Source organism: Erinaceus europaeus, chromosome 16 (assembly GCF_950295315.1).
Source record: "Erinaceus europaeus chromosome 16, mEriEur2.1, whole genome shotgun sequence".
NCBI classification, from domain to species: Eukaryota; Metazoa; Chordata; class Mammalia; order Eulipotyphla; family Erinaceidae; genus Erinaceus; species Erinaceus europaeus.
The window spans coordinates 69067211-69192875 of record NC_080177.1 but is presented as its reverse complement, the minus strand read 5'-3'; the positions used below and the strand labels follow the sequence as shown (position 1 = coordinate 69192875).

The following is a 125665-nucleotide window of genomic DNA, read 5'->3' as shown; positions in this document are numbered from 1 at the left end:
AATGCCCTTTCATAGTGCCCTTCTTGTAGTCTACCGAGCAAAGCTTGACTACAGGGTCTTTGAACAAGTTAGTTTTTATGCCTGGAAGACTTATTCACTGCCTTATCAAGTTCTTCTCACCTCTCAGCTGTCAATTCAAGTATGTGTGCCTTAGAAAGCCCTCTGGGGGAGTTGGGCAGTAGTGCAGTAGGTTAAGTGCATGTGGCACAAAGCGCAAGGACGAGAGTAAGGATCTTGGTTTGAGTGTCCAGCTCCCCACTTGAGGTGGTGAAGGAGGTCCGCAGGTGTCTTTCTCTCCCCCTCTCTGTCTTTCCCTCCTCTCTCCATTTCTCTCTGTCCTATCCAACAATGACATCAATAACAACAACTACAACAAGGGCAACAAAAGGGAATAAATAAATATTAAAAAAAAAGAGAGAGAATGAGTAGCACACTTAGTTAAGCGCATGTCACCAGGCTCCAGGACCTGTGTTTGAGTCCCCACTCCCCATCTGTGGGGAGGAAGCTTCACCAGTGGTGAAACAAGGGCTGCAGGTGTCTCTGTCTCTTTCCTCTATCTCCCCCTTCCCTCTCAATTTCTTTCTGTCCTATCAGATAAAGGGAAAAAACTGGCCACTGGGGGCAGTGGATTCATCAGGTAGGCACTTAACAATATTGGTAGCGGGAGTCGGGCTGTAGCGCAGCGGGTTAAGCGCAGGTGGCGCAAAGCACAAGGACCGGCATAAGGATCCCGGTTCGAACCCCGGCTCCCCACCTGCAGGGGAGTCGCTTCACAGGCGGTGAAGCAGGTCTGCAGGTGTCTTTCTCTCCCCCTCTCTGTCTTCCCCTCCTCTCTCCGTTTCTCTCTGTCCTATCCAACAACGACGACAATAATAGCTACAACAATAAAACAACAAAAGGGAATAAATAAAATAAAATATTAAAAAAAAACAATATTGGTAGCAATAAAAATTAAACTAAATTCTAAAAGGGGAGCGGACGGCGGATGACCAGTGGAAGGAGTGGAGTCATGTAGACACTAGGCTCTAGCAATAACCTTGGTGGCAAAATAAATAAAGTGATTCACTGAAGGGAAGAGAGAATGGCCCTTCTCCTTCCAATTTTCCCTTACCTGCAACTAGAGAATAAAGTACTACAAAGTGTGGTCCGGGATGTGGCACAGTGGATAATGCATTGGATTCTCAAGCATGAGGTCCTGAGTTCAGTCCCTGGCAGCACATGTACCAGTGATGTCTGGTTCTTTCTCTCTCTTTTCTCCTATCTTTCTCACTAATAAATACATAAAATCTTTTTTTTTTTTTTTAAAAGGACTACAAGGTACCAAATCTCTTAGAGAAGTGTCTCTCTAATGTACACATGCCTGCGGTCTAGTTTCACCTGTGATTCTGTCTTTTGCTTTGTTTCTTTTCTTCTTTAAGATTTTACTTATGAGAAAGTTAGGTGGAGAGAAAGAACCAGACATTAATCTGGTAAATGTGTTGCTGGGTACTGAACTTGAAACCTCATGCTTGAGAATCCAGTGCTTTATCCACTGTGCCAACTCCTAGACCTTTTTTTTTTGCCAGAGCATTGCTCAGCTTTGGCTTATGGTGGTTCTGGGGATTGAACCTGGGACTTTGGAGCCTCAGGCATGAGAGCTTTTCGCATAATTATTATGCTACCTACTCCCACCCTCAGGCCACTTAAATTTTTTTTTAATATTTATTTTCTCTTTTGCTGTCCTTGTTTTTTTAAATTGTTGTAGTTATTATTGTTGGTGTCATTGATGTCATTGTTAGACAGGACAGTGAGAAAATGAGAGATCTGGGGAAGAGAGAGGGGTAGAGAAAGATAGTCACCTGTAAATCTGCTTCACCACCTGTGAAATGACTACCCTGTAGGTGGGGAACCTGGGGCTTGAACCGGGATCCTTATGCTGGTCCTTGCGCTTTGTACCACATGCACTTAACTTGCTGTGCTACCCCAAGACTCCCTCTCAGACCACTTCTTTGGTTTTTTTTAGATTTTTAAATATTTTTTATTTCCTTTTTGTTGCCCTTGTTTTTTAAAAATATTTATTCCCTTTTGTTGCCCTTGTTGTTTTAGTATTGTAGTTATTGTTGCTGTTATTGAAGTCTTCGTTGTTGGATAGGACAGAGAGAAATGGAGAGAGGAGGGGAAGACAGAGAGGGGGAGAGATAGACACCTGCAGACCTGCTTCACCGCCTGTGAAGCAACTCCCCTGCAGGTGAGGAGCCGGGGGCTTATTATTATTGTTATTGATGTCATTGTTGTTGGATAGGACAGAGAGAAATGGAGTCCTCGTGCCGTTCTTTGAGCTTTGCGCCACGTGCGCTTAACCCGATGCGTTACCGCCTGACTCCCTTCAGACCACTTTAGAAAAAAAAAATGTCTATGAGAGCATGCAATGCTGGGGATTGAACTTAGGACCTCATCTTTAGGAACTTAATGATGCTACATGATTGTTTACACATGATATTCTAGATAGCAATTCTAGGAGTTAGAGATCTTTTTTTTTTCCCATCAGGGTTATTTTAGTTTTTGATATTTATTTACTCCCTTTTGTTGTCCTTGTTTTATTGTTGTAGCTATTGTTATTGATGTCACTGTTGTGGGATAGGACAGAGAGAAATGGAGAGAGGAGGGGAAGACAGAGCGGGAGAAAGATAGACACCTGCAGACCTGCTTCACTGCCTGTGAAGCGACTCCCCTGAAGGTGGGGAGCGGGGGCCTCGAACTGGGATCCTTACGCTGGTCCTTGCACTTTGTGCCATGTTCGCTTAACCCACTGCGCCACCGCCTGACCCCCAAGCCATTTCTTTTTTTATTTGATAGGACAGAGAATTTTTTTCTTCTTTTTAAAAATATTTATTCCCTTTTTGTTGCCCTTGTAGTTATTATTGTTGTTGTTACTGATGTCGTTGTTGTTAGGACAGAAAGAAGTAGAGAGAGAAGACAGAGAGGGGGAAAGATAGACACACCTGCGAAGCGACTCCCCTGCAGGTGGGGAGCCAGGGGTTCAAACTGGAAACCTTATGCTGGTCCTTGCGTTTTGCACCACATGTGTGCTTAACCTGCTGCGCTACCACCCGACTCCCAGGACAGAGAATTTTTGAGAGGGGACAGAGGTATAGAGAAGGAGAGACAAAGACTAAGCGGTGGTGTACCTGGTTGAGAAAACATGTTACAATGCTCAAGGACCCAGGTTCAAGCCCTCAGTTATGACCTGCAGGGGAAGCTTTGCAAGTGGTGAAGAAGGGCTGCAGGCGTCTCTCTCCTTCTCGCTCTTTTTATTCTTTTTATTTATTGGATAGAGACAGCCAGAAACCAAGAGGGTAGGGGGAGATAGAGAGGGTGAGAGAAAGAGAGACACCTGCAGACTCAGGTTCAAGTCCCTGGTCCCCACCTTCAGGAGGAAAGCTTCATGAGTTGTGAAGCAGTGCTATAGGTTTCTCTTTCTCCCCATCCCCTCTCAATTTCTCTCTGTCTCTATCCAATAATAAACAAATAAAAAGATACAGAGATAGAGAGGGAGAGAGGGGAAAAGAAGCCTAAGTACTACTCTGTTGCATGCAATGTAGGGGAATTAAACTCGGGGATCTCAGACCTGCAAGTCCAGTGCTCTACCAGCTGAGCCCCAGTCACATACTGTCTTTTTTGAACTGACTCCATTGTCAGTTCCGCCGCCATCAGAGCTGTGGATTCACACAGTCCCTTCAAAACCACGCCTGTCCTGAACCAAGCGGGAGAAGGAACAACAGAACTTTCCCTGGTTGCAGGTAAGCTGTCCGTGCTGTGGGCCCCCTCGGTTTGCCTGCGTGTGTCATGCCCATCTCGAGGCTCCCAAGAAGTGGACTCGGAACCAGAACCAGACAGCAGGGTTTATTGAGAGGAATACCTCGTGCCTGAGCCAGTTCTCTCGTTTCCCCAGGAGGGAGGAGCCCTCTGACCCCTCCTCAGCCTCCACATTTGGGGGTTAGGTGCCCTGACCTCACTCTTAGTGGCAGCGAGGTACTGATGTCCTGGAGAGACAGATGTCACCACCGATTCTTTGTGCAGTCGGGCTTTAGGCTGGGTACTCTTGTGGCCAAGGACCTCCAGTCTAGATGGGGGTGGCTACAGCCCCACCCCAAGGGTCTGTCACCCTCCCCCCCCTACACAAAGCAGGGAATGATATTAAATATAAATAATTTATACAAAATGGCTCATACAAAAAAGCTGGAGGGCAAAGGGGGTTGTCCTTACAAGAGGCTGAGATGACAGGAAGGAATGGGAAAGAGGATAGCACCACCTCTCCTTGTCCCTAAGGCGAGAGCACACAGCTACCCGAGTCCTGGAGGAGGTTGTGGCCTGGTGGGTGGGTGGGTGGGTGGGGGGTACAGCTCCTTCAGGGGGCCAGACTGCTGAGGAGGGTGGTGAACTGCAGGGCCCGCCCCACCAGCTCTGCCACACACTGTGCCATCTCTTGGGCCGCAGAGCCAGATGGATAGCCCAGGGCAGCGCCCTTAACAGCCAGCACAGTGGCCCGCAGTGCCTGGCCCAGGGCTGCACCCACAGCCCCAACCTGTGCCCGCAGAGGAGCTGAAGCTGCCAGGCGGCCCAGGGTGTCCCCGATGAACACCAGGCGGTGAGCAGCCACCACCACCTGTTTGCCATGGGGCACGAAGAGGCGCGGAGGCTGGTTGGCACGGGTGCTGGACAGCAGGGCTGCCACAGCTGTCTGCAGGGCTGAGTAGTGGCTCTGGCACTGCCCCGCATAGAAGTGCAGGAGCTGGAGGTCTCCGGAGGGCAGAACCAGCGGCTCCCCGGGGGGCGGGGCCTCCTGAGGGTCAAGAGGGTAGAAAGACTCATCAGTGCCACTTCCTCCCACACTTGCTCTCTCCCTCCCTCCTTCTAGTCCTCACCTCTTCCTTTCTCTCTGAGTGCTCTCTCTCTTTAATCTTTTTTTTTTTTGCCTCCAGGGTTATCGCTGGGGCTGGGTGCCAGCACTATGAATCCACTGCTCCTGAAGGCTATTTTTCCCATTTTGTTGCCCTTGTTGTGGTTGTTAGTGTTCTTATAACTGTTGTTGTCGGGTAGGACAGAGAGAAATCGAAAGAGGAGGGGAAGACAGAGGAGAAGAGAAAGACATGTTGACACCTGCAGACCTGCTTCAGCGCTTGCAAAGCACCCCCCCTGCAGGTGGGGAGCTAGGGGTTCAAACCAGGATCCTCATGCCGGTCCATATGCTTTGCACCATGTGCGCTTAACCTACCGCGCTACCACCCAGCCCCCTCTCTCTTTAATCTTCAGGTTATTGCTGGGGCTCACTGCTGGCACTATGAATTCACTGCTCCTGATGGCCATTTTTTCCCATTTTATTGGATAAGACATAGAGAAATTGAGAGAGGAGGGGGAGATAGGGAGAGAGGCACCTGCAAACCTGCCTCACTGCTCGTGAAGCGTCCCCCTGAAGGTGGAGATCTGAGTGCTCTCTTTTTAGCTCTCCTTACCTCAGCCCATCAGATACCTTAAGACTTTTGGGGCCAGGCCATGGTGGGTGTACCCAGTCAAGTGTGCATATGACTATGTGCAAGGATCCAGGTTCAGGGCCCCAGGTCCCTACCTGCATGGGGAAGCTTAACAAGAGGTGGAGTAGTGCTGCAGGTGTTTTTCCTCCCCCATCTCCCCTCTCTACTCAATTTTTAAAAATTATTTATTTCCCCTTTTGTTGCCCTTGTTGTCTTATCGTTGTTGATGTCGTTGTTGTTGTATAGGACAGAGAGAAATGGAGAGAGGAGGGGAAGACAGAGAGGGGAGAGAGAAAGACAGACACTGCAGACCTGCTTCACCAGCTGTGAAATGACTCCCCTGTAGGTGGGGAGTGGGGGGCTCAAACCGGGATCCTTACGCTGGTCCTTGTGCTTTGAGCCACATGCGCTTAACCCGCTGTGCTACCGCCCAACTCCCAATTTCTGTGTTTTTTTTTTTTTTTTGGACAGGACAGAGAAATTGAGAGGAGAGGGGGGATCTGCTTCACCACTTGTGAATTCCGCCCCCTCCCCCCCCGCCCACAGGTGGTGAGCCAGGGGCTTGAACCAGGATCCTTGCATGAGTCCTTGCATACTTCATACTGTGTGAACTTAACCTAGTGTGCCACTGCCCGACCCCCCTCAATTTCTCTGTCTATAAAAACAACAGCAACATTAGATTCTCTTTTTTCTTTTCTATTCCTTTAAAACTAGAGCACTGCTCAGCTCTGGCTTCTGGTGGTGGGGGTTGAACTCTAGGACCTCAGAGCCTCAGGCTTGAGAGTCTTTTGCAGAACCCTTATGCTGTCTCCCCGGTCCCTAGCAATATTAGATTCTTACATAGTGCAGGAAAGTACCCAGGCTTGGTGTCAGGATTCAAACACTTTCAAAAGTCTCTGAATGGCTTTGCTTCCATATCTCTAAGATGGGCACTGTAGTGCTGTATTCTCCAACACAGTCATAATGTGGACCTTGTAGATCATTTACAGTCTTCTAGTAGCCACATTAAAAAAGATCTAAATGGGGCAGGGTAGATAGCATAATGGTTATGCAAAGAGACTCTCATGCCTGAGGCTCCAAAGTCCCAGGTTCAATCTCTTGCACCACTATAAGCCAGAGCTGAGCAGTGCTCAGAGAAAAAAAAAAAAAAAAAATCTAAAGGGAACAGGGACATAGCATGGTGGTCATGTAGAAGACTTTCATGCCTGAGGCTCTGAGGTCATAGGTTCAATCTCTGGCATCACAGAGCTGAGCAGTGTTCTGGCTAATAAATAAATGGTCAGAAAATGGCACAGTGGATAAAGCCTTGGATGCTTCAGCATAAGGCCCCAAGTTCAATTCCTGGCAACACATGTGCCAGAATGATACTCTGTTTCTCTTTTTTTCTCAAGTAATTAAAAAAGAAAAAAAATTAAAAAAGCATACAGGGGCTGGGAAACAGCTCACCCAGCAGAGTGCATGCATCACTGTGTGTGAAGCTCTGGGTTTGAACCCTGGAACTTCATGGGAACACTCCATGGATGCAGCGACTCCATGGATAATGGAGCAATGCTGCAGTATTTCTCTTCTCCTCCATCCTTAGGAAATAAAGAATGAAAAAAAAAAATGGGGGTGAGGAGTCCACTTAGTAATATTGTACATTCATGTGGCCCTGAATACAAATACCGCATGAAAAAAAAGGAGGGAGTCGGGCAGTAGGTAGCACAGCAGGTTAAGCGCAGGTGGTGCAAAGCATAAGTATCCCGGTTCAAGCCCCCAACTCCCCACCTGCAGGGGAGTCGCTTCACAGGGCTTCACAGGTGGTGGTGAAGCAGGTCTACAGGTGTCTGTCTTTCTCTCCCCCCCCACCCCCCGTGTCTTCTCCTCCTCTCTCCATTTCTCTGTCCTAACAACAAGGACATCAATAGCAACAATAATAACTACAACAATAAAACAAGGGCAACAAAAAGGAATAAGTATTAAAAAAATTTTTTAAAGAAAAAAAGGAATAAAAGAAAAAGAAATTGATGTATTTTTCCAAACTCTATTGTATTTTCAAAATATTGTCAATATAGAAATCATTGAGACATTTTTTTCATACTAAAATATGGTGTGCATTTTAAAGGTAAACACACTTGTTTCTTTCTTTCTTTCTTTTCCTCTCCTTTCTTCCTTTCTAACTAGAGGACTGTACAGCACTAGTTTATAGTGGTACAGGGGATTGAACCTGAGACTTTAGAGCCTCAGGAATGAAAGTCTGCATAACCATTATACTATCTCTCTTGCCTAGTACAGCACATTTCAATCCAGGCTAGTCACATGAGAGTGCTCTGACAGCCACAGGTGGCTAGCCTCTGTCCAGGTAGGCTGTGGTGAAGGCTGACTGAAGGGCTGAAGACCAGACGCTATGTCAAACATTGGCTGGGGACTAACTGTGGCTGTGATTCTCCCTGGTACGCAGCTCACAAGGTCTGCCGTGGGTGAGTACCCCATAAGTGATAGTCATGGTAAGAACCATTCTTTCTAGGCTCAGTTGAGAAGAATACCTCATTATCCTGAGGCCCGAAGAAACCAATGCCCTCAGAGTCCCTGGATTCTGAGTGGTGGGGCTGGGATGGGATTAGGCATGAGGTCTCTTAGGAACCCAGGAATGCACAGTCGGACTGGGCCTCAGCTCTGCACTAGTTCAGACCATCTTTCTGCTCTCCTGCCTGCTGAGTTTCTTGATTCCTTTCCAGCACATTCTTTCCCCTCTTTCTGGATTCCTGATCCCCTTTGCTAAGTCCCAGCTCCTTCTGGGTGAATCCTAACTGCAACAGTCCCTTCATGGAACTCTTGCTGTGTCTGGTCCCTTGTATGGTCCTGTTAAGAATACCCACCCGGGGTCGGGCAGTAGCAAAGTGGGTTAAGCCACATGGCTCTAAGTGCAAAAACCAGCACAAGGATCCTGATTCAAGGCCCCTGCAGGGGGAAGGGGGGTCACTTCACGAGTGGTGAAGCAGGTCTGCAGGTGTCTATCTTTCTCTCCTCCTCTCTGTCTCTTCTCTCTCCATTTCTCTCTGTCCTATCCAACAACAACATCATCATCAATAACAACAATAATAAGCACAACAACGACAAAACAAGGGCAACAAAAGGGAAAAGAAAATAGCCTCCAGGAGCAGTGATTTGTGGTACAGGCACCAAGCCCCAGCAATAACCATGGAGATGAAGAGAAAAAAAAAAAAAACCACCCAAGTTCCCAATCCTCTTTCCCTCAGCATGACCCACTAGGTTACCTGCTGCTCTGGCAGCCCCCTCTGTGGTTCAGGATCTTCTGGGACGTTCTTGTCCAGGGGCCTCGATCCCTGAGCTTTATCCAGGCCCTGCAAGAGGGTTGGGGGTCTCAATGTAGGGCTGGGGGAGAGTGGTGGCTCCTCGCCTTCCTGTCCCTCCTTAATTTTCCTCCTCCTCCTCTTTATTTGTTTTTTGGTAGAGACAGATGTAGATAATGAAAAAGACCACAGCACCAAAGCTTCCTTCAGTGCAGTGGGGTCTGGGCTCGAACCTGGGTCTCCTGCACAGCACAGCAGTACACTATCCAAGTGAGCTATTTTGCTGGCTTTCTTTCTTTCCTTTTCTTTGCCTCCAGGTTTATCACTGGTGCTTAGAGCCAGCACTACAAATCCACTGCTCCCTGAGGCTATTTTTCCCATTTTGTTGCCCTTGTTGTGGTTGTTATTGCTGTTATTGTTGTTGGACAGGACAGAGAGAAATAGAGAGGGCAAGACGGAGAGAAGGATAGACACCTGCAGACCCGCCTCACCACTTGCAAAGCGACCCGCCTGTAGGTGGGAAGCTGGGGGCTGGGACCCTGATCCTTACACCAGTCCTTGTGCTTTGCCCACAAGCGCTTAACCCGCTGCACTACCGCCCAGCCCCCTGGCTCCTCCTGCCACCAGAGTTTGCAGTCTCTGGCCTGGGAGAGCTCTGGCAGCAGTAAGAGGACCTAAGGACCCCAGGTGGCTTTGGGGAGGGGTGAGGCAGTGGCACCGGTGGTGTGGTCAGTAGCCAGCGCCCCAGCGCAGGGTGAAGGGGAGCAGGAACCCCCTGCCACTTCTCCAGGCCAGCATGGAGCTCACCTTCAGGTGGACATAGTCATAGTCCTCCGCCATGGGGATGCCCTCATACTCATTATGCTGTCCGGCTGAGTCGGGTTCTACTTCCTGGACCGCTGGGTCCCCCTCGACCTTGGAGCCCCCGTAGCCAGGCAGGCGGGGCGGGGGCGGGGGCAGAGGCCGGTCCTGGATGCTGCCCTTGCGGCCTGGAGCGGGAGACGGAGCCGGGGAGGCGCTGGGGGTCTCCGAGATGGGCAGGGCGGGCAAAGGGCGGCGAGACAGACTCTCGGCCGAAGGCAGCCGTGGCCGGTGTGGTGGCGGGGGGCTTCTGGCCAGGAGCTGGGCCAGGGTGTCCAGGTTAGCGGGAGCTGAGGCTCCTGAGGTTTCTGGAGGAGGCGCCTCGGGCCCCAGCAGAGGCACATCGTAGATGGCCTCTGGGTCGCTGCCCCCCGCTTCCCCGGAGGCAAGCAGTTCCTCCGGCGCTTCATACAGGTTGAGAAGGGCCGAGGCCCGCTTCAGGTTGGAGGGGGAAGCGTAGAGGGGGGGCCCTGGTTCCCGGTCCCCCTCACACTCCACATCTGGCTCCAGCTCGGAAGGTGGCTTTGGGTTCAGAGGCACGTCATAAGGAGCTTCATCCTCGCCTGGGTATTGCGGGGCCGCTGGGCCCAGAGGATGGGAGAAGGAGGCTGGGGAGTCATAGGGGTCACTGGAGGGCACTCGGAGGGCGGTAGGGGGCACATCGTAGACCTGGAAGGGGAGACGCTGGTTACCTTTGGGGCTGGAAAAGGGACCCACCCTGAGGACTGTCTTGCTCCTTGAGCACCTCACCTCCAAGGATTCTCCACGACCAGCCAGTTGGCTGCTTCTGCCTCTGGGGATTTTGTAGATGGGGTCCGGGGAGAGAGAGCAAGTGCCAGCCAGAGGACCTGAAGTAGGACAGGGCCGAGCTGGGGGTGGCACCACATATACCTAGGGGTCAAGACAGGTGGGGAAGTCAGGAGTGGGGATCCAGGAACCCAGATGACAGGTGTCCTGCAGGGGCTCACATCGACCCTCCTGAACCAGTGGGAAAAGGACTGGTGGACAGGCAATGGGGTGCTGTGGGGGTGGGTGGCTGCAGCTCTCACCTCCTGGTCCTCCTTGCTGTGCTCAGGGACCGGGTATGGGGAGACCGGCTGGGCGAGAGGTGCCTGGGAGAGACTAGGCGTGGGGCCGGCAGGAAGGAGCTTCACTCTGTTGGCTGGCACGATGCCCTGCTGGCCACGCAGGGAGCAGAGGCACCAGCCGTCCAGCCCACTGGCGCCCTCCCTCTGCAGCACTTGGAGAACGTCCCCCCGGCGAAAGGACAGTTCCTGGGGGGACTCGGCTGTGTTATCATAGAGTGCCCGGGCCAGCTGTGCCTGGTGGGGAGAGGGGTCTTTACATACACAGCAATTCCTGTGACTCAGAGCTCCTGAGTGCACTACTTCTCCAAGCTAAAGACTGACCCCCCCACCCCCGCACCAGCCTTTCCTTACTGGGCCTCCAGTGTCACCTCTGCAGAACATGTCTAGAACTGGACAAGCTCATTCCCACCTTAAGGGCTTTGCACTTGCTGTTTCCTTTACCCAGACTACCCTCCCCCGACTCTTCATCAGACTGACCCCACTTTTCTATTTTTCCCCTTTTATTGCCCTCATTCTTAGTGTTTATTGTTAATTATTGTTGTTATTGCTGTCGTTTGATAAGACAGAAAGAAATCGCAAGAGGAGGGGAAGACAGAAGGGAGAGAGAAAGACACTTGCAGACCTGCTTTACCACTTGTGAAGCGATAGCCCTGTGGGTGGGGAGCTGGGGGCTTGAACCGGGACCCTACACCGGTCCTTGCGTTTTGCTCCATGTGCGCTTAACTCGCTGTGCTACTGCCCGGTCTCTCTCTCTCTCTCTCTCTCTCTCTTTTGGCCAGAGCACTGCTCAGCTCTGGCTTATGTGTGTGGAGGATTGAACCTGGGACTTTGCAGCCTCAGCCATGAGAGTCTCCTGGCATCACCATTATGCTATCTACCCCCACCTTTCATTTCTGTTGAAAAGTTTCTTCTCCTGGATTCAAGCCTCAGGTATCCATCTGTGGAGGAAGGAGGCTTCATGAGTGATGGAGCAGTGCTGCAGGCGTCTCTCCCCTCTTGATCAAAACAGAGAAAGGAGAGGCTGCTGCTGGGAAGGGTGGAGTGGTGCATGCACTGAAGCCCAGTGGCAAAAATAAACAAAAGACTTTCATGCCTGAGGCTCTGAGCTCCCAGGTTCAGTCCCCAGCCCTACCATCAGCCAGAGCTGAGCAGTGCTCTTATAAAAACAAAGTAAAAATAGGAAATAAATTTCTTCTCAAAGAAGTCCTCACTCCTCTCCCTACCCTGTTCTGTGACTGTCTCCACCCATTCTTTCTTTCACCATACCTTATACTGTTGGCATCCTTTTTTTTCCCCCCACCAGGATTATCACGGGGCTCAATGCTTGTATAGTCTATAAGTCTGCTGCTTCCAGTGGCCACTAAAAAAAAGCAGAGTGCTGACCTAGTGTAGTGGCTCTGCACATGGGCTCTGGGGCAGAAGGGCTTCAGGTTCAAACCCCATTCTCATCAGAAGCCAGAGGTCCACCCCTCTGGTTAAAAAAAGACGGCAGGAGTTGTAGCCCTCTTATCCTATGGTTTTGGTCAGTGTTTCCTTTTTTTTTAGGTTTAATTTTTTAAATCTTTATTTATTTATTGGATAGAGACAGCCAGAAAATGAGAGGCAAGGGGGTGATAGGAAGGAAGAGACAGAAGGAGACACCTGCAGCCCTGCTTCACCACTTGCAAAGCTTTCCTCTTGCAGATGGGGACCAGGGGCTCGAACCCGGGTGCTTGCACATTGTAACATGTGTGCTCATTCAACCAGGTGTGCCACCAGCCAGCCCCCAGTGTCTCCTTTCTATAAATAAAAAAATTTTTAAAGGGGGGGGGGGTTGGGCAGTAGCACAGCAGGTTAAGTGCACATGGTGCAAAGGGCAAGGACGGGTGTAAGGATCCCGGTTCCAGCCCCCGGTTCCCCACCTGCAGGGGCGTTGCTTCATAGGCGATGAAGCAGGTCTGCAGGTGTCTGTCTTTCCCCCTCTCTCCATTTCTCTGTCCTATCCAACAATGATGACATCAATAACAACAATAAAACAAGGGCAACCAAAGAGAATAAATAGATATTTTAAAAAAGAAAAGACAGTGAGAAATAGGCTGAGAGACACCTACACCTTGCTCTGCCACTCATGAAATTCCTCCCTTCAGATGGGGGCCGGGCCTCGAGCTCACGTTCTCACACGTGATGTGTGCGCTTTACTGGTTGTGCCACCATGTGGCCCCTCTATTTACTAGTGTTTATATTTATTTTGGATAGAGACAAGAAGGGGCTGAGAGGGAAGGAGGAGACACTTGCAGCACTATTTCACCACTTGTGAAGCGTCTTCCTGCAGGTGGGGACTATTGGGCTTGAATCTGGATCCTTATTTACTGTAATATGTGTGTTCAACCCAGTGTGCCATGGCCTGCTCCCCCCCCCCCCCGACATCTACTTTATATGGGAAGTCTTGTGAGAACAGGCACTACTGTACTCCTGGCCCCTGCAACAGGGACTGAGCTTGAGACAGACTCTCTTCTCAGACAACATGCTGAAGGGATTTCCTCCAAAGTCTCTTGCATGGGGGAAGTCCTACTAAGGTCTCCTGGGAGGAGGCACAGTGGCCAGAGCACTGGGCTGCAAAGCACGGGCTCCCAAGTTCAATCCCCAGCATCCCATGTGTCAGAATGATGCTCTGTTTCTCTCTCTCTCATTAATAAACAAATAAGTCCTAAGAAGCAGCAGCAGCTCTGTCAGCATCACTCATATGCCAAAGTGGACAGTCAGCAGTGTTAGACACCCCCTTATTCAGAGAGACAGGGGGAGTCCAGACCAGGTAGGACCTGGATTTGATAAGGAAGAGAAACCAAAGCAAAGGTTTTGTTCTCGGTCAGGGTAAATAAGGTTCTACCAGGAGTCGGGCAGTAGCACAGCAGGTTAAGCGCAGGTGGCACAAAGCGCAAGGACCGGCATAAGGATCCCGGTTCGAGCCCCCGGCTCCCCACCTGCAGGGGAGTCGCTTCACAGGTGGTGAAGCAGGTCTGCAGGTGTCTGTCTTTCTCTCCCCTCTGTCTTCCCCTCCTCTCTCCATTTCTCTGTCCTATCCAACAACGACGACATCAATAACAACTACAACAATAAACCAACAAGGGCAACAAAAGGGAATAAATTAAAAAGAAATAATAAGGTTCTACCAGAAGAGGTTGAAGTTGCCATGGAGAAGGAAAAATCACGTGCTTGATGTGTGCGTGGACAGAGATAAACACCGACCACCCAAGAACAAACACCATCAGCCCGTTTCCAGCTCTGCCTGGTGGGGATCCCTAAAGTCATGTCCTTTCAGACTCATGTGCTTAGGTGACAAACCACAGCTAAAAGTGCAGATCACACACTTAAGACATGTACATGTCTCTGCCTCAACCAATTCCTTTCATTTTTTTAAAAAATTTTTATTTGTTTATTATTGGGTAGAGACAGAGACTGAGAAAGGTGGAGGAGATAGGGAGAGACACCCACAGCCCTGCTTCACCACTAGTGCAGCTTTTCCCCTGGAGATGGGGACCAGGGTCTTGAACCTGGGTCCTTGCGCACTGTAATGTGAACACTTAATCAGATGCACCACCAACTGGCCCCTCTCCTTTCACTTTTACCGCCTCAGAAGGGAGGGGCCGGGAGTTGGGTAATAGCACAGCGGGTTAAGCGCAGGTGACGCAAAGCGCAAGGACTGGCATAAGGATCCCGGTTCGAGCCCCTGGCTCCCCACCTGCAGGGGAGTCGCTTCACAGGTGGTGAAGCAGGTCTGCAGGTGTCTGTCTTTCTCTCCCCCTCTCTGTCTTCCCCTCCTCCATTTCTGTCTTACTCAACAACAACGACATCAATAACAACAACAATAACTACAACAATAAAACAAGGGCAACAAAAGGGAAGAAAGAAAGAAAGGAGGGGCCATCATTATCCTACTGGGAGAAGGAATAGACCAGAGGGGGTAGCATTATTACCCAGCCCCGCAGCTAGTCTGTTGCTTGGTGGGACGTGACCTCAACTCGCCTGCTTTATTCTGCAGCCTGTGAGCGCCACTGCCTCTCCACAGTCACAAGCCTCAATCCCCCTCACGTTAGTAATCGTGGTTAAGTCAAGTGGGCTTGTGACTCAAATATGACTCAGACACACAGGAGGGCTCTCTACTCTATCCAACTTTCCTCTGCTGGTGACTTCTCAGAGGATCTGGCTCCAGTATGTCCTGCAGCTGAGTCAAGCACAAGCCACTTACAGCAGCAAAGTATTTTTTGCTTAGGTTATGTTTGTTAAGGGAGCGCACCTCCCGGTGGGTCCCAGGCAGCTGCGGCTTCTTACAGAAGTGGAGTCGAGCAGCAGGCTTGCTTTCCCAATCACTAAGCAAATGACTAATTCAGTCAGGAAACCTGGAGGCACAGCCCTCTGGCAGGCTGCACCGGCCACCAGGCCCGGGGAGGATGCCTCGCTCAGCCAGGATGGTTCCCTTAGGTGGTGAGTGTGTCCAGCCCTTTGTGGCAGCTGAGTGCCACAACAAACTGTTTTCTCACTGGCCTCCAAATGCACCCAAACCCTTTTCTGCTTCCAGCCTGGCTTTTAAAGCAGGTTGCACTGCAGAAAGGAAACACGCTGGGCAGCTGACACCAGTTTCTGATGACTCCATCAGCTTCTTTTGAACTGTATATATACCCAGGGGGCTAAGATAACAGTCCTGAGTGGCCCATATGATGGCACAATGGACTGAACATTGGTCTCTCAAGCATGAGGTCTTGAATTCAAACCAACCCCAGCAATGCATGTGCCAAAAAGATGTTCTGACTCTCTCTTTCCTTCCTAAATAAATTAAACAAAACAAACAAACAAAAAACAACAAGAAAATAACCCGCCCCCCGCCCCTGCATAGCTCTGATGCAGACAGGTCAGGGCTTCAGTCCTGGTTTTGCACTCTTTTCAGCTGGATGACTCTGGGCAGACTGTTGAGCCTTTCTGAACCTTAGCTTCCTCTGTAGAACCCCATATCTGAATATTCACCTTCAGATGATAACATTACCCTTGAAGTGTGTTTGTAAGGACTGAATCAGGCACTGCAACAAACAAAACAGGCCAAGGCTTGGCATGTGATCAGTTGTCAATACATGCTATTACTAGGATCCTATGCATCAAACTACACCTTCGAGTAACAAGAAAAGTCTCTCTCCGGGACTACCAAGTTAACTAGCTCCCGAGTCTGTGAGTCTGTACAATTCTGTCTGAGCACCACTTTTACTCAGGCTTCCCGTCTCCAGCCCCCAGCCAGGGTCTCTTCTCACCACCATCCATATGGAGAAACTCAAAGGAGGCTGGACTGAGGAGAGAGAACTGGAGGTCAATGAACCATGTGTCTTCCTAATCCCTAACCTCCCTCCCCAGGGAGAGCAGGTGGCAGGGAACAGGATGCTTAGATCCAGACACCAGGAGGGAAGGACTGCAAGCAGAGGTGTGGCCACACAGGGCTCCTCCCAGCCCTTGGTTTGAATTCTACCCAATGGGGCCAAGCCCTCGGGCCTTGCAATTTAGGGAACCAGGGCCAGAACTGTCCATAGACGGAGGGTTGATGGGTGTGGTGGCCAGGCTCTCCCTCAGGGGGACCCAGCTTACTGGTGAAGGAGTGGCTGTCTGAATGGGGGGTTTGGCAGTGGGCCACCAGCGTTCTTAGAGGCCTCCTCCCTCTGTCCCATCATGCCAGCTGTCTCCTCCCTTTGTCCCCAGTCCCCGGAAAGTGGCCAGAGGCGGGCTGACATCACTCCCCTCCTCTCTGCTCCCCCTCCCTCTTTTGCTCTATGTCTCCCCTTCTCCCATCCCTTCTGGTGGCTTACTTCTTCCCACCCGCTGCTTCCAGTCCCCTCTCAGCCTTTTTTGGCTGCTCAGTCGCTAGCCCCCAGTGGCCCTGTGTTCCCGCCCACAATCAAGTAGCTTTGACTCAGGTAGACTTGCCCCCAGCCCTCCATCCAGGGCCAACCTCCAGAGAGAAAAAGGGAGAGAATGGAAAGGGGAGGAGAGGGGCATCTCAGACTCTGAAGGGGGAGAGAGGGAAACAAACAAACAAACAAAAAAAAAAAAAAAAGAGAGAGGAGAGGGTCACTGGAGCCAGAAGGGACCGAGGAGGAAAACAAAGCGAGACAGAGGGAACTGGCAGGAGTGCAGGGCTGGCCGGCGGTGGAGGTGTCCGGCTCACGGCCTCCTCTCCCTGATGGACTCACCGACGTGGCTATGGCCATGGCCTTGGCCTCCCGGGCGCCCTGCTCCAGCCCCGGCTCGGTGTCGCGGACTCAGCTGCGGCTGCCCCGCACCATGGAGGCGGCTCCCCGGCCGCGGCGCCTGAGTCGTGGCCTCCGAGGAGGTTGGAGGAGGAGAAAGAAAACACCACAAAAGTCCCCAAATGGGAGGCAGCCTGGCCGGGCAGGAGGAGGAGCGGGGCGTGCCGGGGCGTCGCTGCGGGACCTCATCCAAGGGCGCGCGCCCCGCGCTGTCCCCGCGGCCTCCCCCAGCTGGCGTGGCCCGAGCTCCCTTCCCCGGCGACCGGGCGAGCAGGCGGGGGCCCGGGCTGCGCTCGACGCCGCCAACCGCTCCGCGCGGCCCCGAGGGCAGGGAGCAGCCGCCCGGGCGGTCGGGCCAGACAAGCAAGTTTTGGGGCCAAGCCTCTCCACCCCGGGGCCGCGCCGGGGAGCGGGACTCCCAGGATGGTCGGCGTGGCCCCGGGCACTGCACGGGGCCCGGCTCGAGGGACCTTCGCTCCTCTCCAACTCGCCCAGGTTGGGGCAAGGAGGCCGGGCAGGCGCCAAAGGCAGCCGACAACGTGTCTGCCCGGCCAGGTCCCGCCGTGGCAGCTTCCGGCCCGGACCCCCGCACCCCTGCTCTACACGGCCCGCGACGGCGCTCCCCACCTGCGCGCCGCACAGCCCGAAGGGGCGGGACGGCTCCCCAAGCGCTGGGAGGGGCGGTGCGGGTGTGGGGGGGAACCCTGCCTGCGCCCCTTCTGCCCCTGCGCGCAGGCCGGCTCCCTCCTCGGGTCCCGCCCCCTCTGCTCACAAGCACCCCGGGGCTGGGCCCCAGTGCTCCCAGCTGCACCCTGGAATCTCTGGGAAGGAAGGAAGAGCCCACAAAGCAGAAAGGAGCCGGTCGGGGTCCAGTGGCCCGGCTCGGAGCGGGGGACCCGGAGAAGGCGGGGGACGCTCCGGGCCGCGCGTGGTCCCCAGGCTCCCCGCTCCCAGCTCGCGGCCCCCCTCCCCGGGCTCCCGGCCCTCACGATGCGCTCCCCCTCCGCTCCGGCGCGGGGATCTGTCCCGGGATTAAGAGAAAAGAGGGAGGGGAAAAGGGAGGATAAGGGAGGGAAGGGGCGGAGGAGAAAGGAGGATGAACCCTTCTAAAGCGGGTGTAGAGTTTCAGCAAAGGACCCTCGGCCCGAAGTGCACGCCCCCTCCCGGCTGGGGTCCCGGTGGCGGCGGGGCTGGGGGCTCGGCTGAGTTCCCTCGTGGACTTTCCATCTCCTGCCGGTTCTGCCACGCTCCACTGTCTGCCTCCAGGGCATTAAACACCCCCCCCTCCCGTCTTTCCCTTCTGGGGAGGGCGCTCCCTAGTTTCTGCGCTTCTAGGAGCCTCTCTTCTTCTTTGGGGCTGCTTCTGCAGTGGCGGCCTGGTTAGCCTGGGGCGGGCGGGCAGGCTGGGCTGGGCACGCATTGCTCAGAGGCAGGTGAAGCCAGGGAGTCTGGCTCCCCAGCGGCCCGCACACTCCTCTGCTAGTCCCGGCCTGTCCCCTGCTGCCCTCCCCCACCTTCACTCTTGGCTCCAGCTGCCTGGAGCAGTCCTCGGAGGAGCCCAGAGAGGACTGCACCCACTGAAGGGGGCGGCATCCTTTCAGAGCAGCTGGGACCCCGCCCTCAGGGAGTTAACAGAAAGGACAGAGCTCTAGGGGGCTTGCACTTTTCCAGTGTGTGACAAGCCCTCAATGTCTCTGCCTTTGTCCACCTCCCCGCGCTGGGGGTACTGGGGTGGGGGGTGGGTGTGAGGGACACCCATCATCTGTGACTTATCTCAGAGATGGGAAGGAAGCCTTCTGCCTTTTTTTTTTTTTTTTTTTTTTTACCAGAGCACTGCTCAGCTCTGGCTTATGGTGGTGCAGAGGGTTGAACCTGGGATTTTGGAGCCTCAGGCATGAAAGTCTGTTTGCATAACCATTATGCTATCTACCCCTGCCCTGCTTTTTTTTTTTAATATTTATTTATTCCCTTTTGTTGTCCTTGTTTTATTGTTGTTATTATTGATGTCGTTGTTGCTGGATAGGACAGAGAGAAATGAAGAGAGGAGGGAAAGATAGGGGAGAGAAAGACACCTGCAGACCTGCTTTACCACTTGTGAAGCCACTCCCCTGCAGGTGGGGAGCCGGGGGTTTGAACCGGGATCCTTACTCCAGTCCTTGTGCTTTGCACCACGTGCACTTAACCCACTGAGCTACCCCCCGACTCCCTTTTTTTTTTTTAAGTGACAGCCCAAAGGGGTGAAAAGTTGTAGTGTATTTTCAATGTTTACATCTAACAGACCAACACTTCAAACACATAAAACCCATCAGTGACTATCATTGTTGGTTGGGAGAGAACATGAAATGTCTAATTTAAGACCACTGTGAACCTGAGATCTTGGGCAAGTGCTCCTCCTCCCCTCCCCACATTCCACAGGCCAACTGCCAGGCCCGGTGTGTGTGTGTGTGTGTGTGTGTGTGTGTGTGTGTGTGTGTCCTGCGGGGAACATTTGGTGTTTCAGGCTGAGCAGTAGGATGTGTGAGCAGTAGGATGTCTGGGTTTGGCTCAGAGAGGTAGAGCAGACTTGGATGTGGGCTTGGGAATCTTCAACAAACTCCCTCAGGATGGTAGAGCTTTAACATTCCCAGATGGAATGCAGGGAGAGCTCCGGCCTGGCTGAAAGTGGTCAGAGGGAAGACTCTCTGCCTGCCTCCACACCCAGCCCTGGGGCCCTGAGGGTCTGGGGACCTGGGGCACAGACTGTCTGCTTCTTGGAGGATTTCTGCCCAGGCACACTGGGGCTCAGGATGGAGGCAGGCAGGACACACTCTGCAAAGGAAAATGGGCTGACCCAGGAGAGAGAAACAGACATAAGTAAGAAAAGACAGGGTGGGAGGGTTGGGAGATGAGGTGGGGGAGGCGTGTCAGGGTCAGAATAGGTATTTGAGAGGTCAAAGAGTAGGTGAGACAAAGTATTGACAAGCCTACAGGGAATCCCGACTGAGCCTCTGGAGTCCAGGCACAGAAGAGAGACTTTCAAGAGTCTTCAGTTCTTCTTCTTCTAGCGTTTGCCCTTCTTCCGTAGCCAGTCAACAGAGTCAGGTTGAGCCCGATGTAAAGTTTCGAGACCTCCTTTGAATCTGGAGAGGTGGCAGTCGTTGACTATGTGGGTCATAGTCTGTCTGTAGCCGCAGGGGCAGTTCGGGTCGTCTCTGGCTCCCCAGCGATGGAACATAGCGGCGCACCGGCCATGGCCTGTTCGATAGTGATTGAGGAGGGCCCAGTCTTCAGTGAAGCCTGGTTATTCACATGACTTTGGTCAAGTTGTAGCACGTCTCTGAGTCTCCTGTTTGTCACCTGGCACAGTGACGTGGAGACTTCTGGGAGGAGTGGATGTATGTAAGGTACCTAGTATATTGTTTTTCCCCCAAGGCTTCTCTGTCTCCATGTCCCACCTCCCCTCCACTTGTGCTTTTCCCAAAGCCAAAATGTTTCTTTGTTGTAGGCAGGGAAGGCTGTTTCCTGCCCTGGTGCCTCTTCTCTGCCTTCTCCTTTGCACTCAAGGCTCAGTGTACTTCTCATTTGCTGGGGGAGCTCTGGGCTCCAGACAAGCTTGGAGAAAACTCAGCATGAGAATTGGGGCAGGGTGGGGAGTGGCAACTAGGACTCTGGGGTGCATGATAGCTAAGCCTCACCCAACCTCAGACATGGCCATTTTTTTTTTAATTTTCAGTTTTTTTAGTGTCTTTTTAAATACTTATTTATTTATTTACTTATTTAAAAAAGACATTAACAAAACCGTAGGATAGCAGGGGTACAACTCCACACAGTTTCCACCACCCAATCTCCATATCCCATCCCCTCCCCTGATAGCTTTCCTATTCTCTATCCCTCTGGGAGTATGGACCCAGGGTCATTGTGGGTTGCAGAAGGTGGAAGGTCTGGTTTCTGTAATTACTTCCCCGCTGATCCATACTCCCAGCCTGCCTCTCTCTTTCCCTAGTAGGGTGGGTCTCTGGGGAAGCGGAGCTCCAGGACATATTGGTGGGGTCGTCTGTCCAGGGAAGTCTGGTCGGCATCATTCTGGCATCTGGAACCTGGTGGCTGAAAAGAGAGTTAACATACAAAGCCAAACAAATTGTTGAACAATTATAGACCGAAAGGCTGGACTAGTGCAGATGAAGTGTTGGGGGGTACTCCCTGCAGACTATTTTGTACTTTTGCTTTCAGGTAGATATTTTGCCCTAGTTTATGGATACGTGTGAAAATATGCTCTCTCTCATGGGACCTGGTCTTTATCTAGGTTTTGGTTAATTTTTTTTTTTTTGATATTTATTTATTTCCTTTTTTTGCACTTGCTTTGTTGTTGTAGTTATTAGTATTGTTGTTGATGTTGTTGTTGGATAGGACAGAGAGAAATAGAGAGAGGAGGGGAAGACAGAGAGGGGGAGTGAAAGATAGACACGTGCAGATCGGCTTCACCAACTGTGAAGGGAACCCTCTGCAGGTGGGGAGCCGGGGGCTCGAACTGGGATCCTCACCATGTGAGCTTAACCCACTGTGCTACTACCCGACCCCCCATTTACTTATTTATTTTTAATATTTATTTATTGAGAGGGATAAGAGGAGAGAGAGAAAGAACCAAACATCACTCTGGTACATGTGCTGCTGGGGATTGAACTGAGGAACTCATGCTTGAGGGTCCAACACTCTATCCACTGCACCACCTACTGGACCACTTTATTTTATTTATTTATTTATTTATTTATTTTCCTCCAGGATTTTTGCTGGGGCTCGGTGCCTGTACTACAAATCCACTGCTCCTGGAAGCCATATATATATATATATATATATTTTTTTGCCCTTGTTATTGTTAATACTGTTGTTGTTGGATAGGACAGAGAGAAATCAGGAGAGGAGGGGAAGACAGGGACAGGGAGAGTTAAAGACAGACACCTGCAGACCAGCTTCACAGCTTGTGAAGCAACCCCCTGGCAGGTGGGAGCTGGGGGCTCGAACCAGGATCCTTACTCGGGTCCTTGAGCTTCATACTATGTGTGCTTAACCCTTCCCTGCCTGGTAGTGCACTACCGCCTGGTAGTGCAGGGAGAGACACAGAGAGAAAGAGACATCAGAACACTGTTCAGCCCTGCCTTATGATAGTGCTGGGGATTGAAATTGTGACCTCAAAGTCTCTGGCGTAGGAGTCCTTTTTTTTTTTACCAGAGTACTGATCAGCTCCGGTTTATGGTGGTGCAGGGGATTGAACCTGGGACTTGGAAGCCTCGGGCATTACAGTCTGTTTGCATAACCATTATGCTATCTAACCCTGCCCGTAGGGGTCCTTTTGCATAACCATTATGCTGTCTCCCTAGCCCTTGACCTGCTCTTGTTTTTCCTGCCACAGGGAACATCATTGGAGCTTCACATGTGTTCATCAATTCTTGCAGTTCTCCTCTGTTCAGACCCTACAGCACCCAAGTGGCCTAGGTTCTGATCCCAGTTCTGACACAGGGTAGGTGAGGTGGTGACTTTGACAGGCTACATGACCTCCTGGAACCTCTTGGCTCCTTGTTTGCATAGTGGGATGATAATGGAATCAATGGCTTATGAGGGTTAAGAGAATTCTGAGGCCAGGGTCTGGTCTATCATCAAAGCAACTTGGATTAATATTGTTTGAGGGCAGCCCTGTGGGGGCAGCAGAGTGCTAATGACTGGGTGTCTTCCCTGGAGGTACATTGCAGTCACTAACTTTGCAAGAAAATGCATATTCTGGGGGGCCCGCTAGTGGTGCAGCTGGTAGGACATGTATGCTACCATGCATAAGGACCTAGGTTCAACCCCCTGGTCCTCACATGCAGGGAAGGAAGCTTCATGAGCTATGAAGCAGAGCTGCAGGTATCTCCTTACCTCTCCTTCTCTCTCAATTTCTCTCTGTTCTGTTAAGTTGAAAAAGAATTAAAAAAATTATTTGTGATTAATAGCTGGTTTCAAGTTTGTAAGATTACAGTATGTAGTTCCACATACACCCAGCACCAAAGTTCTGTGTTCCTATCCCACCACCTCCCAAAAATAATCACCATAGTTCTTACAAGTCTTAGAAGCAATTTGCTTGCTTTTTCCCCTTCAAATTTACCTGTATCTGATCTCTAGATCCCACATATGAGTGAAACCACCTGGTAGTTGTCTTTCAGCTCCTTACGTATTTTTCTTTTTTTTATTAATTTTTTTATTTTTTATTTTTTGAGAGAGATGCAGAGAGAGAGACACACAGAGAAACACCAGAGCACTGCTCAGCTCTGGCTTATGGTGGTGTGGGGGATTGAACCTGGGACTTAGGAGCCTCAGGCATGAGAGTCTGTTTGCATAACCATTATGCTGTCACCCCACCCTCCTTACGTATTTTTCTAAGCATAATCATTTCCATTTCCATCCATTTTGTCCCAAAGACACAATATCATCTTTTTTGATTGCAGAGTAGTGTCCATGGACTATGTATCCATACTTTCTTTATCCTGTCACCTGTTGATAGACCTTTAGGCTGCCGCCTCCACTCTTTGGCTATTGCAAATAATGCAGCTATGAACAGAGGGGTGTATATGCCCCTTCTAATTAGTGTTTCAGTGTCCTTTGGATAAATGCCCAAAAGTAGTATCGCTGGATCACAAAGTAACTCCATCTTTGTTTAAGGACTGTCCAGACAGCCTTCCAAAGGGGCTGCACCCATTTGCATTCCCACCAGCAGTGGAACAGAGTTCCCTTTTCTCCACCAATACCTGTCATTTCCTGAGTTTTAAAAAGATTTTTACTTATAAAATGGAAATATTGACAAGACCATAGGATAAGAGGGGTACAACTCCACACAACTCCCACCACCAGAACTCCGTATCCCCTCCCTTCCCCTCCCCCTCTGAGAGCTTTCCTCTGGGAGCATGGACCCAGGGTCATTATGGGATGCAGAAGGTGGGAGCTCTGGCTTCTGTAATTGCTTCCCCGCTGAACATGGGCATCCTGATTTGTTGATGTAAGAGATTCTCTCAAGTGTGAGATGGGATCTCAGTGTAGTTTTAATTTTCACTTCTCTAATGATAACTGAAGTGGAGCATTTCTTCATGTGTCTGTGGGCCATGTGTAGCTCCTTTTTAGAAAACAGTTTAGTTCTCTGGTCCACTTCTTTTTATTTATTCATTTATTTTATTGCCTCCAGGGTTAATGCTGGGTTTCAGTGCTGGCACTACAAATCCATTGCTCCTGGTGGCAGTTTTTTCTTTTCTTTTTTCTTCCTTTCCCCCCCCCCCCGCCCCACTTTATTCTTGTTTGCCAGGATAGAGAGAATTTGAGAGGGGAGGGAGGGACAGAGAGACACCTGCAGCCCTGCTTCACCATTTGTAAAGAATCCCCACTGTACGTGGGGAGCAAAGGCTCGAACCTGGGTCCTTGTGCTTGGTAATGTGTGTGCTTAACTGGATATTCCACTGCCCTGGCCTGGCCCACTTCTTTATTGGATTATTTTAACTTATTTTGTAGATCTGTACCAATTCTGTATTTATGTTCGATATCAGTTGCTTATTGGTTGTGCATTGTACAAATATCTTCTCCAAGAATAAGTATTCTTTACAAATATGTTTGCTTAACCAGGTGCATCACCACATTGACCCTAAGTATTTTTTTTTTCTTTTATCAGAGCACTGATTAGCTCTGGCTTATGGTGGTGCAGGAGACTGAGCCTGGGACCTGGGAGCCTCAGGGGTGAGAGTCTGTTTGCATGACAATTATGCTGTCTCCCCCACTGCCCCTTAAGTTTTTTTTTTTTTTAAATGAAACTCACATGCTGGGACTTGGTGGTAGATCACCCAGTTGAGTTCATACATTACCATGTGTAATGATCCAGGTTCAAGTCCCAATCGTCATCTACGGGGGGTGGGGTGGGGGGGGAGAGGGAGGCCAGGGGGAGCTTCATGAGCAGTGAAGCAGGTCTCTCTCTCTCTCATATACATATATATATATACATATATATATATATATATATATATCCTTTTGTCTCTCAATTTCTCTCTATCCCATCCAATAAAAAAAATCTTTTTAAGGAAAAAATATAGCTATCAGGAGTGGTGGGTGATGGATTCATTATGCAGGACCCGAGCTCCAGCGACAACCCTGGTGGCAGTTAAAACGACAATAAATGTTCATGTTCCAGCACGTCCTGTAAGCCCCAGGCTGCTTCTTCCAGTTCCTCTCATCCCATCCACTCATTCTACCATCACCACCCTCTCAAACACGCCAAAGTCACCATGACCACGTTGCGCTCCTACTGCCCTTCCCCTGCCCCTTCCATCACCAAGTCAGATTCTGCCACCTCTGACTTTTCACGTTAAAGTTGTCCCCCCATCCACCATTTCTTCACAACACTTATCATTATCAGAAATTATTTTGTTTCCTTCTTTATCTTTGGTCGTCTCCTAAAATATAAGCTATATGAGATAGTGAGCTTGTCGAAAGTATCCTCCTCTGCGTCTGGAGCATTTGGAAGAGCGCCTGGGTAGAGCAGGTGCTCAGGAAAGGTTGGGTGAGTAGATCAGTAGATAAGGTTTTCTTCTTTTTCTCTTTTCTTTTTCTTTTTTTGCCTCCAGGGTTATTTCTGGGGCTTGGTGACTGCACTATGAATTTGTCTCTTGGAGGCCATTTTTTCCATTTTGTTGCCCTTGTTGTGGTTGTTATTGTTATAGATGTTGGATAGGACAGAGAGAAATCGAGAGAGGCGGGGAAGGCAGAGAGGAGGAGAAGAAGAGACACCTGCTTTACTGCTTTCAAAGCAGTACCCCTGCAGGTGGGGATGTGAGGGCTCGAATTGGGATCCTTATACCAGTCCTTGCACTTTGCGCCATGTGCACTTAACCTTCCACACTACTGCCCAGCTGTCTTTCCTTTTCTTTTCTTTCCTTTCCTTTTCTTTTCTTTAAATCTTTACTTATTTACTGGATAGAGACAGCCAGAAATCGAGATGAAAGGGAGGTAATAGAGAGGGAGTGAGACCGAGAGACACCCGCAGTCCTACTTCACTGCTTGTGAAACTTTCCCCCTGCAGGTGGGGACCAGTGGCTTGAACCTGGGTCCTTGTACACTATAATGTGTGCACTTAACCAGGTGCACCACCATCTGGACCCCTCTTTTCTTTTTTATTTTCTTTTCTGTCCTATTTTAATTTTGTATAGAGACAGATAAGTTGAGAGGGAAGGAACAGATAGGGAGAAAGAAAGAGACCTATAGCACTGTTTCACTGCTCATGAAGCTTCCCGCCTACTGGTGCTGCTGCTGAGGACTGGGGGCTTGAACCCAGGTCCTTGTGCCCTGTAATGTGTGCACTCAATTACATGCATCACCATCAGAACCCTGGAGAACAAAGTTGAGTGGACCCTTCCTGAGGGAGAGGTCCTGGGCTTTGCGTTCTGTTCACTGGGATTCTCACTGGTCTCCTAGGTCTGACTGGCTTCTCTTTGAAAAAGGTCTGAGTATCTTTGTAATTCAAAGTGGGACCAGCCAGTCCCTCTAATCAGGATGTGAGAGCAGTGCCCTGAAGAACTTCACCTAGGCCAGGAAGGCTCCGGGACTGAGGGCAGCCTCTGGTCAGCCGGCACCTGTTGCAGGTGAATGCAGGTGAATTTCAATAGGCTGCCAAGATGAGCTCCAGAGCAAGTAAGGCCGGGCTTCTGTGGCCATTCAGGTTATCTTTCCCCTCCCCATCACACGCATATACTTTTTTTTTTTTTTTTTGCCTCCAGAGTCATTGCTGGGGCTCAAGCCTGCACTATGAATCTACTGCTTCTGGAGGCTATTTTTCCTGGAGGCCTTTTGTTATCCTTATTGTTTATCGTTCTTGTTATTATTGTTGTCATTACTGTTGTTGTTGTTGGATGGGACAGAGAAAATTGGAGAGAGGAGGGGAAGATAGAGGGGAAGAGAAAGACATCTGCAGATCTGCTTTACCACCTGTGAAGCGAATCCTCTGCAGGTGGGGAGCCAGGGGTTTGAACCGGGATCCTTACGCTGGTCCTTGTGCTTAGTGCCAGGTGTGCTTAACCTGTTGCACTAGTGCCTGGCCCCCACTTCTTTTTTAAATTTTTACAATTTTTTATCACCTTTGCTTATTTATTGGATAAAGATAGCCAGAAATCGAGAGAGAAGGGAGAGAGAGAGAGGAAGATAGATGTCTGCAGATCTGCTTCACTACTTGTGAAGTTTTTCCCCGTAGGTGGGGAGTGGGGGCTTGAACCAGGGTCCTTGTGCACTGTAACATATGTGCTCAACCAGGTGTGCCAGTACTCAGACCCTTCATTTTTCTTTTTAAATAAGTTAATGTTGGGGGCTGGGTGGTAGCGCTGCGAGTTAAGTGCATGTGATGCAAAGCGCAAGGACCAGTGTAAAGATTCCAGTTCGAGCCCCCGGCTCCTCACCTGCAGGGGAGTCGCTTCATAGGCGGTGAAGCAGGTCTGCAGGTGTCTGTCTTTCTTTCTCGCTCTCTGTCTTCCTGTCCTCTCTCGATTTCTCTCTGTCCTATTAAACAACAACAATAGCAATGACAACAATAATAATGATAACAACAAGGGCAACAAGATGGGAAAAATGGCCTCCAGGAGCAGTGGATTCGTAATGCAGGCCTGAGCCCCAGCAATAACCCTGGAGGCAAAAATAAATAAATGTATGTTGACTATTTTATTTATTTACTTACTTACTTATAGGATAGAGGCAGAGAGAAATCGAGAAGGAGGGGAAATATAGAGAAGGAGAGAGAGAAAGAAAGACACGTACAGCACCACCTCACTGCTTTCAAAGCTTCCCCCTTGTAGGTGGAACTGGAGGCTTGAACCTGAGTCCTTGCACATTGTAACACATGTGTTCAACTGGGTGTGCCACCGCTTGGGCTCCCCCTACACCCCCACCTCACGCCACACACCACACATACTTCTACAAGTGAGAGAAAGAACCAGACAGGACTCAAGGTCAAGAGTTGATCAGAGATGAGGCTGGAACTCCGAGGCAGCTGGTGAAGACATGATCTTTCTGAGAAATAGGACAGATGCCAGTCCCTAGAGGGTGGAGTGAGTGCCACCTCATTCTCCATCCTCGCAGCTCTTTCCTGGCAGGTGCTGCTATCTCCTCCCAGTACTCAGAGGTGGGACTCTCAGCAGGTTCCTGGTGGCTTCTGGGTCAGGCCCAGGCAGGTGAGGACGTGATGGGAGGCTCCCCTGATGTCAGATGCTGGGCAAACTTTCCTTAGCTCCCGCCTCCAGCATTCTCCCCATTGCCACCGGCCTCCCCACACAGCCCGAGGATTCCCTGGAAGTTGAAGTGACTCAGGGATTCCAAAACTAGTCACCCCAGGAGGAAACCCCTCTGGAAAATGTTTCTCATGGCAGGGAGTCACCTAGGGAGTCCCACAGAACTGCTGCAGAGATAAGGGCTGAGTCTGAGCAAACAGTGGGGGTGGAGTAAGGCTTGGGCAGCCCAAGGTGTGGGAGATCAGCCCTGGGGAGGACAGTGTGCCTGGAGGCCCCCACCTGCCTTTAGGAGTTTCCTCCTTTGAGAAGGTTCTGAGCCTCCTGAGCTTCAGAGGCAAGGGGACACCCCAAAAGTCTACTCAATGGCACTTAAAAAAATATTTATTTATTCCCTTTTGTTGTCCTTTCTGTTTTGTTGTTATAGTTATTATTGTTGTTATTGTTGTCGTCGTTGTTGGATAGGACAGAGAGAAATGGAGAGAGGAGGGGAAGACAGAGAGGGGGAGAGAAAGACAGACACCTGCAGACCTGCTTCACTGCCTGTGAAGGAACTCCCCTGCAGGTGCGGAGCTGGAACTGGTGTCCTTATGCTGGTCCTTGCATTTTGTGCCACGTGCACTTAAGCCACTGCGCCCGACTCTCTCAAAGGCACTTTTTCAGACATTCCAACCTGCATCTTTTGCAGCAACAGCAAGCAAGCAAAAGAGAACCCAAGAAATTTCCATTTCTTTTTCATAGTCCTTCCTCTGGGGGACAAAGTCAGAGAGAAACTCAGGCTCAGTCTGCTCCCCGGCCCCTGAGGGTCCTAGTCCTTCTGAAAGAGCACAGCATCCAAAACACCTGTTCTGGGTCCAGGAGCTGTTCTGTAACACCAAAGGCCATCTCAGAGGCCATGTGCCAGACCTGAAGGTGGGGAGCAAGGTAGGGGGGTGGCAGCGGACCTGGTCAGCAGGGTTGAGTGTCTCGGTGGACGGCATGCCCCGTGACCTTGGGCAGGCTCACGAGAGACTGCTCTCAGTACAGGTTCAGTTGTACAGGAAACCACCGACTGTAGGGGTCCCTCTTCCACACAGAGCCAACCAGGGGTGGGTGCACTGGGGCGCCTCCATGCCGGGAGCAGAGGTGTGAACTCTCACCAGTTCCCAGCTTTCTTTGGGTCTGAATTTCCTGTCTGTAATTTGGGAGGTGATAGCTTTCCATCTACTGGATTTGTTTTTTTTAAAGATCCGATTGAACTTGCATATATGTTTAAGATTTATTTTATTTTATTTTTTATTTTTTTTTTACCTCCAGGGTTATTGCTGGGGCTCAGTGCCTGCACCATGAATCCACTGCTCCTGGAGGCCATTTTTTCCCCCTTTTGTTGCCCTTGTTGTTGTAGCCTTGTTATGGTTATTATTGTTGGATAGGACAGAGAGAAATCTAGAGAGGAGGGGAAGACAGAGAGGGGGAGAGAAAGATAGACACCTGCAGACCTGCTTCACTGCCTGTGAAGCGACTCCCCTGCAGGTGGGGAGCGGGGGGCTCAAACCAGGATCCTTATGCTAGTCTTTGCGCTTTGTGCCACATGCGCTTAACCTGCTGTGCTACCGCCCGACCCCCAGTTTATTTATTTTTTTTATTAAAGATTTTACTTATTTATTCATGAAGACTGAAGGAGGAGAGAGAGAGAGAGAGAGAGAGAGAGAAAGAACTAGACATCACTCTGGTACATGTGCTGCTGGGAATTGAACTCAGGACTTCATGCTTGAGAGTCCAGTGCTTTATCCACTGCACCATCTCCTGGACCATGATTTATTTATTTATTTTACCAGAGCATTGATCAGCTCTGGCTTATGGTGGTGTAGGGGATTGAACCTGGGACTTCAGAACCTCAGGCATGTCTGTCTGTTTGCATAACCATTAGGCTATCTACCACTGCCTTGATTTATTTATTAATAAGTGAGATAGGAGGAGAGAGACAGACAACCAGACATTACTCAGGCACTTGTGATACTGGGGATTGATCTCATGACCTCATGTTTAAGAGTCCAATGCTTTCTCCACTGTATTACCTCCAGGGCAAGCCATCTACTGGTTTGTCAGGTTGAGAAGAACTGACTCCCATGTGGGGCTTGGTGTCATCCTGGTGCATGATGCATGGGAGCCATAAAGGTGTCTGGGATGGACAAGGAAGAGAGTGGGGCCAGGTGGCTGGAGTGGGGGTATCCTGGCCCCCATATTCTCCATGTCCCCCCATCCTGTCTCCCAGACACCTTCTGCTGTCCCTAAGCATCTCACTTCTTACCCTAGATACCCCTAAACTCACCTGCACAGCAACTCCTAATTCCCTAGAATGTTACCTGTCTGCTTTGGGAACTCTTAGCCTTCAAACATTTTTTTTGGGGGGTTACCCCTCCTCGTTTTACTACTCTGTTAACCCTGGTTCCCTTGGTTTTCACCCCCTTAGTCTATGTTTATTCCCCGGGTTTATTTCCTAGTTACCAGAGGTGTATTTTCTAAGGGAAAGCGCATGCAAATCAGGAAACATCCTTCTAGAAACAGCGTCTGTGTTTGATCGTGTTATGGGGGGGTGTCTGTGGGTGTGGGGGGTGAGGAGCGTGGGTGGGATGAAGACGGAATACCTGGAGGCAGCCCCTGTCACTGTGCCTCCCCAGTGGGGTGACCTCAGCTGACCTGTGTCTTTGGGGTCTGACTCAACTGGAAGCAGCTCACAGACCCCTGCAGGCTGACGATGGCCCTTGATGCTGGGTCTACTGAAGCTGAGTAGGCTTCCCTGTGACATCATGGCAGCTGTCAGAGCCCTTGGACCCAAGGCCCTGGGAGTGTGCATTGGGGGTGGGGTGGGCGGAGGTCCGGTTTGGTCTTAGGGGAGTGTGTTATTGCTCACCATGTCTTCACTTTCCCATCTGTGTCATGGGAACAGCCCTCCCCACACACTTCCCCACATTCTTCCATCAGTCCATGCACCTCCAGTTGGGAAGTTGTGGGGGCAAAGGGTTTGTCCAGGGGAGTGTGCAGGGGAGTGGCTGCTGGAAAGCTGAATTAGGGAGTAACCGATTGATAAGGGGGTGAAGGTGATGGGTCATCAGAGATGAAGAAGGCATCAGAGAACAGAAGGGTGTGGGGCAAAGGCTCTGTGGGGAGAGGGAGGACGTTCAAGAGCAGGAGGTGAGCTCGCAGGAGACCTCACGTCAGTCATGTGCCCTCATGCTGGGTGTACCTCAAGGACTGGGGGAATCCCCAGCCTCCAAGGCTCAGAAGAGCAGAGTGCTACTAGTTCTGACCCAGGCCCGCCCGGAAAGGTGCAAAGGCCGCATTTTACCTAAGTGCCCATCAGGTTTGCCATGACCTTAATCACAGCTTCTATAAGCGTGGCCATGAAGCAACTCTGGGAAACACTTTCCAGCTGTCAATCATCATCATCATCATCTTCTTCTTCATCTTCACCATCATCATCTTCTTTTTTTTTTGCCTCCAGGGTTATTGATGGGGCTTGATGCCTGCACCTTGAATCCACTGTTCCTGGTTGGCTATTTTTTCCTGTTTTTGTTGCCCTTGTTGTTTTATCGTTGTTGTGGTTATTATTATTTTCTCTCTTTGAATTTAATTAATTAATTTAATTAATTTAATTAATTTTTTAGTGTTTTTATTTATTTATTTATTCCTTTTGTTGCCCTTGTTTTTCATTGTTTTTTTTTTTAATTTCCTTATTGGGGAATTAATGTTTTACATTCAACAGTAAATACAATAGTTTGTACATGCATAACGTTTTCCAGTTTTCCATATAACAATACAACCCCCACTAGGTCCTCTGTCATCCTTCTTGGACCTGTATTCTCCCCACCCACCCACCCCAGAGTCTTTTACTTTGGTGCAATATGCCAATTCCAGTTCAGGTTCTACTTGTGTTTTCTCTTCTGATCCTGTTTTTCAACTTCTGCCTGAGAGTGAGATCATCCCATACTCATCTTTTTGTTTCTGACTTATTTCACTTAACATGAATTTTTCAAGGTCCATCTAAGATCAGCTGAAAACGGTGAAGTCATCTTTTTTTTTTTTTTTTTTATAGCTGAGTAGTATTCCATTGTGTATATAGACCACAACTTGCTCAGCCACTCATCTGTTGTTGGATACCTGGGTTGCTTCCAGGTTTTGGCTATTACAAATTGTGCTGCTAAGAACATATGTGTACACAGATCATTTTGGATGGATGTGTTGGGTTCCTTAGGATATATCCCCAGGAGAAGAATTGCAGGGTCATAGGGTAGGTCCATTTCTAGCCTTCTGAGAGTTCTCCAGACTGTTCTTGTTGTAGTTATTATCATTGTTGTTATTGATGTCATTGTTGTTGGATAGGACAGAGAGAAATGGAGAGAGGAGGGGAAGACAGAGAGGGGGAGAGAAAGACAGACACCTGCAGGGGAGTCACTTCACAGGCAGGTGGGGAGCTGGGGGTTTGAACTGGGATCCTTATACCAGTCCTTGCACTTAACCCGCTGCACTACCGCCCGATCCCCTCTTCTTCTTTTTTTAATCTCAGGTCACTCCCTCCAAAAGAGTAGTGGAAATAAATTTGAATAAGCAAAACAGGCTTGCTGGAAATAAAACCAGGACTCCCAGACTGCTCGAGTCAGCCTGCTCCCACAGTGGCCAGTGCAGAAGTCAGCTGGGCAGTGGTGGTGGCAGTGGCAGTGGCAGTGGCATCGGCATGCTCCTGGTGAGTGCGTGGGGCCTGGGGAAGGCATGACACTGAGGGTGGAGGGTGGCTGGACTACAGGGACCCAGGTGGATTCCAGGTGAGATGGAAGCATTCTCTCACTGGCCTTCCCTTACAGGTGGTCGCATTCTTAGTCATGGTCATGGGGACCCAGGCCTTCAACTTGCGATTCCAGAGGGACTCGACCCATCAGTTTAGCTGCTACCTCAGAGGACGACACGGCTTCATAAAGGAGTGGAAGAAGTGGGATTCTGTGCTCATGCCACCCCCAAAGACAGCTGGCCTCACCCCCCCTCCAGAATCCTGCAGGGCCAGTGAAGACGGACCCCTCAACAGCAGGTCCATTTCCCCCTGGACATACGTGTGAGTCTGCTGTGCCCTCCTCACTATCAGTGAGCCAGGAAGGGTGTGTACCAGAGCCCGGGGCCTTCTCCCCCATGCCAGCCTACCTTTTTCTATCCAGTGATACCACAGAATGTAGAGGTCAGTCTGAGTCCTGGCTCTGACTCTTACTAGGTGAGACCATGGGCCAATTCAAAGGTTGAAACCTCAACTACTTTAACAATATGAGATAATGTCCTTTGAGCTAAGACGCAGAGCCTATGAAATAGTATGTGTGAAAATCTTCACCAAGAACAGAAAGTGCTGGTTATCTTCTTTTAATCTTCTCTCTCCTCTTCTTCATTTTTTTAAAAGTGTATTTGTAGGAAATGAAGGTTTTTAAACAAATTTTTTTATTGTCTTTATTTATTTATTGGATAGAGACAGCCAGGAATCGAGAGGGAAGGGGATGACAGAGAGGGAGCGAGACAGAGAGACATCTGCAGCACTGCTTTACCACTTGCAAAGCTTTCCTCCTGTAGGTGGGGACTGGGGGCTTGAACCCAGGTCCTTGCACATTGTAATATGTGCGCTCAACCAGGTGCGCCACCACCTGCCCCCTCTCTCCTCATCTTCCTCTACCTCCTCCTTTCCTAGACCCTTTTAATGGCCATGGCTATCAAACTAAACTATCAGGAAAGAATGGTAAAAATATAGACAGCAAACATCCTATGCCAACTGCTGTGGCCCTGGCCATATTATGGATCATAAATACTGCAATGCAAGAAAATCCTCAACTCTTGCTAGAAGCTGGGTGCCCTGTTTTCGTCAGGGAGAGATTTTTTCCCCCTTTCATTCTGTTTGGTGTGCAAATGTTACAAGTCTCAGCTGGTGCGACGGCATGTAAAATACTAGGAAATTCTGAAATTAGGACCATGAAGCAGCATATTTAAAGTTAGGGTGTTAGGGATCCCAGATAAATATCTCCTGTCTGATGTTCTCATGAGTGTCGGTCCACTCCTCAGTCAATCTAGTCTGGCTTAGCCTTCGATTTGGGGACAGATGGAAAAGTTGGGTGGGTAGGGAGGGGGTTAGTTTTGCTTGAGAGCAGATCCAGGGGGAAGAATCTGGGCCATGATGGTTTTTTTTTTTTTTTTTTTAGGAAGTCTTTCTTTTTTATTTTTTAATTTTTTTCCCCTTTTGTTGTCCTTGTTTTTTTATTGTCGTTGTTGTTATTATGGTTGTTGTTATTGTTGTTGTTGGACAGGACAGAGAGAAATGGAGAGAGGAGGGGAAGACAGAGAGGGGGAGAGAAAGATAGACACCTGCAGACCTGTTTCACTGCCTGTGAAACGACTCCCCTGCAGGTGGGGAGCCCGGGTCTCAAACTGGAATCCTTATGCCAGTCCTTGCACTTTGCATCACGTGCGCTTAACCCACTGCATCATCCTGCCATGATACTTTAAAAAATATTTTATTTATCTATTAATGAGAGGCATAGGCGAGAGAGAAAGAACCAGACATCACTCTGGTACATGTGCTGCCGGGGACTGAACTCAGGACCTGATGCCTGTGAGAGCAACGCTTTATCCACTGCGCCACCTCTTGGACCATGATACTTAAAAAAAATTTTTTTCTTAGGTTATTTATTTAGTCCCTTTTGTTGCCCATGTTGTTTTATAGTTGTAGTTATTATTGTTGTTGTTATTGATGTCATTGTTTTTGGATAGGACAGAGAGAAATGGAGAGAGGAGGGGAAGACAGAGAGGGGGAGAGAAAGACAGACACCTGCAGACCTGCTTCACTGCTTGTGAAGCGACTTCCCTGCAGGTGGGGAGTCAGGGGCTCGAACCAGGATCCTTATGCTGGTCCTTGCACTTTGTGCCACCTGCGCTTAACCTGCTGCGCCACCATCCGGCTCCCGCCATGATACTTTTAAGCGGTTTCAAAGTGGGTCCTGGCATAAAAACAGATTGGAGGGAGGCTGGGTGTCAGGTACTGATGCCACTGGGATCCAAACTCCTCATCTGGAGACTAGGGACCCCTCATCACTACTTGCCCAGCGTTTCCTGAAGTGTGACCTTTGTCATACTTGGCCCATAGCAACTCTCCAGGAAAAAAGTGATGGCATCAGGTAAATGAGGCAAAAACTCTTCCAGTCTTCACCCTGTGGACATTCATAATGTGCTTCTTTCTGGAGAAAAGCAACCATGGGTTCAAGCTCACTAGTCCGCAGACTCCTTTTTTGTGCGGGACATATTTTAGAGAATCCACTTTGGGAACTGCTATACTAGCTAAGACCCAGTTCTGGAGGGCCTAACTGTGAGAAGAATGATTTTACTACTCTTGGCTCTCTCCCATCAGGATTCTGAAGTACCTGACTTTTGCAACATCTACTTTGTACTGGTTTCCTTCCTTCCTTCCTTCCTTCCTTCCTTCCTTCCTTCCTTCTTTCCTTCCTTCCTTCCTTCCTCCCTCCCTCCCTCCCTTTCTTCTCCTCCTCGTCCACCTCCTCCTTTTTTCAAGTTATGAAATCTTTTGAAATAAGTGGATAAATCTGATCATGCACTCATTAACTTTCTTTTCTTTTTTTCTCTTTCTTTCTTTTTTTCTTTCTTCTTCTTTTTTTTTTGTTTTTTGTTCCTCCAGGGTTATTTCTGGGGCTCAGTACCTGCACTATGAATCCATTGTTCCTGGAGGCCATTTTTCCCATTTTGATGCCCTTGCTATCGTTATTATTACTGTTGTCATTGCTGCTCTTGTTGTTGGATAGGACAGAGAGAAATGGAGAGGAGAGGAGACAGAGATGGGGAGAGAAAGATAGACACCTGCAGACCTGCTTCACTGCTTGTGAAGTGACCCTGTTGCAGGTGGGGAGCCGGGGGCTGGAACCAGGATCCTTGTGCTGGTCCTTGTGCTTAGCGCCATGTGCACTTAGTGCTGTGCTGCCGCCTGACTCTCCCACTCATTAATTTTCTTTATCACTTACTTTCTTTCTTTTTTATTTATTTTCCCTTTTTTGTTGTTTTTTATTGTTGTAGTTATTATGTTTGTTGTTTTTATTGTAGTTATTATTATTGTTGTTATTGATGTCATCGTTAGATAGGACAGAGAGAAATGGAGAGAGGAGGGGAAGACAGAGAAGGGGAGAGAAAGATAGACACCTGCAGACCTGCTTCACCGCCTGTGAAGCGACTCCCCTGCAGGTGGGGAGCCGGGGGCTCGAACCAGGATCCTTCACTGGTCTTTGCACTTTGCGCCGTTTGCACTTAACTCACTGTACTACCGCACGACTCCTCCGCCCTTGTTGTTTTATTGTTGTTGTATAGGACAGAGAGGAAAGGAAGACAGAGGGGGAGAAAAAGATTGTGAAGCGACTCCCCTACAGGTGAGGAGCGGGGGGCTGGAACTGGGATCCCAACACCGGTCCTTACGCTAGTGTTAGGATATAATCTTTTTCCAATTTCAAATGTAATATTTTTAAAAATATTTATTCCCTTTTGTTGCCCTTGTTTTTTATTGTTGTAGTTGTTACTGTTGTTGTTATTGATGTCATCGTTGTTGGATAGGACAGAGAGCAATGGAGAGAGGAGGGGAAGACAGAGGGGGAGAGAAAGAGACACCTACAGACCTGCTTCACTGCCTGTGAAGCGACTCCCCTGCAGGTGGGGAGCTGGGGGCTCGAACCGGGATCCTAACCGGTCCTTGCACTTTCTGCCATGTACGCTTAACCCACTGTGCTACCGCCCGACTTCTTTAAATTTTATTTGGTAAGATGGAGCGAAATTGAGAGGGGAAGAAGAACTAGAGAGGGAGACTTAAAAATTTAAAAAAAAAAAAAAAAAAAAAGAACTAGAGAGGGAGTGAGTAAGACACCTGCAGATAGACCTGCTTCAGCACTCATGAAGTGTCTGTCCTCCCGGCACGTGGGAAGCAGAGTTTTGAGCCCAGGTCCTTGCATGTGGTAGTGTGTGCCATCACCCAGCCTCCTAAATTTCTTAATTTATTATTTAATTTAATTTATTTATAAGAGAGAAAACAAAAACATCATTCTGGTATAAGCCATGCCAGGGATTGAACTCATGACCGCTTGCCTGAGAGTCCCATGCCTTATCCACTGCCCCACTCCCAGTACTGATGAGCAAGCATTTGTCCATGTGCTTAGGATATGTGTACAGACTGAAGGATGTGAAGTAAATGGTTACCAGTGGCTCCCCCAGGGTAGTGGGATGGGTAGGAGGATAGTCACCGTCCACTTTCTATGCTCTGAGCAGATTTTTTCGGATAGATAGAAAGGTGGATAGATAGATAGATAGATAGATAGATAGATAGATACAGCATCAAATTTCTCCCCAGTGAGGTGGGGCCCAGCTTGAACCTGGGATGTGCTCACGTCAAAACAGGTGCACAATCCAAGTGAGCTATTTTTCTGGTCTTTCACCACCACATTGTGTGTAAGAACAGTTTTTATATGTGATTTAAAAATTCCTAAAAATGTAATAGTAATTATAGAACAGAATCTCACATTTGAGCCAGCCTGCATACCAAATAGAAGTAGAACTGGTCTGATGGGGTGAGGCTCACACAAGAATCTGTTCCTCTCCCCCTGCCTCTCTAGGGGTCTCAAGACCACTAGTTTTTGCCACCAGGGTTATTGCTGGGGCTCAGTGCCAGTACTATGAATTCACTGTTTCCGGTGGCCATTCTTTCCTTTCTATTATATTTGATAGGACAGAGAGAAGTTGAGAGGGGAGGGAGATGTAAAGAGGCAGAGAGAAGGAGAGACACCGACAGATTTGCTTCAGTGTCCATGAAACGTCCCCCCTGCAGGTGGGGAATGGGGGCTTGAACTCCATTCCTTGGGCATAGTGATGGATGCACCACTTCCCCGCACTCCCCCTGCCTTTCTAAAGATTTAATTAAAATTTTAAAGGAGAGGCGGACCTCCTTTCATTTTTTTAAAAAAATTATTTATTGTTGGATAGAGACAGAGAGAAATTGAGACAGGAGGAGGAAGTAGAGAGGGAGAGAGACAGAGAGACACCTGCAGCTCTGCTTCACCACTTATGAAGTTTTCCCCTGCAGGACTGGGAAATCAAACCTGGGTCTATGCACACTGTAATGTGTGTGCTTAACCTGGTGCACCACCGTCTGGCTCCCAAGATTTAATTAATTTATATCCTATGTGATAGAGAATGTTCCACATGACAGAGACAGAGAGACAGAGAAGAGAGAATCGAGAAGCCGGAGCAGCACTCCTGTACTTACGATGCTGGGCATCCAATAGGGGCGTCAGGCCTGCAAACCCTGCACTCTACAAGCTGAGCTACTCCCCCCCCAGGCCCTGACAGTGGGGGAAAACAAATCCCAGAGTGAATGGCTTGTTTAGAGTCATACAACCAGGAAGCTAGAGATAGCTCACTTTAGCATGTTCCAGAGGTCTCGGCTTCATATCTCCCATCACCACGTGGGAACAGCTTCACAAGCAGAGGCGGAATAGTGTTTTGGTGTCTCTCCTCTCCTCCCCTTCCTCCCTTCCTCCCTTCCTCCTCCTCCCTCTGTCCCTCTCATTCTTTATCTAAAACAAACTAATTAATAAAAATGAAAAATCAGAGAGAGCTGAGGAACTGTGCAAGTGTGGAGCCCCAGGAGAACCCTGGTGGCAGTAATTAAATCAAATCCTCCAGTCAGTAGGTGCCAGAGCTGGGACTAGAAGCCAGGGTCCCGCCCCCATCTGCTCCCCTCCACCCTGTTCTCTTCTACCCACCCACCTCCCCCACTTTCTTCCTTCCACCGATATTTCCACCCAGGGCACGGCCCTCCCTGTGTGCCCGGCCGCCCTGTCCACTTCCTCATGCGAACCTCCCCTGCAGGTTGGACCGGGACGTGAACCGGCTCCCCCAGGACCTGTACCACGCCCACTGCCTGTGCCCGCACTGCGTCAGCCTGCAGACCGGCTCCCACATGGACCCGCTGGGCAACTCGGAGCTGCTCTACTACAACCAGACGGTTTTCTACCGGCGGCCGTGCCGGGGGGCGGAGGGCGCACAGGGCAGCTACTGCCTGGAGCGCAGGCTCTACCGTGTGTCCATGGCCTGTGTGTGCGTGCGGCCTCGTGTGGCGGCATAGACCCAGCGCAGGGCCCTGGTGCGGGACAGCTGGAGCCACCCCCAGTCGCTATGCACCTGCCAGCAAGCCCCACCTCCAGAGAATCACCAGGAATAACTTTGAGACAGCGAGGGGCCTGGGTGCCAGAAGACTGCAACGTTGCACTTTGGGGAGCGGGTGGGATACGCTGGAGGGGTCTTAGGGAGCATCAGGAGGCTTCCCTTGGACGAGATTTTTAGGGGCTCTGCAGGCCGCTGTCTCCCTGGCCTCTCAGCGCAGCACAGCACAGCACAACACCGCACTTTCGGGTTGTTTGCGGAGCCCCTTATCCCATTTGTTCCATTAGCCCTCCACCCACTCACACATTCATTCATCAAATAGTTGCCTGAGCTGCCTGTGTAGCGACTAGTCTCTGGCTGGCAGTGACTCTAAAGGAAAAGGCTGCTGTATTGCATGGAGAGACTTATTCAAATAAACAGTCCGAATCTAAAAGTAGCCTGACTTATCTTTTGGCATCTCCTATCCCGTCAGGTCCTTCTTCCTCGGCAGCCCCCTCTTCCTTTGCGCCTCCCTTCCCTGCCCACCCTGCACACCCGGGTGAGGATTCGGCTACCCTCCTGGCACGCTGGAGAGACAGAGGCCCATTGAGGCACTGAGACAGGCACACAGCGCCCCCTTGTCCCCCCAACAATCTCCCTTTGTCCACAATCTTGGCGGCTACAGTTTCGTCCTAGGGGAGGGGGTGTCTGGGCCGCGCTCCAGCTCTCACCCTCCCTCAAAGTTGAAGGGGGAAGAGATGACCAAGGAAGAGGGTTCAGTTAGGGGAGGGGGCACAAGCTTCTTTGGGTTTAGGTCCTCAGAGAAGGGGGGAGGGTCCTTTAGGCCTGGGATTCTTGGAGCACTTCCTTGCACCTCCCCATTCCTCAACCCTCCTCCTCCTGGAGCTCTCAGGGCTGGGCCGGTCTCCCAGTGAGGGGAGGGGCCGACCACGCCTCCCAGTGCTGACCTTCCTCCCCAAGTGCCTCCTGGGGGGCCAGTGCCACCATTGGGGTGCTGGGGCAGCTGGGGGAAGGCCTCCCTCTTCCTCGGGCCTCCTGGGGCCCTCCGGAAGGGCCACTGCTTCCCTTCCAGGTTTTTCCCTGTGCCCTCCTCCTCCTGTCGGCCTCCTGTCCTGCCAGTTTTCTGCCTTCCTGCTGTGGCTGGTGGCCCCTGGAAGATGCTGGGTGCTTGGGACCGTGGGGTTAGGCCCCCCGAAGAAGGGGCAGATGCAGGGCCCCAGGGCTTCTCCGTGGACAAGACCTTCTTCTCCTCCCTTAAAGGCATCCTGTTGGAAGCAGAGCTGGTAACAGCACCCCAGGCCCAGTGAGGCCCTGCTCCCTGACTGCCCCCCCCCCCCATATACCCCTAACTGCCCTTCCTGAGTCCTCTACCTTGCCTGCTTGCTGCCTCTCCCTCTGAATGGAGGAGGCTAAACAGCTCTCTGGGACATGGTGGGAGCAGGAGTGGGAGGCCCCGGGGTAAGCAGGTCTGTCTCTCCCTGCCTCTGACATGGCCTCTTCTAGGGAGATCTAAAAAGCCCTGCTATCAGAAAGAGTAGGCTTTCCACAGCCCCACTTTATCAACCAAGTGCTCCCCAGAAACTTCTTTGCACAGGAAAGAAGCTTCCCCCTAGTCACTCAAGGGGAAACTTTATAGCAATTTATCTTTTTTTTTAAAAAATATTTATTTATTTTCCCTTTTGTTGCCCTTGTTATTTTATTGTTGTAGTTATTATTGTTGTTATTGATGTCATCATTGTTGGGACAGAGAGCAATGGAGAGAGGAGGGGAAGACAGAGAGGGGGAGAGAAAGATAGACACCTGCAGACCTGCTTCACTACCTGTGAAGCGACTCCCCTGCAGGTGGGGAGCCAGGGGCTCGAACCAGGATCCTTATGCCGGTCCTTGCGCTTTGTGCCATGTGCACTTAACCCACTGTGCTATTGCCCGACCCCCTAGCAATTTTTCTTGTGCATATGTGGCATCTGATATAGCCAGGGCCAAAGGAAGCCCCAGAATCCACTGGGGAGAACCTGCCTTCTCCTCCTTTTTAAGATTGAGGTGTTTTTTTTTTTTTTTTTCTTCTTCTTCTTCTTTTTTTAACTGGGGAATTAATGTTTTACATTCAACAGTAAGTACAATAGTTTGTACAATGCATAACATTCCCAAGACTGAGTTTTTATTTATGAGCAAGAGAGGGAGCTTCATTCTGACACCTGGGATGTCAGGCATTGAACTTGGGACTTCATGCTTGAGAGTCCTACAAATTATCCACTGTGCCATCCTTAAGCCTACTTTTTAAATTTTATTTTTTCCCAGAGCACTGCTCAGCTCTGGCTTATGGTAATACCAGAAGTTGAACCTGGGATCTCAGAGCCTCAGGCATGAAAATCTGCTTCAGAAACTATTGTGCTGTCTCTGACCCAGAGTGCCAGCCTTCTAAACCTGCCTCTCAGTGAGGAACCAAAAGCTCTGGTCCTTGTTAGGGTGGTGGTAGGCATCTGGGGTTATGAAGCATTCTGGAGTGGGCAGTGCCTCTGGGATGCAGGAGCTTGGGGGGCAGCCTTCACTTGTGCTCTGAGCTCCAGGAGGACACCACTTTTGTGGATTATATGGTGGTGTTTCTTGGAGACATGTGACTTGGTCAAGCCGTGGGGGTTTCCGGGAGGCTGGGGTAGGGGTAGCTGACTGATCTTAAGCTGAGAGATTTGACTCCTCCTGAGCTGGCAGAGGTGGGAGGTTAGAGACCTCCGTTGGGAGGTCTTGGGGGTGCGGGAGCAGAGACTTGGTCATGGCCGCACCCTTGGGGGTGAGATAGCAGAGACCCGGCCATGGCCGCACCCCTTTCCTGGAGTGCTCACAGGCTCGGTCCCACAGGCCCTGACCTTCATCATCTTCATCTGCTTCACGGCCTCCATCTCTGCCTACATGGCTGCAGCGTTGCTCGAGCTCTTCATCTCGCTTGCCTTCCTCTTCCTCTACGCCACTCAGTACTACCGGAGCTTCGAAAGGCTCAACTGGCCTTGCCTGGTGAGGGTCCCTGCCTCCCCATCACCTGGCCCTTTCCAGTCCTTTCCTGGTCTGGCCTCTCCTTCTCCAGGGTCAGTGTGGTGTCCGCTCCCCCCAGCCCAGCTGGGCTGTGTCCTGTGCTGTTTTGACCCACACTCCCTTCACAGCATCACATTCCTTCTGTCTGCCCTCCTGCCTATCCAGGGTCCAGCTGCACCCCCAGCCCTGGCCCTGCACCCCTCAGCTGCTGAAGCAGGCTGAACCCTGCCCCAGCCGGGGTCCCTGCCTTCCATTCCTGGTTACTCTGCATCTCTTCTTGGGGGAGTGGGAGATCTCTGTCTCTCTACATGGTTTCTCTGTGTCCAGTGGAGTCTCATGAAGGGAGCCACAGTGCCTCAGGGCAATGCTGTCTGCCCTCTGACTGTATACACCCCCTCCCAGGACTTTCTCCGCTGTGTCAGTGCCATTGTCATATTCTTGGTGGTCTCCTTTGCTGCTGTGACCTCCCGGGATGGAGCTGCCATCGCTGCTTTTGTGAGTGGAGTGGCACAGAGTCCTCCAGCCCCCCAAGTCCTGTGGCTGCTGGTTATGTACTTTCTTTGCTCCCCCAACCCCCAGTCCATGCAGTACCCCAGACACCCGAGCACACCTTGCCCCAGGCTAACCTCTTCCCTAACCTGAGTACCAAAGGCCCTTGTCATGCTTTTGCCATCATCATGTCAGGTTTTTGGCATCATCTTGGTCTCTGTCTTTACCTATGACGCCTTCAAGATCTACCAGACTGAGCTGGTACCCAGGGCCACTCAGGGTGAGTTCTGAGCTTTGGGTGAGGAGATTGATCCTCCAGTCCTGCCCAGCTTCCCCAGCCTGACATGCTCTTCTCTGCTTGCTCCATCTCCACAGGGGACCAGCAGCAGTGACCATGCAGCTACCTGGCTTCCAGACTCAGCCAGACAGAGGGACGGCACTACCCAGACACTCAGCCCCCAGCCCAGGGAGCTGAACTCCAGGCCTTCAGAGATGGGCTGGCTCCAGGCATACCCAGGACCATCTGAGACCTGGCTCCCGAGAAAGAGCCAGCCAGAGAGAGGGTGTTGGGGGTGGATAGGAAGAAGCTGGTGATTCCAAATTAAAAGATTCTGATCATGCTGGTGATTCCTTTGCTCCTTCCCAATGTCAGGTAGATCAGGAGTTCATGGAAGTGCTCCCTGTTTGCTCTCTGGGGCTGGGGCTGGACTGCCAGTCCCTGTTCAGGGTGCCATTTACCGGTCTAGCTTCACAGGCAGGAGACAGATGACCAGGGACTCATGGCTGAGCTGGGAAGCAGTATCTCATTTATTAATCAGATACATCACTTAAAAAATTTTTTTAAAAATATTTTATTTAATTTATTTATTCCCTTTTGTTGCCCTTGTTGTTTTATTGCTGTAGTTATTATTGTTGTTGTTGTCATTGTTGGATAGGACAGAGAGAAACAGAGAGAGGAGGGGAAGACAGAGAGGGGGAGAGAAAGATAGACACCTGCAGACCTGCTTCACCGCCTGTGAAGCGACTCCCCTGCAGGTGGGGAGCCGGGGTTCAAACCGGGATCCTTATGCTGGTCCTTGTGCTTTGTGCCACCTGTGCTTAACCCGCTGCGCTACAGCCCGACTCCCCGATACATCGCTTTTTATGCATCTCTTCACTGGAAGTGGCAAGGGAAAGGAAAATGACTAGGAGAGAGGGCGGAGAAAAAAAAAAAGAGTGCGTGTGAACAGAACATAGAAAGCTTCCATCTAACTAGTGGGGATTAAACCAATACCCTGTAGGCAGGGCAGGACCCAGGTAAAACAGTGATTATGTAAATAGACCACATTGTAAGTAATATAAGCGAACTTAATGTGATGATCAAAACAGAAGGTCTTATAAGCAGAATTTAGAAGCATACCAACATTTCCCCCTTTCTTTTTAACTAATGGCCATAGTATCAGGAGTGTGGGGTGAACAGAAACCTATATCGTACAGGCATTTTCAAAAGAACTGGCAGAAGACATGGAGGAACAAGTAAGAGAGCAGCAAGAACCAGTGTGATGCCAAGGGGAGGCCTGAGGGGGGCGTTTCCTGCCTCAAAGGGCAAGGCAAAAGGGCGTTTCCTGTCTCTGTGGGCATCTCTTGCCTCTAGGGGCATTTCATGCCTCAAAGGGCATTTCCTGCCTCTGTGGGCAGGACCTAGTAAAGAGGGGGGGGTTCCTTCCTCTGTGGAAAGAGCCTGCAGGTGAGGGGGCGTGGCCTATAGAGTCCCCAAGGCTGCTGGCTGCAAAGTCCATGGACTGCTGCGGTCAGTCTTTGAGAAACCCAGCAGCGTAAAGGGAAACTGCTATAAAGTTGTGTAAAGTGTCCAAGAGGTGTACCAGTAAGTTCGATAGAAGTGTCAGTCCAAAGCAGATGACCACAGAAGAAATGCCAGGGGATGAAATGCTACAAGTCTGTCTCGATGGGGAAGGTCAGCCACTGGAATTATGCTTTTCTGTAGAGAGTGAGCTTTGGAGTCTGAATCTGTTTCTTCAGGTCGTGCCAGGTCACATCATTGGTTTCCGGGGGTGTGTGTGTGCTGTAGTAGTGCCATCTTGTGGGCAATGTCAGAGAACAGGGATCCAAATGGATTTCCGGGGGTTCCATTTGAGCAGATGCTTTTTCTTGTGAAGACTTGACAGCTGTAATTCACTTACTTGTGAAACAAAACTTGTAGCAGATTAGAAGTTTACTATAATTGATAACTCCATTATAATTGGAAGTCCTTTCTAGTATGATTTTAAGGTTGTTTAAACAGTTTAAACTCAATAAAAAGAACCATGGTTAGAAGCCTCAGGCATGAGAATCATTAACATAACCATTGCTTTATCTACCCCACCCATATTCATATAGTTTTCAGGATTAAACATTTCACATTTATGCCAAGAGGTAAAAAAAAAAATCAAAAGAAAAAAAAAAACAATTTTTGTATTGTTTCTGGATGTCTCTAGAAATCATGGCTGCATCCAGCATTTTTTTTTAAGTCAATGTCATACAAAAATTCAGTCATTCAAATCACTCTCTTACGAAACGCAACTGAAAGCAGACAGCAAACTTAAGATATTCAGAGAGAACACTGAGGGGGGAATTGAGAGAAAAGCGGTAGGCAGTTTTTGCTTCTTTCACCTTGAACCAGATTATCCAGATCTCACCATGTATCATCATGAGTCCCCTGAGGGCATCCTAGTCCAAAAAGCTCCTTGAAATTCCATTTAGGGTGCTTCTGACGGTTCCTGCTGGATTGCTGCAGGCACCCATTTTTTTTTAAATAAAAAAGAATGTTTATTATTAATAATGAGATACATTTCAAATATAATATCTTAATTTTTTTTTCTCTTTTGGGGTCATGTGTTCTCTTTTTTTAAAAATTTTTTATTTATGAAAGGATTAATGAACAAAAACATAAGGTAGGAGGGGTACAACTCCACACAATTCCCACCACCCAATCCCCATAACCCACCCCCTCCCATGATAGCTTTCCCATTCTCTAGCCCTCTGGGAGCATGGACCCAGGGTCGTTGAGGGTTGCAGAAGGTAGAAGGTCTGGCTTCTGTAATTGCTTCCCCGCTGAACATGGGCGTTGACTGGTCGGTCCATACTCCCAGTCTGCCTTTCTCTTTCCCTAGTAAGGTGTGTCTCTGGGAAAGCTGAGCTCCAGGACACATTGGTGGGGTCTTCAATCCAGGGAAGCCTGGCCAGCATCTTGGTGGCATCTGGAACCTGGTGATTGAAAAGAGAGTCAACATATGAAGCCAAACAATTTGTTGAGCAATCATGGATCCCAAGCTTGGAATAGTGGAGAGGAAGTGTTGGGGAGGTACTCACTGCAAACTCTAGTGTACTTCTGCTTTCAGGTATATATTTTGCAGTAGTTTATGGATATGTGTGCACATAAGCTCTCTCTCACAGAAACTGGTGTATATCTAGGTTATGGGACTTTGTTAGAAAGTGAACTACCTGAGATGAAATTAGAGTGTACTATAAAAGGAAAGGTCTCACCAGAGTAATGAAGCTGAAGGGTTGTCATTCCACACGTGAAGTCTCTGGATACAGTCTGAGGTGAAGCATGTTGAGGTGGCAATCGTTGCGTTGGTTAGGTTGTGATCGGCGGATGCAATATTATTTGGTTTGGATTGGGAGATGCATACGGGAAAGTGGGCCCTATCCAAGGGTTCCAGGACGGGGAAGTAGGGGCTCTATAGTGGAGGTGTGAGGTTCCTGCTGTCTTAGGGTTCAAAAAGACAATCGATAGTTAATATTATCATCACATTATTTGTTAATTGGGTTAACTTTGAAAAGTCCCTTTGTTATGGTTTGCTGTACAGTATCCAGTATCTTGTATATAGCTGTGCTATCGGATGTGCAGGCACCCATTTTTAAAAACGTCTTCCCATCGAAGAAAGAATCGAATCAGGAGGGTAGAACTAACCACGTGTCTCCATTCTTGGGGACTGCTAGGGTACTGGAGAATGCTCTTCAAGTTAGAGTAGTTCTTTTCTGTGGGAAACATGTGAGAGGAAGTCCAGAAAGTCCAAGGAGAAATCTCCGTGCATCTCCCAAGCTCTACAATCACGGTCATAAGAAACCAAAGTGTGGCCCGGAACAAAATGTAGTCCTTCTCCTCGGGAAACATGGGAGAGGGAGTCCAGAAAGTCCCAGGGGCTGTCTCTGAGTATCTCCCAAGCTCTATGATTATGGTCATAAGGAACCAAAGTTCCCGGTCAGGGAACCAAAGTGTAGCCCAGAGCAAAATGTTTCAGAGACAGAGAAGCTGTCTCATGACGAAAGAGTAGAGGCTTTGGGAAACCTCTTCATAAATAGAAAGGCAACCCATAGTGGATAAGTAGCCAAATGGCTTTACTCATCTGGGGGATGGGCGGGTTAGGTCCCACGTTGGTTGGGCACCATATGCCAGTGCCTGTTCAGGCACCATTATGCCGGGCTAGCTTCACGTGCAGGAGAGAGAGACAACCAGGGACTCATGGCTGAGTGGTGCTTTAGTTCAGTCTTTATTCATGTGGAACGCAGCGCAATCTAAGCTATCTCTAATCACAATCCTGTGTTTGGTAGAACTTAGGGAAGCTCCCCCCATCTTCACGGATGGAGGTCTGAAAAGACACCTCTCTTGTTAGCCTCTCTCCATAGAGATGAGCAAAGAGACAAAAGTCTGTCAGACTCAGCTTCTCCTCTGTAAGACTCCCGCTTCACAAAGAGCCTACTTCCCCCGCTGTCAGCCAAATGGTTGCACTCAAAGTTCACACATTCCATTTCACCTTTTGATCACAAAGGAAGAGCACATCCTGTCACACACTCCCAGCAACTGACAAGTGAAAAGCCCCCCAAGACCTTATTTCCTGTAGCCCCTTTGATGTCTTTAAAGCCTTGTTCTTCCTTCTCTATCTCACCTTACTGGTTCAACCCCTATTCTTCTCTCAAATGCCTTTGGATAATTAAATGCCTGCATCAGGAGACTAATTGTATTGATCTTTATGTATCAACTCTTGTCATACCAGCCCCTACCATAGGGGGCATGCTGACCTTTAAGAAACCTGTGAATTCTGACGTATGTGAAAACTGTTCTTTGTCTAGCCTTCTATATCAACCCAAACCCACTCCCCAATAAACGAGTGTGTTCGTACCAGAATCCTCCCTGAGTTTCTTTCTTTTCACATGGTCTCTTGAACCGGTGATGGGAACTCGGTAAGTTTACCTTTCTAGCTGAGAGACCACCCATGTGAGCTCCGACTGGTGACCTCCTCTTTTACACCAGAGCTGGGGCCCAGCTCCCCTAACACATAGACAGGTGTTTTGGGTACTATATGGATCCCCTTGGAGCTTAGTGAGAAAGGACCCTGCCTCAGCCCCAGTTCCCTCTTCCAGGAGGGTCACCTGGCCTGTTTACTGTAGCCTCAGCAAACATGGCCCGAGCCTCTATTGTAGGTAGCCCCATCCACAGGCTGGGCCTGGGATCAGGCCTTGAGTGCCCACAGGCCATCTCTATCTGGCCCCTGATGGCTGGTCCAGGCTGCTGCTAGCCTTGCTCATGCTGCTTTGTTGCTGCATTGAAACACCTTCTTCCCCAGGAGCTCCCTCCAGATGTTGTTCTCAGCCCACACCCTGCCTGAGCCCTGCCACTGTGCGCTGATGCTCTGCTCCGGCTGGTGCTACCTTTACTTCTCTCTTGCTCTATCCTTTCCTGCCCTCCCACCCCTCAGCCTGGCTCCTCACTGGGACTGGCAGCCTCACCAAAGCAAGAAGCAACAGTTTTGCTCGTCTGGCTTTTGCTTATTGTTTGCAAGGCCTTGTGCTCAGTTTACCTTTTGGACTGGTGATCGACTGAGTGAAGACAGAGGCAAGGCCTCAGAGGAACTGCGGAAGGGGCTTACCTGGGGGAAGTCCAGGACGTGGGTGACAGGTGAAGGGATGAGAAGGTGATCAGGCCATCAGGCTCAGGAGATGCCATTTACTTGGGGTCAAATGGAATCAGCATCAGCCTGTTCCCTGAATAACTATGTGACCTACGCCAGGCTCTCCCTGGTGGGGGCTCAGAGAAAGCCCGACAGGTCAAATGAGACACATGGCATCTAGGTGTGGTCCCTCCTGCATGTCAGTGCTAGTTCTCAGCCTCAGGTGTCCCTCACATGGAGATGCTTACCCCCAGAAGCTGGTGACAGGAGTGGGTTACTGCTAAGGGGCATTTAGAATTGCTCACCATGTGCCTTTGGCTTCTCTCTCAGTATTTCTTCCCTTGCTCCTGCTGAGACTGACCGAGCAGAACGAGGGCCTTGGCTGTGCCCTCCATGGAAGTCACCCCCCATCCCTGGACTATGGCATCCTTCTCAGGAGCCCTGGGTGGCTGAGTTCCCCCAGATCTGCTGCAGCAGAGGGGCCCCCTGCTCTCAGGTGGGAAGGCTGGAAGGACCAGGGCACAGGCAGAGTATGACACTCATTTATTTTACATAGGTCATGGGTCATATAGGTCAACTGGAGTGAGGTTCTCAGGCTTCACTCTTCATCGTGCATTTTTTGCTGAAAAAGGAATACAGAGTGTAAGAGGGCTGGGCTGAGGAGGAGGGGAGGTAGTGGGGACTCCTTAGGGTTTCAGGGCTCCAGGGAGACACTTTAGGAGGGAGAGATTCAGACCTCAGGGACCTAGGGTCCCATTTAAGGATTTTTTATTTTCTGCCTCCAGGGTTATTGCTGGGGCTTGGTGCCTGCACTATGAATCTACTGCTCCCGGAGGGTATTTTTTTCCCTTTTTGTTGCCCTTGTTGTTTATCGTTGTTGTTATTATTATTGTTGTTATTGCTGTCATTATTGTTGGATAGGACAGAGAGAAATGGAGAGAGGAGGGGAAGACAGAGAGGGGGAGAGAAAGAGAGACAGCTGCAGACCTGCTTTACCATTTGTGAAGCGACCCACCCCTGTAGGGGGGAGCCAGGGGCTGGAACTGGGATCCTTACACTGGTCCTTGCGCTTTGTGCCATGTGCACTTAACCTGTTGTGCTACCACCCAGCCCCCCCATTTAGGGATTCCGATGACATAAAGTGGTGGTAGGGACTACAGACCTTTCTGCAAGGTTCTGGTCTTTAGTGGGCTGCTTTAGACAATGGGGGTTTCTCAGCTCTGGGGGCTGTCCAAATACAAGATGATTAGGGTCTACTTAAGGGGACATCAAGGCTGGTTGGGAGGGTGTTTTTTTTTCCCCAGAAACAGAGACAGAAAGAGAGACACCACAGTGCCATGGTGGGGGTGGGGGTGATGACTGTGTTTGAATCTGGGTCAGGTGCACAGCAAAGCAGGTCCCATCCTAGGAGAGCTGTCTCACCAGCCCCAGGCAGGTGGGGTTTCATGAGGGTGACCTGCATGGCTAGCGGGGGCGGGGGGACCCACCTTGGCGCCGATGTCGCGGCTCTTGGCCCGCAGCTTGTTGACCTGGGACTCCGCGATGTCCGCGCGCTCCTCCGCCTCGTCCAGTTCATGCTGCACCTTGCGGAACTTGGACAGGTTGGTGTTGGCCTGCTCCTCCTGCAGGGTCGGGGGGGGGAAGCAGGGGGCTGTGTGAGCACGTCTTCCTCCCTCACCCAGGGGACTGGCCCAGTGCTCTGGCTGCTCCTGGGCAGACTTCCTTAGGTTGTCCTGCTCCTGGGCAAACCCCCCCCCCCCCCCCCCCGCCTGGGCCTAAACTTCCAGCTTGGGAGGCCCTTGACTAAAAGCAGCTCCCTACTGCCTGGCCCACCCCCTCCAGATCTCAGCTTCCCTTGAGTGGCCAGCGGGGACACACAGAAATCCTTGGCCCTTGGTCCTTGCACTGACCTGCTCATTCACACCTCTGAGTCCACCCAAGGGTCTATCCTACTGCCCTGCACTGGGCCAGCGTCTCTCCCAGGCTCAGTTCCACAGCTTCCCTCCCGCTGGCAGCACTGCCCGGCCCCTGCTTCTGCTCCCTCACTGGTGCTCAGTGAACTGGGCCCTGATAGTGAATATCTCAGAACGCAGGAGAAGAGCCAACACTTTGTCCAGGTGCCATGCTGGGGTGGACACTCCTTGCTTTTCACACCTAGGAGGTGTGTTCATGGGAAAGTGGGGCAAACCGTGAGCTTACCGCCTCCTCGGCCTGGCGCTTGTAGGCCTTGACCTTCAGCTGCAGCTTGTCCACCAGGTCCTGGAGCCGCACCAGGTTCTTCCGGTCCTCCTCCGTCTGTGGGTGGGAGGTGGGGTGGGCAGAAGTCATTGGGAAGGAGCCTGTGCAATCTTCTCTTCCTCTCTTACTGTTCCTTCTCCTCCCCTCAAATCTTGGGGAAAATGCGGGCGTTCTGGGGGCAGGGCTGGCAACAGAGCTCGCTTGGATAGTTTGCTTTGTTATGAGCACGACCTGGGTTTGAGCCTGGCTCCCACTGCACTGAAGGAAGTTTTCATGCTGTGGTGTCTTTCTCTCAGTCTCTCTCTTTCTCTTCCTCTCTTTCTGCCTCTGTCTTTCCTTCTGAAAAAGTGGAGGAGCTGAGTGGTGGCTTACCTGCTGGAGTACACATATTACAGTGCACAGGGACCCAGGTTTAAGCCCTGCTCTCCACCTGCAGGGGGGAAGCTTCTCTAACGGTGAAACAGTGCCGTACCTCTCTCTCTCTCTCTCTCTCTGTCTTGATAGCTCCTTCCTCTTCACTTTCTCTCTGTCTCTCTCCCAAATAAATAAATAAATAAATAAATAAAGTTGACCTGGAGTGGAGAAGCCCTGGTGACAACGAAGTAAGAAAAATAAATGAATAATAAAAAAAAGATGTTCAGGAAGTAGAAACAGATTCTCCATTTGCAAAACAAACATACAAAAAAACAAAAAACCCAAAAACTTTTGGACAAAATGGATGGAACTAGAGGTGATTTATGTTTAGTAAAATATGATTCATTCAATGTGGAATTTAGAGACCTGATACACATAAACTTGCAAAAAAAAAATGAAAGAGAGGAAAAAAGCAAACAATCTCTAAGACTTTGTGAGACCCATGGTGGTTATCACTGGGAGGGTGGGGGGCACATAACTCTGGTGGTGGGTGTGGTGTGCAACTGTACCCTGTAATCTTACAATCTTGTAAACCACTATTAATCACAAATAAAAATGTGTTGAGGGAGAAAAAAAAAAAAGCATGAACTGTAGCCAACTTGACTCCAAGAATGTGAAAAACAATCAATCCAAAGACAGTTTCTCCAGAAGTCAATGCCAGGTGGGCTGGCTGGCCTTCCTGGAAGGTGGCTCTCTGCCTGAGGTCATGGGAACCCAGAGGAAGGGTTAGAAGAGTCCTTTCCTGGCCGCCCCCGTCACCTTTTCCCAGTGCGTCGGCCCGCACCCACCTGGTAGGTCAGCTCCTTGATCCTCCGCTCACTCTTCCTCATGCCCTTGACCGACTCCACGTTGCGCTTCTGCTCGGCCTCCAGCTCGTTCTCCAGCTCCCGCACCCGCGCCTCCAGCTTCTGCAGCTGCTTCTTGCCGCCCTTGAGGGCGATCTGCTCAGCCTCGTCCAGCCGGTGCTGCAGGTCCTTGATGGTCTGCTCCATGTTCTTCTTCATGCGCTCCAGGTGGGCGCTGGTGTCCTGCTCCTTCTTCAGCTCCTCTGCCATCATGGCGGCCTGCGCATGGTGGGGGTGGAGGGGTAAAGAGCGTGGCCCAGGCCTCAGCTCCCTGAGGCCCTCCCTCCTGCACTCTGCAGAGCCAGCTGGGTGTGAGGGCTCAGGTGTCTGGCTGGTCCCCAGAGCCCAGGCTGGTGTCCTCGGGGGAGACGCCGTGACGGGCCCCCACTCACATCTGTGATGGCCTTCTTGGCCTTCTCCTCGGCGTTCCTGCACTCCTGCACCGCCTCCTCCACTTCAGACTGCAGCTGCGTCAGGTCCAGCTCCATCTTCTTCTTCTGGTTGATGAGGCTGGTGTTCTGGATATGAGCAGAGAAGACCACTGAATGTTTATTTTGCTGCCTGATTCTGCACCTTTTATCTGTAGAAGATTAACATGACCATGTAAAACAAAAATTGTTGAATAGGCCTAGGAGATAGTTCAGTGGTGGTGCAAGGGACTTGCCTACATGAAGCCCTAGGTTCAGTTCCTGACACTCAATCTGCCAGAGATGAGCAGAGCTCTGTTCTCCCTCACTCTCTTTTTTCTTTCTTTCTTTCTTTCTTTCTTTCTTTCTTTCTTTCTTTCTTTCCTTCTTTCTTCCTTCCTTCCTTCCTTTCTTTTTTTAAAATAATTTATTTATTCACAAGAAAGATAGGAGGAGAGAAAGAAAGAACCAGACATCACTCTGGTATGTGTACTGCCGGGGATTGAACCCGGGACTTCATGGTTGAGAATCCAGTGCTTTATTCATTGTGCCACCTCCCAGACCACCCTCATTCTCTTTCTCATAAAAATAAACAGATCTTGAAAAAAATGCCATATAGCCATATATATATATCCCATGTTTTGCATCTGCTTCCCCATTTCCGGTAGAAGTAAACATGCTATAGATAGTATGTAAAATTACATAAAAATTCATACATTACATGTACATACATATGTATTTGTAGGTGAACATAATAAAAGGCTCCAAGGGACTGTGATTCTACTTTTGAGCTCATTTGAGAGGGACAAAAATACTCATAGGAAAATGAGGAGGGTCTTTTGAATAGAACAACATTCTGGAAGTGATTATACTGATAGTTCTTGAAAGAGTGATAGTGAGGGGCCAGGCAGTGATGCACCTGGTTAAGTACACATAGCAACAAGTGCAAGAACCAGAGTTTGAGCCTCGCTCCCCACCTGCAGCAGGGCTGTTTCACAAGTGGTGAAGCAGGTCTATAGGTGTCTATATTTCTCTTTCTACCCCGCCCTATCTCCCCATCCTCTTGCAATTTCTCTCTGCTCTATCTAGTAAAAAAAAAAAAAAAAAAAAGGAATAAAGAAAGAAAGGAGAAGAAAAAAATGCTGCTGGGAATGGTGAATTTCTAGTGCAGGCACGAAGCCACAGCAAGAACCCTGGTGGCAAAAAAAAGGGGGGGTCGGAGTCAGGCGGTAGCACATTGGGTTAAGCACAGGCGGTGCACAGGCTCCCCACCTGCAGGGGAGTCGCTTCACAGGCAGTGAAGCAGGCCTGCAAGTGTCTGTCTTTCTCTCCCCCTCTCTGTCTTCCCCTCCTCTCTCCATTTCTCTCTGTCCTATTCAACAATGACAAAATCAATAACAACAGCAATAATAACTACAACAATAAAACAACCAGGGCAATAAAAGGAAATAAATAAATATTTTTTAAAAATTTAAAAAAAGTCATAGTGAGTGAGTGGGGTAAGGGGGAGAGGACCTGTCAGTGGATGATGCCATTCCCACATCGGATAGATACAGAACAGTTTGCCTGGGCACCTAAGTGCATTGCAGAGTGTGGCTGGGGTGCCGGATAACTGGATGCTGTCAAGAGTTTGCTCTGCAGGTAGCCAGCCACACCTGTGTCCCACACATACAGAGCCAGAAGGAGGCAGGCTTCTTTTTTTTGCCTCCAGGGTTATTGCTAGGGTTCGGTGCCTGCACTACAAATCCACTGTTCCTTAAGGTTATTTTTCCCCTTTTGTTGCCCTTGCTTATTGTTGTTGTTCTGATTATTATTGTTATTGCTTTCATTGTTGTTCGATAGGCCAGAGAGAAATCAACAGAGAAGAGGAAGACAGAGAGGGGGAGAGAAAGACACCTGCACACCTGCTTCACCACCTGTGATGCGACCCCCCGCCCCCGCAGGTGGGAAGCCTGGGGGCTTGAACCGGGATCCTTGAGCTAGTCCTTGCGCTTCGGGCCATGTGCGCTTAACCCACTGCACTCCTGCTCGACCCCCCCCCCCCAGAAGGTCTTATTCTACAGCAAGGTCACTCAAGAACTGCATTCCTTCCACCAGTCCCAGCTTTGTGACTTTGGCAGACATCACTGAACAATCATGATATTTTTGGCATTTAAGTCAAGACTGTCCTGTTGAAACAGCGGTCCTGGGGTGGGGGTTGAGGAGAGTGAGAGATGACTCACTCAGTACAGAGCACACCATCATTTTTGAGGACCCAGATTTGAGGCTCCGGACCACCACCTGGGAGCATCTCCTTCACGAGTAGTGGAGTGCTGTTGTGATATCTCTCCTCTCTGTGTCACTCTCTCCCTCTGTCTCTCACTATCTATCTATGGGGAAAAAAATCAACAGCCTATAGGGAGTGGCGAAATTATATAGGCACAGTGTCCAGAAATACCCTGGTGTCAAAATGTAAATGGATTAATAAACTAGTAAGTTAATAAGGCAGTGGCTCTGGCACCCAACACTAACTGGTGAGACTGGCCGGGAGGTGAATGAACCTGGGGCCCCTCACCTGGGAGTGCAGCAGCTGCACCCGCTCACTGGTCTCGATCAGCTCCTGCTCGGCCAGCTTGCGGGACCTCTCCGTCTGCTCCACCACGGCCCGCAGCTCCTCCAGCTCTGCCTGCAGCAGGGTGTTGCGGCGCTCCACGATGGCGATGTTCTCCTTCAGGTCGTCGTTGGCGTGGGCCGCATCGTCCAGCTGGATCTGGGTGTCCTGGGGGGCAACAGTGAAGCGGGGAGACCTGGACCCCAGCCTCTCAGCACCTGCCCTTTGGAGCCTGGGGCGTCCTACCCCACATCCTCACACCTCACACACAGGGGCGGTGGAACACCATCTGTCTCTCCACTAGAGGCTGGGCTGGCCCAGGACACGCTCAGGTTAGGGTGGCTCTCCCTTGTAGACTCAGAGACCAGAAGCAACATGGTTCCCAGTTGCTCACATTCACTTGCCCAAGAATCCTTTCTTCAGGGCCTCATGCCATTTCTTGGGCGCCCCCAATCACCCCCATTCTGAGAGCCCCATCTCCTGTACCTTCAGGTGAGCCTGGGTGTTTTTGAGCTGCTTCTGGGCCTCGGAGGCCATGCGGTTGGCCTGGCTGAGCTGGATCTCCATCTCATTGAGGTCTCCCTCCATCTTCTTCTTCACCCGCAGGGCCTCGTTGCGGCTACGCGTCTCCGAGTCCAGCGACGTCTGCAGAGACTCCAGCACCCGCAGGTGGTTGCGCTTGGCCTGCTCCATCTCCTCGTCCTTCTCGGCCAGCTTGCGCTCGATCTCGGCCTTGACCTGGTTGAACTCCAGCTGTGCCCGCAGGATCTTGCCCTCCTCGTGCTCTAGGGAGGCCTGTGAGTGGGGGGGTGGGGTGGGGTGGGCATTGAGAGTCTGAGCACCTGCGGGGGAAAGCTTCACAAGTGGTGAAGCAGGGCTACAGGTATCTCTCTGTCTCTCTCCCTGTCTCCCCCACCCCTCTCAGTTTCTCTCTTGTCTCTACCCAACAATAAATAAATAAAATTGAAAAATTGAAAAAAAAAATGACTACTGGGGAATGGTGGTATTGTGCATGTACCAAGTCCCAGCAATAACCCTGGTGGCAATAAATGAAATGAAAAAAATTAATAAAAGGAAGTACAAAACTTTATTTTGGTTTCCCAGCTTCTTCATCCTTTAGAGAGAAAAAAAATCTGAAGACCCCAACTTTGGGATGGCCTCAAGCTCTCTAGAGTGAAGGGTCCTAATAGCTGAGACGTTGCAAGCATTTTGATGTATTGCCTCCTTTGACCTGCAGAATCACCCAGCCCCAGAGTTTATGAGGCATGGCCAATTCATTTCCTTTCACACATATGCAAAAAACAGAGTTATGGAGATGATAAGAAACATGTCCAGTGACACCGCAGAGGTCCTGAAGCCAAGGGCTAAAGTCAGATCTGTGGAGCCCTGGAGCCTACGCTCCTACCTGGCGCCACACAGGTGACTGTGCTGGCCGGGTTCCAGCTTCTGAACTTGGGGAATGAGCAGCTTGCAAATGTGTGCCTCTGCTCTGAAGGCAGCTGTGGGGATCAGGGTGTGTGTGTGTGTGTGTGTGTGTGTGTGTGTGTGTGGTATATGTTTGGACTAAGGACAAAGAGCTAACCAAAGCTGTCTTGGGGACAAAGGAGGCAGTGGGAAGAGGCGGGGAGAGGACCAGGGCAGAGGTGCAGGCAGAGGGCCAGGGCAGAGGTGCAGGCAGAGGGCCAGGGTAGAGGTGCAGGCAGAGGGCCAGGGTAGAGGTGCAGGCAGAGAGTCAGGGCAGAGGTGCAGGCAGAGGGCCAGGGCAGAGGTGCAGGCAGAGGGTCAGGGCAGAGGTACAGGCAGAGGACCAGGGCAGAGGTGCAGGCAGAGGGCCAGGGCAGAGGTGCAGGCAGAGGGCCAGGGTAGAGGTGCAGGCAGAGAGTCAGGGCAGAGGTGCAGGCAGAGAGTCAGGGCAGAGGTGCAGGCAGAGAGTCAGGGCAGAGGTGCAGGCAGAGAGTCAGGGCAGAGGTGCAGGCAGAGGACCAGGGCAGAGGTGCAGGCAGAGGGCCAGGGTAGAGGTGCAGGCAGAGAGTCAGGGTAGAGGTGCAGGCAGAGAGTCAGGGTAGAGGTGCAGGCAGAGAGTCAGGGCAGAGGTGCAGGCAGAGAGTCAGGGCAGAGGTGCAGGCAGAGAGTCAGGGCAGAGGTGCAGGCAGAGGACCAGGGCAGAGGTGCAGGCAGAGGGCCAGGGTAGAGGTGCAGGCAGAGAGTCAGGGTAGAGGTGCAGGCAGAGAGTCAGGGCAGAGGTGCAGGCAGAGAGTCAGGGCAGAGGTGCAGGCAGAGGGTCAGGGCAGAGGTGCAGGCAGAGGGCCAGGGCAGAGGTGCAGGCAGAGGGCCAGGGCAGAGGTGCAGGCAGAGGGCCAGGGCAGAGGTGCAGGCAGAGGGCCAGGGCAGAGGTGCAGGCAGAGTCAGGCCCTCACCTCAGCCTCCTCCAGCGCCGACTGCAGCTCCAGCTTCTCCGCCTCCAGCTGCTTGCGCGTCTTCTCCAGCTCGTGCGCGTTCTTCCCTCCTTCCCCCAGCTGCTCCGTCAGGTCCGAGATCTCCTCTGTGGGGCAGGCACCAGGCACTCAGCACTCAAGTCCTCCTGCCCTTATTCCCCCCCCAATACCTCCTGCCCAGGGGCCCCAGCACACCCTGCAGGTTCTTGTTCTCCCGCTTGAAGGTCTCCAGGTGCTCCAGGGACTCCTCGTAGGCGTTCTTGAGCTTGAAGAGCTCGGTGCTGAGCGAACGCGCCTCCTTCTGGGAGGACTCCAGCTCCGACTGGGCCTCCTCGTACTTCTGCTTCCACTCGGCCAGGATCTGTGAGGACCGGGCTCAGCGTGCAGCCCCAGCCCGACCCCTCTCCAGGACCCCCAAGGAGGGCATCCCCGGTCTGCTGTGGCCCTGTCCCAGCTGCCCGGCGCCCAGCCCACCTTGTCAAAGTTCCTCTGCTTCTTGTCCAGGGCGGCAGCGGCTGCGTTGGAGCGCTCCACATCCACCATGAGGTCCTCGATCTCGTTCTGCAGCCGGTGCTTGGTCTTCTCCAGGGAGGAGCACTTGGCATTGACGGCCTCCACGGCCTCCTCAGCATCCTGCAGCCGCTGGGCCAGCTTCTTCCTGACCGAGGCAGGTGTGTGTGTGTGTGTGTGTGTGTGTGTGTAGGAATACTGGGGCCTTGGGACGACCCTGTTCCCTGGACCCCTCCCTTCCCTGCAGCGCCTGCAGGCCCTGGGACCCTGCTCTCTGGGGAGCATAGGCTGCAGGTGCCCAGAGCAGAAACTCCTCCCTTCACATAGTGCCTCTTGGGGGTTGCCTCCTCCCCTCACCATTCTGCCCCATCCCCAGGCTGATCGACGGCAGCTCCTCTGACCAACAAGCTTTTTGCTCGTCTTATACGTGAGTATCAGGTATAACCCGGGCCAAAAGCTCACCCGTCACAGGAAGGGAGTCAGGGCCAGCCCAGGTGGAATACCCAGAGAGGGAGCGTGGGGTCCAGGCTTCCAGCATGTCTGCTGCCCTCCCACTTCCTGTCTCTCATCTCTCCCTGCTCCATTCAGGTTGATTTCCTTTCTACACCTACCCCCCAGCTCCTCTTGTGACTTTCTCCCTCAGGGTGGGGCTCTGTGGGACTCACTTGGCCTCCTCCAGCTCCTCAGTCCTCTGGATGGCGTCCGTCTCATACTTGGTCCTCCACTGGGCCACCTCAGAGTTGGCCTTGGACAGGACGCGCTGCAGCTCCGCCTTGGCCTCCGTCTCCTCCTCATACTGCTCCCGCAGCAGGTCGCAGTCGTGGCGGGCTGACTGCAGCGCGTGGGCCAGCGCGTTCTTTGCCTGTGGACAGAGGGCCGTGGGGAGACAGAGGTAGCTCTGGGAAGGTGGCAGGGAATACTCCTCTTCTCTAATTCCTTTTCCTGTCTGTGAACTCCAGGTAGCCCTGGCCTCACTCAAGGTGAGGAGGGTGTGGAATCCCCATGGCTTGGAGTAGCTCCTGGTTAGCCCACCCCACCGCTGACAGATGAGAGAAGAAGTGGTGACCAGGAGGTGGCCAGGGCATCAGATTTAAAGCATGAAGTCCAGAGGTTGATCCCTGGTGTCACGTGTGCCAGAGTGATACTCTGGTTCCCTCTCTTTCTTTCTCATGTTAATAAATGAATACAACTTACTTTTAAAAACAGAAGAGGGGGCAGATGGTGGCACACTCAATAGAGTGCATGCATTACCATGTACAGGACCTGGGCTCAAGCCCTTGGTCCCCACCTACAGGGGGGAAGCTTCACAAGTGATAAAGCAGTGCTGCAGGTTCTGTCTTTCTCCCTTTCTGTCTCCCCATTTCCTTCTCAATTTTTCTCTGTCTCTTTTTTAAAAATTAGGACCTGGTGGTACACCTGGTTGAGTGCATGTTATAATGTACAAGGACCCAGGATGGAGCCCTCGTCCCCACCTGCAGGGGGAGAGCTTTGTGAGTGGTGAAGCAGGGCAGCAGGTATCTCTCTCCCTTTCTGTCTCCTCCTTCTCTCACTTAAATTTTTTTTAAGTTTTATTTATTTATTGGATAGACACAGCCAGAAATTGAGAGGGAAGGTGGTTATAGAGAGGGAAAGAGGCAGAGAGACATCTGCAGCCCTGCTTCACCACTTGTGAAGCTTTCCCCCTGCGGGTGGGGACTGGGGACTTGAACCTGGCTCCTTGTGCACTGTAACATGTATGCTCAACCAGGTGTGCCACTACCTGGTCTCTCTCCCCCTTCCCTCTCAAAAATCTGGCTGTCTCTATCCAATAAATAAACAAGGATAATTTAAAAAATTCAAAATAAAAAGGACTGCCAGGAGTGGTGGATTCATTGTGCAGGAATTGAGCCCCATCTGATAACTTTGGTAGTAATAAAAGGGGGAAAAAAAAGAAGGAAGGAAGGAAGAAAGGAAGGAAAGAAAGCAAAAGAGAAAGAGAAAGGAGAGGAGTTCCATGAGCTTCTGGTGTCACTGAGTTAAAGTCTAGCACCCAGACTGAGATTTTTCTTTCCTTTTTTAAAGATTCATTTAAAAATCACATCTGAGGGTTTGGCTGAGCCAACAGCCAGCACACCACTCCAACACACTTGGAGCTGGAGACTAAGCCAGGCTCCTCCTGCATGCATGCCTGATCGATGCTTTACTAGATGAGCATTTCTCCAGCCAAATGGCTAAGGTTTTCCATTGACTTATTTATTCATTTAATTGTGTTTCCCTTTTTAAAGTCATGGTAGGGACCATGAGGAAACAGAGGGGAAGGCTGAGGAGGAGGAAGTGGGATAGAGAAAGAGAGGCACCAGCAGCACTGCCCTACACTCAAGAAGCGTCTCCCCCTGCAGGTAAACGAGCTTTTTCTCACTGTAGAGACCTCTCTCCACCCCCTGGGATGCCTGCCTTTCTTTCTTTCCTCCTTTCTTTCTTTCTTTCCTTCTTTCTTTCTTTCTTCCTTTCATTGATTTATTATTGAATAGAGACAGCCAGAAATTGAGAGGGGAAGAGAAAATAGAGGAGGAGAGAGACAGAGAGACACCTGCAGCCTTGCTTCACCACTTGTGAAGCCTCCCCCCTGCAGGGGGGACCAGGGGCTTGAACCCGGCTCCTCGCACACTGTAACGTGTGCGCTTAACCAGGTGCACCACAGCCTGGCCCCCTGGGCTGTGTTTCTGATGCCAAGGTCAACTGCCCTAGAGCTGCCTTCAGGCCCATCCTGCTGCCCCTGCTGGGCCCACCTTGCCCTCCTCCTCCAGCTGCCGCTTAAGGTCTTCCATTTGCTGGGTGTAGGACAGTTTCCCTCGAGTCAGCTGCGAGATCAGCGCCTCCTTTTCCTCCAGCTGCCGGGACAGTTCACCTGCAAGTGGGAAGGAGGGTCTCTGGGTCACAGAAGAGGGGGATCCATGCTCTCAGGGTGGCAGGAAGGAGGTGAGGGGAGGCCCACACACCATTCTCTGTCTGCAGTTTGGCTCGCTGGGTGGTGAAATCATTGAGGGAGCGCTGGGCCTCCTCCAGCTTCACCCGGTACTCATTGGCCTGATCCTCCAGGGTCCGGGACACCTTCTCCAGGTTTGCCTGCAGGTAGTAAGAAGTGCAGGAAAGATGAGTGTGGAGGGAGAGCATAGGTATGGACATGTGAAACAGGGAATAATGGGGATGGGAGGGCAGACATCTTTAGAGGAATTAGTTTTTTTTTGGCACTAGGATTACCATGGAAATCAGTGTTGGCACTATGAATCCACTGTAGCCAGCCTCCATCTTTGTTTCCTTTTCTTTTTGTCCCCTTTCTATTTTATTTGATAGGACAGAGAGAAGTTGAGAGGGGGAGGAGGTGGAGATAGAGAGGAAGAAAGAAAGAGAGACACTTGCAGACCTGCTTCATTGCTCATGAAGCAACTGCCCTACAGGTAGGAAGAAGACTTGAAACCTGGTCCTTGTGATTGGTAATGTGTGTGCTCAACTGGGTGTGCTACCAGCTGGCCCCTAGGGAATAACTTGTTTATTTAGTTATTTTTGCCTCCAAGGTTATCACTGGGGCTCGGTGCCTGCACTATGAATCTGCTGCTCCTGGAGGCCATTTTTTTCTCATTTTATGGTCTTGTTGTTACTGTTGTTAGATAAGACAGAGAAAAATCGAGAGAGGAGGGGAAGACAGAGAAGGGGAGAAAAAGACACCTGCAGACCTGCTTCACCGCTTAGTGAAGTGACCCACCTGAAGGTGGGGAGCTGGGGGGGGGGGCTTGAACTGGGATTCTTAACGCAGGTCCTTGCGCTTTGTGCCATGCGCTCTGTGTCGTGCTACTGCCCAGCCCCCAATTTGTTTATTTTAATGAGAGATTCAGAGGGAATACACACACATGCACACACAAACACAAACACACACACACACACACACACACACACACACACACACACACACACACACTGTCCGAGACCAGAGCATTGCTCAGTTCTGGTGGTGCTGGGAATTGAACCTGGGACCTCAGTGCCTCAGACATTAGAGTCTTTTGCAGAACCATTATGCTCTCTCCCCAATCCAGGTACACAAATTTAAGAAGAAGGGGATGGTAAGGAACCTAAATCATGGGAGGGGGTGGGGGGGGCAGGACTAAAGGCCATGTGGTGGAGAGGGGGTGAGAAGAGGAGACAGCCGGAGAAGGTGGGCAGGGAAGGCGGCAGGCAGGCGCACCGGGAAGCCCGGGGAGCCCAGGGAGCTGCAGGCGCCCACCTTGGCCTTGATGAGCTGCTCCATGTTGGAGGTGACATCGTCCAGCTCCAGCTTGAACTCGCTCTTCTCCTTCTCCAGCTTCTGCTTGACGCGCTGCAGGTTGTCGATCTGCTCGCCCAGCTCGGCCACGCTGTCGGCGTGCTTCTTGCGCAGCGCGGCGGCCGTGGCCTCATGCTGCAGCGTGGCCTCCTCCAGGTCGCGCCGCATCTTCTGGAACTCGGCCTCGCGCTTCTTATTCATCTCGATCTGCACGGACGTGGCGCCGCCGGCCTCCTCCAGCCGCTCGCTGATCTCCTCCAGCTCCCGGGACAGGTCTGAGCGCAGCTTCTCCACCTTGGCCCTGGCGGTGCGCTCGGCCTCCAGCTCCTCCTCCAGCTCCTCGATGCGAGCCTGGGGGCACACGGAGGCGGGACCAGACCTGGGCTCAACAGACCTCCCTGGGAGCCCCACCCCACCCCAGGCTCTAGAAGACTCCTGGGCCCAGCACTGGTTCCCAACCAAGGGAAGTTCTGCAGGTGGGGGCTCTGGGTTGCCCTTACTCCTAAGGAGGGTTTTTGCACCCTACGGAATTTCGGCAGCTTCTAAGCCATGGAGCCTTGGCTGCATGAGGAAGAACTTCACCTGATTTTCCTTCAGCTTCTTCTGCAGCTGAAGGGCCAGTGCCTGCTCATCCTCAATCTTGCTGTTCTGCTGATTGATGTCAAACTCTTTCCTGGAGGAGAAAGGGGGGGGGCAAATCATTGTTCTTCTTTCTTGCAGGCCCTCTCTCTTTCCTCACCTTGGCATGCTAGGGCTGGCCCACACCCGTTGGCCTGAAGGTGAAGGAACGAGGGCTGTGATTGACTTCTTTTGTCTTTAATTAAAATTAATTTTATTTATATTAGTGCACACAGACAGAGAGAAATTGAGGGGGAGATAGAGAAGGAGAGAGATAGACACTTGCAGCCCTGCTTTACTACTCGTGAATCTTTCCTCCTGTAGGTGGGGACCAGGGGCTTGAATCCAGGTCCTTGAGCACTGTAGTATATACACTTAACCAGGCATACCACTGCCTGGCCCCCCTGTTGTTGACTTCTGAGACCCACCATGCTCAGGACAACCAAGGCTAGCTTCAGGGTAGGGGCAGGAGCAGATGCAGTACCCTGGGCTCAAATCCTCAGACCTACTCTGGTGTGGGCACCAGATCACGGTGGTACCTACTTCTTGAGCTTTTCTTCCAGCTGCTGCTTGTCATTCTCCAGGTCCATGATGCTCTCCTGGGTCAGCTTCAGGTCACCCTCCAGCTTCCGCTTGGCTCGCTCCAGGTCCATGCGCACCTTCTTCTCCTGCTCCAGGGACCCCTCCAGCTGGGGGAGCAGGAACAAGAGGCAGGGTGTTGGAAATATGAGATCCACACAGTGTGCACCCCTGCCCTCTTCTGCACTCAAAGCACAGAGAGGTGGAGGCCCGGCCTGCAGGATTCTACACAGAGCAGAAGCAGAGGATTCTGAAACCTAACCCAGTGAGCACCTGCAGTCAGAGGCCCCGAGATGGATAGATGTGAGTTCTAGGAATCAGGAGCCCTTTGGTCATAGATACTGCCTGCAAACTCCCAAGAGACATTCTCTCTTTCTCCCTGTCCCTGTCCCTGTCCCTGTCCCTCTCCCTCTCCCTCTCCCTCTCCCTCTCCCTCTCCCTCTCCCTCTCCCTCTGTGTGTTACCCAGAGCACTGCTGAGCTCTGGCTTATGGTGGTGCTGGAGACTGAATGTGGAACTTTGGAGAATCAGGCATGGAAGACTTTTGCATAACCCCCTTACGCACATGGTTCTCTCTACTCACATCGTCCACCTGCTGCTCCAGCTTGACCTTGGACTTGGTCAGCGTGTTGACCTTGTCCTCCTCAGCCTGAAGGTCATCCAGGGCCTGCTGGTGGGCCTCCTGCAGAGCTTTCTTCTCCTTGGTCAGCTTGGCGATGATCTCATCCAGCCCAGCCATCTCCTCTGTCAGGTTCTTCACCTACCGACCCAGAGCCCCTCCCCTTAGGGTCAGAGGCCCCCAGCCTGGGGGCGGTGGCAGTGGCAGGCCCCTTCCCGTGCCAAGGGCCACACTGCCTGGGGACCCCGCCGGGGCCTGAGTCCTGGGAGGGAGGGCCCGGTGCAGCGAGAGGAGAGGGGCTGGGCCGCCTCACCTTGTTCTCTGTGGCGTGCTTCTCCTTCTCCACCTTGGCCAGGGTCAGCTCCAGGTCGTCGATGTCCTTCTTGAGCTCGGAGCTCTCATCCTCCAGCTTGCGCTTCTTGGCCGTGAGCTCGGCGTTCATCTCCTCCTCGTCCTCCAGCCTCTCGGTCATCTCCTTCGCCTTGGCCTCCAGCTGGATCTTGTTCTTGATCAGCTGGTCACAGCGCTCCTCTGCATCTGCCAGGTTGTCTTGTTCCTGGGGGAAGGGATCCAAGAGAAGAGCTGGTGATGAAGAGAGGTGAGACCCAGGTCCTGAAGTTCTCCAGGATGGGCAGTGGTGCACCCAGTTATGTGCACATAGTACGAAGCACAAGGACTCATGGAAGGATTCTGATCTGAGCCTCCCCAGCCCCTACCAGGAGGGGGAAGAGGGGTCACTTTGCAAGTGGTGAAACAGGTCTGCAGGTGTCTTTCTCTTTCCCTCTCTATCTCTTCCTCCTCTCTCAATTCCTTTCTGTCCTATCCAATAAAATGGAAAAAGTGGCTGCCAGGAGCAGTGGATTCATAGTGCCAGCACTGAACCCCAGCGATAACCCTGATGGCAAAAACCAACCAAACAACCAACCAACCAACAAAAAAACCCACTCGTCCCTTGTGACGAGCTAGTCCCCAGTGGTGGGGAAAGTTGGAATGAAGAGATGATCCTGGGGCCTCACCGCCTGCACTTGGAGCTGAAGGTCATTCTTCTCCTGCAGCAAGGACACCATCTTCTCCTCCAGCTCTTTGCGCCGAGACTCGGATTTCTCCAGCGCCTCCTTGACTCGCCCGAACTCCTCCTTCATGTTGGCCATCTCCTTCTCCGTCTCCGCGCTCTTCAGCAGAGGCTTGATCTTGAAGTAGAGCTTCATCCAGGGCCAGTTCTTGACCCCCATGAAGGCCCGGATGTTCCACTGGATGACCAGCAGAGCGTCCCTGGCAAGGAAACACGAGGTCAGGGGATGAAGTGCTGGGACCAGCTCTGCGCAGCTCTGTCCATACACACATCTCCAGGTGCCATTGTAAAGGCAGCATCTGCGCACAAGGTTAGCTCAGCGCCAGACGCGGAGGTGTTCAGTCAGTGTTTCTCTGTCGTATCTGCCCCTCTGGACCATGAGCAGTCGTGGAGGCTACCATGTAGAGAGTGTCTATTGTGCTGAGTGGTTGTAAACTCATAAGGCCCTCTAATATGGTAAAATGGTGATATTTTAGAGTTGCTATAGTATATATCTATGGTATGAAGACTGAATGACTATTCATGAAGCTACCACCCAAACATGAGTGAGAGCACTGCTTTGTTTACTGTAGCTGTGAGCCTCTTCCAAACCCCCTTTCTGGTCCTCTCATAAGAGGTAGGCCCTCCCCCAGCCTCCTGTTTTTCATTTCCTAATTTTTAAAAAATATAGATACTTTGTAAAATTTATTTTTATTTAAAAAAAATTTTCCCCTTGGGAGTCGGGCTGTAGCGCAGTGGGTTAAGCGCAGGTGGTGCAAAGCACAAGGATCGGCATAAGGATCCGGGTTCGAACCCTGGCTCCCCACCTGCAGGGGAGTCGCTTCACAGGAGGTGAAGCAGGTCTGCAGGTGTCTATCTTTCTCTCCTCCTCACTGTCTTCCCCTCCTCTCTCCATTTCTCTCTGTCCTATCCAACAACAACAACAATAATAACTACAACAATAAAACAAGGGCAACAAAAGGGAATAAATAAATAAAATAAATATTTTTTTAAAATTTCCCCTTTTGTTGCCCTTGTTATCATTGTTATTACTATTGTTGGATAGGACAGAGAGAAATGGAGAGAGGAAGGGAAGACAGGGATGGGGAGAGAAAGATAGACACCTGCAGGTGGGGAGCTGGGGGCTTGAGCCGGTATCCTGATGCCTGTGCGCTTTGGGCCACGTGCGCTTAACCCACTGAGCTACTGCCTAGCTCCTGCCTCCGAGTGTATTTCTCAGATTGGCTACCCATCTTAAGCAGTACATGACTGCATATATGTGTGAATTCAGACAGTCTGCTGGTGGCTAGGAGGTGGCATGTAGATAAAGTGTTGGACTTTCAAGCCTGGAGTCCTGATTTCAACCCTGAAACTTCATGTGCGGGGGAGATGCTTTAGTTCTTTTTCTCCCCCCCCTTCTCTCTCTCTCTCTCCTTCACTAAGAAGTGAACAAACAGTATGCTATTGCTATTTGTGATTCATCAAAACTGGCCACATGAAATATCCATTTACAATTTGCTTTTGTCCACTCAACAGTAAGATTTTAAGGCTCAGACATAGTTGCAGTTGTAGTTCCGTCTCTTTTATTGCCTTATTCTGCTATAGTCCTTCCCCAGTGGGTAGAAATCTGGATGGTTTTCATGTCTTTTTAGTTGGAGCAGTGCCTCTGTGAAGATTCCTATCTCATATTGTCCGGGTTCTCATTGGATGTGCACCCAGGAGTGAAATTGAAAAGGCTGTGACTGCCTGTCTTTAAGAGACTCGTCACACATTGTTCTCCTGAGAGGGTTGCACTAGTCTACATGCTTGCAAGCGGTAGGTCGAATTTCTTGGTATTTTTGCCAGTCTAGTTGATTAAAATACTGACTCATTAGTGTTTTCATTTATATTTCTCATGTAGAATTATGCTTTAAGATAATTCGAAATAGGGGGTCGGGCGGTAGTGCAGCGAGTTAAGCACACATCAGGCTCAACTTGATGCTGTTAACTGGCTACGGAAGAAGGGCAAACGCTAGAAGAAGAAGAAGGCATGAAGCACAAAGGACCGGCATAAGGATCCTGGTTCGAGCCCCAGCTCCCCATCTGCAGGGGAGTCGCTTCACAAGTGGTGAAGCAGGTTTGCAAGTGTCTGTCTTTCTCTCCCCTTCTCTGTCTTCTCCTCTCTCCATTTCTTTCTGTCCTATCCAACAACAACAAGGACAACAAAATGGGAAAAAACAGCCTCTAGAAGCAGTGGATTCGTAGTGCAGGCACCGAGCCCTAGTGATAACACTGGAGGCAAAATAAAATAAAATAAAATAAAATAATTCAAAATAGACCTAGTGCTTGCTCAGGGTACCTAACTGGTAAATGGTGGAGTCAGGATTGGAGCTTGGGTTTTTTGGCCCACGCTCCTTGGCATTGTTTGTCTCCTCTCAGATCTCTGGGAGGACGTCTTGCTTCCCTTCCTCACCTGCGCTCCAAGATCTTCTTGAACTCGATGCGCATGAGCTGCCCGCGGGACTGCGCCTGGATGCGCGTGATGATGCGGCTCAGCCTCTCGTCCCGCATCTCCTCCAGCAGCCCCAGTAGCCCCGCCTTGAAGAACACCTGTGGGCAAGGTGCATGCAGGCAGGTGTGGGGGGCAGTACTGGGATGGGGGGAGCAGGGGGAGGTCTTAGGAAGAGCCACAGCCTCACAGAGAGCCCAGGCTTAGCACGAGGCCCAGAGACTGGCACCGGGGAGCCAGAGGCCGACTGGGGCCTCCCTCTCCCCCCTCCTCACCTTGGTGTGGCCGAACTTGTACTGGTTGTGGTCGATGTCCAGGGAGCTCAGCAGCTTCTCTGCCCCCTTCCTGCTGTCGATGAACTGGCCCTCCGGGATGGCCGCCGGGTTCAGGATGCGGTACCTGGGAGGGAGGGGTGGAGGGAGGGAGGGAGGCAGGAGGGAGGTGAGGTGCCCGGAGTTGCCACCTGCTCATGCTGTGAGCCTGCCTCCCAGCCACCCCGCCACCCCCAGTGGGGGCGTCCCGTCCCCTGCCCACCTCTGCCGGAAGTCGCCATAGAGGATGCGGTTGGGGAAGCCCTTCCTGCAGATGCGGATGCCCTCCAGCACGCCGTTGCAGCGCAGCTGGTGCATGACCAGGGGGTTGTCCATCACCCCTGCGGTGGAGACATGGAGGGAGACAAGTGAGGGGTCAGGTCCGGGACATGGAGAGGCTAGGGACCCGCCCCAGACCAGCCCCCCTACACTGCTCACCCGGAGCTTTCCTCTCATTGGGGATAAGGCAGCGTACAAAGTGGGGGTGCGTGGTCTTCAGGTTGGTCATCAGCTTGTTGAGATTCTCCTGTGGGCCATGTGATTGTGGGCCAAGGGGAGGTCAAGTGTTACAGGGCTACTCCCCAAGCCCTGGGCCTGGGATAATGTGTTGCCAGTACAGGACAGGGACTTGGCATGATCTGTGTCATGAGTTCAGGACTGGGCACACGTGAGCTGCTTCCATACACAGATGCAGAGCTGTGGGCTGCGGCTATGCAGCCAGGGCATTGGGCTGGGCTGGGCCTTCCCACCCCACCCCCAGTTCCCCACCTTCACCCCCAAGGCTGCAACTTGGGCCCTTCCTTCTTACCCGGTGGAGGGCTGATACCGTCTGAAAGGACGAGCCCTTTTTCTTGGCTCCTTTGCCTTTGCCACTATCTGCTAAAAGAGTCCAGAGAAAGAAGGATGGTGAGTCCTTGAAAAAGATGGCTGGGAAAATAGCTTGACTAGTAGAGCACTGGACTTGCATGCCTGAGGTTCAATCCCCAGAACCGTATATACCAGAGTGCTATTCAGGTTTCTGTCTCTGTCTCTCTCTTTCTTTCTCTCTCCCTTGTATGGAATAAACTCAATAAATAGGTTTGTCCTAAAAACAGAATTTGACAAGGAAGGACATGGGGAGTACTCTGCTACTCATTGGCTCTCACTCACTGCCATCCACTGGCTCTGTAGCTTTGGGAAAGTTCTTCTCCAAAGCCCACTTTTCCCCCTGAGCAGGACAGGAGCTGCCTCTAAAGGTGTAAAGAACTATGGTCAGGGACATGTGAACTAGCTTAGTCTGTCACAGCCCCAGTTGCCTGCCTGAGGCCCTAGAGGCTGTAGGCTTAGCCCCCGGTACCATCTTATGCTAGAAATGAGCAGCTTTTTCGTAGTCTCTCTCATGATCTTTTTCTTTCACAATAAATAAATACATATTGTAAAAAAGGATATGGGGATAGACAGTGGTGTACCATGTTGCACGTACACGTTACCAGGTATAAGGACCCGGGTTGAAACCCCTGGTTCCCACCTGTAGGGGGAAACCTTCACGAGCAATGAAGCAGGGCTGCAGGTCTCTCTCTCTCTCTCTCTCTCTCTCTCTCTCTCTCTCTCTCTCTCCCCCTTCTCTCTCCATTTATTTCTGTCTCTATTTTAAAAAAGGAAAGGAAAAAGAATGGCTGCTGGGAGCAATGCATTCATCATGCAGGCACTGAACTTCAACAGTGATCTTGCTGGCAAAATAAATTAAAACACAAATAAAAATAAGAAGGCCATCTATAAAAAGGATGAGGTAGGGCTGGGACAGATAGTATAATGGTTATGCAAAGAGATTCTCATGCCTGGGGCTCTGAAGCCCCAGGTTCAATCTCCTGTATCAACATAAATCAGAGCTTATTAGTGCTCTGGAAAAAATGAGGTGAAGTCCAAGCACCTGAACCGAGTTACAGGCGTGCTCAGAGCAGGCACTGTGTCAGTATTCTACTCTGTGTGCTTCCAGCCCGGCACGCCCTTCCACCTTCCCACTTCCTGCTGTCCTTATGCTCAGCTGCATTTCAGGACACTCTTCCTCTTCCATCTGTGATTGGGGCTTCTTTGCTCTCCCCCAGGTTCAGTGACCCTGGCTGTGGGCTCTGTGCCGGCCGACACAGATTTACGTGTTGCCCATAGGGCCCTCCCGTTGGTCAGGGTTGTGAAGGGACACATGGCAAAGTGAGGTGCACACCTCCCTCCCTGGGCTCCCAGGCTCCCTCCAGCCTCCAGAATTACTCTGGCCTCTGAGCAAATGCTCCAGCATCGCGGTGTCAGCCTCCTTACCTGCGTCAGTGGAGGCATAGGAGGAGAAGAGCGTGGCCATGAGTTTGAGTGAGGACTTCTGGTACAGGCCCACCACCGTCTCATTGAGTGGGTCCTTGTTCTTCTGCAACCAGCCCAGGATGTTGTAGTCCACAGTGCCAGCATAGTGCATCAGGGAGAAGTGGGCCTCCTGCTTGCCCTTGATGTTGCGTGGCTTCTGGAAGTTGTGGGACTTGCCCAAGTGGTTGTCGTACAACTTGGCCTTGAAGGTCATGTCTGTGGCCTTGGGGAACATGCACTCCTCTTCCAGGATGGACATGATGCCCATGGGCTGTGGGTGGAGGGGGCAGTGCCAGTCAGCAGGTGGAGCGTTCCTGCAGGGCTAGATACTCGCTTGGGGGTCCTTAGAGTAGTGGGGGTGCCAGACTCTGGCTCAGTGTATAGTTCTCCACCAAATGGGGCTCAAGATTGTCTGATTTACCAGGACCAAGACCCTAGTACCCACCTGCAGGAAGGAAGCTTCACTAATGGTGAAGCAGTGCTGCAGGTGTTTCTTTATCGCTTTCAATTTCTTGGTCTTTCTGATTGGTTGGGGGGTGGGTTTAGGAGTCTGAGAAGGTAGAGGCTACAGGAGCTTCACACCTCACCATCCAGACCCTGAGGTGCTGGGGATGAATGAGGATGGTGCCTTCTTACAAGCTCTGCTCCCTGCCCCCAACTTACTTCCTGCTCCTGGGCTGTCTAAGGCAGAGCCTCTGGAGACCCTAGTTGGGGTCTTCCAGGAGGTGCCCAGCTTCCCTGTATCTGCTCTTAGGCTCCTGGGACAGGCCTCTCTCAGGAGCCACCCCACACACCCCCGCCTGGTGCCAGGATTGCACAGTGCTCTGGACACTGGGGCGTGGGTGCCTCTGCTACTCAGCCCCACTCCCTGGAGGAAGCAGAGCTGCACGCGGCCGGAGGAGGCGGGCACCTTCTCGATGAGGTCGATGCAGGCCTGCAGGTCCATGCCGAAGTCGATGAACTCCCACTCGATGCCCTCCTTCTTGTACTCCTCCTGCTCCAGCACGAACATGTGGTGGTTGAAGAACTGCTGCAGCTTCTCGTTGGTGAAGTTGATGCACAGCTGCTCGAAGCTGTTGAACTAGAGGGTGGGAGGAGCGGCCCCATCAGGGGGGCTGGGTGCGTGGGGGAGCCCCAGAGGCCAGGGGTCAGCCTGGATGTGACTGGCCTTCCCGGTGGCTCTGAACTCGCAGAGCCCTGGGCTGGGCGTCTAGCTGGCCCCCCAGGAAGGACTGTGCATCTGCACAGCTGTGAGCTCTTGCTCTCCCCTGACCCCAGGGCCCTCCCCCAACTCACATCGAAGATCTCAAAGCCGGCGATGTCCAGCACCCCTATGAAGTACTGGCGAGGCTGCCGGGTCTCCAGGCTGGCGTTGATGCGCGTCACCATCCAGATGAACATCTTCTCGTACACAGACTTGGCCAGCGCCCCGGTGGAGTAGTACACCTGCTGCACACTCTGCCCCTTGGTGACGTATTCGTTGCCCACTTTCACCCGGGGGTGGCACAGCCCCTTGAGCAGGTCGGCTGAGTTCAGCCCCATGAGGTAGGCGGACTTGTCGGCATCTGATGGAAAGGCAGCAAGTGCATTACTTCCTGCCCGGGGCTGGCCTTTCTGAAGCCAACCCCTCTCCCAGCATTCGGACATCCTCACTGGTCACCACGTAAGCGTGTGCCAGTCACACTGGAGACTGGGACTCTCCCCCACAGTACCCCGTCTTCACATCTACTGGGGCTCTGGACTAGACCTTTGCCAGCACTGCAGTGAGCTTCTCACCACTGGAATGGCCACTCCTTTTCAGGGTGGGGGCTGTGGTCGCTGGGCCCCAGTGTTCTTCACCCCTCCCTCCTTTGCCTCCCACCCCAGGACTGACCAGGGAATCTAGGTCTTACCAGCATGGTAAACATGGGGTGGGGGGCGGCCATGCACGCTCACACACACACACACACACACACACACACACACTGAAGCTCTCCAAATATGTCACCCACTATCCCATCTCTCTTTAGAACATGGAAATTTGGCTTAATGTCAAGAGTTTTGTGGTAGCTGGTTTGTGCTGTCGTGTTGGTGTTTTGATCTGGAAGAGGTCCCTCAACACTGACCGAATGGAAGCTTCTAGGCGTTTGTCTAGCACCATCCACAGCTACCCTCCCAGACTTCTCAGAGGACTCATGCAGTAGCCCTGGAAAGGCTCTCAGTCCATTTCAAAGAAACGCAGACCCAGTGAGGTAGGTGATGTGTGGATGCCCCAAGTGGTATCCAGGCCCCTGTCTGCTGCCTCCCCAGGAGAATATGGTGTACAGCCTATGCAGGGCTCACCCAGGGACTGGGCACCACTGCCGTGTTAGTGATGGCACTGCTCTGGGCATGAGCACAGGAGGCAAGGGCCCTTGCTCACTGGACAGGAGATGGGGTTGAGGAGTGGGTGGGATAGTGGGTGGCCTCCCTGTCTCTGCCCATTGCTTCTACATGCTGTCTCCACCATAGCCCTCATCCTGAGCCTCTGCCCCATAAGCCTGAGGCCCTCCAGAGCTAACCTGTCTGGGAGGCCTGGCTTGTCTCTAAGGAGGAGAGAGCTGGAGGCAGGCAGACAGGTAGGTAGGGTGGGTACCCAGCTTGCTCCTGGGAAATGACCCCATCCTGGACCACCTGCTTCTCACACCTCAAGCATCCTCCCACTTCCTCTATCAAGAGGTGAGCAGTCTGCTGTCAAATGAGCTGGTCAAAAGCTGCAGGAAGCACCATTCTCAGGGATGAGGAGATGGCTCCCCGAGCAGAGTTTGTGCTTTAGCATTCATTAGGACCCGGGTTCAAGCTTCTGGTCACTATAGGGGAGCACTTGCACACAGGAAGTTTCATGAGTGGTGGAGCAGTGCTGCAGTGTCTCTCCTTCTCTCTTTGCCTCTCTCTTCCTCTCTGTTTTCTCTCACTCTTCCTCTCTCTCACCCTCAAAAAAAAAAAAAAGTCTCCCAGGAGTGGTGATATCATACTGGCTCAAGAAAAACTTTGTTGACATAAAGAAAAAAAAAAAAAAGGAAGAAAAGCAGGCAGTGCATTTTTGGTCGAATGCACAAGTTAATATGTACAAGGACCTGCTTCAAGCCCCAGCTTCCAACCAGCAGAGGGGGAAGCTTCTGGAGCCCTGAAGCAGCACTGCAGATCTCTCTCTCTCTCTTTCTCTCCTTCCTCTTAATTTCTTTCCAACTCCATGAAGAAGGAGGAGGGGAAGAGGAAAAAAAAAAAAAGAACAAATGAACAAAAGGCACCCTTTTGGATTTATTGTGGAGAGCCTCCCCCCAGCAAATGTCCCCAGCAGGGGGAGACCCTGCACCCAGTTCCTGCCCTCCCACCTTCGGTGCCGTCAGGCTCTGCCTGCTCCTCCCTCTGCTTCTGCTTGAACTTCATGTTCCCGTAGTGCATGATGGCCCCCGTCAGCTTGTACACACCGGCCTTCTCCTCAGCAGTGAAGCCCAGCACGTCAAAGGCACTCTGTGACAGAAGGAGGCATGTGGGTGGGGGTGGGCGACTGGAGCAGGTGGCCCAGAAGCCCCGGGACCCTCACTCACTGCCCTTCACTCACATCCGTGGCCATGAGCTCCTCGGAGTCGTTGATGGAGGCCACAGTCACCTCTCCCTGGGACACGAAGGCATAGTCGTAGGGGTTGTTGGTGATGAGCAGCATGTCTGTGTGGGCAGGAGGCAGAGAGGAGGGAGAAGGCATGGAGGGGAAGGGGCCCAGGAGGACAGAGGGGAGGACAGGAGCAGGGAGAGAGGATGAGAGTCAGCAAGGACCAAGCAGAGAATCCAAGAGTCATGGAAGTTGGAGGGAAGGGTCCCTGCAGGAAGAGCCAAGGTCTTGGGAGGTGTGGCAAGAAGAATGGGGTGGCCCATCCAGAGGAGAAGGGGGAACAGCCAGGAACAGGAAGGATCAAGTGAGCAAGGTGCCAAGGCCCGCGGGTGAGGGAAGGAGCCACTGAGCAGACTCAGAGAGGAGGGAGATCTTGGGGGTGGGAAGCAGGGGCTGGGCTCACCCAGCAGCTCTGGCTTCTTGTTGGACAGGATCTGGTAGAAGATGTGGTAGTTCCTCTCAGCTTTCAGCTGGAAGATGACCCGAGACTTCTCCAGGAGGTCTGTGGGGAGAACAGGGAGGGAAGCTGTTAAGACAGGAGAGAGAAACTCTGGAGAAGGGATCCTGCAGCAAGTTGGAGGGAGCCAGGGAAAAGATAAGGGGTGGAGGGGTCTGAGGAGATAGCGCAGTGACAGACTCTTATGCCTGGGGCTCCGATATCCTAGGGTCAACCTCTGGCACCACTGGAAGAGCTCTGAGAAAAATAAATGATGGGGTGGGGATGGGGGTGTGAGACTGAAGGGAGTCGGGCAGTGGCACAGCGAGTTAAGCGTACATGGCGCAAAGCATAAGGATCCCGGTTTGAGCCCCCGGCTCCCTACCTGCAGGGGAATTGTTTCACAGGCAGTGAAGCGGGTCTGAAGGTGCCTTTCTCTCCCCCTCTCTGTCTTCCCCTCCTCTCTCCATTTCTCTCTGTCCTATCCAACAACGACAACATCAATAACAATAATAAAGCCAGGACAACAAAAGGAAAAATAAATAAATAAATAAATAAATATTTAAAAAAGAAAGAAAAAGATACTGAAGCCAAGAGGTAAGTGTAGACGGGGCCAGAAGGTGGAGAGATGATGTGGAAAGAAGATAGATAGGGAGGCCCAGTGGGCATCCCCCTCTCCCAAGACCCTCCTTTCCCCAGTACTCACAGGTCTCTATGTCTGCAGATGCCAACTTCCCAGTGGCTCCAAAGTGGATCCTGATAAATTTCCCCTAGGACAAAGGGACAAAGGGACAAAGTGAGGGAACAAGTCAGAAGGGGCAGGATGGAGAGCTCAGTCTCCACACAGTCCAGATGCTTCGGCTAATTCTGGAACATTTGGTGTGTTATAGTAGGACCAGTAAAACAGGGGAAAGGATGCACATCGTCATGTAGAGCCCAGGAACTCCCGATGATAACAAGGGCACTGGACCAGACGCGTAGGAGGCCTCCTGTTTGCCCCTACCCTTCCCCTGTACTCAGTAATCCTCCCACTAGCCTCTGTTCCACAGAGCAAATAGGAAACCAGGAAGTTAGTCTCTGTGTTCTGTTCCCACTCCCAGAACAGGGGTGTTGCAAAGAATTCTAAGGAGAAACCTATCGATTGACTCTGAGTCAATCACCAGCATCACTTGGAACAGCCGCGGTGATCCTGGGGCTCCTTTTCCTTCTATCTCCTCCTTCCTTCCTTCCTTCCTTCCTTCCTTCCTTCCTTCCTTCCTTCCTCTCCCTCCTTCACTCCCTCTCTCCTTCCTTTCTTTCTTCCCCCCACACCCCTAGAATTTTCTCTAGGGCTTCCTGCTTGTAGAATTCTATTTCTCCTAGTGGCCATTTATTTATCTATTTATTTGAGCTTTTACTCGATCACTACTTAACTCTGATTTATGGTGGTGCTGGGGATTGAACCTGGGATCCCAGAACCTCAGACATAAAAGTCATTTGCATAAACATCATGCTGTCTCCCTCAGCTCCAGTGGACTCTTTTTTTTTTTTTTTTTTTTATCTTAGATAGTAACAGTGAGGCGAGAAGTGATACCATGGTACTGCCTCTTGCTCCCTTGTAGTGGCTGGGGCTTTGAACCTGAATCCACATGCATAGTAACATGTGCACTCTGCTGGTTGAGCTGTCCCCCCCACCTCTGAATTTCTTTTCTTGAATTGCTAGAACGTGGAGCCAGTTTGAGCAGAGAGGGCTCAAAGTGTGTGTGTGTATGTGTGTGTGTGTGTATGTGTGTGTGTGTACAGCCCAGAGTGAGCATTGTACACTCAGGTGGGTGTAGTGATTGTTAGCAGAGCAGCAAACAGCCCTCCCACCCAATACTTTTTGTCTAGGTCACATGAGGCCACTTGGCCATAGTCAAGGTCACTCACAAAGCGAGAGGAGTTGTCATTCCGCAAGGTCTTGGCGTTGCCGAAGGCCTCCAGGGCGGGGTTGGCCTGGATGATCTGGTCCTCCAGGGTGCCCTGGATGAGGGGTTGGGGAAGGATTGGGGTTCATCTTGTGCTCATTCTGGGAGTGATGGGGGAGTAGGGGTCTGTTGGATCCTGGGGAGTTGGTGGGGGGACCTGCAGAGTGTGTCCTGGGGGAAAAGTTCTAGGCACTGAGCCAGGGGCTGCTGTCACCACCTCCTGCTCCCCGGGGTCAGGCTGGGTGATGAGCAGCCTGGCCTGGACCCCTCGTGCTGAGCCCCTCCGCACCTTGTTACTGCTGGTGTTGTCCTTCTTGCCACGGTCCCCTATGGCCGCAATGCTGGCGAAGTACTGGATGACACGTTTCGTGTTCACAGTCTTCCCTGCCCCGGATTCTCCGCTGAAGGACCGGGACCGTGAGGACTGAAATCCCACCGTTCTCCACCGGGATTCAGCATTGCACCCTCTCCCTGTCAGAGCCCAGCTCCTCTGCTCCCTTCTGTCCAACCCCTTTCCTAAGCCTTCTTCCACCACCCTCATTATCTGTCACCCCAAAATTCTTCTAGCTCAAGCCCAGCACCCAACCCCCTCTGCCACCACAACTTGAAGCCCCTCCCCACCTCTTCCAATGAGCCTGAGTCCCCCCACCCCAGCTCCTATGCAGGCCAGTGGGGCTCACTCACGTGATGAGGATGGACTGGTTCTCCCGATCTAGAAGGGAGCAGAGGCAGGGGTTCAGGGCTCAGGGCCCAGTCTAGGGGTGCAGGGCCCAAGGGGCGCAGGCTGGGCCTAGGCTCACCCGTCAGCATGTACTGGTAGGCGTTGTCCGAGATGGAGAAGATGTGGGGCGGGGCCTCACTCCTCTTCTTGCCCCGGTAGGCAGCCACCACCTCTGCGTTGTACACGGGCAGCCACTTGTAGGGGTTAACGGTCACACAGAAGAGGCCCGAGTAGGTCTGGGGGGGCAGCCAAGGGGGGGAGCCAGTTACTGGTGATGAAGAGGAAGGGGGTGACGGTTCCAGAGTGAGAGAGAGAGAGAGCCCAGGAGAGGAAGAGAGAAAGGAGGGGGAGGGCCAGGCTGTGACACTCCCGATGAAGCGCACACATTACAATGCACAAGGCCCCGGGTTCAAGGCCCTGGTCCCCACCTGCAGGGGGAAAGCTTCACGAGTGGTGAAGCAGGGCTGCAGGTGTCTCTCTGTCTCTCTCCCTAGCTCCCTGTCCCCTTTCAATTTCTCTCTGTCTCTATCCAATAATAAATAAATGGTAAGTAAGTAAATAAATTTTTTAAGAGAGAAGGGAGGGTGGACAGTGCACCGAAGGGGGGGCAGCCCCCAGGGGATGTGGGGAGGAGGACGGAGTGCAGGGGTGCAGAAGCTCTGGGCCTGGAGGGTCAGGCTCCCGGCACTGGGGGCGAGGGCGGCGGGAGGCCTCACTTACGTAGATCATCCAGGAGGCGTAGCGCTCCTTGAGGTTGAAGAGCACCGCGGGCTCGTGCAGGAAGGTCAGCATGGCCATGTCCTCGATCTTGTCGAACTTGGGCGGGTTCTGCTGCAGCACCTGGTCCTCCTTCACGGTCACCGTCTGCAGAGGGACCGTGGGCCAGGGCATGGGGTGAACACACTGCTCACTGGCCTCACCCACTCACCTCCTCCGTGACCTGGCCTGGCTCCCCAGTTCTCCTCTGCTGGCTGCCCCAGCCCCAGAGCTCCCAAAGGACACTGTCCTCTGGTGACTTACCCATCTGCTCTCCTCACCCTAGGGACTGTTGTATACTCCCTGTGCCTTACTACTTCCCTAGACCCTGTGCCCATAGTCTCTGTTTCTGATGCCAAGCATAGAGCCAACAAGATAGCTCGCCCGAACAGTGCACCTGTTTTGCCATTTACAAGAACAAGGTTCAAGTCCTGCCTCCACCACATTGGGGGGAGATTTGGTGCTATGGTGTTTTTCTCCCTTACTCTGTTTTTTTAATTTAATTTTTTTTCCCCTTTTGTTGCCCTTTTTTGTTTATTGTCATTGTTGTTGTTATTATTGTTGCTGTTATTGCTGTCATTGTTGTTGGATAGTACAGAGAGAAATGGAGAGAGGAGGGGAAGACAGAGAGGGGGAGAGAAAGACAGACACCTGCAGACCTGCTTCACCGCCTGTGAAGCGACCCCCCTGCAGGTGGGGAGCTGGGATCCTTAAGCTGGCCCTTGTGCTTAGCGCCTTGTGCGCTTAACCCACTGCGCCACTGCCCAGCTCCCTCCCTCACTTTTTTTTTAAATGTTTTTTTATTTATTTTTATTATTGAATAGAGACAGAGAAAAATTAAGGGGAGAGAGGGGGGATAGAGAGAGAGTAAGAGACAGAGAGACACCTGCAGCCCTACTTCACCACTCATGAAGCTTACTCCCTTGCAGCTGGGGACCAGGGGCTTGAACCCAGGTCCTTGCATACTATAATGTGTGCGTTAACCAGGTGCACCACTGCCTGGCCCCCTTTCTCGCTCTCTATTAGAAACATTCAGCCTGGAGCAGTGAAGCCCCAATGATGACCCCCAAAAAAATATCTATGGCTAACTTGGAGGGGCTGATAGCTCTCACATACTTTCCCTTAACCCTGAGCCTGACTCCCAGGGTCAAACCCTGACCCTGTAGAAGCCCTATCATTTATCTATTTTTTAAAGATTTTATTTATTTATTAATGAAAAGATAGGAGGGGAGAGAAAGAACCAGGCATCACTCTGGTACATGTACTGCTGGGGACTGAACTCTGAACCTCAGGCTTAAGAGTCCTGTTCGAGTCCTGTTCTTTATCCACTGTGCCACTTCCCAGACCACTCATTTATCTATTTTTAAAAGCATTTTATTTGCTTATTTTTTATGAGTGAGAGATACATAGAGAAAGATACAGAGAGAGATCAGAACACTGCTCAGCTCCAGCTTATGGTAGTGCTAGGGATGGAACCTGGGGCCTTCGAACCTCAGACATGTAAGTCCTTTGCATAATTATTATGCTCCTCATTTGTCTGTTAACATGGGGGAAGGGGCCAGGTGGTCATGCTCCTGGTTGAGTCCACATGCTACAATGCCCGAGGACCCAGGTTCAAGTTCCCAGCCTCTGGCAGGGGGAAAGCTTCACAGGTGGTGAGGCAAGGCTGCAGGTGTCTCTCTGTCTTTCTCCCTCTCTGTCTCCCTCCTCCACTCTCCATTTCTCCCTGTCTCTACCCACATAAATAAATAAACAAATAAACAAACTATTAACATGGGGGAAGAACAGGTTCAGGAAGGGAGATGCATGGGACATTGTGTCTGTCCCTTCTTTACCTATAGAAATCCTTCTCAGAGGACAGAAAGCCCCCAGCACCTTCTCAGCAGGGGCCATGTCCCCCAGAGGGGCTGGTGTACCTGTTCATGTCCACCTGAGAGAGTGGGAGCTTACTCCAGAGAGCCTTGTTCTACACCCTGCTGGCGCTGGCACAAGGTCCCTCGGCTCTCACTGCAGGTGCACAACTGCTGTCTCTTCCCTGTCCTGGGTACCCTGCCCCACGCACCTTGCCATTCTCTGTCTCGGCCGTGACCATGCCCCCTTCCCGGGACACGATCTTGCCCTTGACGAACTCCTCCTTGTCATCGGGCAGGAAGCACTCAGTGCGGATGTCAAAGGGCCGGGTCTGGGCCTCCAGCCGCTCCTTCTCGGATTTGCGGAGGTACTGGGCTGCAGGCCCAAAGTCAGCCATCTGAGCGTCAGTCATCTTGTTGCTCCTCTGGGGCAGAGATTGGGAGAGCAGGGTCAGTGGATGTCATATGTCCTCTGCATCCCCAGTCCCTGCTGTGGCTCGGCTCCGCCACTCTGAGAAGCAGCTGGTGTGGGTGCAGCCCTCCTATCAGGCTCTGCCAGCCTTGTCCTCTGAGGGATTCTCTCTGTGGGTCCATGTGGTGTGAGATATGAGGGGGCTCATTAAAGAGGGGGTGCTGAGCTATCTGGCAAGCTGGCCCTCAGCTTGCCATGCTCTGCCATCTGCAGAGAAAATCAGGATGTTTCTTACCTGGCTGGCTGTCTGCTGAAGATCTTGAAGAGTCTGGATGTGGTAGAGTCACAGAGATGCAGCTGAAGAGAGAGAGAGGGAGAGACAGAGAGAACAAGGAGAATAAGGGATGAGGAGATGGGCCTGTGGGAGGAGAGAGCCTGGGGGGCATTCACGAAGCCTCAAAGAGCAAGATGTGAACAGGACAGGAGAGATGTTAGGGGCAAGAGGCAGAGAGGCAGGGAAGAAAGCTGGCAGCATTGGCATCAGTGGGATGGGCAGGATGGAGAGAACACACAGAAGAAAGGAAGGAGACACGGGCATAAAGTGTGATGGTGACAAGTATCCACAGCCATCAGGATGCAAGGGAGCAAGAGGGGGCCAGTGTGGAAGGTGAGAACACAGGAGACAACCGGTGGGGAAGAAATGCCGAGTCAGAGAGGAGAAGAGGGTCTGCCCTTGTCCGGCAGGAGAGGCAGGTTGAGCAGAACTCCTGGGCCCAAGTGACTGCACCCCATTCTCCACCATGGCAGAGGCCCTTAAGCTGGGGTTCTGTGGGCTTGTCACAAAGTTCTCCACCCAAGATCCCCGCTCTTACCTGGTCCGAAGGAGCATGTGTCACTGCTCAGGTCCCTGCTCTTTATAGCCTGCTGCCACCACCCTGCCTAAATTTGGAGTCCTTGGGGAGGGGGGTTGAGCCCTCCCATCTCACTCCCTTCACCCCTCTGCAGCTCCTCCTCCCTTGATCCCTTGGCTCCGAGGTGACAGGAGGACAGCAGGGCCTCCTGATTTGCCCATGAAAGGTCTGTCTCTTTAGCCCCTCTCGCTCCCGGACCTTTTTTTAGTCCTTGGGCACATTCCTCTAGCCCAAGGCCCATGATGGGCAGATAGTGGCAATACAGGACCTCCCTCCACCACCTCTCACTCCTTGAGGCTCTTACCTTGGTTATTTTTAACCTGGAGGGTAAGTTGAGCACACTGAGTGGGGGTCACCTTCTCCTGAGGCCCCAGGCGTGCATCCAGCCTCCCTTCTTCAGGCCACTCTCTCCACTCCACTCAGATCACCTCCTCTCCTGCCTGGAATCACACTGTTCTGGGTGGGGGTGGGGTACAGGCACTGGATCCAAGACACCCAGGGAGGGAATTGTCTGTCCAGTTCTGTGACTCAGTTTCCCTTTGCCAAGAAAAGGAATTCTGGGCTGCCTTTTCCCTGCACAAATGCCACTCCTGGTGTCCTTGTCCTTGTCAGGCAGGTATTGGGAACTCCGGCTGTGCTAGTTTGAAAGTATACGTCCCCCCCTCCATCCCCCCCCTCAGATCTCAAGACTTGGCTGCATACCATTGCCCCAGAGCCCTTGCAGGCCCGCTCTTATCATAAGCTTGCAGGTTACACACAGGCACACCTGCTCCTGCAGGCTTTCCTGCTTGCTCACGGAGATACACGCTTATTTGCATATGTAGACTCCTGCCTTCCCTCTGTCCTCCTAGGCTCCGTGCCACAGAGCTGGTGGGGGTGGCTGGAGGTGTTAATCCTGGGGGGCTGAGGGAGGAGGGCTGGGGGTTGGGGGGTGCTCCCTTCTGCCCTACTGGGTAGCCAAAGGGGTCAGGTGCTGTGAGGCTGGCTGGGGCGCCCACAGGATTGAGGATTTACACCAGCTGGGCCCTGTGTTCTGCATGGGTGCAGGCTCCACAGCTTGTGCCTCCTCCCCAGGTAGAACTCTTTCCCTCCTTCCTGGGTCCAGACTCACAGCCCTTCTAGGGTGTGCCCCTGCCCTCCCCTGCTCCCCCTTCGCCCCCCACTCTCAGAAGCTCTAGGTATTGGGCCTTCAGCAGCCATGCCTGTTGTGACTAAGTAGATATTGTGTGCAGGAAACAAAACCAACCGCACCCCACCCCACCCTGCCTACCTCCACCCCACCTATACTATACCCCCATCTCTCCAGCACCCTCACACCTGGGGGAGCACCTTCCCTGGCTGTGCCTGTCAGTATAGCTCCAGAATGTGGAGGTGGGGAGGACAGACAGAGGTCAGCTCCGGGGATGGGGGAGCACTCCCTTTGGCACCCCCCTCAGACCCCCCCCCCCCAGCTCCTGAAAGCCCCCTACTGTCTAGGCATCATTATCATTGGGGATACAGCCTCTACGCTGCACCCACTGTCCTTGGAGGGACCCACACCTATCCACAGGGCCCCATAGCCTGCAGGTGCACAGGCCCGTCCATCACCCCCAGGGGATGCAGCCTGTCCCCTGCTGTAGGTCACCCAGGGCTCCAGCTGAGCTCTGGTTAGCCTCCGTCCTGTGCGTCACTGCCTCCTTCCTGCTGCCCTGGGACATGATAAGAGGCTGAGAACACCAGATCAGGCAGGGTCAGACCCAGGTGACAAAGACAAGGCTCCATCCCCAGGGAACCTTGTGTTCCCACAAGAGTGAGGGGTGGGGGTGGGGGTGGAGAGAGGAGCAGGCAGGGGTTGACATGGTTCCAGAGCTCTGCCCCTGTCTGTTCTGGTGTGGTCTTCTCTTCCTCTCCAGGTGCCCTCCCTTCCATGCCACTCACAGCCACTGGCTCCCCACAGTCCCTCGGCTGCCCCCCAAGCAGCTCCTCACTCTGCTGGAGGCCATGCAAAGATGATACCACAGAGACTCCTGCTGCAGAGAGGGGACCCAGAGCCCAGCATCCTCCACCCACACCAGGCCACTTTCATGCTGAGCTCCCAGCCCCTCTGTCCCTGGGTCTGACCTCCCTGTCCCCTTGCCTGGGACCTCTGCCCACCCCAGGTCCCAAATGCCTGCACGCCTGTCTGTCCTCTGGAAGCCTGGCCCCCTCTGCCTGACTGTCTGGCCTGCACGCCTCGCCCGCCCGGGCTTCCTCCTCCACTAATCTCTGGGATCAGCTATCCTGCTTGTCCCGATGGAAAGGTGACCTGGGAGTCTGCAATTTGCCTAGCATCACCCCCTCAGCTCTCCCTGTGTCCCCCTCTCAGGCTCACCCCCTGTCTCCTCTCCTGCACTGGCTCTGTGTCTGTCTTCACGCCCTGCATTTACTGCACTGGTCAGCACCTCCCTTTCCGATGTGTCCCCCTCAACGTCTCTCCTCACTGTTCTCCAGGCAGGAGATTGGGATGGGGGTGATGAAGAGGAAGGGAGGGTGAGGGACTACAGAGCTCTCCCGAATCTTTAAAAAAATGATTTACTGGGAGTCAGGTGGTAGCGCAGCGGATTAAGCGCACGTAGCATGAAGCACAAGGATCGTCTCAAGGATCCCGGTTCGAGGCCCTGGCTCCCCACCTGCAGAGGAGTCACTTCACAAGCGGTGAAGCAGGTCTGCAGGTGTCTATCTTTCTCTCCCCCTCTCTGTCTTCTCCTCCTCTCTCCATATCTCTCTGTCCTATCCAACAATGAAGACATCAATAACAACAATAATAAAACAAGGGCAACAAAAGGGAAAATAAATAAATAAAATTTTTAAAATGATTTACTTTGTTCATTATATGGGAGAAATTTTCACATGAGACAGAAGGGGGAAAGAGAGAGAGAGAGAAAGGGAATGAGTAGAGCATCATTCTGGTACATCTAGCACCAGAGATGGAACCAGGAGCCACAGGTGTAAAAGTATGATACTCAGGTGATTCATTTTCCCAGCTGCTGTCTGTCTGTCTATCTATCTATCTATCTATCTATCTATCTATCTATCTATCTATCTATCATCTATCTATTATTTTTTCCACCAAGGTTATTGCTGGGGCTCAGTGCTTGTACAATGACTCCATAGCTCCCAGAGGTAATGTTTTCCCCTTTTTCTTTCATTTTCTGATAGAGACAAAAAGAGAGGGAGAGAGAAACACACACACACACACACACACACACACAGAAAAAGATGCCCACAGCACTACTCTACTGCTTGTGAAGCTTCCCCCTGCAAGTGGGGACTGGAGGCTTGAACCCAGGTCCCTGTGTATGGCAATGTGTGTGTGCTCTACTGGGTGGGTGTACCACCATCCAGCCCCACTTCCTGTATCTTTCGCTTTGTTGATTTCCCTGCCCTTTCCCCCATTTCTTTATCCTTTGTCACCACCCAGTACCCCCAACCCGCCTTCTCCTCACCCCAGTGCCACTTTGTTCAGGTCTTTTGTTCCCCCTCTCTGTCCTCCCCTTCTGCTCTGCTCCAGGGGCAGCAAGTGGCACTCAGAGCAAAGTGGTTGGTGGTCTGTGTGTGGGGACAGTGCGGGGTGGTGGTGGGTTCAGCCCAGGGCTTAGCCAGTATTTCCAGCAGGAGGACAGCTGTCCTGTGACCTCACCAATCTTTGGACCCCAAGATGTGATGTCCCAGATGAGGCAAAGACAACAGAGGCTGGGGGAGGGGGAGATGAGCTGGCTTGTTTGCGGGGGGGGGGGGGGGGGGGGGGAGGCGAGTCTTGTTCCTTTCTTCACCTCCCAGCCCCCTAATGACCTGCCCCCTAGCTTCCCCTCCCTGGTCACATGTGCTTCCCCTGTCTCCCACCTTTCTGCCTCCCCTTGAGAGAACCTGCCATAAATGGACTTAAGGAACTCATCTTTCAGCAAGACCTGGCCAGGAGGGACCAGAGGACCAGAGAAGGATCCCCCCACCCCGCTCCAGCCACCCACCCATACACACACATGCCAAGGAGACTGGCAAGAAATAGTCCTGCTCGTTGAGAAGGGGTTATCACCCTCCAGAGGTGAGTGGGAGGCAGTAGCAGCTTGTCCTCAAGGGCAGTGGGTGCCCCTCAGACATACATGGGTCTCAGATCAGGGCTTTGGGGTTTTGACATCCCTGCCCAAGTGGGCCCCGACTCAGAGGGCCAGAAGGGACAGCTCACAATAAGGAGTATGGGTTCAGTGTGGGTCAGAACTGGGGTACAGGTTCACACATCTGCCAACCTTAAGGATTCCCTGGAAGCTGGGGGGTGGCCTACCCAGTTAAGTGCCCATAGTACTAAGCCTGGTTGAGCCCCTGGCTCTCCACCTGCAGAGGGGATGCTTCACAAATGGTGAAGTAGGTCTGCGGGTGTCCATCTTTCTCTTTCCCTCTCTGTCTTCCCCTTCCTCTCTCAATTTCTGTTTTATCTGGTAAAAATGGAAAAAATTGGCTGCCGGGAGCAATGGATTCATAGTGCTAGCAATGAGCCCCAGAGATAACCCTGGAGGAAAAAAAGATTCCCCTAATCTCTAAGAGTCAACCCTGGGTGTTTCAGGGAATAGTGGGGGACAGAAGTCACCTGCCAGGAGGAGGGTAGGGTAGGAAGGAGCTCCCAGCCGGTGCTGCAGGGGAAGAGCTCAGGCTCTCACACCCCAGGGAGGCCTACTGGGCCTGGTGTTTGGAGCTGCCTCACCCTTGTGCAGTCTCCCTCCACACACACACCCAGCCCCATCCCCTGTCCCTGGCCACTTGTCCCCATCTCCCTATGACTGGCAGGCAGTGAAAAAGAGTCCAGAGGCAATATCTTGGTGTGAAGGAAAATTGCTTTATTCTGCATCCTCCCAGAGAGGGACTATGTAGGGTTTGGGTCTAGGGGCTGGTTGGCACCCTCAGGGCCCAGCAGGTCCAGAAGAGGTGGCGAAGCTACTCCTCATTCAGGCCCTTTGGAAAGGAAACAGAGGCTAGGTGAGTTCCAGAGGGGCAGGTGCTAGGCACAGAAAAGGGGGAGTTAGGGTACCCAGTGGGGTGCAGGGCCTCTGTGTGGCCTGGGGAGACTCCTGGCAATAGGAAAGATGATTTGGGAAGGGTGCAGAGGTCAAGTTCTGGGGAGAGGGAGGTCTGTGAAGCCCACTGGAGAACCAAGGTACAAGGTTGTGTGTAGCTGGTCCCATGTGGAAGAGAAGCAGAGACCAAGAGATGGGGGAGAATAAGGATATAGATTGAGGGGCTGGGTGGAGGCAAAGCACATATGCTACTGTGCACGGGGACTCGAGTTCAAACCCCAGTCCCTGGGGGGAAGCTTCATGAGTGGTCAACCAATGCTACAGGTGTTTCTCTACACTTGTCTGTCTCTCTCTTCTTTCTGAATTTCTGTTTCTCTCTAAAAAAAGATAGTGGTCTGGGAGGTGGTGCAGTGGATAAAGCATCGGACTCTCAAGCGTGAGGTTCTGAGTTTAATCCCCGGCAGCACATGTACCAGAGTGATGTCTGGTTCTCTCTCTCCTCCTATCTTTCTCATGAATAAATAAATAAAATCTTTTAAAAAAAGATATAGGGCTCTCAATAAAGGGAAATTTTTTTTAAAAAATAGGGGGGCTGGGCAGTGGCACAGTGGGTTAAGCACACATGGCGCGAATCACGAGGACCGGCATAAAGATACCGGTTCAAACCCCCAGCTCCCCACCTGCAAGGGACTTGCTTCATAGGTGGTGAAGCAGGTCTGCAGGTGTCTATCTTTCTCTCTCCTCTCTGTCTTCCCCGCCTCTCTCAATTTCTCTCTGTCCTATTCAACAACAGCAATAGCAACAATAACAACAACAATAATATCAACAACAAGGATAACAAAAATGGGGGCGGGGAGGGAAAGATATAAATTGAGTCTGTACAAATTGGAACCTTCTAGAGTTTCTGGCCACCCTAGAGCCTCCATCCAAGGGAGGCTGGCATGAGCTGGGACTCACACAGTCATTGGAAGAAAGTTAGACATCACAGAGGGCGAAGCTGCCTTGTTGTCTGGAGCTTTGGGGGGGCGGTGCATGAAGAGAGAGGTAGCCCTGATGTGAAGGGCTCTGTTTCAGGGGCAACTGATCTCACAGGAGTGACCAGCAAGGCTGCGGCTGGCGGGGGCGGGGGGACCCACCTTGGTGCCGATGTCGCGGCTCTTGGCCCGCAGCTTGTTGACCTGGGACTCCGCGATGTCTGCGCGCTCCTCTGCCTCGTCCAGTTCATGCTGCACCTTGCGGAACTTGGACAGGTTGGTGTTGGCCTGCTCCTCCTGCAGGGTCGGGATGTGTGTTTGTGAGTGACCCTGGTGGGCCTCAGCCTCTTCCTCTCTCCCGCAGGACTTGAATTATATCCCCACCTCCACCTAGACTCTCCCCCCAGTGAGGCCACTCACCGCCTCCTCGGCCTGGCGCTTGTAGGCCTTGACCTTCAGCTGCAGCTTGTCCACCAGGTCCTGCAGTCGCACCAGGTTCTTCCTGTCCTCCTCCGTCTGGGGGGAGGGTGGTGAGTGGTCAAGAGTGGAGATGGCACAGTCATAGGAAGCAGCCCCCTCCCCACGTTTGTCTTTACCTTGAATGTAATCTCCTGAACCACTTTCTGTTCTTCACCAAATACTTGAGTACTTTTTATAATTTCTTGCCCTCCACAAAGGTGTAAATATATTTATTATTGTTTGTTTATTTTTATCTTTTTATTTATTTTGCCTCCAGGGTTGTTGCTGGGGCTTGGGTCCCTGCACTGAGAATCTGCTGCTCCTGGAGGCCTTTTTATCCCCCTTTTGTTGCCCTTGTTGTTCATAGTTGCCACTATTTATTACTGTTGTTGTCATTGCTGTAGGTGTTGTTGGGTATGACAGAGAGAAATCAAGAGAGGAGGGGAATACAGAGAAGGGGAGAGAAAGAGATACCTGCAGACCTGCTTCACAGCTTGTGAAGCAACCCCCCTGCAGGTGGGGAGCCGGGACTTGAACCAGGATCCTAAGACGGTCCTTGTGCTTTGCTTCGTGTGTGCATAACTATTTTTATCTTTTTTAGAGATATAGAGACAAAGAAAGAGAGATGCCATAGCACTGAAGAAAGCTTCTTTCAATTTGGTAGGGGCTGGGCTCAAATCTGGACTGTGCATAAGGCAAACAGCACCTTATTCAAGTGGGCTGATCTGCCACCCCAACATCTCTGTTTTTTTAAAAAAAGATTTATGTATGTATGTATGAGAGAGAGAGAGAGAGAGAGACTAGAGGACTGCTCAGCTCTGACTTAAGGCAGCTCAGGGGATTGAGCCTGGAACCACTAGGGCCTTGAATGTGCAAGGCTGATGGCTGTCACAGTGTTCTCTCCCTGACATGAGGTGTAGATTTTTAAAAGATTTTTATTGGGAGTCGGGCGGTGGGTTAAGTGCATGTGGTGCAAAGTGCAAGGACCGGCGTAAGGATCTCGGTTCAAGCCCCCAGCTTCCCACCTGCAGGGGAGTCGCTTCACAGGCGGTGAAGCAGGTCTGCAGGTGTCTATCTTTCTCTCCCCCTCTCTCTGTCTCCCCTCCTCTCTCGATTTCTCTCTATCCTATGCAAAGGGAAAAAAAAAAAGATTTGTATCAGCAAACGGTTTGGAGAGCTGAAGAGATTCCTAAAGCTGTGCACAAAAACAACAATAGTGTGTACAGTGCTCTAGGGGGGAGGTCCTTGGAAGTCCTGGACCTGCTTCCAGAACACATTCTTGTTCTAGAACCAGCCTGTGCTGGCAGTAACTTTGGGACTGTAAATCTGACTGAATCTCTCAGGTTGCTGGGAAATGTCATCAACTATTTTTTTTAACTCTTTAAATTTTTAAAAATATTATCTTTATTTATTTAATAGAGACATCTAGAAATGGAGAGGAAGGGAGAGATAGAGGGAGAGAGACAGAAAGATACCTGCTACACTGCTTCTCCACTCACAAAGCTTTCCTCATGCAGGTGGGGACCGGGGGCTTGAAGCCTAGTCTCTGCACACTACAATGTGTGCACTTAACTAGGTGTGTCACCACCTGGCCCCAGGAATGTCTTCACCTTGATGTAGATTATGGACAAGTAAGTACACATCGAGGGATGGGAGCCTTCTGGATTGGAACAGAGACAAACTCTGAGTCTGATGAGAGAAAACACCCTAGAAAACTAAGGCCTCATCTGCCAGGAGAGCTAAATAGTTCCAAATTTGAGTCAAGGCTTTGGTGTGTTGCAGTGGCAAGGGCACCAGCCAGAGCTTCGCTTCGGGTTTGTTTTCCAGTAATCTGTGCCACCTGAGCCTTATCAGGGCTGTGAGTGTGGACAGGCCGAGGGTGAAGCTGACAGGAACAGGTCAGGAGACTCGGATGCCGACCTCAGAGCTGGGGACACTCAGGACACAGGACGGCGGTCACAAGCTGTTCTCTTCCTCTCACCCTGGCTGAGGCCACCAGAAAGCATGGCGCTCCTCCAGGGAGGCCGTCACCTGGGTGCCAGGCCCGGGGGCAGACAGCCTCCCCCTGACACAGCCACCCGCACCCACCTGGTAGGTCAGCTCCTTGATCCTCCGCTCACTCTTCCTCATGCCCTTGACCGACTCCACGTTGCGCTTCTGCTCGGCCTCCAGCTCGTTCTCCAGCTCCCGCACCCGCGCCTCCAGCTTCTGCAGCTGCTTCTTGCCGCCCTTGAGGGCGATCTGCTCAGCCTCGTCCAGCCGGTGCTGCAGGTCCTTGATGGTCTGCTCCATGTTCTTCTTCATGCGCTCCAGGTGGGCGCTGGTGTCCTGCTCCTTCTTCAGCTCCTCTGCCATCATGGCGGCCTGCGCATGGTGGGGGTGGAGGGGTAAAGAGCGTGGCCCAGGCCTCAGCTCCCTGAGGCCCTCCCTCCTGCACTCTGCAGAGCCAGCTGGGTGTGAGGGCTCAGGTGTCTGGCTGGTCCCCAGAGCCCAGGCTGGTGTCCTCGGGGGAGACGCCGTGACGGGCCCCCACTCACATCTGTGATGGCCTTCTTGGCCTTCTCCTCGGCGTTCCTGCACTCCTGCACCGCCTCCTCCACTTCAGACTGCAGCTGCGTCAGGTCCAGCTCCATCTTCTTCTTCTGGTTGATGAGGCTGGTGTTCTGAGGGTTGGGGCAGAAGGAAGGACTGAGCGTCTGTGAAGGGCTCCTGGACCTCTGCTGCTCTTCTCTCCAGAAATGCCCACGGCCCCTCACCTGGGAGTGCAGCAGCTGCACCCGCTCACTGGTCTCGATCAGCTCCTGCTCGGCCAGCTTGCGGGACCGCTCTGTCTGCTCCACCACGGCCCGCAGCTCCTCCAGCTCCGCCTGCAGCAGGGTGTTGCGGCGCTCCACGATGGCGATGTTCTCCTTCAGGTCATCGTTGGCGTGGGCCGCGTCATCCAGCTGGATCTGGGTGTCCTGCGGGTCAGAAGGACAAGGAGGAAGGGGGGCTGCACAAACTGCAGAAAGGAGGCCACAGTGGACAAAGGCAGGTGGGGACCCCACAAGGTGGCTTGGGAGGGGCCTGTGGTGTCTGGTGACTCTGAGCATGAGGGCCATAGAGCTGCAGTGGCTACCGCTCCCTGGCTGGCCACTTGGAGGCCGGTCCTGTGTACACCTGAGGTGAATTCCTGAGTGTCCACGTACCTTCAGCAGGCTCTGAAGGGTCTTGAGCTGCTTCTGGGCCTCGGAGGCCATGCGGTTGGCCTGGCTGAGCTGGATCTCCATCTCGTTGAGGTCTCCCTCCATCTTCTTCTTCACCCGCAGGGCCTCGTTGCGGCTGCGCGTCTCCGAGTCCAGCGACGTCTGCAGAGACTCCACCACCCGCAGGTGGTTGCGCTTGGCCTGCTCCATCTCCTCGTCCTTCTCGGCCAGCTTGCGCTCGATCTCGGCCTTGACCTGGTTGAACTCCAGCTGTGCCCGCAGGATCTTGCCCTCCTCGTGCTCTAGGGAGGCCTGGGAGTGTGGGGGGGTGGGCATTGAGAGTCTGAGCTCAGTGAGGATGCAGAACACAGGGCTTTGCTCATTAGCTGGGGACATACTGTGTGCTTGGTGAGTGAAGGGGGTGGCTCATCCAAGAAACAGGAGGACAGGGCTGGAGAGAGGTGGTTAATAACATAATGGTTATGGAAAGAGACTGTCATGCCTGAGGCTGCAAGGTCCCAGGTTCAACATCCCCCATCACTGTAAGCCAAAGTTGAGCAGTGCTCTGGTAAAAAAAATAAAAGAGAGAGAAAGAGAAAGAAGCATAGGAAGAAGAATAAAGGAGAAGGTAAAAGCTATTAACAAATAGGCCCAAGACAAAGCGACTCCAGCCCTCACAGAGGAGAACAAGCTGTGAAGACAAAGAGAAAAATGAGCAGAAAAGTGTTGCCAAGGAGACAAGCGACCAGGCACAGAATAGGAGGAAGCCCAGAGAGGGAGGCCGAGGTGGGAGGAGGGAGGGCAACTGAAACAGAAAATCTTGAAGTAGAACAGGAAAAATTATATATATTTTAGTTTTTATTGTTAAAAAATATTTATTTATGAACAATAGACAAAGACGGAGACAGAGGAGACCAGAGCATCCTTCTGGTACATGCAGTGCTGAGGATCCAATTGGGAGCCATGTTTCTGAGCCCAGTGCTCCAGCCCCTGCGCCACCTCCCGGGCCACAGTGGAAAGTATTTTCCTTTTTATTTTTTTAAAATCTATTTTATTATTTTCATCATCATTTTTTTTTTAACAAAGCAGTGCTCAGCTCTGGCTGATGGTGGTGCTGGGGATTGAACCTGGGACATTTGGTGTCTGAGGCAAGAAAGTTATTTTGCATAACCATTATGCTGTCTCCCTAGCCCAGTTTTTTTTTTTTTTTTTTTAGGGAATGAAGGGCCTTATTCTGTTCAGTCACTTCATACAGACTTCTCCAGTGGCAACCTTGTGCACTGTGTTACACACTGAAGGTGAATCAGAAAACTAACCAGACAGGAGAGGAACAGAAGTCACACACCTGCCCCCCATGCACACACCTCAGCTTCTTCCAGCGCCGACTGCAGCTCCAGCTTCTCCACCTCCAGCTGCTTGCGCACCTTCTCCAGCTCGTGGAAGTTCTTTCCACTGGAACCCAGCTGCTCCGTCAGGTCCGAGATCTCCTCTGTGGGGCAGGCACCAGGCACTCAGAACTCAAATCCTCCTGCCCTTATTCCCTCTCCCCCCAATACCTCCTGCCCAGGGGCCCCAGCACACCCTGCAGGTTCTTGTTCTCCCGCTTGAAGGTCTCCAGGTGCTCCAGGGACTCCTCGTAGGCGTTCTTGAGCTTGAAGAGCTCGGTGCTGAGCGAACGCGCCTCCTTCTGGGAGGACTCCAGCTCCGACTGGGCCTCCTCGTACTTCTGCTTCCACTCGGCCAGGATCTGTGAGGACCGGGCTCAGTGTGCAGCCCCAGCCCGGCCCCTCTCCAGGACCCCCAAGGAGGGCATCCCCGGTCTGCTGTGGCCCTGTCCCAGCTGCCCGGCGCCCAGCCCACCTTGTCAAAGTTCCTCTGCTTCTTGTCCAGGGCGGCAGCGGCTGCGTTGGAGCGCTCCACATCCACCATGAGGTCCTCGATCTCGTTCTGCAGCCGGTGCTTGGTCTTCTCCAGGGAGGAGCATTTGGCATTGACGGCCTCCACGGCCTCCTCAGCATCCTGCAGCCGCTGGGCCAGCTTCTTCCTGACCGAGGAGGTTTGAGGGGAAGAGAGGTGGTGAGGGAAGAGGGTGTGCGTTAAAACTCATGGAAGCAATGGGGAACTTCTGGAATAATGCTTCTGGAAAACTCAAGACATGTTGACAAAGAAAAACCCTAAGCCAGGCCCCAGGGACCTGATCAGCAGCACGTGGACAGTGTAAGATGGGGGCAGATAGGAAGACCAGAAGCACCCAGGGGGGCCTCCTGGAGGCATCCACCTGAGTCCTGGCAGCCTTTAGACTGCACACACGGAGGATGAATAATCCCTGCAGTCCCTCCTCTCCTGCCTCAGCACCTGGCCCAAGTGGGAGTACTCTACCCTCAGACAAACCTTTTGTTCGTCTTATATTCGGATGAGAAACATAACGCGAGCAAAAAGCTTCTCTGAGAGGAGAAGGAGTGGGCCGGGCAGGGGCTGCCTGTGTCCTCACAGTCCGCTGAAAGTCCACATCTGCTGTGGACCCGGGGGCTGTGTCCCGCCTGCGAGGGGCCCCGCCAGAGCTGGCTGCCAAGACTCACTTGGCCTCCTCCAGCTCCTCAGTCCTCTGGATGGCGTCCGTCTCATACTTGGTCCTCCACTGGGCCACCTCAGAGTTGGCCTTGGACAGGACGCGCTGCAGCTCTGCCTTGGCCTCCGTCTCCTCCTCATACTGCTCCCGCAGCAGGTCGCAGTCGTGGCGGGCTGACTGCAGCGCGTGGGCCAGCGCGTTCTTTGCCTGTGGACAGAGGGCCGTGGGGAGCAGGGCTTGACTTTCTCCCCGAGGCAACTTGCTTCTTGCCCCTTACCTCACCCCAATTCCTTTACCCTTCCACCCCTCAGCTGGGGGCCTAGCACATGTGCAGTGTCACAGCTCTGGGCCACTTTTTCATTCCAAGACAAGACAGCTTGGAAAAGAAAGACCACAGCATTGGAGTTTCCCTTGATGATATTGCATCTCCTGTGTGGTGCTGGGCCTGGAATCAGGCCTGCATTCATTTTTTTATAAATATTTTATTTGGGAGTTGGGCAGTAGCGCAGTGGGTTAAGCGCAGGTGGCGCAAAGCGCAAGGACTGGCCTAAGGATCCCAGTTTGAGCCCTCGGCTCCCCACCTGCAGGGGGGTCACTTCACAGGTGGTGAAGCAGATTTACAGGTGTCTATCTTTCTTTCCCCTTCTCTATCTTCCCCTTCTCTCTCCATTTCTCTCTGTCCTATCCAACAACAATGATATCAAAACAACAGTAATAATAACTACAACAATAAAAGCAACAAGGGCAACAAAAGGGAATAAATAAATATTTAAAAAATTTATTTATTTACTAGAGACAGAGAGAAATTGAAAGGGGAGTGGGAGGTAGAAAGTGAAAGAGACAGAGAGAGACACCCGCAGCCCTGCTTTACCACTTGTGAATCTTTTCTCCTGCAGGTTGGGAGCAGGGACTTGAACCTGGGTTCTTGCACACTGTAATGTGTGCACTTAACCAGGTGCACCACTGCCTGTCCTCTCAGCCTGCCTTTATGGCAAGGCATGCATTCTACCAAGTGAGATATCTCTCTGGGTCCCTACCTCAACCTAATTTCTCTGTGTGTGTGTGTGTGTGTGTGTGTGTGTTTATTTACTTATTATTGGAGAGACAGAGAGAAATTGAGAGGGGAGGGGGAGATAGGGAGAGAGACAGATACCTACAGCCCTGTTTCACCTCTCATGAAGCTTTCCCCCTGAAGCTGGGGCCCAGGGGCTTGAACCCGGGTCCTTGTGCCCTGGAATGTGTGAAATTAACCAGTGGGCCTCCCTAATTTCTTATTTTATTTTATTTTTATTTATTTTGTATAGAGATGAAAAGAGGGAAAGAGGAGAGGTAGGGAGGAGAACGAGAGACACCTGCAACATTGCTTCCCCTTTGTGAAGCTTCCCCTTTGCAGGTAGGGACTGGGGGCCTTGAACCACGGTCCTTGCACATTATAATAAGTGTTCTACTAGATATGCCATCGCCTGACCCCCTCAGCCTAATTTCAACATCTTTCCCCAAACCTTCTCAACCTTTAAATCCCCAGTGGACCTGGACAACCCCTGGGAGCAAAGAGGGCACTGAACAGCTTTCTAAGTGCTCCATGCCTCACCCTGCCCTGCACCCGCGCTGTGCTATCAGCCCCTGGGTGAGGAGGAGACAAGGGTCAGAGGGCATGTCCCTGAGGCCACCAACCTCTAAGAAATGACTAGGATGTGAACTCTGGGCTTAAAAAAAAGTCACCATCTCTCCCTTTTGGCAAGCCCTGCAAAACACTGGGAATAAGCTCTGGCTTCGTGTCTTTTTCTAGTTTTCAGATTGCCTGTGCTCCCAGGACCCTCCTGAGCAGCGCTGGCATTTACCCCTGCACCAGCGAAGGCTACCAGGCCTGTCTAGTTTATGTCATCTTCTCTACCTGCTTCCTCTGACCCCCTCCCACCACCCCAGCAATGGCAGCTGGAACTCAGGACCCCTCATGTTCTTATGCCCAATGCTCCAGCCCTTATACCATCTCCAATTCCACAAAAAGAAAATGTTTGTACAAAGGGAATTGAGGGACTCATTCATTTGCCATTCATTTAAGCCACAAAGATTTCTTGAGTGCTGACTATGTGCCAGGCATTGGTAGATGCTGAGGGTGAACCAGAGAAGGACTGGCATGGAGGTTGAGTCAGCCAGTCGGCTCCTTACATGGAGGCCTCACCTTCACCTCCTCCTCCAGCTGCCGCCTCAGGTCCTCTGTCTGCTGTGTGTAGGTGAGCTTGCCCCGGGTCAGCTGTGAGATCAGCGCTTCCTTCTCATCTAACTGTCGTGACAGCTCCCCTGGAAAGGCAAAGTGGGTGGTTCACTGCCCTCCCCAGGCCCCATACCCATTCTCAGTGGAGGTGTGTGACCAGTGCATGTGTCCACCCAAGGCAGGGGCCTCGGGGCATCAGGGTAGACGGGGTTGGGGCCCACACAGCCCGGCTCTAAGCTGACCGTTCTCAGTCTGCAGTTTGGCTCGCTGGCTGCTGAGCTCATTGAGACAACGCTGGGCCTCCTCAGCCTTGCTGCGGTGCTCGTTCATCTGGTCTTCCAGGGTCCGGCACATCTTCTCCATGTTAGCCTGTGAGCGGAAGGAGGGTCACACAGTGGCTGCAGGGCACACTGGAAGGGGTGTGTGGGGCCCACTTAAAGAAGAAGGTAAGAGGGAGGTATGGGAGGGAAGTGAGGATAAGACAATGAGGCCAGAGGGATTGCTCAGTGTGAGAGGGGGCATGCATTGTCATGCATGTGACTCAGGATGGTGCCCCAGCACCACCTGGGAGGTGCTATGACACCAGAGGAAGCTCATATGCTGTGGTGTCTCTTCCTGTGTCTCTCTCTTCTTTCTTTTTAATTTTTAAAAAGGACACAAACTATATATGTATATATATATTATAGATTTTGTTTATTTATGAGAAAGATAGGAGGAGAGAGAAAGAACTAGACATCACACTGGTACATGTGCTGCAGGGGACTGAACTCAGGACCTCATGCTTGAGAGTCCAATACTTTATCCACTGTGGATCCTCCTAGGTCACAAGAAATATGCATTTTGTTTTTTTATAGAGACAGAATGAAGGAGGGCATAGTGAAGAAGAGAGAGAGAAAGAGAGAGAGAGAGAGAGATCTGCAGCACTGCTTTTACTATTCATGAAGCTTTCCCTAGACTGGGGAGACAGGGGCTTGAACCTGGGTCTATGCATATGGTAACATGTGCTTTACCTGGTGTGCCACCACCTGGCCCCCTCTCTTCTATCTTTCTGGCTGTCTAAAAAGCAGGCTAGAGCAGTGAGGTCCCATACCTGCAACTAATTAATAATAATAATACCAATAGCGGCAGCAAAGCAGAACTAGGGAAGTGGGAAGACAAGCCATGACTTAGAAAGGAGGCAAGGAATAGGAGGTGGATGGGTGGCAGGGGCCACTGGGGGGCTGCTGGCAGGCATCCACCTTGGCCTTGATGAGCTGCTCCATGTTGGAGGTGACATCGTCCAGCTCCAGCTTGAACTCGCTCTTCTCCTTCTCCAGCTTCTGCTTGACGCGCTGCAGGTTGTCGATCTGCTCGCCCAGCTCGGCCACGCTGTCGGCGTGCTTCTTGCGCAGCGCAGCGGCCGTGGCCTCGTGCTGCAGCGTGGCCTCCTCCAGGTCGCGCCGCATCTTCTGGAACTCGGCCTCGCGCTTCTTGTTCATCTCGATCTGCACGGACGTGGCGCCGCCGGCCTCCTCCAGCCGCTCGCTGATCTCCTCCAGCTCCCGGGACAGGTCTGAGCGCAGCTTCTCCACCTTGGCCCTGGCGGTGCGCTCGGCCTCCAGCTCCTCCTCCAGCTCCTCGATGCGAGCCTGGGGGCACACGGAGGCGGGACCAGACCTGGGCTCAGCAGACCTCCCTGGGAGCCCCACCCCACCCCAGGCTCTAGAAGACTTGGTTCTAACAGTAAAAGATGGGTGTGAAAGGATTTGGGGAAAATAATTTGAACAACTGAGTTAGCCTTCCCCTAGAACAGACCATCACCCATTCTCTTGCGGAAGAAAAGAGGCTGGAGTTTGTCTGCTGGAAGAGTATAGAGTCTGTGGGATGGTTTATGCAGATTTGTGCCAAAAAGATCAAGAGTTAGATAGAATGAGGGACCCACGTTCTTCTGACCAGACAACCAAAGATGGAACACAGCATCTGTTCTAGAGGTAAGACCAGAAGTCATCAGGGACAGAGGGAGCTTCAGATCCACTGGGTAAGGGCAGGTGGGGGCATAGGGACCCAGGGGCCATGCATGGGCTCTCCATGTCACAGGAAGTCAGGCAAGAGCCTGTGACTGTCCTGAGATCTTGTCTAGTCCCATGCCATTCCTGTCTTATTCAGCTGTTTCTGAGGGTGCTCTGGGGGGGGGGGGCTGTGACAACTCAGAACCTCCTTTTTATCTATAGCATATAGCAAGTGACTGTAATTCTGAGGAGGACAGCCTGGAAGAGGGGTTCCAAGAAGCCGAAAGCAGCCCAGGACTCCATCACCCACCCTGGGTATCCCAGGACTTACTTGAAGCTCTTTGAGCTTCTTCTGCAGCTGACTTCCCAAGGCCTGCTCATCCTCGATCTTGGCATTGAGGGCATTCAGCTCAAAATCTTTCCTTTGGGGAAGCAGGGAGAGTGAGCATTGGAGAGGGTGGGGCTTGGACTTAGAAAATAAAGAGTGAGGGGAGTCGGGCTGTAGCGCAGCGGGTTAAGCGCAGGTGGCGCTAAGCACAAGGACCCTCATAAGGATCCTGGTTCAAGCCCTGGCTCCCCACCTGCAGGGGTGTCGCTTCACAAGTGGTGAAACAGGTCTGCAGGTGTCTGTCTTTCTCTCCCTCTCTCTGTCTCCCCCCCCTCCATTTCTCTCTGTCCTATCCAACAACAATGACAACAATAATAACTACAACAATAAAACAACAAGGGCAACAAAAGGGAATAAATAAATAAAAATAAAATATTAAAAAAAGAATATTAAAAAAAAAGAAAGTAAAGAGTGAGATTTGGAAATACAGCTTCTGTAGCAGATGTAGGGTCTTTGAAACTGGCAGCTGTCAGATTTAGTCCCAGAAAGAAATGTGGTGGGAGGAAGGCTGCAGATGACAAGTCCTGGCTTGGTGGGGCTCCCCCCTTTGGTCTTTGTTTTCTCACCTAGAATATGGGAGTTTTGGGGGGTCAGGTGGTGATGCACCTGGTTAAGTGCACACACTATAGTTCAAACCCTGGTTCCCACCTGCAGGGGGAAAGCTTCACAAGTGGTGAAGCAGGGCTGCGGGTGTAACTCTGTCTCTATCTAGCTCCCACCACCCCTCCCGTCTCAATTTCTCTCTGTCTCTATCCAGTAGATAAATAAAATATTTTTAAAAATAAAATGGGGGTTTGGGGCTGAGTGGTAGTGTACCTGGTTGAGCTCACACATTACAGTGTGCAAGGACCATGGTCAGAGTCCCTAGTCCCCACCTGCGGAAGGGAAGCTTCACAAGTGGTGAAATGGTGCTGCAGGCATCCCTCTCCCTTTCTCTCTCCCCTGTCTCTACCCTAAACAAACAAATAAATAAATAGACAATAGCAGTGCTGGACTACATTTTTTCAGGGGTTCTCTTTAGCAGGTTTTGTTGTCTGTTTCTGAGAGAGACAGAAATTGAGAAGGGAGGAGGGGGCAAGAGAGGGAAAAAGAGAAATGCTTGCAGCCCTGCTTCACCACTTGTGAAGTGTCCCCTATACAGGTGAGGACTGGGGACTTGAAAGCGGGTCCTTGCACATAGCAACATATGTGCTTCACCATGTGTGCCACTGCCTGATCCCTTCCTTTTAGCTCTTATGTCCCTTGATTCTGTCATTTTATTTATTTGGGCAACTTTGAATGACTTTCTTGAGCCTTCACTTGGTCTTTGAGAGAGTGAGATTAAAAGGGTTTTGAAAAGAGACTGTCATGTCTGAGGCTCCAAAGTCCAAGGTACAATCCCTCACACCACTATAAGCCAGAGCTGAACAGTGCTCTCATAAAAAAAAAAAAAATGGTTGGGGGTAAAATGTGGCCAAGTGTTTAATCCATTCACTCTACAGCTCCTGTGGCTGAAGCAGTGAGACGTGAATCCTCACAGAGACGAGGGGAACTAGTGATGATGATTCTGAGAGCCTTCCAAATCCTGACCCAAAAGCACCACAAACGTGTCAGTTTTCCAAATGTGTCCACAGACTTAATGGCCTCCAAGTCTAGAAGGTGACTGAGCTATTTGGAAGAACTTTCAACAAGAATCAGAACTAAGGTCTGTCAGCACAGAGCAGCGCACAGCCCCGGACTTGATCAGCATGACGCTGGCCGAGTTCTAGGGCCTCAGCCTCTCTCTGGAGAACCTGAAAGGGGCTTCCCTGAGAACTTTTGTGTAGAGCCTTTCTTCATGGTGAGACTTGAGTATAAGAGGGTGGAGCTATTATTTTCCATCTCTTCTGAGTGATCAATGAGAAAAAAAGGCTAACAGAAAAACAAGACAGGAAGGAAGGTAGGAGGGACAGAGAGAGGACCAGATATTGCTTCGCTCTGGCATAAGATGGTGCTGAGGATTGAACCTGCAACCTCTGGGGCTTCTAGCATGCAAGTTGGTGCTTTATAGTGGGCTTAGCCAGTTCCCTGCTGCCCACAATTTTGCACCCATGTTTTGAAGCTGCATCTCTGACGAGGAAGGTCCTGGCTCATCCTAGAAGTCATAGACACAGCAGGCTGCCAGGCTGGGTGAAGAAGAGGTGATGGGGAGGGGCCCACATTACTTTTTCAGCCGCTCGTCCAGCTGCTGCTTGTCATTCTCCAGGTCCATGATGCTCTCCTGGCTCAGCTTCAGGTCACCCTCCAGCTTCCGCTTGGCTCGCTCCAGGTCCATGCGCACCTTCTTCTCCTGCTCCAGGGACCCCTCCAGCTAGAGGGAGAGAAGGTACCAGTGTTTCCCTGGGGGGGCAAAACATTCCAAAAGAGGTGGCTTGCAAGGTGGGGAAAGCTTCCTGCAAGGGAGCCACATGTCACCAGTACTATGAGCACCTGAGCATGCTCAGCAACTGCATGAACAGTGCGTGAATGAATGGCTGCATTCTGCATCCTCAATAATCCCTGGACTCCAGACACTACTGACATAAAACTGAATAGACTCAAGTCCTGCCTAAAGGCAGCTCACAGCCTTATGGCTGAAACGAAGGCCTTGGTAATAGATGGGCCGGCACAATAGCTCTGCTGAAGAGTGGGCAGCTTTGCCAGGTGCACAGCCCTGGTTTGAGCCTGGCCCCCATTGCACTGAAAGTAGCTTTGGCACTGTGGTGTGTATTTCTCTCTCCCTTTCTCTCTCTCTATCTCTCTCTCTCTCTGAAATATCAGTCTGGAACCATGAAGTCTCAGAGAAAGCAAACAACTAGGTGCCAGACTGTGGTGCACCTGGTTACATGCACATAGTATGAAGCACAAGGACCTGCAGGATCTGGGTTTGAGCCCCCAGCTCAAACCTGCAGGGAACATGCTTCATACGTGGTAAAGCAGGCCTGTAGGTGTCTCTTTTTCTCTCTCCCTTTCTATTCCCCCCCCCCATTTCTCTCTATCCTATTGAGTAAAATGGAAAAAAAATAGCCACCAGGAGCAGTGGATTCATAGTGCTGGCATTGAACTCCAATGATAACCCTGAAGGCAGAGAGAGAGAGAGAGAGAGAGAGAGAGAGAGAGAGAGAAAAGTGATGACTCAACAGAGATAGGTACAAAGGATTATCTGTAGGCACGTTGATCGCACTGTCTAAAATATCAGAAGATAATCTTTGAGCAGCCTCAGAAGATCTCAGATAAATGCATCCATGTTCTTATGACAAGACCCTTTAGATCCCAGGTTCAAAAGTGGGACTATGTAAGCTTGAAGCTAAACTGAGATAAGGAAGGCCACCCCATTGTCAGCCATAGCAGTAAGGGGTGACACCTAATTCAGATGGGCCACTCTTCCCCTGCCCAGCCTTGGCTCACTTCTAAAAAGAGATCAGGGAAGATGTTCCTTCCAGACACTCACACACACACACAATGTCTATCTGGGATCTCTACCATTCTACTCACATCGTCCACCTGCTGCTCCAGCTTGACCTTGGACTTGGTCAGCGTGTTGACCTTGTCCTCCTCAGCCTGAAGGTCATCCAGGGCCTGCTGGTGGGCCTCCTGCAGAGCTTTCTTCTCCTTGGTCAGCTTGGCGATGATCTCATCCAGCCCAGCCATCTCCTCTGTCAGGTTCTTCACCTACCGACCCAAAGCCCCTCCCCTTAGGGTCAGAGGCCCCCAGCCTGGGGGCGGTGGCAGTGGCAGGCCCCTTCCCGTGCCAAGGGCTGCGCTGCCTGGGGACCCCGCCGGGGCCTGAGTCCTGGGAGGGAGGGCCCGGTGCAGCGAGAGGAGAGAGGCCGGGTCGCCTCACCTTGTTCTCTGTGGCGTGCTTCTCCTTCTCCACCTTGGCCAGGGTCAGCTCCAGGTCGTCGATGTCCTTCTTGAGCTCGGAGCACTCATCCTCCAGCTTGCGCTTCTTGGCCGTGAGCTCGGCGTTCATCTCCTCCTCGTCCTCCAGCCTCTCGGTCATCTCCTTCACCTTGGCCTCCAGCTGGATCTTGTTCTTGATCAGCTGGTCACAGCGCTCCTCTGCGTCTGCCAGGTTGTCTTGTTCCTGAGGGCAGCAGTACGGTGGGGTCCATGCCCATGGGTGGGTCCTCACTGATAGCTTGTAGTAGAGCCTTACCCCCCCCCCCACACACACACACACCACCATGCCTCATAGGGCAGCCAGGACAGCCCCAGTGGAGAAGAGACCCAGACGATGGAGAGGAGTTTGGGGGCACAATGTGCAGAGAGCAGAAGAAAAGGGATTCTCCATTCCTAGTCTCCTCCAGTATAAGGAGGGAAATGCATTTGCTGCCACCAGCTCTTTATGTTATTTGCAACCCAGTGAGCCAGACAGATGACTGTGACCCCATTCCAGAGATGGCACTGGTGTTCGAAGACAGTGCGTGTGTTGTCCGAGGTGGCAATGCTGTCATAGGTTTAGGTTGGGGAGGCTAATGCTGTTTCTCCCTCCTTTCGTTTCTCTGTAGGAACCTCTACGGAGGTCTTTGGGAAAGGTGATCTCAGGACTTTCTGGTGGCAGGGGGCTAAGCTGGTGAAACCCTGGCTGGGGGAAGGAGGGGAGGCTCACCGCCTGCACTTGGAGCTGAAGGTCATTCTTCTCCTGCAGCAAGGACACCATCTTCTCCTCCAGCTCTTTGCGCCGAGACTCGGATTTCTCCAGCGCCTCCTTGACTCGCCCGAACTCCTCCTTCATGTTGGCCATCTCCTTCTCCGTCTCCGCGCTCTTCAGCAGAGGCTTGATCTTGAAGTAGAGCTTCATCCAGGGCCAGTTCTTGACCCCCATGAAGGCCCGGATGTTCCACTGGATGACCAGCAGGGCGTCCCTGCACAGACGCAGTAGGAGAGGTGGTGAGCTCTCCTCCCTTCTTCCTGCGCTGAGGCTCTGAGCTCCAGTAACACCCTCTCCCTCCACCTCAAGCCCAACAGGTCTGAGGGAGCCTCTCCTGCTTCTCACTCTCTATTTCTTTTCTTTTCTTTTCTTTTCTTTTCTTTTCTTTTCTTTTCTTTTCTTTTCTCTTCTCTTCTCTTCTTTTCTTTTCTTTTCTTTTCTTTCTTTCCCTTTTTACCAGAGCACTGATCAGTTCCAGCTTAAGATGGTGAGTTGGATTGAACCTGGGATTTCGGAGCCTCAGGCATGGATGTCTATTTGCACAACCATTGTGCTATCTACCCCCAGCCCCTCCCCCTCATTCTCTAGGTCCTTCCCCTCCTTTTTGCCCACCCCCTGCCACCTCCTCATTCCCAGCTAGCCTGGGCATCTCCTGGAGTGAACTCACCTGCGTTCTAGCAGCTTCTTGAACTCCATTCTGGAGAGCACGCCACGGGACTGCGCCTGGATGCGCGTGATGATGCGGCTCAGCCTCTCGTCCCGCATCTCCTCCAGCAGCCCCAGCAGCCCTGCCTTGAAGAACACCTGTGGGCAAGGTGCATGCAGGCAGGTGTGGGGGGCAGTACTGGGATGGGGGGAGCAGGGGGAGGTCTTAGGAAGAGCCACAGCCTCACAGAGAGCCCGGGCTTAGCACGAGGCCCAGAGACTGGCACCGGGGAGCCAGAGGCCGACTGGGGCCTCCCTCTCCCCCCTCCTCACCTTGGTGTGGCCGAACTTGTACTGGTTGTGGTCGATGTCCAGGGAGCTCAGCAGCTTCTCTGCCCCCTTCCTGCTGTCGATGAACTGGCCCTCCGGGATGGCCGCTGGGTTCAGGATGCGGTACCTGGGAGGGAGGGGTGGAGAGAGGGAGGGAGGCAGGAGGGAGGTGAGGTGCCCGGAGTTGCCACCTGCTCATGCTGTGAGCCTGCCTCCCAGCCACCCCGCCACCCCCAGTGGGGGCGTCCCGTCCCCTGCCCACCTCTGCCGGAAGTCGCCATAGAGGATGCGGTTGGGGAAGCCCTTCCTGCAGATGCGGATGCCCTCCAGCACGCCGTTGCAGCGCAGCTGGTGCATGACCAGGGGGTTGTCCATCACCCCTGCGGTGGAGACATGGAGGTGAGCGGGTGTGAGGGGAGAGCACTCCGCTGAGAGTCCAAAGCTCTGGGTTCTGATCTTGGTTCAGCCACTTATACCCAGTAACCTTAGCACGCCGGTTAATAATAGCATTCTATTTGCTTCATTTTTCTTCCCAACTAAACTTTTTTTTTTCTTCATTATTTTTTTATCTTTTTTTTTATTATTTTCTTTTTTTTTTTTTCTAACCCTAACCCTAACCCTAACCCTAACCCTAACCCCCAACTAAACTTTTAAGAGCAACTTAAGACTCACGTTCTTTGTTTTATAGGACTTGTGTCCATTATCATAAGTGGTAGCCAGGGGAGACATACCACGTTTTTTCCAGAGTGGAGAAAACTTAGAAGGCTAAGGGACTTGGTTAAGGTTGCTGAGATAGTCAGAGGAGACTCAGAACTTGAACTCTGACTCCTTGAGTCGCCTTCTCCTGAGTTAAACATTCCAAAAGCAAGGTGGTGCTGCCTAGAGGTAGTACAGCTGATAGAACTACTTGCAAGCCATAGCCCGCTTTTCCCCCTCTCTCTCCCTATTGATCATAAATAATCCCAGGGTGGGGGAAGTAAAATAGGACTTGGGAGACAACATAATGGTTATGCAAAAAGACTTTTTTCATGCTAGAGGCTTTAAAGTCCAAGGTTCAATCCCTAGCACTACCATAAGACAGAGATGAGCGGTGCTCTGGTTAAAAACAAACAAACAAACAAACAAAGTATCACTGAGGGGCATCAGGGGTGGCAAGACGCCATGCAGGACAATAGGAGAAGAGTGAGATTTGGAGAGCATCGTAGCCCAGCAGACCACCTGTCCATCTGTCCAGGCAGGTGTCTCCAGCCATGCTCCTATGACTGAGTGCTGGGCTCACCTGGAGACTTTGTCTCGTTGGGGATGATGCAGCGCACGAAATGGGGGTGTGTGGAACGCAAGTTGGTCATCAGCTTGTTCAGATTCTCCTGTGCCCATGTGCCCCCCAAATCAAGAGGGAAAATTAAAGAACATGAAGGAAAGAGAGGCAGGAGAGGGGTCGAGGGGTAGGAGGGGGAGATGGAGACGTGCGTGGAGCTGAGGAGAACAGAGGAGTGGTGGGGCAAGTGGGAGAGAGGCCGGACAGAGAAGAAAGTCAAACACAAAGGAAGGTAGGAGAGGGCAGTGGGCAAGGCCCTGCACTCACCCTGTGCAAGGCTGACACCGTTTGGAAGGATGAGCCCTTCTTGGCTTTGCCTTTGCCTTTTTCCACAGCTGTGGAAGGAGTGTCAAGAAGAGGACATGTGTACATGGTGAACATTAAAAAGCACATTACAGTTGTTCTTTGCTTATGTCAGGATCTGCACTGTGGGTTCCTCATCTTCTCCACCTGATCCCACCCCACACAACTCATAAGCCACAGTCCAGTATGCAAGTGTTGAACTAGTGTAATCCACCTGCCCGAGCTCCACCCCAGTATGCAAGTGTTGAACTAGTGTAATCCACCTGCCCGAGCTCCACCCCAGAACCTCTGCGCACTGGCCCCCGGTGTCAGTCTCCACTCACGGGCATCAGCTCCAGCATAGTTGGCAAACAGGTTGCTGAGCAGTTTGAGTGAGGACTTCTGGTACAGGCCCACCACCGTCTCGTTGAGCGGGTCCTTGTTCTTCTGCAACCAGCCCAGGATGTTGTAGTCCACAGTGCCAGCATAGTGCACCAGGGAGAAGTGGGCCTCCTGCTTGCCCTTGATGTTGCGTGGTTTCTGGAAGTTGCTGGACTTGCCCAGGTGGTTGTCGTACAACTTGGCCTTGAAGGTCATGTCTGTGGCCTTGGGGAACATGCACTCCTCTTCCAGGATGGACATGATGCCCATGGGCTGTGGGTGGAGGGGGCAGTGCCAGTCAGCAGGTGGAGGGTTCCTGCAGGGCTAGATACTCGCTTGGGGGTCCTTAGAGTAGTGGGGGTGCCAGACTCTGGCTCAGTGTATAGTTCTCCACCGAATGGGGCTCAAGATTGTCTGATTTACCAGGACCAAGACCCTAGTACCCACCTGCAGGAAGGAAGCTTCACTAATGGTGAAGCAGTGCTGCAGGTGTTTCTTTATCGCTTTCAATTTCTTGGTCTTTCTGATTGGTTGGGGGGGTGGGTTTAGGAGTCTGAGAAGGTAGAGGCTACAGGAGCTTCACACCTCACCATCCAGACCCTGAGGTGCTGGGAATGAATGAGGATGGTGCCTTCTTACAAGCTCTGCTCCCTGCCCCCAACTTACTTCCTGCTCCTGGGCTGTCTAAGGCAGAGCCTCTGGAGACCCTAGTTGGGGTCTTCCGGAAGGTGCCCAGCTTCCCTGCATCTGCTCTTAGGCTCCTGGGACAGGCCTCTCTCGGGAGCCACCCCACACACCCCCGCCTGGTGCCAGGATAGCACAGTGCTCTGGACACTGGGGCATGGGTGCCTCTGCTACTCAGCCCCACTCCCTGGAGGAAGCAGAGCTGCACGCGGCCGGAGGAGGCGGGCACCTTCTCGATGAGGTCGATGCAGGCCTGCAGGTCCATGCCGAAGTCGATGAACTCCCACTCGATGCCCTCCTTCTTGTACTCCTCCTGCTCCAGCACGAACATGTGGTGGTTGAAGAACTGCTGCAGCTTCTCGTTGGTGAAGTTGATGCACAGCTGCTCGAAGCTGTTGAACTAGAGGGTGGGAGGAGCGGCCCCATCAGGGGGGCTGGGTGCGTGGGGGAGCCCCAGAGGCCAGGGGTCAGCCTGGATGTGACCGGCCTTCCCGGTGGCTCTGAGCTTGCAGAGCCCTGGGCTGGGCGTCTAGCTGGCCCCCCAGGAGGGACTGTGCATCTGCACAGCTGTGAGCTCTTGCTCTCCCCCGACCCCAGGGCCCTCCCCCAACTCACGTCGAAGATCTCAAAGCCGGCAATGTCCAGCACCCCTATGAAGTACTGGCGAGGCTGCCGGGTCTCCAGGCTGGCGTTGATGCGCGTCACCATCCAGTTGAACATCTTCTCATACACAGCCTTGGCCAGCGCCCCGGTGGCATATGACACCTGAATACAGGAGAGAGAACAGAGGGTGGATGTTCTGGGGATGGGAGTGCCTACACATCCACAGAGCCACATCTGCCTCCCCAGCCCCTGCCCCTGCTCCCGAAGACCCACCTGCTGGACATTCTGCCCCTTGGTGACATATTCATTGCCCACTTTCACCCGGGGGTGGCACAGCCCCTTGAGCAGGTCGGCTGAGTTCAGCCCCATGAGGTAGGCGGACTTGTCGGCCTCTGGAGGGAAAGAGCAGATGGTAGAGTTGGCAAAAAGGGATGAGCCCTTGGTGGATGTGGCCTCCTGGGCTCCCCAGAGCCTTCCTCCTTCTCAGATCTCACCTTCAGTGCCATCGGGCTCTGCCTGCTCCTCCCGCTGCTTCTGCTTGAACTTCATATTTCCAAAGTGCATGATGGCCCCTGTGAGCTTGTAGATGGAGCTCTTCTCCTCTGAGGTGAAGCCCAGCACGTCAAAGGCATTCTGTGGGCAGAACCAGATTTGGGGGATCCCAGGGAAGGAGATATAATGGTAGGTAAATGAAGTCCTTCCTCAGCTGGAGAAAGAACTGCCTCCAGAAGCCCTGTGGGTTCCAGTATGCTCTGACCCAGGAGGGACACCCAAGCAAAGGCACCAGGTGCAGGAGCAGCAGAGATAGGGCCCAAACAGTGCCATATCCAGCTAAGCACACATGGCACAAGGTGCAAGGACCCAAGTTCAGCCCCCTGGTCCCCACTTGTAGGGGAAAAGCTTCACGAGTGGTAAATCAGGGCTGCAGGTATCTGTCTTTCTCCCTCTCTCTCTTCCCTCTCTATTTCCCTCTGCCTCCAACAAACAAACAAACAAACAAACAAACAAATAAACAAGGAGGTACAAATGTATACCTTCATCTTGGTGTAGGCTCCAACTCTCCTGGTGCTATTCTGGGCTACCCGCTAATGTTACCTCCTATTGCATCTCCCCCCTTCTTCCTTCCTTTCTTCCTTTCTCTTTCCATCTTTCTTTTCTTTTTTGTTGCCACTAGGGTTATTTATTTATTTGCCTCCAGGGTTATTGCCGGGGCTCGGTGCCTGAACCATGAATCCACTGCTCCTGGAGTCCATTTCCCCCCCTTTTGTTGCCCTTGTTGTTGTAGCCTTGTTGTGGTTATTATTGTTGCTGTTGATATCATTCGTTGTTGGATAGGACAGAGAGAAATGGAGAGAGGAGGGGGAGACAGAGAGGGGGAGAGAAAGACAGACACCTGCAGAAAAGCGACTGTGAAGCGACTCCCCTGCAGGTGGGGAGCCGGAGGCTCGAACCGGGATCCTTACGCCAGTCCTTGCGCTTTGAGCCATGTGTATTTAACCTGCTGCACCACCTCCCAGCCCCCTCCACTAGGGTTATTGCCTATACTACAAATCCACCACTCCCAGCAGACTTATTGTTTCATTTTTTTCCTTTATTGGGGAATTAATGTTTTACCTTCAATATATTTACTTATTTTATAGGACAGACAATTTGAGAGTGAAGGAAGAAAGAGAAGAGAGAGGGAAAGAAAACAGAGACACCCACAGCCCTGTTTCACTGCTTGTAAAGCTTCCCCCCTACAGATGGGAACTGGGGCTTGAACCCTGGTCCTTCTGCTTGGTAACGTGTGTGCCCAGCTGCGTACACCACCACCTGGTCCCTTCTTGCTTCTTTTCTAGGCTCTCATGTTGCTTTTCTGCATGGCGCTACCTAATCTTTACCTCGTGGTCTGTCCTGCCCCCTGTGGCTTCTCCCTGACTCTTCCCAGGTGATATCGTATCTCGTGGCCTGTCTGCCTCTAGGCCCTGTGACTTTCAGCCTTCTGGTCCTGATTTAACATTGAATGCAGGTTGACTGTGTATCATCAGACCCCATGCCCCACACACCCTGGTCGTGGGGACCATGCTGGACCAGACCATGTTGAACAACACTGGTGCCAGTGTCTTGGCTCCTGGTCCAATGAGGTCAGCCTCTTGTTGCTACTGCCCTCACCTCTCCTGGGTCCTCATACACTTACATCCGTGGCCATGAGCTCCTCAGCATCATCAATTGAGGCCACAGTGGTCTCTCCCTGGGAGATGAAGGCATAATCGTAGGGGTTGTTGGTTATCAGCAGCATATCTGGGGAAGAAGGGGCACTGGCATGAGGCACAGCCCCACCCACCCACCCACCCACCCCTACCACACACAGGGCCTGCAGGACAGCATGCACCCAGGTCTAATGGGGCCCCACAGAACTGAAGCCAGCACACCAGAAAGCTCAGCATGCCGCAGAGCCAGTCCCTGAAGAGGGGACTGGGTTGCCATGGAGACTGTTGGTGGCTCTGACTCACCCAGCAGCTCAGGCTTTTTGTTCGACAGGATTTGGTAGAAAATGTGATAATCTCTCTCTGATTTTAGCTGGAAAATAACCCTGGATTTTTCCAGTAGGTCTGTAAATGGTAGGAGAGGAGGAAGAGAAAGAAAAGGTTCAAGGAAATGGAAGAAAATGAACAATCAATTAACAAGCAGAGGAGAGAGAAGGGGAAGAGAGGGGAGGAGAGAGAGAGACCACATACAAGGACAGAGATGAGAGAGTCCCAAAAGGAGAGAAAGAAGCTTAGAGAAAAATATACAGAGTTAGAGATAAAGAAAACGCAGAGGAAGTCACCTAGAGAGATGGAGACACAGAAAAGCAGAGACAGAGATAGAGTGAAGGAGACAAAGAGATAGAATCCCAGAGAAAGGCAGAGAGAGAGAGAGAGAGAGAGAGAGCTCAGGCTGAACCCTGAAGAGCATGGCACTCACAGGTCTCTATGTCTGCAGAGGCCAACTTCCCAGTAGCCCCAAAATGGATGCGAATGAACTTCCCCTGCAGAGAAGGAGGAGGGCAGTGAAATGCTGGGGCCCGGCTCCTGTTGGATGCCCACCCTCAGCCAGGCAGACCCCATCTCACGCCCAAGGTCGGGGCCACGCACAAAGCGAGAGGAGTTGTCATTCCGCACGGTCTTGGCGTTGCCAAAGGCCTCCAGGGCGGGGTTGGCTTGGATGATCTGGTCCTCCAGGGTGCCCTGGGGGGTTCAAGAAGGTCACAAGGTGAGGGTCTTCTCCCTTTGTGCGGAGCACGCCCTTGGGGACAGCTGGCCTACCTTGCCTGGGTTCTGGTCCTTCTTGCTACGGTCCCCAATGGCAGCGATGACTGCAAAGTATTGGATGACCCTCTTGGTGTTGACGGTCTTCCCTGCCCCGGATTCTCCACTGTGGGGACAGCCGGGGGCTTGTTAGGTACTGAACTAGCTCTGCTTGAATCCAGCTAGCCCCTGGTCAGGAGCAGATACTCAGCTCTGCTGTTAGTGAGCACCCCAGAGCAGCAAGGCCAAGTACATCTAGTCCTGTGACATGTGGGGTCAGAGATGGCAGCCACAGAGGACGCCACAGGAAGGTGCTGGGTTTGGGCAGGTGGGAGCTACTAATCTGTCTGGGCAAAGTTCATCAGAGAAGGACTGGGTGATTTAGGCTAGGACTGGGTGTGGGGGTCTACCCTGGTAGAGTGCGCAAAGACCTCAGGTCCAGCCTCTGGTGCCCACCTGCAGGGGGCAAATTCACCAGTGAATTTAGTAAAGCAGTGCTGCAGGGTTCTCTTTCTCTTCCTTTCTCTCTCTGTCTCTCTAACTCCACTCTATTTATTTTATTTGTTAGAGACAGAGAAGTTGAGAGGGGAAAAGGAGATATAGAGGGAAAGAGACAGAGAGACACCTTCAGCCCTGCTTCACCACTCATGAAGCCTTCCCCCTGCAGGTGGGGACCAGAGGCTTGAATCCGGATCCTTGCACACTGTGATGTGTGCACTTAACCAGATGCAGCACTGCCTGGCCCCCTCTCCTGCTGGCCCCCTCTCTTTCCTGCTCTCTCCCTCTCTCTCCCACACCTCCCCGCCCCCTCAAAAATTGCCCAGAGTGGGAATGGTGGAGTTTTTCAGGCACTGAGCCCCAGCAATAACCCTGGTGGCAAAAATGGGGGGTGAGGTGGGGAAAGGGCCTGGAAGGCTGAAGATGGCCTCTGAAGGGAAGATGAAAGAGAATGAAGAAGACAAAGAAGATGGATTTGTAGATAAGTGAGTGATGAGCTGGAAAGTGGAGGGAAGGAATAGGAGAGTGAGTCAGAGGGAGAGGGGAAGGAGGGAGGAGAGAAGAGTCTCATCAGGGAAAGGAGAAAATCAGGAAGAGAAATGTGGGTCTTTGTCTGGGGCCTAAGCTCCTGTTGGGGCTGGGGCAGGGCAGTTCTGGTGGGCCACAGGGTAGAGCCACACTCACGTGATCAGGATGGACTGGTTTTCTCTGTCTGTGGGGAGGACAGAGGAAGGAAACATCATTGTGCTGCGCTAGACACCCCACCTCCCCAACTCCCCAACTCCCCTTGGGCGAAGCAAGAAGGGCACTTGCCCCCCAGTAGGCAAGGCCCTCACCCGTCAGCATGTACTGGTAGGCGTTGTCCGAGATGGAGAAGATGTGGGGCGGGGCCTCACTCCTCTTCTTGCCCCGGTAGGCGGCCACCACCTCTGCGTTGTACACGGGCAGCCACTTGTAGGGGTTGACGGTCACACAGAAGAGGCCCGAGTAGGTCTGGGGGGGGGGCAGCCAAAGGGGGGAGCCAGTTACTGGTGATGAAGAGGAAGGGGGTGACGGTTCCAGAGTGAGAGAGAGAGAGCCCAGGAGAGGAAGAGAGAAAGGAGGGGGAGGGCCAGGCTGTGACACTCCCGATGAAGCGCACACATTACAATGCACAAGGCCCCAGGTTCAAGGCCCTGGTCCCCACCTGCAGGGGAAAAGCTTCACGAGTGGTGAAGCAGGGCTGCAGGTGTCTCTCTGTCTCTCTCCCTAGCTCCCTGTCCCCTTTCAATTTCTCTGTCTCTATCCAATAATAAATAAATGGTAAGTAAGTAAATAAACTTTTTAAGAGAGAAGGGAGGGTGGACAGTGCACCGAAGGGGGGGCAGCCCCCAGGGGATGTGGGGAGGAGGACGGAGTGCAGGTGTGCAGAAGCTCTGGGCCTGGAGGGTCAGGCTCCCGGCACTGGGGGCGAGGGCGGCGGGAGGCCTCACTTACGTAGATCATCCAGGAGGCGTAGCGCTCCTTGAGGTTGAAGAGCACCGCGGGCTCGTGCAGGAAGGTCAGCATGGCCATGTCCTCGATCTTGTCGAACTTGGGCGGGTTCTGCTGCAGCACCTGGTCCTCCTTCACGGTCACCGTCTGCAACAGCCCCCAGGCCAGCCCTGGTCAGCCTGTGCCTCCTCTCCTCCCCGGCAGGGATAGGAGTGACAGAGAAAGTGGGACCAGGAGAGAAGGAGCTAGGGTCACAGGGAGGGAGAGCTGCCTGTAGGAAGCCAGGGTTCCACTGTCTCCCTGGAGGGGAGGGGACGAGGGCACCCTGGGTTTGGGTGTGTGGTTGTAGGGTAAATGCTTGGGGCAGCTCCTCCGTCTGGTCTCAGGCAAGGAGCCAAATTGTCACCTCCACTCTGGGGTGGCCTGTCACCCACCTTGCCATTCTCGGTCTCGGCAGTGACTTTGCCCCCCTCCCGAGACACAATCTGGGCCTTGACAAACTCCTCCTTGTCATCAGGCACAAAGACGTCCTTCTTAAGGTCAAATGGTCTAGTCTGGGCTTCTAGACGCTCCTTCTCGGACTTTCGCAGGAAGGGGGCAGCAGCCCCAAATGCTGCCATCTCGGCGTCCCCCATGGCCACACCTGCAGGGGAGTGGGGAGGCAGGAGGAGCCGCTGACCCTCACACCGCCCCCTGTGTGCAGACTTTCCTGTGTGCAGGAGCCCCACAGCCTGGCATCTTGTTCAGGGAGCTGGAGGGGCTGCCCAGTACCTTAACTCAACCAGCCTTGCAGACCTGATGGGGATAGGGGGAGGGGGGTGGGAGTGCATTCTTGTGAGGCTGGGGCTCTCCTGAAGTGGAGCGGGGCATCCTAGGCTGCATTTACTATTATTTTTTTTACTATATGTAAATTAAGAATTTAATTTTTAAAAATAATTTAATTCAATAAAACAGTCTTAAAAATGATACCATAGATAAGACATAATGAAATTGAAAATTGATTACAACTCCAAAGAGAAAAAAATTGAGAACTCGCATTAAGAACATTATTAAAAGGAGTCAGGTGGTAGTGCAGTGGGTTAAGCACTGGTGGCGCAAAGCACAAAGGCCCGCATAAGGATCCCGGTTTGAGTCCCCGGCTCCCCACCTGCAGGAGTCACTTCATAGGCGGTGAAGCAGGTCTGCAGGTGTCTATCTTTCTCTCCCCCTCTCTGTCTTCTCCTCCTCTCTCCATTTCTCTCTGTCCTATCCAACAACGACGACATCAATAACAACAACAATAATAACTACAACCATAAAAAACCAACTAGGGCAACAAAAGGGAATAAATAAACATTTAAAAAAGAACATTATTAAATAATTAATAAATATTAGAAATATAGTCATGGTTTTAGTCTGTTTCCAATACTATAACAAAACATCACATGCTATGTGATTTATTTATTTATTTATTATTATCTTTATTGGATAGGGACAGCCAGAAATTGAGAGGGAAGGGGAAGATAGAGACACCTGCAGCACTGCTTTACCACTCATGAAGCTTTCCCCTTGCAGGTGGGGACTGGGGACTTGAACCCGGGTCCTTGCGAACTGTAACATGTGCACTCAACCACGTGCATCACCACCTGGCCCTGCTGTGTGAAGTTTAAAGAACAGTAGAAATGTATTTCTCACACTTCTGGAGACTGGAAGTCCCCAGGTGCAGACTTCACATTGTGAATGGGTTAGGAAGCTCTATAAACCCTCTTTCTTTTTTGTTTTTATTATTATTGGTTTTTTGTTTGTTTTGGGTTATCTCCGGGGCTCAGTGCCTGCATTACAAATCCACTGCTCCTGGAGGCCATTTTTTTCCTTTGTTGCCTTTGTTGTTCATCATTGCTATTATTATTGTTGTTGTTGGATAGGACAAAAAGAAATGGAGAGAGGAAGGGAAGACCGAGGGGGAGAGAAAGATAGACACCTGCAGACTTGCTTTGCCGCTTGTGAAGTGACTCCCTTACAGGTGGGGAGCTGGGGGCTCGAACCAGGATCCTTAGGTCTGTCCTTTTGCTTTGCACCATGTGCACTTAACCTGCTATGCTACTGCTCCACCCTCTGTGTTTATTATTTTTTAAATTTTATTTATAAAATGGAAATATTGATAAGACCATAGGGTAAGAGGGGTTGAATTCCACACAGTTCCCACCACTAGAGCTCCATATCCCATCCCCTCCCTGGAAAGCTTTCCTATTCTTTATCCCTCTGGGAGTATGGACCCCTTCCTGGGCTTCTTGTGGGAGTAGGAAGCTGCTGTCCACACTTTTGACCCTTTCTGGCCCCCTACTGGTCACAGGTGAGGAGCTCCAGGAGGCCAAGCTGGTATACCCAGGTAAGTTGGGAACCCACTAGCCTGGCCTGGGGCTGTCACCCCCATTCACCCCAAAGCCCCCACATTTACTTCTTACCTTGGTTTCTCAAAGGAGTTTCCAAGACAGGAGGAGGAGGTCAAACCTGCAGGGACCTGGGAAGGGAAGAGGGAAGGCTGCATCAGGGTCGCTTCCCTATGGCTCCTTGGTTCTGCAGATAGGCTCCACTCCCCGGAACCAAGTGCTGGTCAGTCTCCTGGCTCTGATCTTCATCTTGCTGATCAAGTATTATTCCCTTTCCACCCCAAGCCACCCCCCCCACCACCACCACCCTTGTCACCAGGGTTATTGCTGGGACTTGCATGATCGATCCACCCTTCTTGGAGAGTGATGATGATGGTTACAGAGAGATACAGGGCAAGAGAGAGAGAAAGAGAGAGGGAGAGAAATAATGCAGCCTGCTTCACCTTTTGTGAAGCATCCCCCTTGCAGGTGGGGACCAGGGGCTTGAACCTGGGTCCTTGTGCATGGTAATGTGTGTCTTACCGTTTACTTCCATGCCTCTCCTTCAAGCTCTAATAGTTCCTGATGTGTGCTCAGTTTGAGGCATGTTGAGATGGTCCAACCCCTGTCCACCCCAAGCTGGGAACATGTGACTTCTTTGAGCCACCAGAGCAACAGCTACTGGTCATGTTCACGCAGGGCCTTTTTGTGCACCTTTCCCAGCACTCTCACTCAGTCCTCAGCCTGTTCCACAGGTAAGGACATCAAGGCTCCAGGGCTGGCTTGCATAAGAGCTCAGAACAAAATCCGGCAGAGAGGGTGCCAAGTGGGGGAGCACCCAGGGAGTGCACCCATTACCAAGCACAGGACCCAGGTTCAAGCCGCTGCTCCCCAGCCCTAGCAGTGCTCTATGAGGAGTGAAGCAGGTCTGCAGGTATCTATTTTTCTTTCTGCCTCTCCTCTCTCAAGTTCTCTCTATCCTATCAAATAAATACTGAAAAAAAAATGCTGGTACTACAAATGCCACCTGGAGTAGTGCATTTGTACTACCAGCTCTGAGCCCCAGTGATAACCCAGGTGTCAATTAAAAAAAATGGCAGAGACAGAAATTGAACCCAAGTCCCATGACTCCATAGCCACTTCTCTGCCACCTCATCCCTGCTTTGTTGTCAGACCTCCTCTAAGTCAGGGTCCCTGTCACAGGTACCTGTCACACTGCTGATGTGTACACACACTTACGCAGACGCAGACGTGCTTCCTGCCTACACCTCGGCATACCCCTCCCCACCCTCCTAGGGTGCAGTCAGTGCCACAATTAATAAGCTCACACAGTGCCCTCTGTCGCATCTTGAAAACAGCTGCCCAGGTGCTTTATGTCTTTTTTTTTTTTTATTTTTTAGGTAGTGAGTGAGAGACAGAGACAGAAAAGGAAAAGAGAGGAGGGACACCTGCAGGACCTGCAGGTGGGAACTGGGAGCGTGAACCCCAGTTCAAGCTTGAACCTTGCTCATGGTCATACGTGCACTCCACTGGGTGCACTACTGCCCAGAGTCAGTGTGAGCTCTTTCGCACGGCGGGTCCAGGCTGTGGCAGGGACGGGGTGCTCACACAGAGCAGACCTCACAGAACCAGCTTTCAAGCATCCATGTTGCCTAAGTCACGCTGCTTTGCTGCCACCTCCTCCCTCCTTCCCAAGGCGCCTGCTGGTCTTCACCATCGACCCCCCACCACCACTGCACACTCCCATCGGCAGGCAGCGGGCACACCCTTCACCATATCTTCAGCCCCACCATCATCCCCGCATACACATCTCTGAGGCGTTCCAGCCCAGGTGCTCAGACACTGAGGTGCCTGTCTACCTGTGAACCCTGCACATGTGCTCCATAACCTCACCCAACACCCAGCAGCCAACATGAAGCCCTGCATGAAGCCTGCTGTGCTGAGAGAAGCCCCTTGCTGAGGCTGAGGTCCCCTCATCCCTGGGGCAGGCCTCCAGCTCGTGCCCCTACCTGAGAGCAGCAGGAGGAGAAGGCAGGAGAGAGCCAGAGAGCAGACCTGGCTGGGCGGTATATATGCAGCAGCAGGCACCCCCACCCCCCACCTGCACCCTCTCCCAGGCCAGATTTAGAAAGGGCTGTTGTCACTAGAAGCATTCCCCCCCCCCAGACTACCCCCCTTGCCCAGTCTGCCCCTCCTCCTCCAGCCCGGAGACAATTGGAAGTGGTCGTCATTGTAATGGCATGGAGAGTGCAGGGGCTGTCGTTCCAAGGGGCGGGGAGGCCAAAGTGCCTCAGGGCCAGGCCTCACATTCCACAGCTGCTGCAGGAGGGGGTGCTGGTCATGACCACCTGGTCCCAGGCCACTGGCCCTGGCCCTCCGTCAGGGCTTTCCTGCACACACACACACACCCCACACAAAACTGCTGCCCTCAGGGTCTGTGCCCCCAGAGCTGACCTGGCCTCAGGCATCATGCCCTCCCTGCTCCCTGGCCTGTGTCCTGCCTGCAGCTGGGAGTGAGCTCAGCCAGCTGAGAGTCAGAGCACCAGATTGTGGCCAGGCTACAGGAGCCCTCGCTGTGGAAGGGGAGGGGCTGAGCTGGCACCAGAGTGCCAGGGCCAGGTGGGAATCAGATGAGGCAGGAGGGTCCCCATGGGGTGGGCTAGAACTGAAAGATGGGGACTCTGGCTTGGACACAGACTCCTCTGGACCAGCCTGGCTGTGTGTTGAGGGCATTGTTGAGCTCCGAGCCCACTGGACCTTAGTGATGGGTCCAAGCTTATCAAAGAAAGGTCTTGGGAGTCAGGCGGTGGCGCAGTGGGTTAAGTGCATGTGGAGCAAAGCATGTGGACCGGCGTAAGGATCCCAGTTCAAGCCCCTGGCTTCCCACCTGCAGGGGAGTTGCTTCACAAGTGGTGAAGCAGGTCTGCAGGTGTCTGTCTTTCTCTCCCCCTCTCTGTCTTCCCTTCCACTCTCTATTTCTCTCTGTCCTATCCGACAATAACAACATCAATAACCACAACAATGTTAAACAACAAGGGCAACAAAAGGGAAAATAAGTAAATATTAAAAATTTTTTAAAAGAAAGGTCTTTTTTTTAAGATTTTATTTATTTATTAATGAGAAACATAGGAGAGAGAAATAACCAGGCATCACCCTGGTACACGTGCTGCCGGGGATTGAAATCAGGACCTCATGCTTGAGAGTCTGATGTTTTATCTACTGCGCCACCTCCCAGACCACAAGAAAGGTCTTTTTTTTTTTTTTAATTTCTTTATTGGGGAAATAATTTTTTACATTCGACAGTAAATACAATAGTTTGTACATGCATAACGTTTCCCAGTTTCCCATATAACAATACAGCCCCCACTAGGTCCTCTGCCTTGCTTTTTGACCTGTACTCTCCCCTCCGCCCACCCCAGAGTCTTTTACTTTGGTGCAATACGCCAATTCCAGTTCAGGTTCTACTTGTGTTTTCTCTTCTGATCTTGATTTTCAACTTCTGCCTGAGAGTGAGATCATCCCATATTCATCTAAAGAAAGATCTTCTTTAAGTTTCCATGGTCAGTCAGGGCAGCAAGATCAGGAACAGAGAGACCTCTCCACAGGCAAGTCAGGGAGCTCCCGTTTCTACAGGGAGCATAGGAGGGTGGGGGCAGAGGACCCACTGTTTCTGAGGCAAAGACCACTGCTTGGGGTTTCTAGTTTGAAGCCCTGGGCCTGCCTGCCTTTCCCAGCTCCATTCAGAAACTGGATGCCCCAGCCCAGGACATAATCAGCGCCCTGGGCAGCAGAGTCCCTGACCAACCTGTTACCTCACCTGCCTACCCTCCCCTGTTGGGGGCAGCTTCTGTGCAGACCCAGTGAATGACTGGAAAGGTGGCCCCCTTGCCTGCAGGCCTTAGGAGTGGCAACAGGGAAGTGAGGTCAGGCCACTGGGGCTCAGCCTTCCAACACAGAGCATAGCAGCCACCACATTCCCCTGCTGCTGTGTCCAGGCAACCACAGTGTGTGGTCTGAAATCCCCCTTCTCCCCAGCACAGTTGCCTGGTGTGTGTGCATTAATCCAGCCCATCAGCCTTCGGCTTAAAAGGCCAGCAGCAGGCTCTAGGGCGCGGGCAGCAGGTTCCTGGGGGTGGGGGGCAGTGAGCCCAGGAGGGGAAGGCCAGTCCAGACAGAGGCCTAGTGAGGACCATGTACCAAACAGGGAGCACCCTGAGTACCCTGTGCAGCTGTGTGTGAGGGGGTGAAGGCCAGGCCACCTTCAGGGCATCCAGCTGTTGGGGTGTCCTCCTTCCCAGTCAGGCCTTCTGCTAACGGGCTCTGATGAAGGCAACAACCTCCTCAAATTCTCAAGACTTGAGGGTCAGGCAATAGTGCAGCGGGTTAATAGCACCTGGTGCAAAGTGCTCGGACCGGCATAAGAATCCCGGTTTGAGCCCCCGGCTCTCCACCTGCAGGGGGGTCGCTTCACGGGCAGTGAAGCAGGTCTGCAGGTGTCTGTGTTTCTCTCCCCCTCTCTATTTCTCCTCCTCCCTCAGTTTTCTCTGTCCTATCCAACGGCAATGACAACAAAAATAATTATGACAACAACGAAGGTAACAACAAAGGTAAAAAAAATGGGAAAAATGGCCCCCAGGAGCAGTGTATTTGTAGCACAGGCACTGAGCCCCAGAAATAACTCTGGAGGCAAAAAATAAATAAATAAATAAAATGATCAATACTCAGGTCTGAATACAGTGAACCCTGCCAGCCTGAGCTTCTTCAAATCCAGTGTCTTGGCTGGGAAGACAGCACAAAACGGTGATGCGAAAGACTTTCATGTCTGAGGCTCCTGAGTCCCAGCTTCAGTCCCCTGCACCCTGTAAACCAGAGCTGAGCAGGGCTCTGGAAAATGACGGAGGAGGAGGAGGAAGGAGGAAGGAGGAAGAGAAGAGAAGAGAAGAGAAGAGAAGAGAAGAGAAGAGAAGAGGAGAGGAGAGAAGAGGAGAAAAGGAGAAGATGAGGAAGAAAAAGGCAGAAGAGGAGGAGGAAGGAAGGAAGGAAGGGAGGGAGGAAAGATAAAGCAAAAGAAAGGTCAGCATCTTCCCACAGGCTGGCCGCAGGGCTGTGTGCCGGCAGAAGTCGCTACAGCCATGCTTTGCTGCCGCCTGGCAGGTTTGGCGGGCACTGGCCTACTGCACTGTTGTTGCAGTGTTGCTGCTCTCTGATATCTCCACTCTCCACCCTCATCGCAGCCTAGACCCACCTCCCTGGCCCCAGGCTCTGCTTCCTAGCTCCTGCCCAGGCCCCTCAGAGGGTCTGTGATCCCTCCCCTAGGCCTTGGGCACCAGCACTTGACGCCATTAGATTTCTCTCCATCTGCTGCCTGCTGTCACTCACTGAGCAGCCCAGCCAGTGTTTAGTGGGCACATACTACATGCCAGGCCTTGTCCTCATCAGTGAGACTCTACCAGTAAGCACAACAGATACTGTCTCTCTCTCTCTCTCTCTCTCTCTCTCTCAGCTCTGGGCAGTTGCTGGTGGCAGTGGAATCCAGGCCTGAGAATCTAGGCGGAGGGTGTGGGGGGCCCACCATGTGCAGTGGGAGGTGGGGTGGGGGCATGTTCCAGGGTGCTAGCCGATGAGACAAAAGTGGGCAGACAGAAGCTATAAATAGAGGGGGGCTGGAGCAGGGCAGTCTCACCAAGGTAGACCAAATAAGGCCTGGGTGGAAGGCGAGCCTCCTGTCCCCCTCCCGGCACCGGACCTGCCTTGTCTGGTCTGTCACCACCCTGATCAAGTGTCAGGCCCCTGTCTGGGCTGGGAACATGCCAGAGGGAGTTGTATGGGGACGGCGGGAGTTGCTAAAATTACCACCTGGAGTTGGGAGGAGGAGGAGGAAGAGGAGGAGGAGGAGAAGGAGGAGGAGGAGGAGAAGGAGGAGGAGGGGCTACAGGGCCAATTAGAGGAGACCTCAATATGGAAAGAGAAAGGACCCCTAAAATCAAAGTAGCAGGAGGAGGCACACGGAGTGTGGCGTGGCCACAGGCCAGGAGTGAGGCTACCGTTCGTACACACAGGGGCCTGCGGGTGGGGCTGAGTGCTCCCAGCTGTCTGCCCTTGAATTCCTGATGGGGAGGCAGGGGGGGGTATTCCTTCCCTGGCTGCACACCGGTGGACTAGGGAGCTTTGCACTTTCTCAGGTTTCCTTCTACCAACAGCTGCCGCCTCCTGCCACTCCCAAACCTTTTGTCTGTTCTCTGCACCCACTCCTGCTCCCTCTGCTTTAGGATGGACCTGGGCTACTGGGAAAGGGGGAAGTAGATCTGGGGGCTGGGGGCTTGGGACTGGGGGCTGGGCACTAACCCCGTGAAGTTTGGGGTGTTCAGGAAGGTAGGCCTTGTCTTGGTGAATGTTTGCAGGCTTACACCTCACAGAAAGGGAGACTCTGTGGGGAGCAATGTGTCTGGATTCAGGGCTAGAGGCCTCAGAGGGCAGAGAGGGAGTTAGTCTTGGAATTTTGGAGTCAGTGACAAAGATCCACCTGAGAGGTGGTACAGTTGATAAAGCACTGCCCTCTCAAACAGGAAGTGCCAAGTTCAAGCACCAGCATAGCGTGTACCAGAGTGATGCTCTGGTTCTCTGTCTCTCACCCCTTCCTCTCATGTTAATAGGATGTGTGTATATGTATGTGTGTGTGTGTGTGTATGACTTTTCTGCATACACAACACACACACACACACACACACACACACACACACACACACACACACACACACACTCATTTTTAACCCAGGCTCACATCTCCCTGTGCTGCATGTGCTGTCAGTCTCTGGTCCTAATGTGCTTTACCACTGTAACACAAGCAGACACTACCCTCCCAGAGCCATGAAGACCATTCAGGTCTGTGCAGAGAGAGGGTCCAGCAAAGACACACACACACACACACACATATACCCTCACAAAGTGATGGCTCTTATTATTTGTTCCCAGACCTGCCTAGGATGAGTGGAGCTGGTTACTCCACAGGTACTTGAGGGTCAGGGTCACGCAGCCTGAGTCCACTTGCTCAACTGTGACACTGGGCAGTAACATGGACTGTGGGGGCCTCCTGGCAGGAGCAGAGACCCCTAGGGAGAGGCTGCCTGGTTGTCAGGACCAGCTACCAGCTCAGTTCTTTTTGTGCCCTGGGTCCTAAGGGTCCTGGATGGAGCTGCCTGGTGTTTGAGCCTGGGGTCTGTATGACATCAGCAAGGAAGGGGCTAGTGGCCAAGGGAAAGAGATTTTGGCAGGAGGAGGCACAGAGTGGTTTGGGAGGTCCCTGTAGGGTACCTGATGGGAGCAGCTTTGCATCCTCACGAGGGTCAGGATGGGTGGAGGGAGAAGAAGAGGGTCCTGGAGGAGCCATGAGAATGGAGAGAAGAAGCAACACTCAAGGAGACACCCACACTGTAGAGTTAAGAGGACAAGATGTTCCACGGGGAAGGGAGAAGGTGATTCAAAGAAAGTGGAGGAGAATGAGAGGCAGTCAGTTCCTAGAAGCCCAAAGAGGAGCAGGTGGCCGGGAGTGCCGGATGCCAAAGACAGGCTGAGTGTTGGGAGAAGTGGAAGAGGAACTTGAGTTTGGTTGGACAGAAACCTCGTGGACAGTGGCAGGACCTAGCCAGCTTTGGTGAAGTGTTAAGAGAAGGATGAGTGGGCAGGAAGTGGGGGCATTTTAGGAGTCTGGTGATCAAGTGGAAGCAATTAGTCAGCAAGTTGGAGGGAGAGAAGGCCAAGCAACCTGTTTTGTTTTGTTTTGTTTTGTTTTGAACACCTGGCAAGCCTGAACATGTGAAGAGGGGTGAGAAAAAGTGCTCTTGTTTTGTTCTCTACCCCTTTTTTCATTTCCACGTGTGCTGTTTGCCTTTTGGTTATCTCTGGGGCTTCCTGCCAGTCATGGGCTTGTTTTTCTAGAGAGAGGGTAAGAGACAGAAAGGGAGCTCTGACAGAGTGAAAGAGAGATACCAGTCCTGCAAATGTGCCTGAGTGGTGGCTGGGGACTAGAATCCTGGTCCTCGTGATGGTAAAGTGTGTGTTCTTGGCCCTGGTCCTCTTTCTCCACCACTGCATCTCTTTTTAGGAAACTAGTACGGGGTGGGTTAAGGTGAACATCTCCATGAGGTGAACTGAAAAGGCTGAGATGTGACTAGACAGCTTACATCTGTTGTGCCTGATGCTTCATTTGATCTTACATAGTAAGTAACATGAATTAAATCTGTGAAGATGCTTAATTTACTTCATTATAAATTAAACATTAAAAAATAAATGGGGGCGGACAGTAGTACAATGGGTTAAGCACATGTGGCTTGAAGTGCATAGATAATCGCAAGGATCCTGGTTCGAGCCCCCAGCTCCCTACCTGCAGGGGGTTCGCCTCATGGGTGGTGAAGCAGGTCTGCAGGTGTCTCTCTTTCTCTCCTCATCTCTGTCTCCCCCTCCTCTCTTGATTTCTCTCTGTTCTTTTTTTTTTAAGTATTTATTTAATTCCTTTTGTTGCCCTTGTTGTTTTGATTTCCCTCTGTTCTCTCCAACAACAGCAACAGCAGTGGCAACAATAACATTAACAACAAAAGCAACAAAAATGGGAAAAACGGCCTCCAGGAGCAGTGAATTCATAGTGCAGGCACCGAGCCTCAGTGATAACCCTGAAGGTAAACAAATAAAGGAGCCAGGCATTGACACACACAGTTGAGCACACATATTACCATTCGCAAGGTCTAGAGTTCAAGCCCCTGTTCCCCACACGCAAGAGGTGAAACAGAGTTACAGGTGTCTATCTTTCTCTCTCCTTCTCTACCACCTCTCTCCTCTTGATTTATCTCTGTCCTATCAAACCAAATACCTACAACTGGGCTTCAGCTGGTGTCCCAAGTGTTGGGAGGTGGAGGCAAGCCTTCTCTGGCGGTGTTAGCTGTTAGCGGAGCTAGGTGGTGCTCCGGGCTTCACTCCATATTCCCCCAAGTGCTACACAAACAGGAACACAAAGAAATATGCAGATTAAGCGGAGGCCCCTCTGACCCTGGGAGAGGGTGGTCACTCTGGTTGGGAACAGAAGGACCAGGGAGCTGGCTGCTACATTCCCCCAAGGGGACTCCCTGCCAGATGGCCTCAGACCAACCAGGCTTCTAGAGGTAGAAGGACTGGACCTGGGGTCTCAGCCTCCCCCACTCACAGCAAGGAAAGGGCTTTGAAGATGCTGGTGGAATGGAGTCTGAGTCCTGGTGAATGGGCAGAGTGAGAGGGAAGCAAGATGGCACCACATGTGCTTGGTTGACAGTGGGGAGAGGGTGTGGGAGGCAAAGAAGCCAGAGCGAGCAGGATGCCCAGGAGGCAGAACAAGGCAGCTCCAAAATGACTATGGGCTGAGACTGCTGGAGTGGGACTGCTTGGGGAGTGACCTTGCCCCAAGGACACAGGCTGTCAGCTAGAGGCACAGGACCTCCCTCCATGTCTGCCTCTGCTAACAAGATAACAGCCTCTGCTACCAAGGGCAGTCCCTGGGGGCGGTGGGAAATGCAGTTTAAGGCCTTTTTATGATAGTGGCTCCTAAGAATAGCTGTGGCCGGCTGGGGGGCAGGGGAGAGGAGTGGAGCTGGGGGGTAAGGGAAGGTCTCTTCAGGCCTGGGTGTCCTGGGCCCTGTTCTCCGCTGTGTCTCCTCCACTGGGGTGTCCGCTAGTGACAGGGATTTCTTGTGGAAGGGGCAGCGGAGGCTGGCCACCCAGCTCAGCCTCTGTATCCTGTGCTTCACCAGCTCCGCTCCGAGGGAGGGCATGGCCACCAGACACGTGGAGAGGGGACACAGAACTGATTCACATGTGTGAGGAAAGGGGAGGCACAGGCCACCAGGCTGGAAAATCAACCTGGCACCTGAAACTGAGGACAGTCAGGGGGCTGGTGGGGATAGAAGGGTGGAGAGGAGGGTGCAGGGGTCAAAACGGAGATTCAAGTGAGGGCAAGGGTTAAGTAAGAGGGTCTTGTGACTCTGGGGATGAAGGAGATTGGAGGTCAAGAAGTTGGGAAGTTGGGGTAGGGGACAGGAAGTGTGGGAAGACATGGGGCTGGGGTGGGAGTGCCTAGGGGTCCACAGAGAAGAGGAAGGTGGGGAAAAGCAGTGAATATGCCTGCAGAGACTAGGGGGTGGCAGGGTGGGGGTGGGGAGCATTGCTGAGCTCTGGAAAGAGTGTGACACAGGCTCTCAGAGGCCATTCCTCTGAGATAACAATGCTCTACAAATCCTTCCCTAATCTCCCCTCCTATTATTAGCCCCACATCCCTCAAAACAGAGTCCATGTCTTTCGGGCTATGTCCTTCCCCGTGCCCTTGGCCAGGATTAGACAGACGTGCCTATGTGGTCATCTGCTAAGCACAGTCCTTCAGGTCCTGGCAAGGTCACTGGAGAAGGTTATGTGGCAGGACGGAGTGGGAAGGTCACTGCACATCCTCCTGTGAGTAGGCCAAAAGGGGGAAAGGGTAGGTCAGAGACCTCTTTGAGAAGATTTTCCAGATCAATGAACATGTGGCCAATATGATCCCAGACTGAGACAACAGCTGCTAGGTGCGAAGTGATGGAGACTTAGCATATATAAATGGAAGGGGGCTGGCAGTGGCACACCTGGATAGTCACACACATTACAGTGCCCAAAGACCTGGGTTCAAGCCCCTGGGCCCCACCTGCAGGAGGAAAGCTTCTCAAGTGGTGAAGCAGGGCTGCAGATTTCTCTCCCGTCTCTCTCCCTCTCTATCTCCCCTTCCCCTTTCAATTTCTCTCTTTCTCTATCCAGTAATAAATAAATAAAAGATTAAAAAGTAAATGGAAGCAGGTAGCAGCACCGTCACCTCGGGCAGTAGGGAAGGTGACCAGGTGAACTAGGGTCCCCCCCACCCTAGTTCTGGAGTAGCCTCGTCCACACAGGGCAGCCTCACTGCGGCAGTCAGGGGCTCGCCTTACTCTGGTTGAGGAAGGGCTTCCATACCTACCTTTCTGGCTCAACCTCAGGGGAGCAAGGTTGTCCTCACTCACACAAGGAGCAGCCAGATGT

At 52.1% G+C, this 125665-nt stretch overlaps 5 protein-coding genes across 11 annotated transcripts; 2 read left to right on the top strand and 3 right to left on the bottom strand.

Moving 5' to 3' along the window:
- Nucleotides 1–4249: 4249 nt before the first annotated feature.
- On the bottom strand, nucleotides 4250–17123 carry EFS (embryonal Fyn-associated substrate). 3 transcript variants are annotated; one of them, XM_007536541.3, is made up of 6 exons: nucleotides 16959–17123; nucleotides 10714–10986; nucleotides 10415–10555; nucleotides 9611–10333; nucleotides 8768–8854; nucleotides 4250–4822 (listed from the first exon to the last, which is right to left on the bottom strand). In XM_007536541.3, exons 1-6 carry the CDS (start codon nucleotides 16974–16976, stop codon nucleotides 4388–4390), a joined length of 1677 nt encoding a protein of 558 aa, XP_007536603.2. In that variant the 5' UTR covers nucleotides 16977–17123; the 3' UTR covers nucleotides 4250–4387. The 3 variants fall into 3 exon arrangements, with proteins under 3 accessions (XP_007536603.2, XP_007536611.2, XP_060031302.1); XM_007536549.3 differs by lacking the exon at nucleotides 10714–10986; XM_060175319.1 differs by lacking the exons at nucleotides 8768–8854; nucleotides 10714–10986.
- Nucleotides 17124–22316: 5193 nt separating this feature from the next.
- On the top strand, nucleotides 22317–39876 carry IL25 (interleukin 25). Its single transcript, XM_060174158.1, has 4 exons — nucleotides 22317–22509; nucleotides 32814–32990; nucleotides 33109–33353; nucleotides 39185–39876. The coding sequence occupies exons 2-4, from the start codon at nucleotides 32982–32984 to the stop codon at nucleotides 39438–39440; spliced, it is 510 nt and encodes a 169-aa protein (XP_060030141.1). The 5' UTR covers nucleotides 22317–22509; nucleotides 32814–32981; the 3' UTR covers nucleotides 39441–39876.
- Nucleotides 39877–40262: 386 nt separating this feature from the next.
- Nucleotides 40263–43614, top strand: CMTM5 (CKLF like MARVEL transmembrane domain containing 5). Of its 5 annotated transcripts, none has more exons than XM_060175314.1 (5): nucleotides 40286–40761; nucleotides 42335–42487; nucleotides 42908–43000; nucleotides 43238–43274; nucleotides 43370–43614. In XM_060175314.1, exons 1-5 carry the CDS (start codon nucleotides 40636–40638, stop codon nucleotides 43384–43386), a joined length of 426 nt encoding a protein of 141 aa, XP_060031297.1. In that variant the 5' UTR covers nucleotides 40286–40635; the 3' UTR covers nucleotides 43387–43614. The 5 variants fall into 5 exon arrangements, with proteins under 5 accessions (XP_060031301.1, XP_060031300.1, XP_060031298.1 ...); XM_007537655.3 differs by having other exon boundaries at nucleotides 40290–40761; nucleotides 43190–43274; XM_060175317.1 differs by lacking the exon at nucleotides 42335–42487 and having other exon boundaries at nucleotides 40264–40761; nucleotides 43190–43274.
- Nucleotides 43615–49450: 5836 nt separating this feature from the next.
- Nucleotides 49451–81125, bottom strand: LOC103126729 (myosin-6). Its single transcript, XM_060175313.1, has 38 exons — nucleotides 80705–81125; nucleotides 80210–80422; nucleotides 78112–78255; nucleotides 77471–77627; nucleotides 77355–77382; nucleotides 76960–77071; nucleotides 76633–76725; nucleotides 75431–75494; nucleotides 74692–74790; nucleotides 74241–74344; nucleotides 74011–74149; nucleotides 71954–72222; nucleotides 71568–71738; nucleotides 70619–70928; nucleotides 69135–69205; nucleotides 68765–68852; nucleotides 68550–68667; nucleotides 68291–68414; nucleotides 67980–68116; nucleotides 65493–65748; nucleotides 64790–65032; nucleotides 64441–64617; nucleotides 63822–63967; nucleotides 63243–63333; nucleotides 62622–63011; nucleotides 61342–61468; nucleotides 61132–61250; nucleotides 59029–59225; nucleotides 58328–58511; nucleotides 58049–58214; nucleotides 57836–57960; nucleotides 55905–56213; nucleotides 55383–55586; nucleotides 52814–52939; nucleotides 52365–52640; nucleotides 51124–51219; nucleotides 50412–50546; nucleotides 49451–49546 (listed from the first exon to the last, which is right to left on the bottom strand). The coding sequence occupies exons 2-38, from the start codon at nucleotides 80408–80410 to the stop codon at nucleotides 49523–49525; spliced, it is 5820 nt and encodes a 1939-aa protein (XP_060031296.1). The 5' UTR covers nucleotides 80411–80422; nucleotides 80705–81125; the 3' UTR covers nucleotides 49451–49522.
- A 5021-nt stretch (nucleotides 81126–86146) lies between these two features.
- Nucleotides 86147–114762, bottom strand: LOC103128269 (myosin-7). Its single transcript, XM_060175312.1, has 39 exons — nucleotides 114701–114762; nucleotides 112691–112899; nucleotides 112260–112403; nucleotides 111620–111776; nucleotides 111468–111495; nucleotides 110304–110412; nucleotides 110133–110225; nucleotides 109963–110026; nucleotides 109509–109607; nucleotides 109193–109296; nucleotides 107511–107649; nucleotides 107290–107408; nucleotides 107029–107178; nucleotides 106643–106813; nucleotides 105693–106002; nucleotides 105334–105401; nucleotides 105028–105115; nucleotides 104011–104128; nucleotides 103752–103875; nucleotides 103441–103577; nucleotides 102732–102987; nucleotides 101964–102206; nucleotides 101615–101791; nucleotides 100306–100451; nucleotides 98066–98156; nucleotides 96985–97374; nucleotides 95989–96115; nucleotides 95714–95832; nucleotides 93542–93738; nucleotides 92823–93006; nucleotides 92544–92709; nucleotides 92327–92451; nucleotides 90966–91274; nucleotides 90534–90737; nucleotides 90315–90440; nucleotides 89866–90141; nucleotides 87739–87834; nucleotides 87481–87615; nucleotides 86147–86282 (listed from the first exon to the last, which is right to left on the bottom strand). The coding sequence occupies exons 2-39, from the start codon at nucleotides 112889–112891 to the stop codon at nucleotides 86265–86267; spliced, it is 5808 nt and encodes a 1935-aa protein (XP_060031295.1). The 5' UTR covers nucleotides 112892–112899; nucleotides 114701–114762; the 3' UTR covers nucleotides 86147–86264.
- Between the last annotated feature and the right edge of the window lie 10903 nt (nucleotides 114763–125665).

What these genes read in the sequence shown, in the direction of transcription:
- LOC103126729 (XM_060175313.1), bottom strand. Translation starts at nt 80,410, where the DNA reads ATGACTGACGCTCAGATGGCTGACTTTGGGCCTGCAGCCCAGTACCTC. An exon ending in CCGAGACAGAGAATGGCAAG is followed by an intron (nt 78,256 to 80,209) that starts GTGCGTGGGGCA and finishes GTCCCTCTGCAG; the next exon opens with ACGGTGACCGTGAAGGAGGA. An exon ending in CAAGAAGCCAGAGCTGCTGG is followed by an intron (nt 74,345 to 74,691) that starts GTGAGCCCAGCC and finishes CTGCCCACACAG; the next exon opens with ACATGCTGCTCATCACCAAC.
- CMTM5 (XM_007537655.3), top strand. Translation starts at nt 40,636, where the DNA reads ATGCTGGGTGCTTGGGACCGTGGGGTTAGGCCCCCCGAAGAAGGGGCA. An exon ending in GGCTCAACTGGCCTTGCCTG is followed by an intron (nt 42,488 to 42,907) that starts GTGAGGGTCCCT and finishes ACCCCCTCCCAG; the next exon opens with GACTTTCTCCGCTGTGTCAG. An exon ending in GAGCTGCCATCGCTGCTTTT is followed by an intron (nt 43,001 to 43,189) that starts GTGAGTGGAGTG and finishes TCATCATGTCAG; the next exon opens with GTTTTTGGCATCATCTTGGT.
- EFS (XM_007536541.3), bottom strand. An exon ending in ATGACTATGTCCACCTGAAG is followed by an intron (nt 8,855 to 9,610) that starts GTGAGCTCCATG and finishes ACCCTCTTGCAG; the next exon opens with GGCCTGGATAAAGCTCAGGG. An exon ending in GGGGGCTGCCAGAGCAGCAG is followed by an intron (nt 4,823 to 8,767) that starts GTAACCTAGTGG and finishes CTTGACCCTCAG; the next exon opens with GAGGCCCCGCCCCCCGGGGA.
- LOC103128269 (XM_060175312.1), bottom strand. Translation starts at nt 112,891, where the DNA reads ATGGGGGACGCCGAGATGGCAGCATTTGGGGCTGCTGCCCCCTTCCTG. An exon ending in AGCAGCTCATCAAGGCCAAG is followed by an intron (nt 96,116 to 96,984) that starts GTGGATGCCTGC and finishes TTCCGCTCACAG; the next exon opens with GCTAACATGGAGAAGATGTG. An exon ending in AGCAGAGGAACTTTGACAAG is followed by an intron (nt 92,710 to 92,822) that starts GTGGGCTGGGCG and finishes CGGTCCTCACAG; the next exon opens with ATCCTGGCCGAGTGGAAGCA.
- IL25 (XM_060174158.1), top strand. An exon ending in ATTTCCCCCTGGACATACGT is followed by an intron (nt 33,354 to 39,184) that starts GTGAGTCTGCTG and finishes CCTCCCCTGCAG; the next exon opens with GTTGGACCGGGACGTGAACC.